General features: G+C 32.2%; 3 protein-coding genes across 4 annotated transcripts; all 3 read right to left on the bottom strand.

Annotated features, from left to right (window-relative positions):
• Positions 1-8,384: 8,384 nt before the first annotated feature.
• LOC139515408 (secreted protein C-like) lies at positions 8,385-9,724 on the bottom strand. The gene is made up of 2 exons (XM_071304978.1): positions 9,606-9,724; positions 8,385-9,309 (listed from the first exon to the last, which is right to left on the bottom strand). The coding sequence occupies exons 1-2, from the start codon at positions 9,722-9,724 to the stop codon at positions 8,385-8,387; spliced, it is 1,044 nt and encodes a 347-aa protein (XP_071161079.1).
• Positions 9,725-9,726: 2 nt separating this feature from the next.
• Positions 9,727-12,293, bottom strand: LOC139515407 (uncharacterized). The gene is made up of 2 exons (XM_071304977.1): positions 12,289-12,293; positions 9,727-10,525 (listed from the first exon to the last, which is right to left on the bottom strand). The coding sequence occupies exons 1-2, from the start codon at positions 12,291-12,293 to the stop codon at positions 9,727-9,729; spliced, it is 804 nt and encodes a 267-aa protein (XP_071161078.1).
• A 22,592-nt stretch (positions 12,294-34,885) lies between these two features.
• LOC139517328 (QRFP-like peptide receptor) lies at positions 34,886-124,699 on the bottom strand. 2 transcript variants are annotated; one of them, XM_071308262.1, is made up of 4 exons: positions 124,611-124,699; positions 95,108-95,765; positions 45,478-45,868; positions 34,886-35,775 (listed from the first exon to the last, which is right to left on the bottom strand). In XM_071308262.1, exons 2-4 carry the CDS (start codon positions 95,596-95,598, stop codon positions 35,050-35,052), a joined length of 1,608 nt encoding a protein of 535 aa, XP_071164363.1. In that variant the 5' UTR covers positions 95,599-95,765; positions 124,611-124,699; the 3' UTR covers positions 34,886-35,049. The 2 variants fall into 2 exon arrangements, with proteins under 2 accessions (XP_071164363.1, XP_071164362.1); XM_071308261.1 differs by lacking the exon at positions 124,611-124,699 and having other exon boundaries at positions 95,108-95,773.
• Positions 124,700-144,179: the final 19,480 nt, after the last annotated feature.

Raw genomic sequence — 144,179 nt, 5'->3', positions numbered from 1 at the left:
TCATAATATTTCGGTCAAATTCTATGTACTAAAGATGATGATGTTTATTCAAGAAACTCGTGTTGTGAGCATAATTATGATTGATATCATACGTTATATTTCAACGGAAACTTGGTCGTTACCGGTGGTGATGGACTGTAGGTCTCAGGGAGTACCAACTGTCAAGTAACCAGTACTTATAGATATTGTCATAGATTAAATCATACATTTTGTGTTTATTTTTCATGTAGTGTTTTGAGACTGCATATGGTTTTTTTCGTCATAATACGTTTTTGTCATGATTTGTTTGGGTCGTTTTGGACTTGTGGGTGTCCTATATTCATAATACTAATTACTTTTGAATCTTTGATGTCGAAACGGCAATTTAATGAATTAGTTTTGATCTGTAGTTATCAAACGAAAGTTTAAAACAAAAGTACATTTTAATATGTTTTTGATATGAAAATTATAATCGATCCCATATCTAATTAGTGTACACCGGTAATGGTACCAGAATACCAGCAACACTGCTATACATTATTATCTTACTAGTAAGATGCCTTCCTGATACCAAGCAGAAAATGGCATGTTCTTGTCATCATTTCACGATTAATCAAAATATTACGCAATTTTATCCGTTAAAAGAAAAATACTGAATAAAATAGATTACTTATTACTCTTAAATAACAATAAAATTTCTTTGTCTTGCTTCTTATAACATGAAACTTCCCTGGATATATCCGGATATGTATTTAACGTATGTGGTGCCTGTCACTTTTCTTGGAGTAACTTGTCAGTATTTATGGCTATTTGTCAGTGTATTGTTTCCGGAGTACATGTATATATGCAATCGTGACCATATATATAATGACTGTTTCCAATTTACTCACCATGTTTACATGTCCAGTATGACATATTAATGCATACAAATGTCGTATTGGTTTATGCCCCGTTCCTTTTTTTTGTATACAATTCTAGTATGTTATTTTACCGCGATGTTCAAATGAGTGTAAATAAACAATATCTTTCCTCTTTTGATCACTACTCAGCCAGGTTTCTGCGTTCGATATTTTTCATTCCCACTTATTTACATGTGTCTAGTCTATTCAATTTTAAATCTCGGCGAGTATAATAGTACATTTAAGAATTAATAGAACATATCTTAAAATTGTTCTAACACAAATTTCACAAGATTTGGCAATGCCTGAGTCGTTTGTTTCAGTTAAGATCCGGTCCGAGTTATCATTACTAAATGAAATCTCTGGTTTGAGGTTGCATTCCGTTTACTTCTGTTACCGGAAGGTGGAACTATTTCTAAGGACGCCTGCGGGAAAATGGTGGTTTCTCATTGTTGCACAGCATCCACGAGAAAGTTCAACAAAATGCATTAGTATTCTTTAGCATGTTCAAAGCTTGTAGAAAAAGGACAAAGAAACAAACAATTGTTCACAAAACACAAAATATAAACTAAAGACTGAGCATAGGTGCTCCGGAAGGGTAAGCAGATCCTGTTCGAAATATGGCACCCGTCGTGTTGCTCGTGTTGGTACAAACCCTGTAATAAGTATAAGAAATTAAAAAAAAAAGTGTAATATTATAGTAAATTAAATTACAGGCATCAAAAGATAAAAAAAAAAAAAAAAACCCAGTTTAGACGTATTGCTTAATCGTGGATTTTGTAAACAAAAAATCTTCAAATCATTTTTCTTGAAAATACTGATTAGAATGAAATTCAAAACAGTGTGGCTGTGGCCATTGATTGACATATTAAATTCATCCATTGACTGGGACAATTTAGGTGAACGTTTGAATGTAACGACCACTGCTCACTATGTACTTTTTAAAGACACTTAAACTATGGTGTCACTAAAGGTTCTCAACACCTTAATAAAGTAATTCGAAAAATTAATCAGAAATAACACGATGTTTTGATTTATATCAATTATATAAATCAAAACATAAAGGTTATTCCTGATTAATTTTTCGAATTATTTTATAATTAAAGGCGTTAAGAAACCTTCGGTGACCCCACAGTTTAAATGTCTATCGTAGGTACGTCGTAAACAGTGGTGGTTACAGACAAACGTTCACGTAAATTGCCCCAGTCAGTGGATGAATTTAATGTGTCAATCAATGGCCACAGCCACACTGTTTTGAATTTCATTCTATATATAACAAATATTTGCCCGAGTTGTCCGTTTACTGCCATTCTTAAGAGGAAGTAGGTGCTTGACAGATCCAAAAGTGCTTACTCGTCAAGCTGTCCACCAGATTACGAGTTTTTACAGTTCACGAGTAGTAGAGAAATGTGTGATTAAATATTAAGTTCATTCAACATTTTGTTAAATTCAAAGTATTACCATTACATAATGCAGTAGGAAGTGGGGATATCAATAAACCGAAAAGTGCCAACACGTCACACCTTTTCACTTTCAAACTGCTTACTAAATATGAAGTCATGGTGTTCAGATTAACTTTGAAAAATTATGGTAAAAATATTTTGTAAGACGAAACTATTTTGTCATACAAACGGACAAGGTGATTTGAATCTAGTCCACTCCTAAAGTTGGAGTATACTTAAGTTAAATCACATTTCAATGATATTATCAAAATTGTATACTAGTATCACGTGAATTTTTCAAGAATTTACATATTGATTCAAAAAATATCCATTAATGAGTGAACTTCTGACAGCTCGATCTGCTCATTTGGGAGTTAAGCATTCCTAAAGCTGTCGACCATTTCTGTTTTAAAGACAAATTTGGCTTGGTATATTTATAAGATGAATTTATGTGTCATGGTTTTAATGATGTCTCATATGTTGAGTTATGTACAGAAACACCGAAGACGGTGAAACAGTGATGTTATTTCTTCCGAAAAAATCCTGTCAAATTGCTGTAACCAACTTCATATTTTAAGAATGTGTTTTGAATAAAATAAATCTATATATTTGAACGAAACAAATCTTATAAAACCGATCTTAATACACTTTTGTATACAAATAACATCGGTTATGATTACCAATGAGACAACTCTCCACCAAAGTAGAAGTACGTTTTGAAGATATATTTCAATTATCCACTTGCGGCGATAAACGAAAGATTAATTTCTGGTTATGCAAGTTAAACCCATGTGTATAATTACACACTTGTCAGGGGTTTTGTTTTCATTATTTCATGTCATTTTTACTCTTCACTGTATAAATTTTGTCTTAATCTGAGGTATTTCGTCGTCTATATTGAATTTGAGTACAGTTTTTAGAGCGTCTGTGTTTTATGTGGTGTTTCTCCAATTTCGGAATGCCTGATTGTGATCTTTAGATGTCTTTTGTAGTTAACTTTTAATGTTAGGCCGCCAGACTTCGAAGTACCAATATCGGGTTTTAGAGCTCTATTACTAGTATGTGGAGATACAAAGTTGCCATTAAACGCGCATCTGTCTGTTCCAGAATCTTATTGTAACGGGAAAACCCGGTAGCACATAGCGGAATATAAGTAGACCTTTGAATTTTGCTAACTGTACATCACGTATGCAGCGTAATGAACTAGCTAACAGAAACAAAAACCAAATTACAACCTTTAAAAAATTTACCAAGTGAGCCGACTTTTTATCACATTTAATTGGCATAAAAAGAGGAAAATGCAAAGGTTTTACGACAAAAGAAAAGGCTAAATCGTACAACTAGAATCCTAGATTTTGATTTAGAATAATTATGAAATAAGGAAATGTATGCTTGACAATAAGACCAATTTCCACCGAAAGACGGGTATTCATTTAGCTTTAAACAATATTTTGTTTTTAAATATACCGTTTAGTTGTTTATACAAAGTCCCTGTAACCAACCGGGAAACAATAAAACATAGAGAACACACAGCCCGAATGAAGTCAATAACAATAAACAAAAAGACCAGCATTGTAGACGGCAACCACACTTATTTGGACCGGCACATAACATGTACTTAAGACCCTCTCATAGCCTAAAATTGGTGTGTACCATGGACAGCATATTATCGAATTTTGATAAAGTTTAGGGGACAATATCTTTTTAACCACAACAGTTAAACATATATGAGATATGAATTTCAGTTGTTATTTTTCAAAAAGCACTAAGATCTCCATCTGCTTCATTTAAGCTTAATGAATTTCTATATTTAAAAAGTGAAGAAAATGTTGTTCTTGATTTTAGTAATTGTATTATAGAAGCAGCTGACATATCCTTGAGGGCAGGCAACTAATCAAGTAAAAAGGTGACAGTAAAAATAAACCATGCTTTAATTGAAGTGTATACGAGATGAAGATATCTCTGGATCAATACATCTTGAGGTTAACAAACTTGTTTCAACAATACTAATGACAAATGTAGCAAGTGAAATACCGTAGATTTTATTTTGAAATTTTGTCTCAAAGCGTTTCATTAGTGCTTCATACTTTTACAGGATACATTTAGATCTGGCATAAGCAAAAATAACTTCATTATGAGATAGTGATTGTAATTACTATTTAGATATATGAGCCACATCCGTATATTTATAGACAAAACACTTTTATTCATATTCTCTATTCAAAAGTCATTGTCAAGAAATTGTTAGGACAGCTCTTTTTAAGTTTTTTTTATATTGTTCTGCTCAGTTATTTCAGCCATAACGTACAGTGTGCTAGAAATATGGTGTATAGGCGATTACACATCTAATAAATTATCAGCGAAATAGTCTTTTTTTATACTGATCAGTATGAGACTTCAAGACTTAAGCTATAGGGGGGATTGTTTTACATTTTCCAAGCTTTAGATTGGCATTTCTTGTACCCGAGGTAACTTAGGAGCGCTGTGATTGGGTGTACGAAAACAAAATATGTTTTAAAATTTAGTCATGAATATTAAGTGCAGTTTGTATAAATGTATAAATGTATTTACAATATATAATAATTTGATGACCATTTTCTTGAGATTTATTCGGCTTGATGTAAAATGACGATAGCAGAAACAAAATACCAATTGACTTCAATTTCTAAAACAGAAAAATAAAGTATTATTTATAACTGTTTTGTCCAGGTTGTTTATTAAAAAAAAAAGGGTTAAATTTAGAAAAAAAAGTATTAGTGCGTCGCCTTCGGAAGAATAAATACAACCGCTTTCCCGATTTAAATTAATACAATGTATACACTTTTGCTATTGAGACGTTTCCATATATGTAAATGTTTTTAACACAAAAAGTTATGAAGGTATTTAATATCTTGATCTAAAGAGCTGTGAAAAATGTATTGATTAATGTTTGCTTGACGCCAACTGTCAGATATTTTAAGCATGTTCGGAAGTAGAACACATACACATAAATACACATTTGGTATTACACACGATTTAGTATGCACTAGGATGTAAATTTATATATTCACAGGCAAACTTAGACCCTTACTTTTGCAAGCGTTTTGCTGTTTTTGAGTGCTGTCCTTGGTTGTTTTGCGTGTTAATTTTTCTGTGGTTAGCATGTCTAAATGTACTATTGTTTTGTGGTTAGCATGTCTAAATGTACTATTGTTCTGTGGTTAGCATGTCTAAATGTACTATTGTTTTGTGGTTAGCATGTCTAAATGTACTATTGTTCTGTGGTTAGCATGTCTAAATGTACTATTGTTTTGTTTCTTTGTGTTTTTCTCTGTCCTGAATATTATTGCATTTATTTGTACTGTATTCCTGTCATGTAATTTGTCATTTTAGTGGTATATTTAGCATTGCCATAAAAGCGCGAGGTTTTGATAGCCACAACAACCAGGTTCAACCTACCATTTTGTCTTGAAATGTCTTGTACCAAGCCAGGAAAAATGTCAGTTGTTATCTTATAGTTCGTTTCTGTGTGTGTTGTATTGTCGTTTGTTTTTGTTGAGTGTTTCTGTTGTTTCTTTGTTTTACCCGACTTATAGTTTATGTGTTTTCCTCGGTTTTAGTTTGTAACCCGAATATGTTTCCTCTCAATCGATTTATAACTTTTAAACTGCATTATACTACTGTTGCCTTTATTTACATAGGTTGGAAGAAGACGAAGGGATTATATATTTCTATATCCCAGTCCCTCCTTGAGGTGAGTGGTACCATAAAGGAGAGCATCCCGAAAGCTCGACAACAAAGAAATTACAGTTATCACTTCACTGTTTATAAAAGTATGAATTATTCGAACTACTGAGAATTTTCTTATCCCAGTTATAGATTACCCTATAGCTGGCCGTATTTGACGCAACTTTTTGTAATTTTGGGTTCTCAATGCTCTTTAACTTTATACTTATTTGGTTTTCTAACTATTTTGATCTGAGCGTCACGGATGAGTCTTATTTAGACGAAACGCGCATCTGGCGTATTGAATTATAAGCCTTGTACCTTTGATATCATCATTTATTTACTGTTATAAATCACAGTTTATGATCGAACTCAGTAATTTAAGGCTCTAAAGATGGTCCATGTTCATATTAAACAAAGGACAAAATTGTGTTTTGGTGATGTGTTTGAAGATCTTACTTTACTGAGCAATCTTGCTGCTTACAATTATCTCTATTTATAACGAACTTGGCCCAGTGGTTACAGAGGAAAATATTTTGCAAAAAATTACAATATTTTGTAAAAATTTACCAAAATTTACGTATTTATGAAAATGATTAAAAATTGACTATAAAGGGCAATATCTCCTTAAGGGGACCATTTTTTGAATTATATTTAGGTTACTTTGCTGTACATTATTGCTGTTCGCAATTTATCTTTATCTACAATAATATTGAAGATAATAACCAAAAGCTGCAAAATTTTCTTTAAATTTCAAGGGTATAGCAACCCAACAACGGGTTACCTGATTGGTCTGAAAATTTAAAGGCAAGCTGCAAAATTTGCCTAAAATTACAAATTTAGGGGTAGCAACCCAACAACGGATTGTCTGATTGGTCTGAAAATATAAGGGCAGATAGAACTTCACCTAATGAACAATTGTATCTCGACAGATTTGCTCTAAATGCTTTGGTTTTAGAGATATGAGACACAAACTGTATTTTACCCTATGTACTATTTTTAGCCATGTCGGTCATCTTGGTTCGCGTGCGGAGTCATCGGACACATTTGTTTAACTAGATACCCCAATGATGATTATGGCCAAGTGTGGTTAAATTTGGCCCAGTAGTTTCAGAGGAGAAGATTTTTGTAGGAGTTTAATTTAATTTTTTTATTTAAACATATTTATTTATAGTGGATTGGGAAACAAGTTTTGCAACTTATATTAATCCCTTTCCACTTTGCGGGTGCGAGTGCTGCCTTGTAGCGGCATTAGCCTGCTCTTTTTCGAAATCTACAAGGGTGTCTTTAACGTGCAAGAGATATGGCTCTCTCTTAACACGGGTCAGCCATTTTTCGTCCCCTTCCGACGTACTATCATCGTTTCCTCAAGACCATACTCGCAAATGGTGTCAAGGGAGTAGGTGTTAACGACGACGGACGCGAAGTGATGAGAAATGCTCACTTGGTCCTTTGGCAAAATAACGATCAGTGTTGCTGAATTAAACACTTAAATGAAGTTTAGGTCTTTGCTGAGTTTGGTCGTAAACTGTGTTTAATAACAGTACAAAACCAAGTCTGCCATGAAAATTGTGCAATTGGTACGCCTTATTGGTATACCTACAACTTGTCGATAAACTTTGCTGCCGAAATGCACATAGTATTGAGTTTGATGCAGTAAAATGTATCCCCGTGCCTGTAGTGTATATATGCTCCTATAATGTCTACATACATATAGTTGTTAATTTCTGTGTCATTTTAATCCCTTGTGAAGAGTTGTCTCATTTGCCATCATACATCTTATTTTTTACATAAATATTATCAAGGAAATATTAACAGCTTAAATGAGATGCAGCAAATATAAATTTACATTCAGATTTACCAAACAACCATTTAATATAATAGGACAACCTTTTGTTTGAGAAGGTTGTGTTGAAATGTATATAGTGTAAAGAGTTGAAAAATCAAAACTGTCAACAGAATCAAAAGGACCAACAAAAGTACGTTATTTATCTTAAAGATCCACAGAAATTTGTACGTTTCGAAAATAGTTAATTCCACTATTTCAAATATCTTATTACATACTTTTATGATAATTTCTTGATAGTAGTTAAGGAACTAGTTAAAAGCACTGACATATCAGCTGTAGAACACTTACTATAGGCCGAGATGAAACGATATGTTATTGGTTTTTTTTGTTAGTACATATTACCAATATATAATAGGGACCTTCAAATGTTCAGAATAGGCCTTAAACTGTGATCTGGTTATGATATGTTTGTTTTATACTATATGATTCTTATTGGAGCGCACGGACTTGAATTAATGTAGATGAATTTTATAAATATAAATTTTATTTTTTAGAACGTCCATGTAGTATTTACAGCATATCATCATCACTGAGATGACTGCTTTGTCGACCAGTACAAACATCATCACTGAGATGACTGCTTTGTCGACCAGTACAAACATCATCACTGAGATGACTGCTTTGTCGACCAGTACAAATATCATCACTGAGTTGACTGCTTTGTCGACCAGTACAAACATCATCACTGAGTTGACTGCTTTGTCGACCAGTACAAATATCATCACTGAGTTGACTGCTTTGTCGACCAGTACAAACATCATCACTGAGATGACTGCTTTGTCGACCAGTACAAACATCATCACTGAGATGACTGCTTTGTCGACCAGTACAAACATCATCACTGAGATGACTGCTTTGTCGACCAGTACAAATATCATCACTGAGTTGACTGCTTTGTCGACCAGTACAAACATCATCACTGAGTTGACTGCTTTGTCGACCAGTACAAATATCATCACTGAGATGACTGCTTTGTCGACCAGTACAAACATCATCACTGAGTTGACTGCTTTGTCGACCAGTACAAACATCATCACTGAGATGACTGCTTTGTCGACGAGTACAAATATCATCACTGAGATGACTGCTTTGTCGACCAGTACAAATATCATCACTGAGATGACTGCTTTGTCGACCAGTACAAATATCATCACTGAGTTGACTGCTTTGTCGACCAGTACAAACATCATCTCTGAGATGACTGCTTTGTCGACCAGTACAAACACCATCACTGAGTTGACTGCTTTGTCGACCAGTACAAATATCATCACTGAGATGACTGCTTTGTCGACCAGTACAAATATCATCACTGAGATGACTGCTTTGTCGACCAGTACAAACATCATCTCTGAGATGACTGCTTTGTCGACCAGTACAAACACCATCACTGAGTTGACTGCTTTGTCGACCAGTACAAATATCATCACTGAGATGACTGCTTTGTCGACCAGTACAAATATCATCACTGAGATGACTGCTTTGTCGACCAGTACAAATATCATCACTGAGATGACTGCTTTGTCGACCAGTACAAACACCATCACTGAGATGACTGCTTTGTCGACCAGTACAAACATCATCACTGAGATGACTGCTTTGTCGACCAGTACAAACATCATCACTGAGATGACTGCTTTGTCGACCAGTACAAATATCATCACTGAGATGACTGCTTTGTCGACCAGTACAAATATCATCACTGAGATGACTGCTTTGTCGACCATTACAAACATCATCACTGAGTTGACTGCTTTGTCGACCAGTACAAATATCATCACTGAGATGACTGCTTTGTCGACCAGTACAAACACCATCACTGAGATGACTGCTTTGTCGACCAGTACAAACATCATCACTCATCACTGAGATGACTGCTTTGTCGACCAGTACAAACATCATCACTGAGATGACTGCTTTGTCGACCAGTACAATGATCATCACTGAGTTGACTGCTTTGTCGACCAGTGCAAACATCATCACTGAGACGACTGCTTTGTCGACCAGTACAAATATCATCACTGAGATGACTGCTTTGTCGACCAGTACAAATATCATCACTGAGATGACTGCTTTGTCGACCAGTACAAACATCATCACTGAGTTGACTGCTTTGTCGACCAGTACAAACATCATCACTGAGTTGACTGCTTTGTCGACCAGTACACACATCATCACTGAGATGACTGCTTTGTCGACCAGTACAATGATCATCACTGAGTTGACTGCTTTGTCGACCAGTACAAACATCATCACTGAGACGACTGCTTTGTCGACCAGTGCAAACATCATCACTGAGACGACTGCTTTGTCGACCAGTACAAATATCATCACTGAGATGACTGCTTTGTCGACCAGTACAAACATCATCACTGAGATGACTGCTTTGTCGACCAGTACAAACATCATCACTGAGACGACTGCTTTGTCGACCAGTACAAACATCATCACTGAGATGACTGCTTTGTCGACCAGTACAAATATCATCACTGAGTTGACTGCTTTGTCGACCAGTACACACATCATCACTGAGATGACTGCTTTGTCGACCAGTGCAAACATCATCTCTGAGATGACTGCTTTGTCGACCAGTACAAACATCATCACTGAGTTGACTGCTTTGTCGACCAGTACAAACATCATCACTGAGATGACTGCTTTGTCGACCAGTACAAACATCATCACTGAGATGACTGCTTTGTCGACCAGTACAGACATCATCACTGAGATGACTGCTTTGTCGACCAGTACAAATATCATCACTGAGATGACTGCTTTGTCGACCAGTACAAATATCATCACTGAGATGACTGCTTTGTCGACCAGTACAAACATCATCACTGAGATGACTGCTTTGTCGACCAGTACAAACATCATCTCTGAGATGACTGCTTTGTCGACCAGTACAAACACAAACAAAGTTCGCCAAATTTATTTCTTATTCTGGAAATAGGAGTATGATGTACTCTTTTAATAAATTTCTGAATTATTTTCAAAATGTGATTCTCGAATATCCACAACATTCATACATTTATTAAAAAAAGAACCAAGAGAAATTTTATCAGAATTTTCCCGTTGACTCCATTTTTTTATAAAACGAGGAAAGAGTTTTTTGACCTGACGACACTATTTCAAATATATTTTAGATTGTGGACGATGTCCTTTTTTCAAAAAATGTTTTACCTCTCTGTCTCGGACGATATCTTGATTCACCGTAATAACTTGGCCATAGGGATCATATCTAAACTTCCTATTTTGATCTGAATTTCACTGATGAGTCTTATGTAGACGAAACGCGCGTCTGGCGTATTAAATTATAATCCTGGTACCTTTGACAACCAATTAGTATATTTTTCAGAAACTGATGTTTAGGATCTTTTTTATGTATCGATACGCGGGAACCGTCTATGGTGGTAAAAAGTTGTAATCATACTCGAATATCCATAGAGTGGGCTAAAGATATTGTAATAAACGGCTTGAAAGTGTATTATTTGGGGTATTCCCTTGAAACGATACATCTGGAAATCATTCACGGTATTTTTCTTTAATTAGAACTAGAGGCTCTAAAGGGCCTGTGTCGCTCACCTTGGTCTATGTGAATATTAAACAAAGGACGCAGATGGATTCATGACAAAATTGTGTTTTGGTGATGGTGATGTGTTTGTACATCCTGCTTTACTGAGTATTCTTGCTGATTACAATTATCTGTATTTATAATGAACTTGGCCCAGTTAAGTTTCAGTGGAAACTGTTAGTAAAAATTTACAAATTTTATGAAATTTTTTTAAAATTTACTATAAAGGATAACTTTTTAAGGGGTCAATTGACCATTTTGGTCATGTTGACTTATTTTTATGTCTTACTTTGTTGTACATTATTGCTGTTTACAGTTTATCTCTATCTTTAATAATATTCAAGATAATAACAAAAAAAGGCAAAATTTCCTTAAATTACCAATTCAGGGACAGCAATCCAACAACCGGTTGTCGGATTCATCTGAAAATTTCAGGGCAGATAGACCTTGGCCTGATAAACATTTAAACCCTTGAGATTTGCCCTAAAAACTGCATTTTACCCCTATGTTCTATTTTTAACCGCGGCGGCCATCTTGGTTATATGGGAGGGTCACCGGAACTGACCATTTCAGTCATGTTGACTTATTTCTAAATCTTACTTTGCTGAACATCATTGCTGCTTACAAATTATCTCTATCTATAATAATATTCAAGATAATAATCAAAAACAGCAAAATTTCCTTAAAATTACCAATTCAGGGGCAGCAACCCAACAATGGGTTGTCCAATTCATCTGACAATTTCAGGGCAGATAGATTTGACCTGATTAACAATTTTCATCCATGTCAGGTTTGCTCTAAATGCTTTGGTTTTTGAGATATAAGCCAAAAACTGCATTTTACCCCATTGTTCTATTTTTAGCCATGGCGGCCATCTTGGTTGGTTGGCCGTGACACCGGACACATATTTTAAACTAGATACCCTAATGATGATTGTGGCCAAGTTTGGTTTAATTTGGCCCAGTAGTTTCAGAGAAAATTTTTGTAAAAGTTAACGACGACGGATGCAAAGTGATGAGAAAAGCTCACTTGGCCCTTCGGGCCAGGTATACTAAAAATTAACATAAATACTGATTTATTCCCCTTTATACCTAGTACATATAATGGCCCTACCATTCTAAACATTGTAACCTCTGTTTTTTATATCATAGAACTGCATGCATAGTATTTCGCATACATACAACAAAAAACTTATGCAATTGTTGTTTTTATTACATATTTTAGCTACAAAAGACGTTAATATACAACATAATGCTCCTTCAACATGAGATCAAAACGTCGTATTTCAGGTAGGTTTTCTTTGGCCATGTTATAACAGAGGACCTCAACATAGTTATAGAATGAGAGGTCAAAACATTTCTAAAAAAAAGTACCATTATATTGTCCTCTTTTGAAAAAAAAATAGGAACGAGTGCCTCATGGCATTAATGACCTCCGTTCATCCCTATGTAAAAAATGGTGTTATAGACGGGAGACATCTCATTTAAAATCTCTTGATTCTTATTTGAATAAATTAATTCATGTCGTGGATACTTGAATACCACATTTAGGAAATAATTTAATGAAAGGGTTACCAAAACGCTCATTTATCATAAAAATAAACTCACTTCAAGTAATTATCATGCGGTTTGTGTTCGTTCCGGTCGTCAAAGCAGCCTATGATGTAGTGGTGGTACAAATGCATGACGTAAATTCTTCTTTTTTTTCATATAAAGTACATTGCTCATTGGAAAAAGTGATTGCTAATTTATTTACTGCAACTCATATAAAGCTTACTGTTGTAATGAAAAGGGTAATAATATAAATATATTACTTGAAAGTGTGATGAGAAAATTAATCGTATCATAATTTCTTTGATATCTTATAGTCTATGAACGTTTCAGCAATTAAGGTTGTCGACAGGTTGTATAGAGTTTCCTATGAACACAAATTGCATCCCATTAATAGCTAACTGAATTGGTTTGAATCACGGTTTATGATCAAACACAGTAAAACAGTACAGTTCTGTTTGAATCATATTAATCGATATCCAAATACAAATAGCGATAGTTGTCCTTTACGTGATTTTGATATTTCAAATGATTTTGATAAAAGGAACGGTCTTCGCTTTTTGTTTTCCCCTTTTTGGACGGGGTTGTTTCTTTGGTTAATCCAACGATTTTCATACATCCCAACTCGTTCGCTTTGCCCTTGTAGTGATGTTGTATATTTCTTTTTTTAATTTTTATTCAACAACAAATTGCACTTTCTGCTGTTAACAATACAGAGGCGGATTCAGAAATTTACATAAGTGGGGGCCCACTGACTGACCTAAGAGGGGGTCCGCTCCAGTCACGCTTCAATGATTCCCTATATAAGCAAATATGTTGTATATTTCAACTACAATATACCTTCATCGTTGTGTCACTTGTAAACTATTTCATAACCACGATTAACTAAAAACTGTAAGTTAATGTGTTCTTACATTGTTCGTCAGCTGTTGGCACGATACAATTACCGCGCGTCAACCCTGCTTTTCCAGGTTACAGGGAGAGTTGATTTAGCAAACATGCTTAAGCCCGCCATATTTTGTATGCGTCTGTCTGGCACAAGTCAGGTGTCCACAATTCAGCGATTGTCTTGTATGTGCCTGTCCCAAGCCAGGAGCCTGTAATTCAGTGGTTGTCGTTTGTTTATGTGTTACTTAATAATTTTGTTTTTCGTTCATTTTTAGTTAGTTTTCTCGTTTGAATTGTTTTACATTGTCATTTCGGTCCCTTTTATAGCTGACTATGCTGTATGGGCTTTGCTCATTGTCTAAGGCCGTACGGTGACCTATAGTTGTTAATTTCTGTGTCATTTTGGTCTCCTGTGGAGAGTTGTCTCATTGGCAATCATACCACATCTCCTTTTTTATTTTTACATTTATTGATTTGTACATGCATAGGACAGGACGTTGGTTTTCTTGTTTAAATAATTTACAAGCTAGCATGTCGGATATTTCATAGCTTTCTTTACAATATATGTTATTGTTAATGTTTAAGATCGTACAGTGACCTATAGTTGGAAGATTTTATATGGTTTTACGTCTGATGGAATGTATCTCATTGGTATTCGTACCACATTTTCCTAAGCTAAACCAAAATGACTATTCGTTTTGTCTCTCATTTCAAATCCTAATCCCTCTAATCCTTCAATTAAAAAACATACCTGCTGTATACCGTATGCAAATAACTGCTCTAAAATGAAAAGAAACAATATAAGAATGCTGACATAAAGTTAAGAAAGGATTATAATTAAGTATTTTCTGTCATCTCAAATGATCAACAGTACGATGATAAAAAAGTATGCCAGTTACACAGATTCTACAGAGAACACTATTAGTCCCGGGGCATTTCGTTAACAAACGTAATTATTTTACATGTTTTATTAATTTGGGATTATTCGTTAAGGAAATTAATTTGCCTTAGTTATATCTGTAATCATTATTTTCTTGAAGACATAGGAAGAACATTCAATTATATCTTCAGTTTCATCTGTATTATTAGCTTAGAATCCTAAGGGTTGAATGAATGGCCACATTATTAAATTATATCATTAAATTTATAGGGTTCACTCCTGTTTTCCATGTACTACTCAAGTTTGAATTATTATATATTTGTTTTAATTCAAAAATCAAATTGGTGTATTGTTTATTGTAAAAGCAGAATGATATAATAAATGTTTTCGACACTATGGTCATAATATTTGCGTTTGTAACCGATTGTTTCAATAATAATATCTCAAAAGAATTTCAAAATGATCATTTTAGCTGTCACCTTGAACATTAAATTCAAATTACTATCTATTGTAATAGATTAAGATGTTTGTTTATATACATGTTACTGATGCCAGATATTTTCATATAATTTTAATTCAAATTAATGTAGGAACTATGAAGAAATTCCAAGCAAAGAAAGACAAGTCATTTAAATCTGAGATACTAAAGTATAGTAGTTTAGAGAAATGAACAACACTAAATTTTAAAAACAAACAAAACACCAAAATTTCAAAAAAAAAACATAAACTAATAGTTAAAGGCTAGGGGGTTCTTGACTTTGTACAGGCGCAAATATTATGTATCCAAATGCATAATTTGTTTTTTTCTTTTCGTTGAAGTATTACAGATATAAAAAAAAAGGTAAAATCACAAAAATACTGAACTTAGAGGAAAATCAATTCGGAAAGTCCATAATCACATGGCAAAATCAAATAACAGAACGTATCAAAAACGAATGGACAAGAACTGTTATATTCCTGACTTGGTACGGGCATTTTCAAATGTAGAAAATGGTGGATTTAACCTGGTTCTATAGCGCTAACCCTCTCACTTTAATGACAGTCTCATCAAATTCCGTTATATTTACATTGATGCGTTAAATAAACAGACACAATAAATAAAATAGTCAAAATATGGGTACATCAGTCATCATCGTATAACAATTTTAAAAGGAACAATTTAACAGAACACAAAAACATCTACTATCTACGAACACATTCATTGATTTGAGTGTCTGACGTCAGAAAATTTTATACGTCACATAAATTTGTCGTTCAATATGCATACAAACGATTTAAAATTTTTACTTAGGCAATGTTAGCATACAGGGTTAAAAAATCAAAAGTATGTAAGAATAAATTTCAGAAATAAGTGATATTAAGAAAACCTAGAACATTACTGTTTTATACTTATAATCCAATAGCATAAATATGTGTTCAATTATAAGAATAAGAATATGCGGAATGATTGCCAATGAGACAACTCTCCACAAGAGACCAAAATGGCACAGTTATCGACAGCTTTATGTAATGGTAATTTTGTTTTGTATGCCGTAAGGCGTCTAAAATATACAAATCGTGCAATATTAACAAGGCGACCAGCACAGCTCTTGTGCAAACATACCTTTGAGAGTTACCCAAATGAAAATTAGTTCAATCTACTTGTTATGCAAAGAGAAATTAAAACGTATAATTATGCAAAGAGAAATTTAAACGTATAATTCACAAAATTTTGAAACAAACAAAACACCAAAATTGCAAAAAGACACACACACTAACAGTTTAAGGCTAGGGGGTTCTTTACTTGGTACAGGCGCAAACATTATGTATCCAAATGCATAATTCGTCTTTTCTTTTCGATGAAGTATTACAGATATAAGTGATATTAAGAAAAACAAAGAACATTACTGGTTTATACTTATAATCCAATAGCATAAATATGTATTCAATTAGAGACAATTCTCCACAAGAGACCAAAATGACACAGTTATCGACAGCTTTATGTAATGGTAATTTTCTTTTGTAAGGCGTCTGAAATATTTAAATCGTGCACTATTTACAAGGCGACCAGTACAACTCTTGTGCAAACATTCCTTTGAGAGTACCCAAATGAAAATTAGTTCAATCTACTTGTTATGCAAAGAGAAATTAAAAAGTATAATTCTAGGGTATGTTACAAAAACTGTAAATTTTATATGATCAGGTAAAATAATTAAGTAACCTTGAAGTTCCTCCGATCACGGATTGTGATAAATTAATTCTTCATTTTCAGAAGGCTGCACCAATCTACATCTAATTTCATTAATAAGAAAACCGAACTTTTATAAGATGATTGTACATAAATGAAAGGGTAATAGATAAGTAAAAACATACTAATTTCACGTTGTACACAAGACCATATGTATAGTACAGGTAGACAAATACCGTTGACTTAAACATGTTAAAAAAAGTGTATTTTACAAAATAAAATTTCAGATCATTTAATCTCACATACAGATATATTGATGATGTTCTTTTCTTAAACAATCCAAACTTTTTTGATTTGGTTCCATTAAGATATTCTCCAATACTAGAAATTAAAGAAACAGCAGACAAGATTTCCTCTGCCTCATTTTTAGACTTGTACCTCGACTTTGACATAAGAGGTCATCTCGGTACCAGAATCAATGATAAACGCGATGATTTTGCAGCATAGATTCTAGGTGCTGACGTTGTTTTATCATCTTAATTAAATAAAGGCAACAGTAGTATACCGCTGTTCAAACTCATAAATCCAAGGACAAAAAACAAAATCGGCGTAACAAACTAAAACTGAGGGAAACGCATTAAATATAAGAGAAAAACGACACAACACTACAATGTAACACACACAGAAACGGACCAAGCATCAGACAAAATCCCACGAGAATAACTAATATAACATCAAAACCAAATACATGAATTTGGGATAGACAAGTACCGTGACACGTCTTATCGATTTACACTAAGAGAAAACAAACGACGCAACGTTAAAATGTAACACACACAGAAACGAACTATAATATTATAACAATGGCCATATTCCTGACTTGGTACAGGACATTTTTAAAGGAAAATGGTGGGTTGAACCTGGTTTTGTGGCATGCCAAACCTCCCTCTTTTATAGCCATGTGAAATATAACATTAAAATGACAATTCAACACCACAGGACTACAATATAAATAAATTGGAGAACACAATTGACAAAGAAACACACGAACAACAGCCAACAAAAGGCAACAAGTTGAAAATTTTAATACGCCAGAAGTGCATTTTATCCACACAAGATCTACTAGTGACGCCCAGATACAAAAGTTTGAAAGCCGAAACAAGCACAAAGTCGAACAGCATCGAAGACTAAAAGATCAAAAAAGTTGTGCCAAAAACGGCCAGGGTTTTCTGTTAGTTACCAGAACATCCCTATTATTTAGAATAATTTATACTTTTGCAAACAGTAAATTTATAAAATTACTAAACAAAACCTGTACATGATAAAACTGAAATATTATCTAATTACAGGAAACAACTGAAATACATTACATAACCAGACATTTGCAACACAAAATGACGACACATACGAATAAGTTTAAACCTCAACGCCAATTGACGTCAAATTTGAAATTGTAAAAAATGACAAAAAAATGACGTCATTTGAATTTGTAACACAGATCATCAAAAAATGAAAAATGACGTCATTTGAAAGAATAAGATAGAATTAGTATTGATTTAAGATTATATTTGAAGTAAATACTGATATTGCATTTAATAACAATGCACATTTTAATATTTCTTAATAGCAAACTAAGGTAGCAATTAACTATATTATAAAGCTATGTCCGGTTTGTTACTTCAAGCGTAAAATATCGTACTGATTACGTTGAACAAAATGAAATCTAATAAATGAATGCGGTGATTAATTTTCTTTACAATAACACATAAATATAATAGAAAAGACGTCAACACATTTGACAAAATCCGATGAGAATTACAAATATAACATTAAACATTTAAACTAAATACCTGAATTTGGGATAGACAAGTACCGTAACACGTCTTATAGTAATGCGAATTCACACTCAGCAAAACAGTCACAATCGGGAATAAGTCACGTTTGGTAATTAAAAGATTAGACGACATAATGACAAATAACAATCTACCATGTGGTAAAAATGTCATTAGCTAGTTTGGTCAAAGACACATCGTATGGATCCACCAATTCGTGATGGTGTCTATAAAATTTACGGAGTGTCAATTTTAATCTGTCCTCCTTATTACTTTGTTGGAGCAGTTTCTGCGTTAGGAACGGACTCCTGTATAAGGATAAATAAAATGTTAAATGTTATAGTGTTTTTTTAAAATTGTTTTTGTTAATCATTACATTTACTGTAAGTCTATTTTTGGTAATTATAAAAAGATGTGGTATGATTGCCAATGAGACAACTTTTTACAAGAAACCAAATTTCACCGAAATTTTAAGGAACAATTGGTCAACGTACGGCCTTCAACAATGAGCAAAGCCAATACCGCATTGTCAGCTATAAAAGGCCCCGAAATGACAAAGGTAAAACAATTCAGACGGGAAAACTAATGTATTAATGTACAAAAATGAACGAAAAAACAATATATGTAACAGAGCAACAAACAACAACCCCTAATTTACAGGTTCCTGACTTGGGAGGGGCATATACATTGTTCTGGAACTCATTCATCATTTATTCTTCATGTGATCATTATTTTATATTGTTAACGTTTCATTGGGTACATTGCTTTATGTGCGCCAGCTTTAGGAGTTTTATACAGGACAGTGTAGGAATCCGTGTTACTTTCCCCTCTCTTCTGCGTGACGAAAACTGCTCAGCGAGTCGTGTGCACAACTACAAGGAACATTCATCGGACATGTTGTCCAAAGGAACAATTCGTGGCTAACCACAGCGTGAGTTACATCTAAAACATTACAAATCTTGTCTTTACATTAGCGATGAACTGTTTTAATATATTTCCCTATGTTATAAAGAAACTATGAACATTTAACCGTTCAAACTGTTCGTATCTGCGATTACACAATTTAATTCAGACAGAACCCGACGTGTGCAAGAATATTTATCTACTTATCATTATAAAGAACATTTACAGCTTTATACAACTACGAACTGTTTATCCCTATTTTTAATGGACTGAAATTACCATTGAACACATTGTAAAATTGTATTATATTTGTATTTTCAGTTTTTCACCTTTTGGATTGGTAGTAAAATAAAAGTCAGCTCCTGATTGTTTTATCCTAACTTAAACCCAGTCATCTTGGTTACACTCACTGGTCCGGCCAGTACATACATACATAATGTTTAACATGATAGTGGGATCATAACCCTCCCATAACCTTAGACAGTGGTGTAACAGTACAACATAAGAAAGAACTTATACAAATCAGTTATAATATCCATCTGATATAGTTCGGTGCATATATATCCCGGCATTGTGTTATTCTGCTATTGTAACTTTTTGTATTTTTGTCATTCGTTTTCGCTTATGTGCTTTGTCCATATGCTTTATTGTTTTCTTTGTTTGCATATATTTTTTTTTATAGTGATTGTAACACAACGTTGACTGGTGTACCCCTACTGGTGACATCTTTACCTATTATGACTGTTTTATTTACACATTGTTGTCAATATATAGGAATGTAAGCGACTTTCCTACAAGTGAGAGGTTTCAGCTATTTTTTAACACAGATTAAAACCAACATGTTCTACATAAGAAAATGCCTGTACCAGGGTACGAATATGACAGTTGTAGTACATTCATTTGATGTATTTTGGGCATGGGATTTTGCCATTTAATAATGGAAATCCTGTTTTGAAATTTCATAGGTCCTTGGAGTCCGGCATTTTCGTTAGTTTCCTTTTTATTACATTGTAACTTCGGAAAGTCCTCTTCTCTTTTTTTTTTAAATTTTGTTTTAAAATCCTTTTTACCTTTTCTTGCTTTCGATATCAACGGCAAGGAATTCCACAGCAAGGTTCCAGAATATATAAAGGTTCTTTTACCATAATTAGTTTAAAATCGTTGAACGAATATATTTTGGGAAGATGATCTTAATGCGTAGCTTTTAATAACTTGCTATCTTGAAAATAGTTGAGATAAACATACAGGCTCTAGATAATTCATGCATTTTTATACCATAACTGTCATAAAATACATTGCATTCTATTTTAATGGTAAGCGATCCTAAAATTTTGAAGATAACCGACGAAGAGTCAACACATGCATTGATTTTGTTTGCACTCATTTGTAACGTGTATAATTAGCCAATAATAGTTTTTTAAGCATTCTCCTGTACGGTACAGCAGTAGTCCTGCATTGAAAATGGATATCAGTTATTATCATTTTTGTGTGACTCAAAGGTATGATTTGAGACGACTCATAAGATGCAGTCTGCACAACTACTGCACAAAGTTGATTGTATATTCCAAAAATAGGATTAATCAATAAGAATAAGAATTTTATTAGTTTCAAATTCAAACAATAGGATTTTTACTAAATAAAAAAACAATACAAAACAAAAACAAAACAAACAGACAGACAGACCTGCATATTAATGGCAAAACAATGGCATTAAAAAATATATACATGTAGCATCGGAAAAAAAATAAAGATTATCAATATTATGATTATATATAACATTGTAAGTTAAGCCACAAATCACGCATATTTCATATATTGACATCAATATGAATTTCAATCATATTTTGAATATGAACGACGCATCTTTTTAATTTGATTAAAATGCAGGAATTGCATGCTTATATTGTTGATTTTGAATCTGTTCAAAATGTTTTGATTTTTCTACCCTATATACCACATTGACTCACATTCTCACTACGAAAAAATTCACACACCTAATAAATGGGCATTTAAAAAGTCAGAATGTGAATATATATGTCGAACTCTTTTAGGTTTTTTTTTTAGTGGACATGCTTTGATACTATATCTGCCCTTGCATTTTTACTAGATAGCATTTTTGTTCGCTTTGGAGAGTCCGAATATCGCCAGGTTATCGGAATTCAATGGGGACTAACTGTGCACCACTTATTGCGGACCTGTTTGTGTATTGCTACGAGTTACAATATATGACAAAAGTTAGCAAAGACCCATCGAAACAACATCTTATACACAAATTTAATAATACTTTTAGATATTTGGATGATATTTTGGCTCTCAATAAAGACTACTTCAGTATGTATACTAAAAAAATGTATCCTGTTGAACTTGCTTTTAATAAAGCTTATACTAACAATGACTACTGCCCTTTCCTCGATCTTGATATCTATATCATTAACGGAAAGCTTAATAGTAAAATTTATGATAAAAGAGATGATTTTTCATTTCCTATCGTTAATTATCCATTTTTAGATGGTGACGTTCCCTTGTCACCATCCTACGGTATATCTCAACTTCGCTCGTGTATGTAACAATGTTTGAGATTTTAACGAGAGAAATTTATGTATTACTGAAAAATTATTACACCAGGGTTTTCGAAATCACAAACTTGTCAAAACATTTATTAAATTTTATCATCGGTATAAGGACATCATTCGTAAATATTGCTCAACATGCAGACTTCTAATACGTTCAGGTATTTCGCATCCAATTTTTTATGGAAATATTTTTTATAAAGCACAAAAATGTCAGTATTCACCTCAGAAGCTTACAAAACCTTTAAATAGACTTTATTACGCTACTGTTGTCAGGTCATTAAAGATTGCATATTTTGGCGTTAATATTGATTCACTTATAGGGTCTTTGCATCGGAAATAAACACATTTATTTAAAAACCTGTTGTTGGCATGACACGGGTTATGTTCTTCTCATATATGTTATGATACTCAATCCTTAACGGGAGGAATTGTGACTGATATTCATACGATGAAGACATCATCTTTCAATCAGTTTAATTGAAGTCTGGAGCTGCCTAAAATTTATTGAAAAACCATATAACCAGTTTATGATTTTAAGAGCTTTTAAAATACCAGAACTGTTGAAAAAAGGGAAGTCAATTCTGCTGAATAAAGCCATGCAATATTTGGATGAATATAAAAGGCATCAACGGAGTTTATTAGTACACAATAATTTACATAGTAAACAGTAAAAGAATTATATATATGTTTGCTCAAAATGCGCATGAAATACTTGCAACTGGACAATAATCAATTTCAGACAAAAGTCAATTCATATGTTACAGATTAAATTTGCAATATTTTTATGGTAATCATTATCAACTGGCATTGAACCCTTTTGCCGTAAACGTTATTGGTTTTGGACGACTATGCATGTATTGGCGTTAAAAGACGTAAGACGTTCTGGCGTGTAATAATGGACACGTGTCGGCGAATAACAATTATCGGACTCGTTTGGTGGTTAGGAAATTGGACACGTTTGGAGAATATTGAATATTACGGACACGTTTGGAGAATATTGAATATTACGGACACGTTTGGTGAGAACAGACACGTTTTGGTGGTTATGAAATTGGACACGTTTGGAGAATATTGAATATTACGGACACGTTTGGGGAGAACAGACACGTTTTGGTGGTTATGAAATTGGACACGTTTGGAGAATATTGAATATTACGGACACGTTTGGGGAGAACAGACACGTTTTGGGGGTTATGAAATTGGACACGTTTGGAGAATATTGAATATTACGGACGCGTTTGGGGAGAACAGACGCGTTTGGGCGTGTTACATATACAATACAGGTAAAAACATAAGCTCATCAGTGTACTGGTTATATTGTTTTTGAATGACATTAAGAGTCTAAAATACACCAATCGTACCGTTTGAACATGCAATTTATACAGTTATCATGCAAGCACCCCGTTATAATAAAAAATGTGAAAATTTGTTCAATTTCCTTTTATGGAAACATTGGTCAAACGTATATATATGTTACTAAAACTTTAAAACTTTTCTTATCAATGAAATAAATACAATTACCTCCCTTCAGTCACGGATTGTACATATAGATTGTAATAATCAATTAATTTCCACATATGCGACAATGATAGTCGTTTTCGAGATACAGACTTAACAAAGTTGAGTTTTTTTTAACGAAACCTTGCCAGAATTTAAGAAAAATTAGACAGTATTAATCAGTGTCATGATAACAAGACGTCCGGCAATCTTGGCATCAGTAAAATACTATCTAGAATCAAAGATAATTACTAGTAGTAGCCTATATAGCCAGTTGTGAAGTATGTGCTCAGAGAAAAAGTCTCAAGAATCAGATGATACTGTAGTACTGGTAGGTGTGGTGCCCGAAATGTCCAATGATATGTCGGACAATTTTGCTGATCCAAGTGATTCAAGGGATGTATATCAATAAATATTGATATGTATATAAATTTAATTTCTACAGCAAACGCCGACTACAGTCATAGTGTTTTATTTTTATTTTATTTCGCAGAAATTACGAAGACAAAAGTGACCCCAAGAAATAGACAGGACTGGCGATGTCATTTTTGCTATACAGATTGCAAAACAGAGGCTGTATGGGATGCACATACACTCAAATGTGCAAAGGCGAAGGGAGAGAAGGAAAGTTTCTGTGCACCGAGGCTGGGTGTCTCTATGCTTCGACAAGAAAACAGGATTTGAATAGACATTGGAAAAGAGTACATGGTTTTTACAAATCTCAAAGGAGTAAGATTGGAAAACTCTAAATCCTGGAGATTTATATAATTATAATAATAATATAATTTTATTATTGTTTCGCCTGATGATCTGCGTACCGTGCGCAAACCGACCAAATTCAACCCAGTATTGGCTCCTTGAAGGAAGCCGGAATAACTGGACATGCTACAGAAATCCGTTATACCACAGAAGATTCCCAAATTGTCGTGCTCTGTAACCATAGCACCTGATTCAATCGTCAGTGACAGTAGCGGTTCAAAATCTGACGATTACACTATCTTAAGTACAGTCTGGACAGCTATCCCAGCTGTATCCGAGAGCTCAGGGATTGTACAAGATCAATATCGCTAACTAATACAGTTTCAACTCCTTTATGTTTTAATGCACGTTGTTTAACTAAACAAAGTATTTATGTGCTGAACTGCTCCATCTATTTTGAACATATGTGTCAATAACTGAGCACATCCAATTATTTACCCTTCAACATTAGCCTTTACTTTCTAAATACAATAAAACAAATACAAGTTTTGATACTGAATGGCGCAGGGACCACCTTAAATTTTATTTTTTATACAATATGTATCTGATCTGGTTTAGTCCATCGAACTAAAATAATAAAGTCCATCAAAAACACATGATGTCAGAATCTTGGACAATATGTTCTGCCACAAAATAATCTACAAAATAAATACTGTTCTATATAAAACTTGAATACAAATATTTTGTATACAAAAAAATAAAATAAACTTGTACCTATATATATATGACGTGCGCGTATGTGGTCACTACCCAGTCCTCGATAACTAAAAACCCGTGCAATGTATTTGTATCCTGACCGCCAAACCGATTAACGGCAATAGTATACAACATATACAAAATCTCCTTTATAAAATTAATGCGCAATCTTTCAAATACCCTCCGAATACCGCACATAAATTCATATATTGAGTGTACCACTGCCAATGTTACCATTAACAGTGGACGATGCACTCGAACTGAAAGGAGAAGCCATCATCATCTTCTCAGACGTGAACGTAATTTCACTGATAATCAGGACATTCGTGTCACTGAAACAGAGGAAGAGGAGTTGGGTGAAAATTAAAATTAAAATCATCTAAATACAAAAGTGTATATTTGCAATTAACAGATATGAGAAAATGTGGTATGAGTGCTAATGAGACAGCTCTCCATTCAAGTCACAATTTGTAGAAGTAAACCATTATAGGTCAAATTACGGTCTTCAACATGGCGCTTTGGCTTACACCGAACAGCAAGCTATAAAGAGCCCAAAAATGACTAGTGTCATACCATTTAAATTGGAATACCAACGGTCTTATCTATATAAAAAACGAGAAACACTTACAAACCACATCAACAAACGACAACCAATGATCATGACTTAGGACAGGTGCTGAATGCAGCGGGTTTAAACGTTTTAAAATAAGTACCAACCTTAGTGTCATATAATCAAGATAATTGGTGTTTTTTCAAAATCAGCATGCAATTCTTAGAGGAGATCAATCATATACCTTTTTATAGCATATTAATCTATTATAATAAAAATTCATAATATCTAATAAAATTTGTAGATTTAGCTAACAGGGTCCTTATATTTGTATAAAATAACATTTGTTTATAGTGGAAAGTTGTTTTAATGTTAAATAACCTACAATTAAAAATTGCTTGCTAGTCCCTCTCTGATATTACCTTTAGAGAACTTTGGTTCATTTCCCAATCAATCTATCATGAAGGGATGATAAATAATACGAATTTCAATCATAGTCTTTTTCAAAAATGATGAACGGTTCTTTATATTGGTATGCAATCATTTTAAACGTTTCAAATTTATGAAATTATATTCGTACATCAATGTTTTTGATACACCAATAACAAAAACTGAAATATATTGAATTGATACATTTTGTAACTATTCAAATTTATATCAGAAACTTAAACTTAATTATAAAATAATGAACCTGTTAAAGGGAGACAATACTCGCATAACTTTTTCGAATTGGCACATAATACAACGGAATGTCACTCTTGCATACAAACGGCACATCAATATAATTAATTAACTGTGCAATCGCGCTCCACCTTCAATGATGATTATAAATTATAAATTATTATATAACCAAAAGTTGTTAATCTATAGATAGTAAAGACTAATGAAATCTAACCCACTGTTAAAATATTTCTTTGCATTTTTTTAAAACTTCCTCAGTAAAATGCTTGAGCCACTTGACTTTCATAGCTCATAATTAACGTTTTTACACAATATTTAAATAAAGTAGCTAAAGATTATTCGCTTCTCAAAGTGTAAGACGCAATAAAAATCGTATGCTTGCACCATCTAACCCAAAAACAGATTTAATTAAGTTCTGAACATTTCGACATTTCTTCGTTAAAACCGGTTTCAAACAAATCACAAGTACGTGTTAAGATCCGACTAAATACCCATATCCCGATATCGTCAGGTTAATTTGCTACTTTGTATCAACTTACAGAATGCCCCTAAAACAATATTTCAAGGAGCAACTACATTTGCCAATTATAACAAGCATTACGTTTGTGCGAAGAAATTGTATTATGTTTGCACTAATTTATCTATAATAATTTACACGAGTTATGACATTAGAAAATACTATGTGTTTTATTTTATAAAAAATTGTTATGTCGGAGGTTGTTGTCTCTCATATTTGTTGTTCGTGTATTGTTTTCAACACCAACTGGCAAAAGTACTAATGTACATAAGATATATTTTTGTCTGATAATTAATAGACGATATACAGACAATTTTAATCATTCTTTTCGGATGATGTGCAAACAAAAGTGTACTTTCTATATGAGGTCATCAGACATGGTCGCCTTTTGCATGACGCCTCAATAGGAAATTCAGAGGAAATCAAGAAAATCGTCATACTCGAATTTTGAGCAATGAAGAACTGAGATCAAACGAACCACACGTTATTAAATAAAAAGAAGGTAAAGGATAAATCGGGTGCGTCTGTGCTGACATGAATTATCATTGATATGGTCATATTTACAAATTAACTGTTTACAAAACTTTTGAATTTTTGAAATGCTAAAGCTTTTTCGAGAATAGATTACCTTAGCTGTATTTTGCAAAACTTTTTTAAATTCTGATCCTCAATGCACCTCAACTTCGTACCTATTTGGCCTTTTTTACTTTTTTGAATTCGAGCGTCACCGATGAGTATTTGTAGACGAAACGCGCGTCTGACGTAAACATAAAATTTATTTTCGGGTAGGAATAAAATTTTGAATGTATTTGAAAGATCATTATTCCGAAGTAATATCTAACACGAATGTAAAACTAGTGGCATTTCTTGACATCATTAATTGCAACAACAAAAAAAGAATTTAAGCAACTGGTTTATTACTTGTCCTGTTTGCGTCTAGTAAATAATATGTTATAACTAATTATACACATTTTTTCAAACTTGTTAATAAAAGGTCCGAGTTTTTTTCCCTTTTACTTGTAATTATTTTGACATACATATTTATTTACATAGCCTCGTTTGTAAGGACGAAGAGATTGTCGGAAGCAATTATAATCACATAACAGTTTTATTCCAATTATTTGATACCAAGCGGCTACAAATCTGTTAAATAACTTGAGATACATTCTAACAACTCGTTCTCATAGCTTACAGCAACTACCGGTTTGAATTTTAACAATTTTAACATCCTGATCCAAAGACATTTCCTGTAATAATGATGCAACAAAGAGAGAACATGAATAAAACATTTAATTATTTTTCCATACTTTGCATGTGCATGTTATACAACATATAAATACATTCATTTAGCTGATGGTTTAAAATAAAAAGTAAAATCACAAAAATACTGAACTCAATTCGGAAAGTCCATAATCAGATGGCAAAATCAAATAACAAAACGCATCAAAAACGAATGGACAAGAACTGTCATATTCCTGACTTGGTTCAGGCATTTTCAAATGTAGAAAATGGTGGATTAAACCTGGTTTTATAGCGCTAACCCTCTCACTTTGATGACAGTCTTATCAAATTCCGTTATATTTTAATTACATTGATGCGTTAACTAAAGAGACACAATAAATAAAATATACAGAATATGGGTACATCAGTCATCATCGTATAACAATTTCAAAAGGAACAATTTAACAGAACACAAAAACATCTATGAACAAACATATTCATTGATTTGTGTGTCTGACGTCAGAAAATTTTATACGTCACATAGATTTGTCGTTCAATGTGCATACAAACAATTTTTAAATTTAACTAGGCAATGTTAGCATACAGGGTTAAACAATCTAAAGTATGTGAGAATAAATTTCAGAAATAGACCGAGATTTAAACTAGTCCAAAAGTTATATATAGAATTTATAAGAATCCACAAATAGTTAATTCCACTACGCGATTGAATGATTTTGACGTTTGTGGTTCAACGTATATTGTAATTCATAATAGAAATATATCATAATGACATAAAATAGAACAATATCATACTGACGGGTTCTTTTAAAGTACAGAGTCACGTTATAAGAACCAAAGAAATACAAAAAAGTCGCATATACAAAACACACCACCAAAAATGAAAGACAATACAAACACATTGACGAGATGTATAAGTACCGATGTAAAAATCTTTTATGTAACGATGTAATACTTTTATGATCTTTTATGACTATGTAGTTAGATAAATATAAAATAAGGAGTTGGGGATGGTTGCCAATTAGACTTTTACCAAACAGAACGAAATGACACCAATTTCAGCAATTATAGGTCGCTTATATGTGACCTGCAATGACATTTGTAGACCTATGGCGTTAATATTTTGTCATAGTGGTACGTTAAACTATGTAATGGGACATACATGTGTTGCTTTATATTTTGAATTTATGGACAATGTTAAAGCACTAAAATACAAAATGTAATTTCAAGATTTCGGTAAATTAAATTCAAGAACTAAAATACCGAACTCCAATGAAAATTGAAAAAGGAGAGTCCCTTCAAATTGCAAAATCAAAAGCGCACATACATCATACAAATGGATAACAACCGTCATATTTTTTTTTACTTCATACAGTCATTTTGTTATGTAGAAAATGGCGGATACAACCTAGTTTTACAGCTAGCTAAACCTAGTATGACAAACACCTAAAATTATAATATTATGACAACAGACATAATAAGTAAAAATGTCAAAAATAGCTATACAGCAGTCAGCATTGAATTATAATCTTAATCACTATGAAAACAAATAAATATGTCAACATAAAAAACGAAAAGGCATTAAAGACAAAGCACATTAGCATAAACAAAGGAAAAGAATACAAAAAGTACTATTACAAAATGACGGGATGTAGAAGTACCGAGCCACATTAAATGGATATTACCAAAAAAACTAAACGGTAAAAGTGATAATTTGCATTGACAAGAACATGTATTACGATGATTAACAAGTTGATGCGGAACATTTACCAACAAGGTCTTTGAATCGTCTGAAGGAATTATTTAGACTTAAACCTGGTTCATCCATTTTCTGTTCTGACACTGGTGACGTTTTACAAATTATGAGTAGCAGCTGCAAGCTCTTGAAAACCTGATAAGTTAGGAAATGTATATCCCAAATGCAGTGAATTTGGTATATTGCTACTAAGGTGGTTGAAATTGATACTTTCAAAATTAAAATCGTCTCCTTTGTCATATATTCTGGTAATAAGTCTTAAATGAGGCAGATGAGGCCGTGTCTGCCAATATTTAACTACTAGTTCTGGAAGATATATTAATGAAACCCAATCACAAATTTTGGATTGTTAATGGAAAGAACTTCTGTTCATCATTATATCTGAATGAGAAATTAAAAGATCTGGCTTCTTTGATCTTCTTGTTTTGACAAGTGTCTGAAGGAACTCCGACTATATGGAAAAAATAGAGATCGGCAAGGAGAGGGGCACAGTTTGTTTTCATAGAAATGCCTAAACTTCGTTGAAAAAGCCTATATCCAATTACTTTTACAGTAGTGAAATTTCCATCCCATTTTATTTTTTTAATGTATATATGATCTTCAAGTTGGGGCTTTCTCCAGGAATATTTAGCGGTCACAATGTCCTATGACGCGTTTGCTCCAAACGACACAAGGTCAACAGGGGACGTTCATACATAAAAATCGGAATTGATAATATGACAATATGACAGCACCAAATTTGTACTTACTATGAACAAAACAACAGGTGTCACGTATAGAACAAAATTCGTGTTTCCTTATTCGCAGCATCTGGGCTTACCCCCGGTCTTGACAGAGTTCGTGTTGTTAAATAAAGGCAACAGTAGTATACCGATGTTCAAAACTCATAAATCGATAGAAAAAACAAATCCGGGTCACAAATTAAAACCGAGGGAAAAGCATGAAATATAGGAGAGAAACGAACTAAGCATAGACAAAATCCGATTAGAATAACAAATATAACATCAAAACTAAATACAGGAATTTAGGATAGAAAGGTACCGTGACACGTCTTATAATAGTGTGAATTCACAATCAAATACAAGAGGAAACAAACGACCCAAAAGAAACACACAACGTTAAAATGTAACACAAACAGAAACTATTATAATATAACAATGACCATATTCCTGACTTGGTACAGGACATTTTTTAAAGAAAAAAATGGTGGATTAAACCTGGTTTTGTGGCATGCCAAACCTCCCGCTTTTATGGCCATGTTAAATATAACATTAAAATGACAACACCACATTATAGGACCACAATACAAACAAATAGGAGAACATATCGGACAAAGAAACACACGAATAATAGCTAACAAAAGGCAACAGGTTTAAAATTGAATACGCCAAAAGTGCGTTTCGTCCACACAAGACTTACTAGTGTTAACAATTTGTTTTCTTGAGTGCTTTTCTTTTTATATTCATGGATATGTCGTGTTACATGTATTTAAAATGTACTTAAAGAGTTCAGGTGTAACGACAGAGACTAAAACTTGATATTTTAATGGTAAAGGAAGACAACATTCCCCACAACTAATTCACTTCTGCGGCAATATCAAGATATATGATTTTGACGTATGTGCAGTTTCTTGAATTTCCTTATACATGCAGCATCCGTAACAATGTAAATCTTAATTATAATGTGACTGAAGTGACTCTGGTTTATCGCTAAGCCGTTTGCAATATTCATAAATATATCGGGTATAATCTGTTATTTGTCATAAAGTTGTTCCATTTAAATTATCTTAGCCAAATCAATCTGAGGTAATTAATTAAGGCTGGAAAATTGACGACACGTTTTGAGCAATAATCTTCACCGTTAACACTGGATGTCAAGGATTTGAGAAACCAAATGCTATATAGAAAACGTTTTTGATCAGCCATGTATATGTAGCTTACTACAGTATGCCATCGATATAAACGTTCAATGAAGAAATTGACCATTCAATCACAATACAAACGCAAAATAATCAGAGCAAAACGATACCACCAATAAATTGATTTTGAACTAAAAGGTCCATTTTGAATCGACTTAAGCACTGGTTTATAAATTATTACATCATAGTTTAAAAAAGACACAACTTGTGAATTGTATATTTTAAGAATGCCCTGCACTTGTTATTTGCCTTTTCACAACAATAAACACTGAAGTGAATATTTGTGTTTGAAGTTCGTTTATTATTTTGAACATGAAACAGGGAGTTTGTTTTCTCGTTTTAATTGTTTACTGTAGTCATGCTGAGACCATTTATAGCTTTCTATACGATGTGAGATGTGCTAAATTGTTTAACTTGTAAGTCATTTGGTGTCAGGTGGAAAGTTGTCACAATGGCAATCGTATCACGTTTTCATACTTTTATATTAAATATATTTTTAATTTCAAAATTGAGAGTTGTATGAACCTTAAAATGAAAAAATCCCGACGGCATGGTAAGCGAATTTGCTATGTATTTATCACTAGCGACTTCTTGAAAAAAAAATCTAGTTTTGTTATGTGAAATTCTCACTTGAGTAATAGGATAACTATATTTGGTAGATGAATTCTTGTAGGTCCCTCATATCATGGATCAATGTTAAGTTTTTGTGGATTGGTCGTTTTCTGATCTACTGTACAAAAGTTAAATTACAAAAATACTGGATTCCCGGGACTGGACTCCGAGGAAAATTTAACGTGAAGTCCCTAATAAATTGGCAAAATCAAAAGCTCAAACACATCAAACGAATGGGTAACAACTGTCATATTCTCGACTTGGTAGAGGCATTTTCTTAAATAGTAAACGGTGGATTATACCTGGTTGTATATCTAGCTAAACCTCTCACTTGTATGGCAGTTGACAACGAAGTTTGGACAAACAAACAGACATGATAGCTACAAATGTACTAAAATAGGGGTACAGCAGTGAACTTTGTGTTATAATCTTGATCACTATGTAAACAAAAACATATGTAGCAAAATAGCACAAAAGGGCATATAGACAAAACACATTAGCAAAAGTGAAAGACAAGAATACAAAAAATTACCACATCACAATGACGGGATGTATAACTACAGAGCCACGGCTTGTAACAAAGAAACTCAAAAGGTATATAGATAAATTTAAAGCACATTACCAAAAATGAAAGACACGAATTCAAAATGTTAACCATAGAACAATAACACAATGACAGTATGTATAAGTACAGAGCCACGTAAAATGAACATCACCAAAAAAGGACTTAACAGTGAAAGTAATATTCATAAAGACAACTAAAACAATACTATAACACATTATTAATAACAACGTAAGGACCCATAATCTATACTTCATTACCATCGTGTATTATTTGTGAAGTTGATACGGAATATTTATTTACAAGGTCTTGGTACATTACGATGATTTATTTTAGAAAAAATACGAGACGTTCTTTGACAAGCACCTGGTTCATTAACCTTCTACGCAGACACTGGATACCGAATAAATTGGGAATTGTATATATCATGTGCAGATGAAGTTGGTATATTGGTACTCAGGTAGGGGAAATTGATAATTTCAAAATTAAAATCGTCTCGTTTGTCATAGATTCTGGTTCTCAGATGACCATCTGTGTTAAATCTGAGGTGCAAGTCTATAGTCTATAAATGAGGTGGAGGGAGCCGTGTCTGTTGTTTATGTAGTGTCTAGTTCTGGGAGATACTTTAATGGAAACCAATCAAAAGTCTGGATTGTTAATGGAAAAAACATCATCTATATATCTGAATGTGGAATATAATGACCTAGGTTCTTTGATCTTGTTTTGGAAAAGTGTCTGAAGGGACTCCGATTCATAATATAAAAATACAAATAGGTTGGCAAGGAGAGGCGCAATGTTCGTTCCCATAGAAATGCCGACATTTTGTTGAAAAGGTCTCTCTCCGAATTCAACCAATATGATGTCAATAAGAACCTCCAGCATACTGATCACTTGTTAATCTGTTAAGCATGTTTTAACTTTTTGTTCACCTTTAACAAGATATGCCGTATGGTATCCCAAAGTAATAAATTCATAGCCTATGCTACCAGTAAGTTGAAACGCATTGTGCATTACTTCTTAGACGATTTTTCAATTACACAAAGATTAACCTTATTTGATTGTAGCATGTACAAGTTTGTTAGGCTTCATTTGACAATGTAACACTTCTGTATTGTTTGTCTATTATGTTAGTTTAAAAGATACTTTAGGCAATACGTCTACTATTTTTTGAGTTTGTAATGTTTGTAAAGTGTCTGACCTTGACCTCATGTTTATGCTTCTATGGTCAATAGTGAATTTTAGTAATGATTTCTGTTTTTCGGATGCTATAAGCAATAGGCTTACTATATTTGGTGAATATGTCTGTGCTTCGTAGTTTCTCTCACCCATTTACATTGATAATGTTAAGTTTATGTGATTCTTGTAGTTTCAAGTTTCAACATACTGTAAGTTCAATCATGATAAGTAAAGCAGTCGAGATATTTCAGGTCCGGTGTGTTATATTGTTCAAAATGAATTTGCAGCTTAGTTGTAAAAGTGAATTTGAAATGGTGAAGTGAATAATGATGTTGTTACTTCATGTATGTGAAGCCTTAACAGACCAAAATGTCATCATATTGCTAATGTTCATAAGACTTTTCTTATATCTCTATAAGTTTGAACATTAGGACGAGTCTCAGAGTAAAGTAAGCACGCGCAGTGAGAATGAAGATACAGATACATGTAAATAGTGATTTTTTAATGAATGTAATCCCTGCGACTTAAACTAATGAGTACCGTCACTAGAAATACTGTTACAGTTTTCAAATAATTTTTTTTCATCTTGAATAATATTATCAAAGACTAGCCAAAATGTGTTAATATACTGATTTTAAAAAGGCGTATATAACCAAGTCTCATCCCTGCTTTAATAAATAATACTTTATGATTGAATACAACAATCTTTACATAAAATAAATAATAAGGATGTTCCTGTTAAATTATTAATTTGATATGTTTTAACTCTAAATAATCTGTCTTCAGTCCAGAATATTCTATCACAGATTAATTCCAGGGACCAATTATACCTTATGAAATGGATTTAATCATGAAAATGAATCAACAGAGTCTTTACCATGATACGAACATCCATTTGTGGTAATTGGTGATTTCCTAGAGCCTTTTTGTAACATGGTAGGATTGTCATCTGTCGAGAATGTATTAATTCCGGACAAAGAATCGGAATCTGGAATGTCGATATGATTAGGTTTGAACCTGACATGACATTGTTTAGGATTTGCTACAATATTTTCATCACCGTTACATTGTAATGACAGGCATGTTTCTTTTGAATTTCCTGTTCCGTTTTTAGTCAATCGACTGTTCGATCGACAGCTTGAATTTCCATCACTGCTACTACTCCGTGAAGGTGTAGCTTTAACTTGAAGTTTGTAACGAGGAAATTTGGAATCGGATCGCAACGGTTCTGCTTCGGGATCCGTAAATGATGACGCATGAGTAGTGATAGCTGTTGAACGTCTTTGGGACATGCTTCCTCTATAAAACAGTCGCTGTCTGCAATAGTAGTTGCAGAATACTTTTCCAAGAGTTCGCCGGAAACTTTTTCTAAACTTTTCACTCATAGCCGTGTAAATGAATGGATTTACACAACTGTTGATGAATCCGAACAGATGCGTCATCAGCATTGTAAAAAGAAACTGCTCCTCTCGTAAGAAACTTGATTCTTGAAGCTGACTTATGATGCTAACAAAATATTGTGGCGACCAAGCTACGATAAATGCTACTGCCACTACAATAACCATTCTTGCTACCTGTAATCAAAATCAAACTTTGAATAAATGAAAATCATACTTCGAATAAATAAAAATAATATTCTGAAAAAGTAAAAGTCATGTTTTGAATAAATAAATAAAAAAAAAAAAAAACACTTATAATAAGTTTAATCAAATTTTCGAAAACAAAAGAAGACTATAAAAAGTACACTCCTACGATTATAACAGTCGTAGAAAGGTCCTTTTTTTTTCTTTTTTTTCCCCTAAATTTCACTATAAGATGCCACACAATACACACTCATAACGGCAGATATTAAAGGAAATTTAGTAGAAATACATCGAAAGATAGAGGCCAATAAGGCATAACTATCTCACGAAATAACTAACTTTCTTAAAATTGTTTTTAATACTTCTATGTGTTAAAACGTCCAAAATCAGAAATACATTGAATAATTTTACATTGATCAGGCTTCTATGTCTATCATTTATGTAGCTTAGTTAAACACTCTGCGACAAATATCCCTACTTAAACGTCCACCTCAATAGAACTTGACTCATACGATCGAGAAAATTGTTATCGTAAATACATAACTTGTAGATATATAGAAAAGTGAATAGCGTTGACAGCGAAGAATAACAATTCAATCAAGGCGATGTTTACTCACGAGCCGAATAAAATACAATTGTTTCTTATTATTGTCGCTGAAACAATTAATTTGGTTGTACTTCACGAAATGCTTATATTGAAATATTGCTTTCTTTTATAAATAATTCCAAAGTTCTAAAAAATAACGCACTTGCATGGTATGGTTATATTTATGAATATAAGCTATAATACGGAAAAAATATTTGTAAGTTTTTGATTCAGCTTCCCCAAAACGTTGATTTTTGTTTATGTGCATTTTTCACAGTAAGCACGGATAGTCCTGTATGATTTTAGGAAACGATAAATATATCCTATATTTTTTTTTATAAAGACCTAGATTTATTTCTTTTGTTCCCCTAAAATTATAAGAGGGTAACAGTAAAGAGTATTTTTATCTTCGGTGCTTCAAAACATTTTCAAAATACACAAAACATTGTAATAATAAACAAATACACTGATCTCCTGTTTGCGGCATTATTTTACAAAGATAAATTTGTTTTTATCAATTTTGATTATTCTAACCTATGGGTGATCTTCTGTAAAAGTTAAGTTTTCTTTTTAGCATATCTTTTTCAATCAAAAATATATTTGAAATGTTCCATTTTGTCAAATAGCAATGTTTAGTATTATTTGTTGCTTAAGGCAAGCAATGTTTGTTACTTTGTAGGTTAACTTTGTTATATTAATGAACCTGAAGTGTGATCTAGTTATAAGACAATACACATATTGCCACATCTCTTAAACCTACAAATCAAGCATTGTTATAAGGTGATTCTGATTTATTAAAGGCGCAAGGATGACTGTGTTAACCCTTTCAGAAATGTTCAAATCACTTCCGGTTTTGATGAGAGTTCATATTGGTAATCTGTTTTAGTTAAACGTGTTTCTTATTTATATTCTAAGTTTGTCTCGCTTGTAATGATCTGCCTATTTAAATTGTTGATGCATTCTTTGAGTTTATATGTAAAAGTACTATTATAAACCTTCTACACGGCCGACACTCGGCTAACCGAGAGATTGGTCGGTTAATCTATATTGAGTATGCGGCTATATCGACAGTGGGTCTGTTAATCGGGTTGGCTAAAGTCTGTTAATCAGGTATTATCGAGAAAATCATTGAAAACTCGGAATGTTTCATTGTATAACCTTTTAAATATATGTTTATCATAAAAAATATTTATGTCTGACAAAACTATTCAATGTAGTGAATCCAGTGGTGTACTTATTATTTTTCTAGCTTCTATGTACGATCTATAAAATGAAAAGGCAAATTACTCATCAGTGAATTTATACACATTTTACACACACAAAATGTACACAAAATGACACTTGGGTTGAATTTACTTGCATGCAATATTTTGAACATCGAAAAAAGACAGGGATTATGAGTGTTAACCAAATTGATATCATTTTGTGAAAAATCTACACGAAAATCTGTATTTTGGTGACATAAATCAATCTTTATTAAAAACCTGGTCTGTTAATGGGTCGGATGTATAAAACCCGGTCTGTTAATTGGTCTGTTAAGAGTTGTGAATGACAATAAAAGTATAATTTTATTACTTTATGGTGTGTTCATTTGGTAGGCTCAAGACGAGCGGCTACAATATACGGAAACAACACTTGAGCAATGGAACATAAAATATATACGGAAACAAAACATGAGCAATGGAATATAAAATATACGGAACAAAACACATGAACAATAACAATGTAGGCAATGGATATTGAAAATTGATAAAAATGGTTTCAAAAAGTGTTAAATTAAAGTAAAATTGATTTTATCCGAGAATGGTCGCATATATCATGTGGATTCTGTTTAATTGTCATGAATGACACCAATTTGTCATCTACATTGGTAACCAGTATATAAATTAGAGATTAACGTCGTAATGTAACTAAACATCAGTATATTGGGATGCCTAAATATAAAGAATAGAGAAAGAATAATGGGTAAGATAAATAAAATGTAGAGAAAAGTAACATAAACATTTAAAGAATACAGAAATAAACAACACCCCCCAATCCGTACCATCATGGTATACACGAGAATCTGGATGGAGATACAGAATATAAAATAAAAGATAAGGACAGTAGAGAGTGATGCATTGCTAAAAAAGAGAAGAAAACAAATTGTTTAAGAATAAAGACATGAAACAGTAACGGATTGCGATGTACTCATATTGGTGACAAATGCTTGACGTTTACGTTTCTGTGTGTATTACATTATAACGTTGTGTCGTTTGTTTTCTCTTATTTTTGAGTGTAAATTCACATTGCGATAAGACGTGTCACGGTACTTGTCTATCCCAAATTCATGTATTTGGTTTTGATGTTATATATATATGTTATATGTGTTATTCTCGTGGGATTTTGTCTATATGTGTTACATTTTAGTGTTATGTCGTTGTTCTCCTCTTATATTTAATGCGTTTCCCTCGGTTTTAGTTTGTTATCCCGATTTTGTTTTTTGTCCATGGATTTATGAGTTTTGAACAGCGGTATACTACTGTTGCCTTTATTTACATGTGGACACCTGCAGTTCTCCTCTGCACATATGTAGAAAAGGAACTAAACTGAATAAAATGAATTAAATTTTAATACAACCAAATGTAGCTGTATGCGCTCCTTTTCATTTACTTCTTTAGAATGATTTGTAAACAACAGATGATTAAGTAATACAAGAAAAAAAAACCAATTGAATGATACTGAGGAATTAGGATTAAGGTGGTACCGAACACTTTCACTAAAATCAATGTGGTTCGTTTAATTTGGATAAAATTTTGACAAAGTATTTAATTTGAACCTTTAACAGAAATATCAAAATTTCAAAAAATTTTAACCAACCGTTTTGTCAGAAAAATTAACTGGTTATATAGCAGTTTGACAAACACCAATGTTGATCTTCGAGAAGCTTATTATTCCCTTTACAACACAACGTAATTAAAACGTATCACTGACTTTACAGAGTTATCTCCCTGTAGTGTTGGGTACCACCAAAACGTCCAGTGACAACTGTCATGTGCATATGAGAACGACAACACGTTATATATGTACCCTGTGTTGTATTAGCAAGACACGTTCAATCGGATTTAAGAACATGCTACTTTGAGCAGACACAAAAATTAAGGCTGATTGAAATTGTTAATAATAAATTCATGCATATTCCAGCGACCAACCCAGATCACGCTATATTGAAATGACACACTCTTGAATAAAAGGCAAAGAAAGTCAAAATAAAAATGCTTTTACTGGAAGGATTGTGTTGCATCGTATTATTATTTTTTGTCGAGCCTTCGACTTTAGTCAAAAAAGCGAGACTAAGCGATCATACATTCCGTCGTCGTCGGTGTCGTCGTCGTCGGCGGCGTCCACAAATATTCACTCTGTGGTTAAAGTTTTTGAAATTTTAATAACTTTCTTGAACTATACTGGATTTCTAACAACCTTGGGCAGAAGCTTGTTTATGATCATATTAAGATAGTATCCAGAAGTAAATTTTGTAAAAATAAAATTCCATTTTTTCCATATTTTACTTATAAATCATGGACTTAGTTTGTTCTGCGGGGAAACATTACATTCACTCTGTGGTTAAAGTTTTTAAAGTTTTTAAAAATAACTCTCTTAAACTATCCTTAGTTTGTACCAAACATGGACAGAAGGTTGTTTATGATCATAAGATAGTATCGAGAAGTAAATTTTGTAATTAAATAAATCCATTTTTTTCCGTATTTTACTTTTGAATGGACTTAGTTTTTCTGCGGGGAAACATTACATTCACTCTATGGTTAAAGTTTTTAAAATTTAATAACTTTCTTAAACTATCCTGGGTTTGTATTAAACTTGGACAGAAGCCTATTTATGATCATAAGATAGTATCCAGAAGTAAATATTGTAAAAAGATAACTTAGATTTTCTTCCAGTTAACATAAGTCATACAGTCTGCAGTTTAAGTTCTCAAAACATTTATTAGATTCATTCACTATCCTAAATTTTTACCAAACTTGGACAGAAGCTTCTTACAATCATAAGATAGTATCAAGAGGAATATTTTTACTGATTTTTTCCTCATTTTTGTTGAGCCTGCAATTTACAGCAAAAGTAGGCGAGACACTGGGTTCCGCGGAACCCTTACAATATGTTTTTTACTCATCTCATTCTTAACATTTTCAATGGGAAAATATAAAGGTAGCACAACTATTTGTGTGGCTAAATAACTCTTAACTGACACAATTTCAATTGTCCAACCCATTAACAGACTTTATTCACATAATTTTCACTAAAACGTGGTATTACTCACGTTATATTACAATTATGAAATATTTACTAATGTCAATTTATATTTAAGAACCAAAGTAGTATTTTGTGTCTTTTAAATGATATCTAAAATTGTTTGTTTCGCCTTTTATTAAAAAATTGCTATGCGTGAAATCATAAATACTACATACTTGCGCGACGCCTTTTACTTTTACTGAAAACTGCGCAGACTATGAAATGTTTTTAAAGGTGGAAAATGTTCTTTGATAGATCTCATTTTGTCAGACACTTTTCTTTTTTTGATTTAATTCTTATAATATGCCAAAAATCTGTATATTTGATAGAGTTTAACATTAAATTGTGCAGTTTACTCTTAACAGACGTATAGCCAACCCGATTAACAGACCCATTTCCGATATAGCCGCATACTCAATAGAGATTAACCGACCAATCTCTCGGTTAGCCGAGTGTCGGCCGTGTTCTAACAAAAACAAAAAAAACATTGAATTTTTTAAAGAACAGTGAACACGGCCGACACTCGGCTAACCGAGAGATTGGTCGGTTAATCTATATTGAGTATGCGGCTATATCGGCAGTGGGTCTGTTAATCGGGTTGGCTAAAGTCTGTTAATCAGGTGTTATCGAGAAAATCATTGAAAACTCAGAATGTTTCATTGTATAACCTTTTAAATATATGTTTATCATAAAAAATATTTATGTCTGACAAAACTATTCAATGTACTGAATCCAGTGGTGTAATTATTATTTTTCTAGCTTCTATGTACGATCTATAAAATGAAAAGGCAAATTACTCATCAGTAAATTTATACACATTTTACACACACAAAATGTACACAAAATGACACTTGGGTTGAATTTACTTGCATGCACTATTTTGAACATCGAAAAAAGATAGGCATTATGAGTGTTAACCAAATTGATATCATTTTGTGAAAAATCTACACGAAAATCTGTATTTTGGTGACATAAATCAATCTTTATTAAAAACCTGGTCTGTTAATGGGTCGGATGTATAAAACCCGGTCTGTTAATTAGTCTGTTAAGAGTTATGAATGACAATAAAAGTATAATTTTATTACTTAATGGTGTGTTCATTTGGTAGGCTCAAGACGAGCGGCTAAAATATACGGAAACAACACTTGAGCAATGGAACAAAAAATATATACGGAAACAAAACATGAGCAATGGAATATAAAATATACGGAACAAAACACATGAACAATAACAATGTAGGCAATGGATATTGAAAATTGATAAAAATGGTTTCAAAAAGTGTTAAATTAAAGTAAAATTGATTTTATCCGAGAATGGTCGCATACATCATGTGGATTCTGTTTAATTGTCATGAATAACACCAATTTGTCATCTACATTGGTAACCAGTATATAAATCAGAGATTAACGTCGTAATGTAACTAAACATCATTTTGCGCCTGTCTCAAGTCAGGAGCCTCTGGCCTTTGTTAGTCTTGTATTATTTTAATTTTAGTTTCTTGTGTACAATTTGGAAATTAGTATGGCGTTCATTATCACTGGACTAGTATATATTTGTTTAGGGGTCAGCTGAAGGACGCCTCCGGGTGCGGGAATTTCTCGCTACATTGAAGACCTGTTGGTGACCCTCTGCTGTTGTTTTTTTTATTTGGGCGGGTTGTTGTCTCTTTGACACATTCCCCATTTCCATTCTCAATTTTATCAGTATATTAGGATGCCTAAATATAAAGAATAGAGAAAGAATAATGGGTAAGATAAATAAAATGTAGAGAAAAGTAACATATCCATTTAAAGAATACAGAAATAAACAACACCCCCCAATCCGTAACCTCATGGTATACACGAGAATCTGGATGGAGATACAGAATACAAAATAAAAGATAAGGACAGTAGAGAGTGATGCATTGCTAAAAAAAAGAAGAAAACAAATTAATTAAGAATAAAGACATGAAACCCCCCTGGGTGTTGAAACAGTAACGGATTGCGATGTACTCATATTGGTGACAAATACTTGACGCTTACATGTGGACACCTGCACTTCTCCTCTGCACATATGTACAAAAGGAACTAAACGGAATAAAACGAATTAAATTTTAATACAACCAAATGTAGCTGCATTCGCTCCTTTCCATTTACTTCTTTAGAATGATTTGTAAACAACAGATGATTAAGTAATACAAGAAAAAAAAACAATTGGATGATGCTGAGGAATTAGGATTAAGGTGGTACCGAACACTTTCACTAAAATCAACGTGGTTCGTTTAATTTGGATAAAATTTTGACAAAGTATTTAATTTGAACCTTTAACAGAAATATAAAAATTTCAAAACATTTGAACCAACTGTTTTGTCAGTAAAATTAACTGGTTATATAGCAGTTTGACAAACACCAATTTTGATCTTCGAAAAGCTTATTATTCCCTTTACAACACAACGTAATTAAAACGTATCACTGACTTTACAGAGTTATCTCCCTGTAGTGTTGGGTACCACCTAAACGTCCAGTGACAAATGTCATGTGCATATGAAAACGACAACACGTTATATATGTACCCTGTGTTGTATTAGAAAGACACGTTCAATTGGATTTGAGAACATGTTACTTTGAGCAGACACAAAAATTAAGGCTGATTGAAATCGTTAATAATAAATTCATGCATATTCCAGCGACCAACCCAGATCACGCTATATTGAAGTGATACACTCTTGAGTAAAATGCAAAGAAAGTCAAAATAAAAATGCTTTTACTGGAAGGATAGTGTTGCATCGTATTATTATTTTTTGTCGAGCCTTCGACTTTAGTCGAAAAAGCGAGACTAAACATTCCGTCGTCGTCGGTGTCGTCGTCGTCGGCGGCGTCCACAAATATTCACTCTGTGGTTAAAGTTTTTGAAATTTTAATAACTTTCTTGAACTATACTGGATTTCTAACAACCTTGGACAGAAGCTTGTTTATGATCATATTAAGATAGTATCCAGAAGTAAATTTTGTAAAAATAAAATTCCATTTTTTCCGTATTTTACTTATACTGAATCATGGACTTAGTTTGTTCTGCGGGGAAACATTACCTTCACTCTGTGGTTAAAGTTTTTAAAGTTTTAATAACTTTCTCAAACTATCCTTAGTTTGTACCAAACATGGACAGAAGTTTGTTTATGATCATAAGATAGTATCGAGAAGTAAATTTTGTAATTAAGTAAATCCATTTTTTTCCGTATTTTACTTTTGAATGGACTTAGTTTTTCTGCGGGGAAACATTACATTCACTCTGTGGTTAAAGTTTTTAAAAATTTAATAACTTTCTTAAACTATCCTGGGTTTGTACCAAACTTGGACAGAGGCTTATTTATGATCATAAGATAGTATCCAGAAGTAAATATTGTAAAAAGATAACTCCATTTATTCTGTATTTTACTTTTAAATGGACTTAGATTTTCTTCCAGTTAACATTACATACAGTCTGCAGTTAAAGTTTTCAAAACATTTATTAGATTCATTCACTATCCTAAATTTTTAATAAACTTGGACAGAAGCTTCTTACAATCACAAGATAGTATCAAGAGGAATATTTTTATTGATTTTTTTTCCTCATTTTTGTTGAGCCTGCGATTTACAACAAAAGTAGGCGAGACACTGGGTTCCGCGGAACCCTTACAATATTTTTTTTTACTCAAGAACATCTCATTTTTAACATTTTCAATGGGAAAATATAAAGGTAGCACAACTATTTTCGTGGCTAAATAACTCTTAACTGACACAATTTCAATTGTTTAACCCATTAACAGACTTTATTCACATAATTTTCACTAAAACGTGGTATTACTCACGTTATATTACAATTATGAAATATTTACTAATGTCAATTTATATTTAAGAACCAAAGTAGTATTTTGTGTCTTTTAAATGATATCTAAAATTTTTTGTTTCACCTTTTATTAAAAAATTGCTATGCGTATAATCATAAATACTACATACTTGCGCGACGCCTTTTACTTTTACTGAAAAGTGCGCAGACTATGAAATGTTTTTAAAGGTGGAAAATGTTCTTGGATAGATATCATTTTGTCAGACACTTTTCTTTTCTTGATTTAATTCTTATAATATGCCAAAAATCTGTATATTTGATCGAGTTTAACATTAAATTGTGCGTTTTACTCTTAACAGACGTATAGCCAACCCGATTAACAGACCCACTGCCGATATAGCCGCATACTCAATATAGATTAACCGACCAATCTCTCGGTTAGCCGAGTGTCGGCCGTGGTGAAGGAAGTGAATTGCAGACTTGAGCAATCAATTAATTCATTTAATGACCATCTTATAACAGTCTCAAATGTCTGAGTGGACGTGTTTTTATAACCTGACAACTCTAACTATACGCTTTAAGGATGCAGTTAAACATGTTTACATTATATATCAAGGAATAAATTGTTCGAACGAGGAAAGAACTTTTCGTTCTTAAAATATTTAATTCCACATATTGGTCTGTCGTTTATAACGTCATGATTGTACAATTTGAACACATTAAGGTGGTACCCAACAATTTCACTAAAATTAATTTTGTCAAAGTATTTACTTTTACACTTTAACAAAAATATAAAAATTTTAAAAAATTTGAACCAACCATTTTGTCAGAAAAATTACACTGGTTATATAGCAATTTGACAAACACCAATTTTGATCATTGAGAAGCTTAATATTCCTTTTACAATACAACGTAATTTAAAAAAAAACGTTAAGCCGACTTTACAGAGTTATCTCCCTGTAGTGTTAGGTACCACCTTAATACAAAGTAAACAGTACACGTTTTTAATAATATCTCACCTTGCGTTTATTTACTTCGTTTCTCCGTTTAGAATCACGTCTTCGAAGATGGGTATTCTCAATCACAATTGGTCGAAGCAAGCACATGGCTATTTTTGTACAAGTTCCAATTATTATCATCATGGGTAAGAAATACATAATGACGAATAAAAGAATAAAGAACACTCTCCTAAATGTTCCCGTGTTGCCGTCTAATTCATCAAACCTATCTGAGCAAATCTGGCGTGAAATCATACCATAATCACTAGAAATTGTAAATACATAATTTTTACAATAAAGATAAGGTGATGCCACACATATTGGAATGACCCATGTAACTGCAATAATTTTCTTTGTTCTTGACTTGCTGTTAACCTTCATGGCGGATAATGGGTGCACAATAGCATAATATCTGGAAAATAAAAAACATATGCCTACATTTGTACTATCACTTTATAACTTTTATATTTATATAAACGAAAATATTTGCCAGATGTGTTTTAAAATAACTATACTTATTCCAAATGATTTTAAAATATGCTGTTATATCACTATAACAAGGTTGTTATGACAAAACATAAAGCTAGCAACTTGGTGGTGATAGGTCTTGACAAATGGTATATAAATTCAGCGCTTATGGTCTAGACAAGTTAATCAATTAACTCAGCAAAAAATGTTGAATAGATTTTGCGGTGCTGGGTTTAGACAAGAAGTGGATAAATTCTGCGGTAATGGGTCTAGACAAATGGTGAACAAGTTTTATGGTGATCATAAATATTCAAAACTAAGAGCCAGGTTTAAGGCACCTACACGAATGCTGGGTGAGACAAGTTGTTTTAGTTTTCCAACCTTTACGTTTTACTAAATCAGTTCAAGATAGAAGATAAAATGCTTTGAAATGGACCAAAATCCGTGTTTAAGGGAGTATTTTAGTAAATATCAAACTGGACTAAGCAAAGTTATAAACACCAATGAAATATAAACTAAATAAATGTACAAGTAATACGTGTTGCCATAATAACCACAACTTTACACATAACAAGGGAATGAAATTATATAAATCTATGCATGTTAATGAAATATCCATGGACAATTGATAAAAAAATAAAGATTATAAACGATGAGTTTTAACGAATAAGAACGTCGATGCGTGTTTGTCATTTGTGTTATATTTGCTTTGGAATAGATGAATTTGTTACTATATGCTATTGTTTTTCTATTACACGGTAATATTTGTATGATTTCTCTTCCCATAGATTAGTATCATTACTGTTGATATTTGTCTGAAGATATTTGATCCTATCGTCTATTGGAAATCAAGTCTGTCAGAACAATTATTTTTCGTCTGTTCCCACATGATATAATACCCTTTTGTAATAAATGTTACTTGAAGTATTTCAACACGTAATGGAATATACAAAATTTCGTGTACGCAATCAAAAAATGATGAACGTTGAAGTTTAATCATTATATTTATGAAACGAAATCAGTTTCTCAACAATAAATGAAAAAATTTTCTTTTCATCCGACATTTCAAGTCGTACTTTACGTGGATTTTAGGCCGTCTCATCGACAGCTGATGTTTTGTCATTATCTACCGAATTATTCATTCAAGGGTTTGTATTTACATGAACAACACGATGAATGATAGATGTGGAGCAGGATTTGCTTACCCTTCAAGAGCATCTGATATTATTCCCAGTTTTGGGGTGGGATTCGTGTTGCTCCGTCTTTAATTAGTTTCTATATTGTGTCTTGTGTGCTATAATAATTGTCTGTCTGTTGGTTCTTTTTTGTTTATGGCGTTGTCAGTTTATTTTCGACTTACTCTTTTAGAGTTAGTAGTATGTAATGCCGTTGTTGAATAAATATAAATGAATGTATCCTTATAATGTTGGTTAGCCGCCATGTTGACGTTTAACCAACTTTTTTTACAATTATAACTGTACTAAACTTGTGAAAATTGCTAAAGTCAAATATCTAAAAATTCTGAAAAATACAGACAGTATTACTATAGATTTTCTAGGTTTAAACCGAAAAAGCATGTACAGAAATACTACGATTCCAAGGGAACAAAGCGCCTTAATTGATTTTTTATCGAAGAAAACTGAGGCTGACGACCTGCGAAAATAAATGAACAATTTTAGGTTTCACGATACCATTTAATATGGCTTTATGTAAAAGCATGCTTCACATGTGAAATGATCTCTGGCATACTAAGGCTTATGTCTGAGACTATCTGTGAAACACGGATATCTCAATTAAAGAATCGATTCAAAACGATAAAACATCCTATATTTGAATTATTACAAGACAAATATGGAATGCTTGACAATAAGTATAGATTATAACATGGCCTTTTCCATATTGGCCCTGGTATCATCCCGAGACTCCCATATCGGCCTCGAGGCTTTAGCCGAGGGCCGATATGGGTCGAGGGATGATACCAGGGCCAATATGGAAAAGACATGTTATAATTTATTTATCATATACTTAGACTAAATAACATATGATTTTTACTGTATGATAATAGCATTAAATTAACGTAAATTCCATATTTTTTTGAATTGGTGCTTAGCGGGCTGATATGAAAAGTTTATCACATGCTTCGATTGTTATCACATGCCTTTCCGTAACGTTATCACATGGCATTCCGGTGATACTCGGCAAATTCCGGAAAATACACCTCAATGCTACGTTTTCAGTGAAAAACAGTACGAAACAGAAACTGAAATAGTGTATAAAACAATTATTTAGATACTGAAAAGTATATTGTGTAAAATAATAACAACAAAAAAATTAAAATTAAAAAAACAAACAAACAAATTATTAAATAAATGCATTCTTTATAAGTTTTAAACATAATTTAGAAAGTAACTTTGAAAAGGTTTACTTTTCCAAACAGTGTTCACTATGTATATTGTTTTTTTAGGGGTTTGTCGAGTCGTCCATATTTAAAATGTTTTCTCCTCTGTTGAGGCTTATGGTAGAAAGATTTGATATCGAATGTACTTAATTTGGGTCCGACGTCCGTGAACTTTTCAATCTTTGAACTTCTATTTGGGAACCACGTAAAAGGATCAATATATGATCTGTTATTTTCCTCCATTGTTGAAGCATATGATAAAAAGATCATAACATGTCATTTTTCATATCGCATGTATTATCAGCCCCCGGTCAATATCAGCCCTCGAGCCATGCGGCTCTTGGGCTGATATTGAACCTAGGGCTGATAATACATGCGATATGAAAAATGCCATGTAATAATCTGATATTATCACATATCTAAGTTCTGCAGAATAGAGACACAAAGTTCAATTATACCAATTTAATGAAACATAACAGGTAAAATTTTAAATTTTGTATCACAAGAGTGTCGTCAAGGACGCAATGACGTGACGTCATTTGGAATCATGGCACAATATCAATATCGTTTTTTTGCCCCGGGCAATTTTGAGGTTATTGCATATGCAAAACCCAACGTATTCGTAACAAATATGTGATAATATCAGATTATTACATGACAATTCATATCGCATGTATTATCAGCCCTAGGTTCAATATCAGCCCAAGAGCCGCACGGCTCAAGGGCTGATATTGACCGAGGGCTGATAATACATGCGATATGAAAAATGACATGTTATGATCTTTTTATCATATGCTTCAACAGTAGAGAAAAATAACATATTGATCCTTTTATGTGGTTCCCGAAGTTTAAAGAGTAAAAAAGTTCACGGCCGTCGGGCCCAAAATTTGATACATTCAATATGAAATCTTTCTATCATATGCCTCAACAGAGAGAGAGAGAGAAAACAATCATTTTAATATGGACGAATCGGCAAAAAATAATTCAACAATATACCTTACGATCATTGTATGGAAAAGTCAACTTTAAGGAAACTTTCTAAATCATGTTTAAGGATGTACTTAGGTGAGGTTTTGGAATTTGTGTCAAATTTTGGAACTCCTTGGTGTTTTTCCATACAATACAATGTAAAATATTTTGCCCCATAACACCCATATATGTTTTTTATATAAGACTTAATAGCTCATGAAAGGTCCTTTACCAAAATTTTAAAAGATTCTTAATTTTCTTTCTTTTGTTTTGAGACCTAATAATACCAATGCAAAGATAAGGTAAAAGTCTGAGTCAGCCTTTTCCTGCCATATTTTAAATCTCAAATATCTCAGAAAGGAGGTCCATGACCTATCAATATTTTTAGCTTATTTTTATCCTCAATTGATGCTCTACCAGCTTATAGTCTCAATTTTAACTTCTTAATTTATTAATTTTCACCTAACCTCACCTAAGTACATCCTTAAGAAAAACTTAAAAAATGCATTTATTAAATAATTTGTTTGTTTTTTGTTTTTGTTTTTTTTTATTATTTTAAACAATATACTTTTCAGTATTCAAATATTTGTTTTGTACACTACTTTGTAATGTTTTTCACTGAAAACGTAGCATTGAGGTGTATTTTCCGGAATTGGCCGAGTATGTCATAAATATGCCATGTGATAACGTTACGGAAAGGCATGTGATAACAATCGAAGCATGTGATAAACTTTTCATATCAGCCCGCTAAGCACCAATTCAAAAATATGGAATTTACGTCAATTTAATGCTATTATCATACGGTAAAATTTATATGTTATTTAGTCTAAGTATATGATAAATTAGTTTTATGATATGGTATGCTGTCATGCAGTTGAATACAGTTGATTTAACCTAAAAGTTCGTTCGATCGGTTGATTGTTCCAATATAAATATTTCTAAGCATGGTCTAGAAGTAGCGCTTGCCTCACGTGCGAAAGGTCGTGTAGATAATCCCCAACCAGGCCAAAGTCGTTTCCATTGAGCACGAGAAATTTAGGAGTATGACTAAAGACTGATCAGCTCATAGTCAGAAAAATGAGTCGAGATAAGGTGATAAGTTTTGAAGTTCCTGCGAACTATTTGCGTCTGAACTAGCAAAAACAATCCGACTATGCGTAACAGACTATACTATACATAGCTGGGTTCATATTCATATTGCATTAACATTTTCTCGCAATTATTATGCACTTTTCTTTTGCCACTGAACATTTAATAGAAATATAAAATACTAGTAGGTAGGTTTTGCAGCAAATTTACTTGGATAAAGGTCGAAAATTTAGATTTGCATTAAGTAAGGTAGTGTTTTGAAAAAAAGATAGACGTTTCAAGTTTAGTTTTCAGTGGCAAATATCGCATGTACATTCACGACGAAAACAAATGAAGAGGATGTCTTATTATGGCATAGCAATATAATATTTCCCACAGAAAGTAACCAAAAGTTAGCGTACAATAAATTATAATATTGCACTAGTGCAATAAATCTTTAAAATTCATGACGTCATCAACGACATAATCTTACTTTCAATATTATATTGCTATACAATAAAAGGGTTATAGCATGAATATTGGCAGCATTATGATACAAGCAAACTCGTGCAATATAAAATTCTACTCAGGACAATATTCCCCAATATTCATGCCCTTACCCTATATTCCTGAACATGAATTTCATTTTTAAATAGGATACATATTTATTTTGTAGACACAACCATTCGAATTGTTATAGATGCTTGTTTCAGTCTTGTTTAAGAAATTATATATATTCACATGACACACGTTTGAATATAAACGTTACACTAGGATTAATCAAATTTATATAGAAATATTACCTAAATTCAATTATAGATTAAATCAGTTTAGAACTGCTATCAATCACCAGTACTGCCAACTTGACAGAATTTAGAGTACAACGGTTTAGGATTATTTTTATTACTGAAATGTAACTTTCATTCCATTTAATTTCCATTTCGTTTATATTAGTTTTCTGCATTTGTTTGGTTTGTTGTTCAGAATAATAGAATTTCAATGCCATAATTATAGAACAACATGAAAACCTATGCATGTTATCCGATATTAACCGTTTCACGGGGTATAGTTTCGACAACTAAAGTCTGATTTAGTGTAATTTTATTATATGTAATTTAATATATCTATAGCCTTCTCTTTACTACTGTAAATAAAATACGGAAACTGATACAAAATGCATTTATTTATTAATTTTAATCCATCATAGTCTCGAATGCCGTTCAAAGACGTTTAAAAAACAGGTTTGTTCGATAGCGTTTGTGGAGGGTTTTTGGAGAATTCTAGTATCGCCATCCACCACAAAAAATATGAAAAAAAAAATCGGAAATGAAAGTCAAACAGAAGGTCCAAATGGGAAACACTTTAACATGCATCAGTCTTAGAGAACATCATTTGGTTATTACTTTTTATTGGCTTTGAACTAGTTTTCAGAATCTGCAAGCGTTATTATTTCGGTGCGTTGTGTCTGTCAATTAGAAGATGAACTAGACTATTTGATCCTTTAAAACAATGGAAACATCTACATGCATTAATTGCTTTCAGTTATGTCATATTGCATGATGAAAACTACCACAGAAAAAGGAAGAATTCAAACTAAGCTATAATAATGTATTTTAATAGACGCAAATTAATTTGAAATAAACTATAATTCAAATAAAATAAAGTACTAGAGTGTTAGATCCTTTAAACACTTGCTTAGATCACTAAATTTCTTGTTTGCCATATTTCCTGATCAAAACTACTACAACTTAGACTAATGCATACCAAGCTACACATTTTAATGGACGCAAAATGTAAAAGCAGCGTTAATTCAAGTAAACGCGATGTTTGCTCTACACATAGAAAGTAAAATCACGTTCATTCTAACCACATTATCTTATTTTGTCAAGGATGCCTATATCAGTTGACAGATAATTGCGAATCAAGTTCATCCGAATGAATCCTAATTAAATGAACTGTGCTGCTACAATCTCGGCGGGATTTACTCACACGGTTGTATTCAGTTCAGCTTAGTGATTATATAACTTTTGGAGATATAATTAATTTTATGTTGACTTACTTCATTAACGTATGTTTCACAAAATAAATATCATTTAATTGGGTTGAATGTGCTCTGTCAAGAAAAAAATCAAGCTATGGAATATCGTAATTAATGACTCAGCTCAGTCAAGTGAAGTAAGACATATAAATGATAAATGGTCTGTTTGGTTACGAAAATAACAAATATTATTGAATTTAATGTTTGCGTATTATAACACACATCTAGGATATACATATAAACGAAATCTATTAAGGAATTCGTTATCTGAGAGTACAGATTTCTCATCTTATTGACGAATTTCGAATCTTGAAATGCAAGCTTTAATTATTTAATATCAAACTTCGAATCTTGACTCACATATATAGGTTTTAGTAATAATATAGATAGTTAAACACGACTTTTAAATTGTCAGACTATGTTCAGGTGCTCTCTTAAAGTAGCCGTCAAATAAATGACTGCATGCCTTGATTAATAAGTATACGAGTATTTTGCTAAATTATGCAAGGACATGTGAAACACGGGATATACAAGCGAACGTTATATGATGTATAAAACCTTATGTTGACAGAAGTTTGCAGATTCACATTCACTTGTACAGTCTGGTCACGAAATTTGTAATTCGTATGCCAATCAAACGTGTCCTCTATTTGTATTTACTCGATGACGTATCTGATCTCAAGAGAAGATATTATACATAACACAATCTTTCTAGACTCCCGTTATTTTACTTAATTTTACCTAAATATTTATTCGTACTTTCATTTGATGTTTTATAATTAACATTATTTGTTGTTACTGAATTATCGAAATAAAACAAATGCAGTGATTACCGTGTAATGAGACATTTTCTCTCGTATTTGTTTCTAACAACATTGCCAACAATACTAGTACAATGTACGTGTGATCACTAATAAGTCATGTTCTTTATTCTACCGTTAGAGGATACAAAATGGAGCAATGGCTATGAAAATCATCTTATACAATGCATGAAAAGGGAGATGAGGGATAGACACATGCAATTGTACAGCAACCCAACAACATAAATTACTAAAGGACATATAGAGGGCAGTCTTCATCGTCCAAGAAATATGCCAAGCTCTTACTATATTGACCCAATTATAAACAAGTTGAAATCAAATCAATTACTATATATAACAAAGTTTTCAAATCAAGATATAATTCCAAAAGTTTACAAAATCTTTCAAATGATATCATACGGGTGGCTACAAAATATTATAGTCTGTCATATGGCAGTAGTGTATATTTTTCAATTGGATCTTGCATATAGATATTAGGAGAAGTCGTATGAGTGCCAATGAGACAACTCTCCACTATGTTGGTCTACGTCTACATACTCCTTGCATTTAATTTATAACCGCAAGAACTGACAAAATATCCTTCACTTTGGGATCTTTTCATCATTGTTTAGATATTAAATAGAACTAAAAGTATTTTGAAATCAATTACACACTTTTTGATAAATTTTGTGTGTCCGAGACACTTTTCTAGATTTACCTTCATCGGGAACGCTAAAAACCTTTCTAACATTTGAAAGCCAGGGATGCGTTATCATTGACGCTGCAATGCTAGAGATTATATAAACAAAAAAGATCTCAAAACAATAGCCAATTCATCTAATTAAGGTCAAATTTGCATAGGGCTTTACAAGGTTTGAGGTATACCACTATGCTTTTGGGGTTTACTCCACAAAGATACGATTAACTTTAAACGTATTGAATGGATTGATGGTCGATCTCATTTTGGTTTCTATTTGTTTTCAGTTAATTAAATATTCCATGTTAAACATGGTGATTTCATTTTAAATCCAAGCGGTCAACTTTCATAGCATCATCATAAAGCATATAATTATCAATTCACTGTAAAAAGTCCATTAGTTTTTTCTCTTTTCCTCGTCTAGAAAAGTGACATAATGTGAAATGTCGTGTGATGATGGAGGCAATTTACAATTTGAAATTATTCTGGCTATGGAATTAAATCAGCCTATTTACAGTTAGCGGCAAACGCTTATTAAAATTGTTATCGATAAAGATTGAAGCTACAAAACGAATTATTTACAGAAAATATAATTGACAAACCATCTCTGTGGAATAACATTACTTACACAATACGCATATTGAAGAAAAAACATATGTGTAGGCTATAAACCACTAAATCTGGTTCGTTCATTTGTTGTTGTTTAATGTAAGTAAATGGTTCAACTGTGTTTTATAGAATGTATGAATATACAATTCAATAAATGAAAGCAAACGTTCTTAAAGTCATATGAAACGTGTGACTGGTGAAAAATAATGTTAATCCAATTCTTAATCCAATTCTTGAACCAATGTCTGTATATGTTGTGTACAAGTTGTCATGTTGTACAAATAATAATTTGTACAGATATTTTGTACAAGTTGTCAGTGTTTTATTTACCGCTTAACACAAATGGATTTTAGAAGATTAACTTGTATCACCAGGTGCAAGAAGGTGTGTATAAAAAAACTAATAACTTGTACAAAAATCCTGTACAAACTTACATTTTGTACATAACATATATATCATAAACATAGTCTTCTGTGCACAATTTTATCATTTTTTTACGCAAAAATATCGCAAAATCGTCATGTGTTTCCCTTTCTGTTATGAATTGAAAATATGGCCGCTCATTTATTGTCGTGTTTTGAAGCCGTAGTTTATCGATTGTCACCTTATAGTAAACAATCAACAAAGAAGCATGGATATTGAGCACGTGTATAACATGCACAATCAGGTAATAATTTAATTAAATGACAGATCCATGCGTATTGCGATCACCGGATTTTTACGAGAAGGGTCACGCTAAGGTCACTTTTGATACGAAAAATATTTCGGCGAAATTGCTTCCTGGAAGCAAGCAATTAAAAAAGTAAACGTCTTCTAAATGTGGACAAGTTAAAGAATGTTCTTCAGAAAAAAGTATATGTACATAAGTTTAATAATGACAACTATCCATTTTGTTATAAAAAAACATGCATATTTTTTTTTAATTTGAGGTTTCATATGACTTTAAGAATCAATATAACAAAATGTATGATAATTTCTTGTTATACTCTTCCCGTTCGCTTGATAATTTATTTTAAACATGATACATTGTTGTAGTTACTGTAATTTGAATGTTGATTGAAGGCTGGTACATTTTTCATATATATATATATACCTTCCAAATACTGTTTCGATCCCAAACATCACTGAAGAGACATTTATTGTCGAAATCCGGATCTGGTGTACAAAAAAAAACATTGACACCTTATGTTTGTGGCATAACATCTTGGCCACAAGTTTATTGTTTTCTGTTTAGTATTAAATTCGTATTAAGATCCATTTTTTTACATCTTGGGATCATTTTATTTGGCGATCACCAATGGCAGTCAGCAGGGTTAAAGAACATCTGTTGTTCGACCTGTTAGTCAAATGCGTTTTGTTTAAATATACTTTTTCACTTTTTTGGTCTTTTGGAAAATGTTGTTTGTGCTGTATTTAGACCCTTCTACAACGAAATTTGTTTTACATGCACACGTCTTAAAATTGCGGTTTTTATCCAACGCAATCATAAGTTCGAACGTAGTTTTCAATTTAGACTTGTTTATATATATATATTTTGTTTAGACGAGTTGTATATATATATATATTCGTCCACAAGGATGTCTTTGGCTGTAATTTACAAAGACTATAAAGTTGGACAGTAATCAAGTTTTAAAATCAATTTCATCAGCTTTGAGTCTTGAAGTTATTATTATTATCCATGCATGCAGTGTAAAACGTCAAAACGTCAGTGATTTTTATGAGTGATTCTTAATAAATATTTACCGCTTGGTCAACGTGATAGCGGCATAACAAGTACAAATAAAACCAAAATTTGTATATTATGTGTTATTTGTACAATAGTTGGCTGATTGCAGAATAAATGACTTTTATTGAAAAATAAGGTTGTTTAAATCGATTTGCATTTACATACTTGGTTATTGACGATCTTGCATTTAACGGATGGACTAGACAACAATTTAAAAAAAAAGTCCAGTCAAGTAACACTGTTATATTGAATAATGTATGTTGTCGCGGGTAAAACTGCGTTTCACGGCAACCGTCGAAATCAATTCCAAAATAAGAGTGGCAACTCTCAAATACATGTACTAAACTAGTATTCCTCAATCTAAAAACAATATATGGTATATGGTTCTTCAAAATAGGGGCATTGTCTTTTTTCAAACTTTGCGGAAAGTTTGTAAATTACCTCTTTGAATATGTTCTGTTTCCGACCAGATGTACGACTAACAGTAAGATTAACATAAAACTTTGTAAATATTCATATACATGCAAATGATTTATAAACTTATCCTTCGGGAGTGTTCCTTAAATAGAAGGAACATACATGTACCGATTAACTGTAAACAGAATGTACATGTAAATTAGACTACAACCCTGAACTAACAGTTATCAAGATACCGGTATTCAATCAAAGTCTGCGAGTACAGGCTCTTGGGTTGCCTCTAGTTTTATGTTTAGCAGTTGTAGGGAACATCCCAATGAGCCGGATATATGAAAAACTTACACAATGAAGAAATATAAGTAACTGTAATTTTTCATTGACAAATACTGGTATTTTATTGATAAAAGGTCAATCCCAATTAGTAATCAACAAATATTCAAAGAATCACGCTAAACACATCCAATTTCTTTGATCTTTCTTGAATAAATCCTTATGGCTTCAGTAATTGTATACAGACGCTATCTATATAGAATGAAATTCATAACAGTGTAGCTATGGCCATTCATTGACTGGGGAAAATTAGGTGAACGTTCGTCTGTAATGCCCACTGCTCACGACGTACTTATTATAGAAATTTAAACTGTGAGGTCACCAAGGGTTCTAAACGCCTAAATAAGATAATTAAAAATACTAATCAGGAATAACCTTTGTGATTTGAATATAAATAAAAATGGCCTCACACCGAACAGCAAGCTATAAAGGTTGAATACTTAAAATTCTTTACTTGATTTTTTGTTATGGTTTGGCCATCAATTTTCCTGATATTATATCGCACGTTCTTTCAGATTATTTTTTTTACTTAATTGGCTTTAAAAGTTACAATGCATGTTGTCGTCTGTTTATGTAGTTCATATGTGTTTTTCGTTTCTCGTTGGTTTTCCCGTTTGAATGGTTTTACACTAGTAGTTTTGGGGCCCTCTATAGCTTGCTGTTCGGTGTGAGCCAAGGCTCCGTGTTGCAGGTCGTACCTTGACCTATAATGGTTTCCTTTTATGAATTATTACTTGGAAGGAGAGTTGTCTCATTGGCACTCATACCACATCTTCCTATATCTATGTGTGGATTAACCATCTTTTTGCGGACGTCAAAGCGATTTAACAACTGCGGTTGTCGAATTAAGTCATCTTTAAACTTTTATCTGATCTTAGTTATATTTAAAACCGAGTGCATAATCCACCTTAAAAAATTGTGCAAGTAAAAAATATAGACAGAATATACTTCTGCCCTATCTGCGTACTTGCAAGTTTTTGGAAAGTCAAAAAGCTATTTGGATTAAACCTTGTGAAATTTGAATTTACGTTAATGTATTGGTAAAATGTAAAACAAATTGAATATAGGAAACTTGAAATTATTTTGATATTTTTGTGTTATAAATTTGTATTGATGCCATCTCGTATGTTTTTTTAATATGAATAAAGAGATAGTCAGTTTGTCTTATACGCAACGAGACACACAAAAAAAAAAAACTGAAGAAAAAAATTAAAAAAAGGTGCAACCTTTTTTTTAACAAAAGAATACATCACAAGAATATAAGTTTTGTAAGAAACGTGAGAAATTGTGTTGGACTTGAAGATTAGGCAAAGTGACAAATATCTGAAAGAATGAATCGTTTTGTGGTATTAAACAAAGAAATCAAATGATTTTTTAATTATCCAGAACTCTTCACAAACAAAACCCACATGTATATGCATTGAATAAATAGTAGGCCATTCTTTAATGATCACACCGTAGAAGTAGTTGTGCTCTTAATCAATGAGATATTTTGTGAATTAACACCATCAATTTAATAGTTTTTTTTTACAATGGATAAACCTATTTTTTTTATTATTATTAAATGATATCATCTCTGAACATTATTATTGTAATAAATGACACGGTTGTATGTGATGATATAATAAATATTTAAAACAAATTCCTTTAAAGCTTTGTAAAAAGAAAGTTTCATTTTATGTATGGGAATGTGTAACCAGTGAATATTTCAACCCCCACTGGAAGGCCTCTGACAGACTGAGTGAGCATAAAATCATAGCCGTTGACAAACAAGTTACAACCTACAAACGTTTTACCGTCGACCACACTGTTATGAAATTAATTCTAGTTTGTTAGATTTCTTTGTATTTCCGCATGTTTGTAAAGTAAACATAATCTCATGATAATCTGATTAGAGATATATTCCCACTAATATTTTTATGACGCAATCAATTTTAAAATTACTATATTATAAAGAATCATGCTTTATAAATATTGATTCAAAATAAAATATGAAGTTTTGATCTATCAGAGAAAAGACGAAGGTTGAAGTGATCGAGAAGACATTTACAACACAATCTGAGATTTAATTGTTTTTTGCACGGATGAATTTGGTCGATATGTTAAGGGTATACACAGGCACAAGGTTTATAACACTATTTTCCGTAAAGATTTGTCTTGTGGTCTTCTCATACTTTTCCATCATACTTTAAAAATGAAGGTGGGCTAAGCAAAAGCAGCTGTATATAACTAAAGATAGAGCGGAAACAACTAGTATATAAATTAGTTACGAAGATCTCAAGATAGAAATCACTGAAACGACGAGTATATTAATTTAGTTAGAACGTCTCAAGATGGAAATGATATCGCTTAAACGACGATTACAATTTCTCTTTCTGTTTGGTTGCAGGCGACTAGAGATAATTTGTTTGCTTGCTTATAGGTCATGGTTTGAATATTTACATAACATAATTAACATCTCGATAATTGTATCATTTCAACTAAAACTAAATCCTTGAATATGCTATAATGATATAAAAGAGAGATCTTCTATCATTTAAACAAAGCCTCGTTCATATTTTCATACCGGAACATTGGTAATCTTGAACGATATCAAAACATCAAAGTTGTAACGGAGTGCTAACTTTTTCAAACGTTATGAGTTATCTTGGATTCTTTGATATTTCATTATAGCTTTATTTATAGTATGAAATTCAAAACAGTGTAGCTGTGGCCATTGATTGACCCATCAAAATCATCCATTGACTGGGACAATTTACGTGAACGTTTGTCTGTAACAACCACTGTTCATGACGTACCTACGATAGACATTTAAACTGTGGGGTCAACAAAGGTTTCTTAACGCCTTTAATTATAAAATAATTCGAAAAATTAATCAGGAATAACCTTTGTGTTTTGATTTATATAATTGATATAAATCAAAATATCGTGTTATTTCTGATTAATTTTTCGAATTACTTTATTTAGGTGTTGAGAACCTTTGGTGACCCCATAGTTTAAGTGTCTTTAAAAAGTACATAGTGAGCATTGGTCGTTACATACAAACGTTCACCTAAATTGTCCCAGTCAATGAATGATTTTAATGTGTCAATCAATGGCCACAGCTACACTGTTTTGAATTTCATACTATATAAAGAAAGTTGGGCAACTCACGGTTACTATGAAGTTATGTTCTTTTTTTAAACGATTCAGATGAGATTTAAATGAATATGTATGTATAATGTCGAACTATAATTGACTTATTCATAATAAAACAAAAGAAGATATAAGAGGACAACAACAAAAAATGTCGAACACCCCGAAAGACAGTCAATCAGTAGTCTACAAACACTTCAGATTAGTACGTCGTAAAGCAGAACCTTGACCGTGTACACTTTTGTTTCATTTCTTTAGTGTTAATGCTCCCTCCTCAAAATCAATCGAATTTTTGTTATAGAATCGAACAATGAGTTTTTTTTATTCTCATCCTGAATACGCACAAATATATTTGATGCGTTTTATCTTAACACAGCTACATGTACGTGTATGTCTACAATTCTTCCAAAAAAGGTTAAGCATAATCTTAAGATCTAAGAAAACGTTTTCTTTATCAATTTGTCTTGTCTATTTTGTTTTCATTATAGATATAACTTTATCTAACTAAGATTTTCTAATGGAATTTAAGGTAATTTCGTAATTAAATCTTTTTGTACTTGTGTGTGTGTGCGTGTGTTTAGTTTTTCATAACTCAGACGAGATTAAAATTTAATGGAAGCAAACATCGTCATCATAGTTTCGTTATCGTCATCCATCTACCGCAGTGAAATCGAAAGTGGTCCGGCAAATCAGTAAGGCATATTCAAAATCGTGTGGCTAATTCATATAAGCGATAGCAAGGTATACGTTTTGTAATTTTTTGGAATTTACGATATGAAATGTCCATAGTTCCCAAATTTATGCGCCAGAGTGACATGATTCAAATGCCAATATAAGCGCTAAAAAAATCCATCCCTATATAAATCACTGATAAATACCATTTAGTAACAGAAAAATCAAAGCATTGAAAAATATTTCAAATATAATAGATTTTCTCATAACTGGTAAATGCACATTTTCGTAATAAAACCATAAAAACAATTATAATACGTTCTTTTCCGAATAAAACTGTTGACCAGTGTCCTTTTCTATGCCATACTATAATAGGACATTTTTAGATGCAAAATATTTATTGATGTAGGATTCTAGAGTAAGACGTACGTATTCGTCGCTGGCGGGTTGCAATTATATTTATCTCAATTTTAAAATATTTATATCATTGTACAACGTTTTCTTTATCAATTTGTCTTGTCTATTTTGTTTTCATTATAGATATAACTTTATCTAACTAAGATTTTCTAATGGAATTTAAGGTAATTTCGTAATGAGATCTGTTTGTACTTGTGTGTGTGTGCGTGTGTTTAGTTTTTCATAACTCAGACGAGATTAAAATTTAATGGAAGCAAACATCGTCATCATAGTTTCGTTATCGTCATCCATCTACCGCAGTGAAATCGAAAGTGGTCCGGCAAATCAGTAAGGCATATTCAAAATCTTGTGGCTAATTCATGTAAGCGATAGCAAGGTATACGTTTTGTAATTGTTTGGAATTTACGATATGAAATGTCCATAGTTCCCAAATTTATGCGCCAGAGTGACATGATTCAAATGCCAATATAAGCGCTAAAAAAAATCCATCCCTATATAAATCACTGATAAATACCATTTAGTAACAGAAAAATCAAAGCATTGGAAAATATTTCAAATATAATAGATTTTCTCATAACTGGTAAATGCACATTTTCGTAATAAAACCATAAAAACAATTATAATACGTTCTTTTCCGAATAAAACTGTTGACCAGTGTCCTTTTCTATGCCATAGGACATTTTTAGATGCAAAATATTTATTGATGTAGGATTCTAGAGTAAGACGTACGTATTCGTCGCTGGCGGGTTGCAATTATATTTATCTCAATTTTAAAATATTTATATCATTGTACAACGTTTTCTTTATCAATTTGTCTTGTCTATTTTGTTTTCATTATAGATATAACTTTATCTAACTAAGATTTTCTAATGGAATTTAAGGTAATTTCGTAATTAGATCTGTTTGTACTTGTGTGTGTGTGCGTGTGTTTAGTTTTTCATAACTCAGACGAGATTAAAATTTAATGGAAGCAAACATCGTCATCATAGTTTCGTTATCGTCATCCATCTACCGCAGTGAAATCGAAAGTGGTCCGGCAAATCAGTAAGGCATATTCAAAATCTTGTGGCTAATTCATGTAAGCGATAGCAAGGTATACGTTTTGTAATTTTTTGGAATTTACGATATGAAATGTCCATAGTTCCCAAATTTATGCGCCAGAGTGACATGATTCAAATGCCAATATAAGCGCTAAAAAAATCCATCCCTATATAAATCACTGATAAATACCATTTAGTAACAGAAAAATCAAAGCATTGGAAAACGTTTTCTTTATCAATTTGTCTTCTCTATTTTGTTTTCATTATAGATATAACTTTATCTAACTAAGATTTTCTAATGGAATTTAAGGTAATTTCGTAATTAGATCTGTTTGTACTTGTGTGTGTGTGTGCATGTGTTTAGTTTTTCATAACTCAGACGAGATTAAAATTTAATGGAAGCAAACATCGTCATCATAGTTTCGTTATCGTCATCCATCTACCGCAGTGAAATCGAAAGTGGTCCGGCAAATCAGTAAGGCATATTCAAAATCTTGTGGCTAATTCATATAAGCGATAGCAAGGTATACGTTTTGTAATTTTTTGGAATTTACGATATGAAATGTCCATAGTTCCCAAATTTATGCGCCAGAGTGACATGATTCAAATGCCAATATAAGCGTCCAGTGTCCTTTTCTATGCCATAGGACATTTTTAGATGCAAAATATTTATTGATGTAGGATTCTAGAGTAAGACGTACGTATTCGTCGCTGGTGGGTTGCAATTATATTTATCTCAATTTTAAAATATTTATATCATTGTACATGTGCGTTATACTTGTCACTGCTGTTAAAATAAGCAGCAGAGATAAATCCCATTGCGTCACTTCCTAACAGATCATTCTGCAAGATAATGGTAAAGAACAAATACCTTTAGGCTTTTCACGATGTAATTAATGTATCGGGAGATAAAAAAAACTGTTTTTAATATTTACATCCTACGTACTGACAGTTCTGATATTTCAATTTGATAGTATCTGGGAGAAATAGTTTAATTAATGAGAAATTTACAACTTAATTACATTGTCAGTTGAAAAAAGCAACCGCTGCTTCTATTTGATTGAAACTTTTTACTTTAAGTTGTGTTATATGGGTCATGTTTTACTTCACTCAATCTTGTTTATATAATATAAAGAGTATATGGGTAAACGTCAACAGCGTTCAGAAAGAAAACAGTCAAACCATAGACAACATCTAGAAGTCTATGCATGGTTGATCAGAGAAATGTTTGTACCATGTAAAACTCTAATAAACATGAGTTTTGTTAATCAAAACAGAAGCTACCAAAGATATGTGTATAGAAACAGACTGTCCATTAAAAGGACAAAACGCATTATAAGGAACAAACTACTCATTCCTGGCCTCATTGTTTTCTATGTTAAATTCTCAATTTCAAGCATTCATTACTCTTTTGTCTTAAGATCAAATAAATTCCCCCATGTTGTAGGAACTATATTGTATTGTACTACTTACCAGGTCAAAGGTGCTAATTAAACCAATTTCGTAAACGCATCAAACATTCGTCAAATTTGTTTCAACTCTGAGACCTAATCGTAAGAAAGCTATATCTATTTTTTTACCTAATGAATTAGGAGCCTTTTTTCAGAAGCAGAAGGATATATGGTATAGACCTGGGGCCGGTTTCACGAAGCTATCTTAAGACATGTCATAAGACATATCTTAGGACATGTCTTATGATCCTCTTATGACTATCCTAGGACATATCTCAGACCTCGTCTCGAAGCTGTCTTAGGATCATCTTAGCTAAGACATCCTAAACCTGTCGCAAGTTCTTTAAATTTTCAAATATAAATATGATCTACGGCAAAAAATCATGTAAATGTAGTATGTCTTACCATAAATTATTCTAAACGTATTGATTAATATAATGACATAATTTGCAAAATAAATATAAAAAAATAAAAGTAATTTATATATAAATTATCTTTAAACAATACATCAATATAAATATGAAATTTTCAATGCAAAATTAAGAAAAAAGAATATAAAATTATGACATTGTTTTGATACAAGTGAGTTGAATTCAATTTCGACTTTATTGGTTTTAAAAGGTTAAGAGATAAAATCGTGCAATTTTTATATCAATACATCGAATTTTCATTGTTGACAAATCCTGATAATCCATCAATGTATATATGTTTTTAAACAGGAACAGGAGAATAGATAATTAGATAATAATAAGATATTTTTTTTCAAAATTAATATAAAAAATGAGTGTAATTTATATAAATAAACGTATAACTATCCTAAGACCATCATAAGACACCTCTCGCGTTGTCCTAACTTTATGACCAACTTTAAGAGATGTCCTAATTTAGGACCGCTTTGTGAAATCCACTTAGGACTAAGATATGTCGTAAGACCATCCTAAGACATGTCTTAGTCCTAAGACAGCTTCGTGAAACTGGGCCCTGATTTATGTGCCCGATACGTTTGAAGCATCAATCAATCTTCAAAACATCTGTAGTCCAAAACATTCACAGCAGAATGTCTGATTGATGGAATGACACTAATAATATAGGCTTGGTTTTCTTTCGAATCTCCGAATTTATTTAAATTATTTTGACAATAATCGGTTTTGAATTATTAAAAACTGCATGAAGTAAATGAGTTTGCGTGGGTTTCGCATTGTCTATTTCTTCTTGGGGAATTAAAACATACAGTTTTCTTTCCAAAAATAGCGTTCTCAGTCTACAGTTTAAATTAAATTGCGTAATATTATCATAACAACAAGAAGGACGTCGTACGTGTATAATTAGTCGGGAAAAGGTCTTCACTATCGAATTCGCAAGTTTATTTCTGAAATTTTTCGTGTTCGTTGGTTGATAAAATTCGGTCACACAAATTGATAATTTCTTTGTGTTTGCATACTGACCATATTCACTGATGACACAATTGATTGATTAGTATTTGCTTTACGTCACCGCCGCTGCGGAGTACAACAAACATCAATAAATTGTATTTGCATATATTCAAATTAATACATGTTTGAATATGGTCAGTCACACGTAAAGTATAGGGTCTTAAAGCTTCTTTTCTTAATTTAAGGTTATTATGATAACACAAACGTCGCCCTAAACGCAAAAAAAAAAACTACGTGAGAAAACCAATTTTGTTCTTTGAAGATAATTAAACACTAGAACACACCCGCTAAATCCCGGGAATTTAGAGCTTGGTTGAAAGTATGTATACTGTTACCAGGAGAAATTTTGTAAAAGATTTTGTGTCTTGAGAATTTCAGTAAAAGAGTTCATGTCTGGAGAATTTCAGAAAAGGTATCAAAATTCATAGGTACTTGGAAATAGTTTCAGCCCTCTCCCTTGTTTCAAAAGTCCGTTATTTTTTTTCTCTGTTAAATTCCATTATTTTGGCAAACATACGTATCCTATAAATAAAGTGTATTTGCTATACACTATCAATTTCAAGTTTCTTCTCATAGGCGATCACTGCTATATTATAGAGAGAGTCTCTATCAACCCGATAATTATTGTGTTGTCCCCGAGTACTCTTATGAAAGTTATGTTCAATTAAAACCGAGGTATGATAGTAGTGGTTCTTACGATCTAAAGACCATGATATGGACCACACTCTGATTGACTTATTTATTTTTCATTTTTGTTATCTATCATACGATTGGTTCTCAATATTAAAACCGGTAGTCATGTCTGACATAAAAGTCGGTCTGATGACGGAATAAATATCCGGACGCCTTTTTTTCGTTTTTTCTCCCAAAATAACCCAAACTGAATAGTAATAAGAATGGATGACAAATGCGACTATGCATGGTTCATATAGGACACAGAGGCATGATGATTAATTTATTGTGGGAGGAAGAGAAGCGACACACAAAATGAGGTCTTCTCGTTTAATAGTATAGATGTGCATAGGAACTGTTGGTATAGATGTGTCTTTTACTAAAATAAATTGCAGCACATTTAAGATAAAATAAATAATTCAAAACGTTCACTTAATCTGTTCACAAATGTAGGACTCGAACATTCATCGGGGACTCTATGTTAAGTGCGATGGTTTTTTCGCTGGTGTGCTATGGTCTTTTTCACGCGTACTGGCTAGTTTAAAATCTTCAAATGTTCAATTATTATGGGAAGAAGATTTTTTTAATAGTGACTATATACTAAAAATATTTGCATCAGTTATTGTCTATGTATGTTTAGGTACAGTTGAATACTGGATGAGAGATATTCCTCTGACTTTCTGTATATGTACATAATTTTACGTTAACATTTTATCTTAACCAGGTTCCTCTCATGAGTTCCTCGTTTATTGGAATATAATAATATCTCTGCAGACCCGTATGCATCTAGAGAATGCCAAGCTAAGTCCTACGTAAAATAGATCATTTTATTAATTTCGAAAAATAATCTTTAAGGATTGTTAACAGTCCCCTCTCCACCAATAACTTCTCGTTTCTGGTATCATTAAGAGTTTATAAGCCAATAATTAACACAAGCTTCTAACAAACAAATCGACAATTACATCGACATGAAAAGTATTGAAAATTTAGTTTATGTAGTCCATTGCACATCAGCATTACCACCATCGCTCTTTGGCATAGCTACAATGTATCATCGAGAGAGCGTCACAATACCACCATCGCACTTCAGCGTCAATCCATCGCACATCAGCGTGACCAGTATGGTACGAAGTGCCATCTCTATTCAGAGTCCAACAAAGAGTTTTCATTAAGAATGTAGTTAGGTAAAATGTAAAAAGCCAGAATTAAGAGTTGCTACTTTAAGTCAGAGGAGCATTAGTAAAGAAACATAATAAACTAAAATAAATGATAGGTTATGGAACTCTTTTTGCGATATTTGATATTTTAACGCAGGGTAAATTAAGGCTGACTCGGACTTTAACTTATGTTCAACATTAGCCTTATTTGGGTCTCAAATCGTAAGAAGAAAAATAAGAATCTGCCTAAATTTTGGTAATGAACTTTTTTTATCTATCGAAGTTTTATATGAAAAGAAAAATCTGATTGGTATTAAGGGGCAAAGTATTTTACCATGTATCATAGGCAAAAAAAAAAGAAAGTCCGAACAGATGACCTGATCACATCCTTGTTTTATTGTGTGTGCTTTTAATTACGTTTTACCAATTTATATGCTGATCAAGTTTATGAAGTTAAAGGGTGGAGATCTTTCGAAAAAATATTAACCCTTCTTTATTTCCTAGCGCCAAACCAAGTGAGGAACATCGTCATTTGTCGTATGTCATTATCTTAGTGTGTTTCGTTATTTGGAGAATTGTGTAGCTTTTATTTCATCTGCAATTGTTTTTAACTTTTATGATTTCTGAACGATTTTGGAGCTTGAAATATTATAAACAACTGTCTATGGTCGAACTTTGTTGGTTGTCACGTAACTTATTTTTACATTGTGTTGTTGTCTCATCGACGTATGCAACAGATCTCCATCTATATAATATGACATGTTTGCTGCCCACATGCATCTCCAGTCGAGTAATTATTTTCATTCATACTTTCTGTCATGTTATTTCTAAGATATTGAGCTTAATTTCTAACGTAGTCATAATAGAAAGTTTAATCCCATGTAGTTTTATTTTAATGGATTTGAACTTCATATGATTAGAATTACTGTTATTATTTTTGAAAGACTATGAGATAATTTGAGTAAATTCTTGTTTAATCAGACGTTGCTGCTTAAATGGCATAAGCCATGGGTGTCGGTCGAAGCAAGATTTACAGACACAGAAGCCGTGAATTTAAGCGATAAACCAAATTTTAGTCTAATAAAATTAAACTTAAATACCAAATTGCACAAAGTGAAGCTATTAAAGTTAAAACAAATGCTATGAAACGTTACAGAGAATGTCATAAGTAAGACGTTTAAACCTACTTTTCAGGAATTCTGATTATTATGTAAACGAGTTCTAGGGTTCTATCATAACCCGATATTTGATAATACAAAAGGGTGTCGGACGTGTCGTCATAAAGGTTGAATATTTAAAAGACTATGTATGTTGTACAAAGAATAAAATAGTTAGATCTGCGAAATATCTAATTTTCATCCTACATGTGATATGAAACATCACGAAGAATTGAGATCCTGAGGTTTCTACTAATGGTTAATTAACCAAATTGATCGACTTTAAGTGGTTTAAATAATACAATATAAAATAGATGTCCTTTCAATGTACAAATGTGTCACTAAATTATAGAAACTTTCTTTCAGTCCTATTAATGTCTATCCATTTATGTTTGTAAAAAACATAAGATATCTGTATCGGGGTTGCGGCTGGTAATTAATAACATAGATAGTATTAAATTTAGTTCCATTGCACTTTTATCTTCTATTTCTGAAATGGCTTTAGCATATTGGCTTTTAAAAAACTATATGTAAACTGCTTAGGAAGTTTCTTGTTTATCTTTAATCTATCGTTTTAAACAAGCTGATTCCATCTTAATTTATTGGTAGACACTAAATCAATTGATTGTAGCTATGATGTTTGCATTGTATGTTAGACATATCAAAAAAGTATTTGACAAAAGTCTGGCAAGACGGCTTACTATTTAAGCTTTAATAAAATTGTATGTGAGATAGTATTCTCATTTGTTCCATACTTATCTCAAAAGGTTGTTATAAATGATAAGTACTAAATAGATTTTAGCTGAAGAGCCACAATGGTTTATACCATACCTTCTGTTGTATATATTATGAATAATATCAATGCCATTATTATAGTGCAGGTATTAATATTGAAATTAAATCGTTTATTCCTTAAACAATATTGCTGAAATCCTAAATATTAAAGAAGACACACGGTATCTTGATGCTGTAATAATTATCTAAGCAATAACAAGCAGATATGAAACTTAGAAATGTATCAAGAGATTTGGGTGAATCCTAATATAGGTTAGCTTAAAATGTTTGGTTACGATTGACAATAGAAAAAAAAATAAGTATATAAATAATTCGTGCAACAGTTCTATCTTGACAAAATCACACTATTTTTTTTTCGACATCATACTGGTTTCCCAATTGCACTTCGACCGATTTTTACAAGAATTATGTAAGTTTTTCGTATTCGTCATATTCGACTTTTGAACGTGTATATCATTGTTAGTAAACAATTAAACTTTAATTAAGGTATTGTGAAAAAGTAGAATCAGAGTTTTATCAGTGTGAGAACAACAGTGAATATTGTCATCAATCAATGGGCGTCACTGTTGTAAATGAAAATTCAGATATCAAACTTCGACGCAAAATTGAACTTTTTGTTGTCTTTTAAGATAACGTAAATTTTATGAAGGATTGGGATGTTTTTGTCAAATGACAATTGCCCATGGTAAACAAGTCAGTACGAAACTGACACTCTCTGACATTTCTAACTTTTCTCATTTGATCCCACTTTGATTTTAATTATTCTCAGTGTTCCTTAGTAAGAACATTTTATTGTGCTTTTAATCATTTGTTTTTTAATTAATACCTCGCATCTTCAAAACAGGTTAGAGTGATATTTTCATACAAATCGAGTTTTTTAGATGTTCGAAACGATTTTTCTCTAAAAGATTGGAATCTCAATTAAAATGAAAAACATTGTTGTTTAATAATGATTGAACTAATAGAAGCCAATGTGTTATATTGAACGCAACTTTTACAAAATTTTATCATACTCACGGGGTATAACCGCTAAACTTTACATGTCGGAAGTTGTACGTTCTGATGCGACGAACAACAATAAGCTTAAGAGGAAAATATACAATTTAATACTGAAAATAACTCTTATGTTTGTCAATATTTTATACACATTCAAAGTACTGAAGTACTGAACATCAGGTGACCGCAAGTTATGTTGGATAATGAATAAATAACAGATGGCAATATACCTGCCAGACAGATATGTACACCCCGCTGTTGTTGGGTTGTGTTTTTGAGATATTCGTACGCAACACAATTTTTCGGTACGCGTGAATAGATATTGATGTTTTTTTTTATACTTATATATATTTATCACGACAAAACATGTTCATGTTATTTATATATGTTCTTATAAAATTTTTTTATGGGTATTCATTGAAGAAATAAATTTATAACAAGCGATAAGGAATGTTATTTGCACTCGGTAATATCCGCGTATTCATACGAAACACGTTCGGTTATCAGTAAAAAGCGCAAGGAACGTGTGCAGAAATTTATGCGGCAACATAACACACGTATGACCTCTCAAGGTCACATCCGATGTAAAAAAAAAATAGTCACAGCTAGAATTTTTTTTATATAATGCGTAGCGAACGAGTTCAAAGAGGCTTCATATTGTGCCGAGCAACATTTTTTCTTCAATATGAATATGAACTTTAAAATCTGATAATCGGTTTATCGTATTGTATTTATGTGTTTTGCATGATAGAAATAAGTGTTTTCTTTGTTTCACCAGTAAATCGGAAGATGATTTGATAAGTTTGAGTCCAGTAACTTTACATGACATTTCCTTTGGTTCATGTTTATATCTATACAACAATTGTTTAATGTATATAACAAAGAAAACAAACTTGAGAAACGTGACTGCTTTTGAGTTTTTTTTAAGAATATTTACTAAAGGTTGTAATAAAGCAATCTAAAACATTTGTTTTGCGTATACATACAAAGCGATGTTGTATATTTCAGAATGAAACCTTTCAATTCACTCTTCACAGTTGTCTGGGATTATTATTTTTGTGATTGTAATTTTCTCATCGGACGACAATATTTCTTATAAAATTGCGTGTTTTAAGATTATTGTCATTTCATTTCTTTGGAAATCGTGTCCTGTACTTAATTTCAATCTATACTTCCTGTTATAGGAGTGCTGGGGAAAAACACAAAACGCTTGAAAACCCATCAAAAACAAGATCAGCTAATGCGCTTTATGTAAGAGATGAATAGCATTATGAAATACGTGAAAGGAATCTTGACAGCTACGAAACTTTTTCCAATTGTTCCTTGGTTACTACATATTAAGATTTTAATACAAATTCGTTTAACATGCACTAGCAGTGACTAGGTGATAGAGACTTCCCATATTCCATCACAGATGCTTTTAAAATACTTCAGTTTAGTTTTCTGAAATCAGTTAGTTATTTGACGCCCACGTAATGACGTATTATAATTTAATCTATCATATGCAAAGATTTGTTAAGTAGAGTCAACAACCAATTCTTCTTCCTATTGCAATAAAACTTTTTTAATATACTTTAGTTTATGCACACAAAATTCCAAAAATCTTTATTTTTTTCGTACTCACAGTATTTTCCATGTTTAGTCGCCAGTTTTTATTAAATCAAATGTAATTCGGTATAATCCTACGGTACTTGATTTTGGAGTATAAATACTTGAACATTTGAAGAAAATCTTAAATTACATTTCTGGTTTTGAAAATCAAAAAATGAGTCTGTAGTTTCCAATAAGAAAATTACTTATTACTTATATCGTAGAGGCAATTTTTTGTACAATTTGACCAACTTAATACTTAATATGCATTTTAACCAACTTTATTGCAGGCGCAGTGTTATAAAGAATATTTAACGGTTAATTTTAACGACAATGGACGCACCGATCAATAGTTACTAAATGTCCTGCCGCTATATTAAAAAATGCCTAGACTGAACTTACAAAAAAACTTGCGGATAGTATGATTAAATGCCTGTATATATTAAAAATATCATGCCTTTATTTTATACTTTATTTTAAAGAAATGAGGTATATTAAGATATGAATCAATGTAAGAACTCATGATCAAACGTTTTTGCTGCATATTTCAAAACGTCAGTCAGCTTCTATCACTGACGAAATACTTTTAATATATCTGAATAGAAATAATTGTCTTTTTCTTGATATGCATTTCAGATTCACGTTTCTTCTCCATATACTTATATACATGTATACGACAAAAGAGGCGATTTTCTTTTTGTTCCCATATGCTATGTTTTTCTGTTATAAAACGATATGTTCATTTGACCCTTCATACTTCTGTAATAAACAACTTCTCTTGACAGACTTATTTTGAAAACTGTAAAAAAGAAGTAAAGCCGCGAGTCAAGGCTCCGTGTTGAAGACAATCAGTACCTTTACCTATAATGGTTTACTTTTATAAATTGGCACTCATACCACATCTTCCTATATCTATTTTAAATTGAAAATGAAACGGCAGGCGACTCGTGTCTTCTATAAAAAAAAACCTCACAATTAAGTCTTATTGTAAACCAACCATACAATGGTCGGCCAAATACCTTGTAGGTCATGATTACGAAATACACAGCAATAGTGACTGACTTTGATTTAATACTTGTATTACTAGTTATACATATGTAGTGTAACAAAGCAGAAGGATACACTTATTAAGGAAAACATCCGCTAGAGTAATTCGTATAGATGGCAGTCTAATTTGGAATAGTTGCTAGTGCTCAATTTTTACACCCTACCCAACTCTTCATTTATTTTTGAGTCAGTCAACATTATTTGTTTTGTTTTTTTCAGTTCACCAATTTCTCATTTATATCATCCGTTTTATAATTATCTCCTTGATTTTTGCGTTTCTGATACTGGGGCCTTAAACACCAAAATTTACCCGTGACAGTGGTTCATGATCAGCAAATTAAAAACCAATCCAAAAGACTGTCTTTTATTTTTTGACGTTCTCTTTTGACTTTTACCAACACTAGACGCCAACTGTAAGGACATCTCGATCATTTGATATATTCTAAAAGCAATCAGAACCCTTTCAAGGTCTTGGAAGGATTAAATTTGACCCTTTCAAATTGTTCTTTAAGCTATTGGAATTTGAATTTGAATCTTGTATTTGTAATAAAATTATATTTACATGTGTTAAAGCCACCATTAAAATATTCCTTTGAACTCACGAACTCCTTTATTCAAGCACATTTGTGATTGTTTAGATATCGCTATATTTTGCATTATTTTTATTCTCAATAAAGATTTATTTATTGATATAAATAAATCTAGATTTACACACGATCATACGATAAAAGATATTTTAAAAGTACTGTTTACAATGATTGATACTTGTCTGTTTCAAAGAATTGTCAGGATTAGATGAATAATATGCCTTGACTGGGTTCATGGGAAATCTTCTGTTTTTTTAAAGTTCTACTGAACCTGTCGCGACATGAATTATTAGGAAGCGGTTATGTATTTTTTTCTTATTCATGACACAGAAGAAAACAAACCATGACTCTTCAAACAATAAAACATTTCCCCTACATGAAAGTAACGATTGGGAGGCGAAATTCTCTGCGTTTTCATAATGTTCCCTTGAAGAAAACCGAGCTTGGTTCAACAGATGATAAGATAGTTGCTTTATGCAAATCTCTTCTTGATGTTAAAATAACCGTTGACGATTTTGACAGGTCACACATAATAGGATCTATAAAGAAATATGGCAATGCCCAGTTAATCTGTCGATTTAGGAATTTGAAAATTAAGAACTCTATATTTCAACAGAAGAGAAAGCTTAAGAATAGTCCGGATAAAACAGTTATCACTGAAGATCTCACACAATATCGCCAGTAATTGATGAAAAGGTTAAATGATGCAAGGAAAAGACACGAAATCGACTCGTTCTGGACGATGGATGGACGTATATTTGCTAAAAAGACACCCGAAGCTACCAAAAAGTTTATTGGAGGAATGGAGGACTTAAGTGAACTAATAAAGTATACATTATCAAAAACTTATATTTGTACTGACTATGTTATAAAATGAATTCAGAATATTTATAATAATTATGCATATGTTAACATATTTCAGATTATAACATTATTTAATACTTGTAACGAACATATTAGGATACCATCAAGTAAAAAATATAGACTTACCTTAAATGAGATATTAATATAATACTTCATCCAGTTTAAATAGTATCTAATACAGTTTGTTTGTTTACCTATAACTAGGTCATTGGGTTTTTGTGCTAGGGTCTATTCGATTGGTGTGATAATGGTTTCTGAAGTACCACCAATGTTTTCGATCATTGTTTTTTTTTTAATGTTTTTTTGTTTTTGTTTTTTAAACGACACTACTGTTATGTGATAAGATCAATTTATAATTATTTTAATTATTTTTTCGAAAAAGGTACGCCTAATACCAATTTACTCATACATTTCCACAGTGTGTTTATGTAAATACAGTTTTTGCTTATGTCTGTTTGTTTTGTTCATTTTTCTTTCATTGTCGAGTACAAATTTGCGTGTATTTATGGTGTATTATTACACATACTTGTTTATCTACATGTCATCCTCTGTGGCTATTACCTATTAGAGATCCTACATATTAATCAATAGAAGATATGTGTATCATAGACAATGGGTAATGATTTAATTCAATACAGGATCTCAAAGCACATTTTATTATAAGTGTTATTCAGTTATGAAAAAGAAAATGTTGTATTATGTGAAAACATTTTCGCTGTTTTCACAGTTTGTTCAATTTGTTTTATATACTGTTAAAATAAGCTTAGATTATATCTACAAGTTTTCTTTTTGTAACTTTTGTGTAGATATTAGTCATACCTTTATCATGTTACTTTTGATATTTCTTTGTAATGATGTAGCTGAAAACCCCGGCCCCTATGAAAACGAAATTTCGATATTTCATTTGAATGCCAGAAGTGTCCGAACAAAACTTGAATACATTGAAACTCTAGCCTTAGGCTCTTCCATAGTTTGTATCACAGAAAGTCATCTTGATGAAAATACTTCTAGTGAAGATATACATACATTTGTATGGATGGGTACCATCAGGAATTATATAGAAATGATCGAAACGGTTTTGGCGGGGGATTTTTGGTTTATGTATCAGAAATACTAAAAACTAAGAGACGATTCGATTTAGAATTTGAAAACGGTGAACTTATATGGCTAGAAATTGATTTTCCACAACACAAAATTTTACTTTGTGCTGTTTATCCATCACCAGGTTCAAATCATTCCTTCTGGCAAAATTTTAAACATTCAATTGAACAACTAAAACTATAATTACAGGTGATTTAAATGCTGACTTATTTACTGAACACAATCATGTTTTAAATGATCTAATGAATAATTTTTATTTACAAAATGTTGTAAAAGAAGCGACCAGATTTGATCACAGATCTGGGAGAGCTACTTTATTAGATCCAATTTTAATTTCTGAAGATTGTTGTGCTACCTTTACTGAAGTTATTGATATAAATAGACAAATGAGTGACCATAATGCTACAAAAGTATATTTAAGAATTCCGAATTTTAGCGAAATTTTTTTTACACGAACTATTTGGTTATATAAACATGCAGATTTTACTAGATTTAATAATGATATTCAGAATTTTGATTGGCAAACTACTTTGACTGCTTTACTGCTTTTGGGGACGACATAGACGGAATGGCAGTTTTTTTTTTCACAGATAAATATATAGAAATTGCTAGAAATTCTATACCTACTAAAACTGTCACTATTCGATCATCAGATAAACCGTGGTTTAACTCGGAAATTCGAAAAGAGATTAGACTACGTGATAGACTTCATAAAAAATTACGAAAATTGAGAACTGTACAAAATACTAAAAAATTTAAAGTTCAACGTAACAAAGTAAATAACATGATTATTCATGCAAAGGAACAGTTCTACTTAAACGATAATGGTCTTTTAGATGAAAAGTCAAACAAAAACCCGAAAGCATTCTGGTCTCTCGATAAAAAAGTTATGGGTAATTGTCGTTCCACGTCGATTCCTCCGTTATTAAATCAAAATACTAATGAAATTTCTGTTGATGAAAAAGAAAAAGCAGATTTGCTTAACTCATATTTTTGTAATATTTCTACATCTTCGGATGATAGAGTTTTACCTCCAGATTTACCACTTCTTACCCAACATAGCTTAGATATTGATGAAATAACGGAGGCTGAGATTAAAGACATACTCAAATCTTTGGAAATTGGTAAAGCATCCGGTGAAGATTGTATTAGTCATCAAATGCTGAAATATAAGTATATAGTTTATAGTGTGTGTGTACCTTTATCATTTATATTTAATTGTTCAATGAGAACTTCCAAATTTCCAAGTTGCTGGAAAGATTCTAATGTTTTAGCTTTTTTCAAAAAAGGGGATAAAACGATGGTTTCAAACTATCGTCCTATTGCATTGTGTGGGCAAAGTTTTTGAAAGAATAGTTTATAAATATATTTTTAATTTCATTTTTGAACACAAGCTAATTGTATAAATTCTAGTCAGGTTTCGTTCCTGGTCATTCAACATTTCATCAAATGATTGAGATTTATCACAGAATTTGTTTAGCTATGGAAGATAAAGAAATTATGTGTATGATTTTTTGTGATATATCGAAGGCTTTTGATCGACTTTGACATAAAGGTCAATAGAAAAAATCAAAACTTATGGCATAAAAGGCAACTTATTGGGTTGGATTGAAAATTATTTAAGTAATAGGAGACAGAAAGTACTTCTAAAAAATTCAGAATCTGCATTGGGAACATTAAAAGCAGGTTTGCCCCAAGGCTCAGTACTTGGGCCTTTATTATTTCTGATGTTTATAAATGACATAGCAGATGAAATTCAATGTTTAGTTAGACTTATTGCCGATGATAGTTCACTCATGTATTCTTCGAATAATGCTTTAGATATAGAAAGGAGATTGAATAAGGATCTAGAAACATTAAATGATTGGTCAAAACAATGGCTTGTAGATTTTAATCCTCAGAACACAGAATATATGGTTTTTAATTTCCGTAAGGATTCACAGCCTATTTATTTGAAATTTAATGGACAATTTATTAAAAAGGTTGATGAACACAAACATTTGGGTGTTACTTTTTCTAATAATTGCAAGTGGTCAGTACATATAGATAACATTTGCTGTAGTGCCACTAAACAAATTTTTGTTCTGAGAAAATTGAAATATATTCTTAACAGAAACAATCTTAATAAGATATATCTTGCATACATAATTCCACTTTTAGAATATGCATGCGAGCTATGGGATGGATGTTGTGTTAGAGTTTCTGAAAAAAATTGAGCGCTTGCAGTTTGAGGCAGCCAGAATTATTACTGGGCTTCCGCAATTTGCAAGTATAGAATCCCTACTTTTTGAAACTGGATGGGAAACTTTGAGTTCTAGAAGAAATCGACGTAAATTATGTTTATGCAATGATGTTCCAGAATATCTTATGAATTGTATCTCGAATTATACAGATGATAATTATTATAATACTAGAAACCGTTCTCACTATAGAGTACCGAGATGTAGATTGGACATATTTTCTAAATCTTTTTTCCCTTCTTCAATTCGAGCATGGAATTTATTACCATTAGATATTAGATCCATACAATCATCTCCAAATTTCAAAAACACCATCCGGAGAAATGATATTTCATTTTTGGTACCTAAATATTATTTCATTGGAAACAGGATGGAAAATATACTACATACAAAATTTCGACACAGATGTAGTCCTTTAAAAGCTGATTTATACAGAGTTAATTTAGTAAATGACCCAAGTTGTGAATGTGGGTGTCCATTAGAAGATTCGATTCATTTTTTCTTAGAATGTCCACTCTACATAAATATAGAAATCAGCTCTTTAAAAACATTCAACACTTAACTGATATCTCCATAGAGCATATTTTATTTGGAACAGATGAAATTACTGTTGAACAAAACACAATCCTTTTCAGAAATGTACATAGTTATATACGCCATACAAAAAGATTCTTTGATTAATATTGCTGTATCTTAAAATGTACTCGTATCCAACTGTTATACTGTTTAAACATACTATATCTATTGTATATATTTTTCATATTGTACTGAAATATATAATTGATGTCATCTTGAAATTTTGTATATAATTGTACTTATATGGAGAGGATTATCTTAAGTTGTTATAACTTGTATCCAATTCTATTGTATATTTAGACAATAAAAATATGTTTAAACTAAACGATTTCGTCAGATCCTAAATTAAGCAAATCATTAATAATTGAATTCGGTTTATTTTTTCCAAAGTGTGACTTTATTCACACATTGTAATGGTGAATGTAATATTAGCACACATTTGTTTTAGTGGCCATCCGAGGCCCGCCTCCGGGTGTGAGATGTTTCGCTGTGTTGAAGACACCTTGGTGACCTTTGGCTGTTATCTCCTCTTTAGTAGGGTTGTTGATACGTCTCTTTGACACATTCCCCGTTTCCATTCTCTATTTCATTGATATTTGATAGCTGTCATATCAAGTGGCGGATCCAGAAACTTTCATAGATGGGGGCCCGCTACAGTCATGCTTCAGTGATTCCCTATTTAATCAACCAAATTTTCCCACAAAAAAGTTAGTGATGCAGTAGATGAACTCGTTAGATCATTCGGTTACTGGCCCCCTATTATAGTTAAATCTATTGGTAAAATCTTGACTTGCATGTCAAATATTAGAATCGTTAACAGTTTAAAAAAAACTTATTAATAAAATTCAATCAGTGTCCCGAAAAACAATATCCACGTGTATTAAAGATAACAATATGACGTGTCAATATTTCATGTAATATAATAAATTACAGTCAATACTGAGTTACTGTGATTTATTTTATCTTCGGGGCACTGAATCTATTTGATTTTAAACATATATTATTCATTAAGATATGAAAAGGATTGAGCAACAGGCACAGCCTATAAAAGCTCTCTCCATATTACATGTACAAGGTATAATTCAATCACAACAACTGTATTTAAAATAATGCAATATAGTGGAACATGCATGCTACTTGTGAGCACACACGAGCAAATATATGTTAACAGTGTTACTTACTAAATGCAAAATATATTTAAATATATAGGCAATTAATCATCAGTTATTTAAAGTACCTTGAAACATGCAAATATCCTTTATAAGTCATTAGAAATATATATATGGCTTGAAAGAGACACTAAGCTTGCTTAGTGGAATAAATGAATTAATGTTGGAGTGTAGAAAAAAAATAAATAAAAATAGATGAAACAAAAATTAAAGTAAGTTTCAAACAAAACGTTGAGTGTCACTGATATATTTCTGAACAGATTTAAAAATAGCAATATTCATATCATATGAAAATAATCTGTTTCCAAAAAGTAGTAATTCAATATTTATGTCAACATAATCAACAATGGAGTAAATGGAATCAAGAAGGATCTGTCTTACATCATTATACTTAGGGCAAATAAAAAAGAAATGTTGGTTATCCTCAACAGGTTGCATTTGGTTACAGTTTGTGCAAAAAGTGTTCTCGGATAAGAACTGATTAAACAAATGAGATTTAAGGTTGCTAGCATTATTTCTGAGTTGACAATGACTTATATTTAGTTTCCTTATCCCATAGTTGAAAGGTTTAAATATATCATCAGTCCTATAAAACTTATCTAGTCCACTTCTAAATATACCCAAACTTGGTGATTTTTGTAAACTCAAAGGAAGACTATTCCAAAGTCTTATAGTGGAAGGAATGAAACTATTAAAATAAGAGCTAGTTCTAGCAAGAGGCGGGTGAAAAGTGTTATTTTCATTCCTCAAAGTATAAGGGGTTTGTCTGGGAAGATATGGCTGAACTAACTCATATAAGTATGCAGGTGTCATCCCATTTAATATTTTGTAGAATAGTATAAGCTTATGTTTATTACGTCTATTCTCCAGAGTTTCTAAACCTAATTCAATATAAAGTTTTTGTCTGGAGGAATTTCGTCGTAATCCTGTAATAATTCTAGCAGCTTCTATCTGAATATTTTCAAGAAGCTCAGTCTCATGCTGGGAGCAATTGCCCCAAATAACATCACCATATTCTAATATAGGTCTAATAAAAGCATAATAAATACGTATAAGTGAACTCCTATCTAATAAGTGTTTAACTTGACGAAGCACAGAAAGACCAGAGCATGCTTTTTTATAAATAATATCAATATGCGTGTGCCATGAAGCTGATGACTGAAATGTTATCCCAAGATGACAGTGAATATTTATTTTCTCAACCTCTTCACCATTTATCCCAAAAAATACAGGTGGATGCTCCCTTTCCCTTCTAGTAAATACAATATTTTTAGTTTTCTTAGAATTAAATTGAACAGCCCATGATTTTGCCCAATTTGAGATAACATCCAAGTCATCAGTCAAAGAAGCAGCCGCTACAGCATGATCATCATCTACTATGACAAATAAAGAGGTGTCATCTGCAAAAAGTCTAATATCATTAGCAATGTCATTTACTATATCATTTATATAAATAAGAAACAGAAAGAGTCCCAAAACTGATCCCTGGGGGACACCTGCATGTATACTTCTTAGAGTTGACGAAAAGCCTTCTGAAACTACCTTTTGTTGACGATCCGAAAGATAACTTTCTATCCAAGATAAAAGCTGGTCATTTAAGCCAGATTGTTTAAGTTTAAATAAAAGTCCTTTATGCCAAACTTTATCGAAAGCTCTAGATACATCACAAAATACAAACCTTACATCCCTACCACTATCCATATTACTAATAATTTTATGATATATTTCAATTAACTGATTAACAGTAGAATCACCTGGTTGGAATCCAGATTGAAACTTTGACAAAAGGTTATTACTCCTCATATAATTATACAAATGTTTAAATAAAACTTTTTCCATAATCTTACAAACAATACTAGTAACAGATATTGGACGATAGTTTAGAGCTGAATGTGGGCTACCTTTCCCTTTAAAAATAGGATTAACATGTGCAATTTTCCATAACAGTGGAACCTGTTTAACTGATAGAGACATATTAAATAACTTAGTTAATGGTTTAGAAATAAAGCTAGCAACCTCTTTTAAAATTCTAGGACTGATACTATCAGGTCCAGCTGGTTTATTAACATTCAAAATTTTTAACTGGTCTAAAATTTCTTTCTCAGTGATGACAAATTTGTTTAAATGACATGGAGGAGGCTCATTATTAGCACTGAATCTATACCACACTTGTCAGATTAAAACCGCACGTCGTAGAACACTCGATATAACACTATGAGTTTAATAAAAGTACATTCAAAACGTTGCGGCGCATTGATATTTTTAGAAACCACTAAGTCATTATATAAGCCTGGTATTGTTCTGAGTTTTTATTAAATACAAGCCTTTTGTCTTGATCAGTAATTAAGTCGTTTTGGTACACGGATATCTATAGGGAACATACTAGTTTTAATTTAAGGAGTACAAGTAAAGAAGTTTCAGCGTGAAAGTAGTCTCGCTGCACTTTCTACAGTCTACTGGTGATATCGGCACATAGTTGAAAACCCTATAATATTCAATACTGGTACAATTCAAATTTTAAACGTTGTTGCTGTGTTGTCTAGATAACAACTTCGAACACAGAAATTGCTATCATAGAAGGCAAAACTGGGTCTCGAAGAAGTAATTGTGTACATCCTGTGTTAGTTCTGATGCTTTATATGTATACTTTGTGATATTTCAAAAGTATATAAAAAAAAGGGTTTTAAAAAATATTGATATAGAATATTCTAACAAACATACGAACATAAGTCCATGCCTTTACATTTTACAGTATATATTGTTAGCTCGTAACTGTATTGCCGAATATTATTTTTCTCGATAAACATAAACGTCCTTGACATAACACATCATAAAAAGAGGATGCATGTTCCCGGAGCATATCTGGTTTTATCTTTGAAATATCCGTGTTGTACTTTAAATTAAAATAAACATTACTTATTGCTCTGCTTTGAAAACATCAATATCAAACTCAAACAATAAGCAAATTCTTGTGTTTTACTCATGTGCAGAGAGTGACTTTTAAACGTTTAAACAGTTTTACCACTCATAAAGCTTCGTATAAAAGCAAGATTATTGTTTTGTGCATATAGCATTAATATAATGAATTATTATTGTCTCTTCGTTTCTGTTGTTGGATATACACTTATATGTTTTCCTATCTGCTGAATTAATTATCGTCTCGCCTATTTGCACGAACAAATCGCAAATGAATGGTGAAAACAAATACGCTTTTTCAATTATCCATTCATTTATCAGTTGTAAAAAAGAGGACAGATCTTTCAACACTAGTCTTCAAAATAAATCAAACATCTTAACTGACGATTTCCTGGTTTATTATATGTTTAGTAGTGTTATCTGAAAAACATTATTCAATTCTTTCAGCATACAGAGGTATGGATGTGTTCTAAACATCGACTATCGCATATTTTATCCTATGTATATCCTACCAATGTTTTGTTAGGCAATATCTTTTATTATTGCTTTTGATGTAATGAAATACTATCATTTCAAATTAAATAATATCCGATAACTCCAAATGTTAAATACATGTAAATCTATAGTAAGTTCATACTTGTAACAATTTTACCTTTGTAATAAAAAGTATAACTAATCCATGCTAGCAAATGTATGAAAGCATACAATTCGAGACCGAAAAACAATTATCATAATTTACACCTGCGCTACGCGCATTCATGAGTAAATGTGGAATTCGGCCACACATGTATTTTTCGATATTTGCAAGCATTGTTATGTAACTTATATAGATACGTTATCTCACTAAATAAGTTATAGTTTGGAGTAACGATTGGGAACAAAACTTTACGACAAAGGAGTTTATTTCAGCTTCGCAATTATTTTCATTACTACGTAGCAACATTCCAGCAGCGCCTGCATATGAAGTATTTATCTCCCAGTTGTAAACACACATGGCTGTATAAAACGCTTAATATAAATAAGTGGTATTTATTGTAAGAAATGTATCGTAACACTTAATTTGTTAGATATCGCCATCTCGTTGAAATCGACATGTAAAATAACATTATTACAAAATTTAAAACCATGAGGAGGTTTATATTGCATGCATATATGGGCGTTTTTCAATAAAAACAAACTTTCTTGTTCCAGCCACTTTAAAAAAAATATGTTTGATCTTTGCAAGCAATTTTTTGTGCAGTCAGTACATTGAATTAGATTTGACATTTTTAAGCAAAATAACAGTTTATTTTTTAGAGGGATTGACAAGATATTGATTCCTGAATGGTCCAAAACAACCAAAATGGCATGTCCCTAGACCGCCTGTTCAACGTTCATACTCTAAAATATCGTAAAAAAATGTAGAAATAAATGTTATTTTTACTTAATATAAGTTCTTTAATCATTAAAAAGTATGTTTAGAGCCAACTTATTTTAATAAACAGCTTTTTACATCGGATTTTTAATTTCAGAAAGTGTGTCCCTGACAAAATGTCCACTTCGAAACGAAGTCTAAAATTTGCTGATAAACAGTTTTATAAAATCAATGTAATTTTGTTTGCAAGAGATATAAACATACGGGTCTTACAAAAGAAGTGATGCTTTTATAACTGCAATTAAATTGTTGGTAAGAAAAATTCAGCACATCAAATGGACAAGAGTGTTACCGTATTTCTGTGAATGTCCACTACGAAATCTCCTTCAGTATCTGGTTTTAAAATTATGAAAAAAAATATCAGTGTACAGCTTAATACATGTTTTGATGAATACAATCAGTCTTGTTACTATTGCAATACAGGGATTGTGGGGAAAAAATAAAAAAATGTAAATATATCCCCTACGAAACGGTCACCTACGAAACAACAAGTATGAGAGAAAAACGTTTTGTAGTGGACACTACCACTACCATGCAGTCTTTTTTTACTCTTTTTTTCAATTATATATTCGTGCAAAACAAATAACAAGGGTTAGTTTTATGTAAATTAAATTTTTATTATGTTTTTATTAACATAGAATAGGGTTGATGTCCCCTACGAAACTTTTTGTCCACTACGAAACAGTTTTGTCATCTACGAAACGCACCAAAATGTCCACTACGTAACATGAGTTGAACCTTCATATGTGAAGTACTGTCTAATCTTTATCGATAAAAAATAGTTCTCCATTTCAGAAAAAAATGAGATTTTTCTATTATACAAAGTAAACAAACTGGAATGTCTATAGGAAACATTTAAAATTGTAATAATATGTGTGTTTAGAATCAGTTTCGTAGGGGACAAAAACGAAACAGTGCACAAATTATGAAAATAATATCGCAGTCCCACTAAGCCACAATCGCACTACGTGGGACTGGGCTTAATATCATTTTAAAGCCCCAGTCCCACTAGACAAAGATCGCACCACGCTACCGCGATCTAAAATAAATTCAAATCATGGTGAGGTCGCAGTATGAGCGGCATGAAAAGGTAAATTCCCGTTGCTTTCACGGTGCTACTAAGTCCTCATTACGCTTCTACAACGATCCCGCTACGATTATACCACGTCCTCACCGCGCTCATTCTGCGACCTCACTACGCTTATCAAGATCTTTCTAAGCTCATCCGTTCTCACTACGACCATACCACGAGTTATCCGATTGCAACACGATCTTACCACTCTTCTACTGCGATTGTAGCACGTTCTTACCACGATTATACTACGTTCATACCGCGATCTTACTATATATCGTGTTCCATATCAATGCAGTTCCATTCCTTCTATTTCAGATTAATACGGAAACAGTACAGTCATGCCACCAAAACCTACTAGAACATGTGGGCGTGATTGAAGGGGTTGATGTAAAGGCAGGGGGAGCTCTGATAGTAACGAATCCTGATCAAGCAGAGATGTCGGACCGATCAATCCAACCTAAATTACAACCTTTTGCCGGTCCATAAAGCTCAAATGACGATATTTTAGTGAATGATAGCAGAGATGACATAGATAGGTCAATAGATGTAGGAAAATGTGGTATGAGTGCCAATGAAAACAAATGGTCTAATCTGTATAAAAACGAGAAGCATGGTTGAGCCATTCGAGAAAATGGACAAGAAGTCTAATTACATACAAACAAACAAAACCTGGAGAGATTTAATATATTTTACGTGAAAATTACAATATTTACGCCCCAGTCCCACTAGACCACGATCGTTCCACGCTCAATGCGATCTAAAGTAAATTCAGATCGTGGTGAGGTCGCAGTATGAGCGGCATGAAAATGTAAATTTCCATTGCTTTCACGATGCTACTACGTCCTCAGTACGCTTCTACAACGATCCCGCTACGATTATACGACGTTTTCACTGCGCTTATTCTGCGACCTCACTACGCTTATCAAGATCTTTCTACGCTCATCACGTTCTCACTACGACCATACCACGAGTTATCCGATTGCAAAACGATCTTACCACGTTTCTACTGCGCTTATAGCACGTTCTTACCACGATTATACTAGTACGTTCATACTGCGATCTTACTACGTTCTCAGCAAAAACGTCAACATCGTGTTCCATATCAATACAGTTCCATTCCTTCTGTTTCTGATTAATACGTAGATTTCTCTGAAACAATACAGTCATGCCACCAAAATCTAGTAGAACACGTGGGCGTTGTGGTAGGGGTTGATGTAGAGGCAAAGGGAGTTCTGATAGTAACGAATCCTGATCCAGCAGAGATGACGGACCGACCAATGCAACCTAAATTACAACCTATTGCTGGGCCATCAAGCTCAAATTACGATATTTTAGTGAACGATAGCAGAGATGACACACATGTGTCAATATTAGTAGATATAGGAAGATGTGGTATGAGTCAATGAGACAACTCTCCATCCAAGTAACAATTTATAAAAGTAAACCATTCTAGGTTAAGGTACGGCCTTCAACATGGAACATTGGCTCACATCGAACAGCAAACTATAAAGGGCCCCAAAATTACTAGTGTAAAACCATTCAAACGGGAAACCCAACGTTCTAATCTATATAAAAATGAGAAGCATGGTTGGGAAAATGGACAAGAAGTCCTTATTACAAACAGACAAACAAAACCTTGAGGGATTTCATATATTTTATGTGAAAATGACAATAAGAATGAAAGTCGTAGTATGGATGTAATGAGATCGTAAGAAGAGCGTGATGAGGACGGCAAGGGCGTGCTAGAATCGTACTGTGGTCTTGAACAGCGTGCTGTAAACGTATTATGGTCGTAGTTGAAGCGTAGTTGGGTCGCGATGAGAACGTGATGGTCGCTTTGAGATTGTAGCGCAGTCTCTCCGAATAGAATCACGCTTTCGCTACACTCTCGCTACGATGGCACAGCGACCTTTGTGATATTTCCACGACCTTAGTACGCTCTCACTACGCTTCTACTACGACCTGTTTTCATCACGACCGCACCACGATTGTTTTGAACATGTTCAAAGTTGTCCACGCTCATCACGATCTTGAAGACCTCACCACGACCGTGATACGACCTTACTGCGCTCTACACGATTGTACTACGATCATCAAAATTTGCATTTTTTTCGCAGATCGTAGTGCGACCGTGGCCTATTGGGACTGGGGTATAAGAATGATGGTCGAAGTATGAACGTAGTCAGGTCGTAAGAAGAGCGTGACGAGGACGGCAAGGGCGTGCTAGAATCGTACGATGGTCTTGAACAGCGTGGTGTAAACGTAGTATAATCGTAGTGGAAGCGCAGTTAGGTCGTGGTGAGAACGTAATGGTCGTAGTGAGATCGTAGCGCAGTCTCTCCGAATAAAATCACGCTTGAGCTACGCTCTATCTACGATGGTACAGCGACCTTTGCGATCTTACTACGACCTTAGTGCGCTCTCACTACGCTTCTACTGCGACCTGATTTGGCCACGACCGCACCACGATTGTTTTGAGATTGTTCAAAGTTGGCCACGCTCATCACGATCTTGAAGACCTCACCATGACCGTGATACGACCTTACTGCGATCTACACGATTGTACTACGATCATCAAAATTTGCATTTTTTTCACAGATCGTAGTGCGATCGTGGCCTAGTGGGACTGCGGTATTATTAAAGAGTATTTAAGATTGCACTTTTTGTTTACAAACAGGTCTATAATAGAGGTATTCAAAATAACTCTGGAAATAAAATTTAAGACAAGTTGATTTTCCATTTTTTTAGGTCTGAAAGTCACGCTTTTATTGAAAACACCCATATATAGTTATCAAAGGTACTAGGATTATAACTTAGTACGCCAGACGCGCGTTTCGTCAACATAAGACTCATCAGTGACGCTCATATCAAAAAAATTATAAAGCCAAACAAGTACAAAGTGATTCAGAATTCCAAAAAAAGTAGTATTCTTGTGTATTCCCGTTGCTTGTTCTGATGATTGAATACTACGTTTTTTTGTTTTTGTCTTTCCCAAATTTAGACTTTAGTGTCAATTGAATAATCAAACATTTACGTTTGCATATTTGGATCACAAACATAGTGTTCGTTATTACTTGTGTTTGTTTGCACTTCGTCTTTCTAGGAACAGGGATTTCGTGTCTTGTATGAGATGTTGTACTATCAAATAATGTCGATAATTCCTGTCATCCTGATTTTACTTGTTTTCTTTCTTTTTTTCTACTTGTTTTATACGAATTAATCCAATTAAATCAAATTTTAACTATATCAAATCCTGCATTCATCTCTGGTGAACCGTATGAATTTAAGAAAGTACCATTGCTAAATGTACAAGGAAGATTTTTAAAAACACATTGTGCATCTAAGCATCACATGTCTTTATTGACATTTACGACAATGAAGTGATTGGATGTTGAGTTTTAAACAAAAACGCATGTCGATACAGCAGTGAAGTTTGAATAACACGAAGTTCATAACTCTGTGCAAGTCGATCAAAAGCAACATGTTTACGATAAAAACTTATTCTCTATGTCTAATTCATGTTTGATTTTCTTTAAAATACAATAGAGAAAAATAATTGTATCTCTTTTTGAATAAAAATTCTTTTATCAAACAATTACCAAAGCTATTCGCTTATCAATTTTTTTAGTTGCTTTTCATTATAGCTCTAATTCCTTATCCCGTATTTAATACATTTTATAAAGTTTTGCGTTCGTGGTTCAAAGAACTATTTTAGTACTATACTCCCTTTCATTCCATCTAGAAAATGTTATGGTCCCCTTTAATTTCTCCAAATAAATCTTCTAGTCTACATAAATTATCTAGTAAGTGGTATAGTCCACTACCCCTTAAATTCCATCTGGTAAGTGTTAAAGACCCCTTTCTCCCCTTTAATCCCATTAGTAAATGTTAAGACAACCCCATTCCCCTGTAATTCCATCTATGAATGTCATAGTCGTATTTCATTCCATCAAGAAGATGTCGACATATTCCCCCTTTTCACTTTTTGTTCTATCAGGTAAATTATATAGTCCCCTTTTCCATCTTCTAAATGTTATAGCCCTTTTCATTCCTACAAGTAGATGTTATAGTCCTCTTTTCTCCTTTTCATTCCACCTAGTAATTGACAAAGTCCGCTTTAAACTTTAGAAAGAGGTCATATATTTTAGAACTTCCTAGACTAACCACTAAATCTTTAATGTTGGAGTCAAGCAATGGAAGGAGAAAATCTTAATAAACATCATCATTGTTAGAGGAACTTTCTTTTTTACATCAATGCATTAACTTCGATATGATGTCTATAGGAAAACACAGATTGCCATTAAGTGTACGTATGATTAGTTCATAATTTTTCTTACCGCAAACTTTAACGAATCGCACTTTGTAAAATTTCCTCTCTGACTATAGAGGGGAAAATGTTCTCTGAATCTAACATCATCAAGCGAATTGATGTTTTGATTGTCAATATACTTGTTCGGCGGACATGTACTTCTGTTTGCCGATGCCTTCCTTTATTCATTGGAGGTAAGAGTGAAGAGTCTTCTTTTAGAAATAAAGAGGCTTTGATTGGTGATTTAAAAAAGCTATATGATTGTTTTATAGATAGGACAAAAGTTCTTATTATAATTAAAACGATTTTTTAAAACTAATTGTATATATAACAAAAGAAGATGTGATATGATTGTCAATGAGACAACTCTTCTGAAGAGACCAAATGAGACAGAAATTAACAACTAAAAATCACCGTACGGCTTTCAACATTGAGCAACGCCCATACCGCAAAGTCCGCTAATAAAAGCCCGAAATGACTTATGTAAAGCCAGTCAAGGTCGTTTAACACCAGTAGTTGTAAAACTATTCAAATGAGAAAACTAACAATACCCAATCACACAACTTTCTTTGTATCACTCGGACACATTGTTCATAGTGCAATAAAACAATACAAGAACTGTACAAAACAATAAACAACGCATATGATATTCAACAACCACTAAATTACAGACTCCTGACTTGGGACAGGCACATATTTACACAATGTGGAGGGGTTAAACATGCTTAAAGGCTCCCAACACTTCCTAATCCTGGGACAGTGGTGAAACAGAACAATACAATAACCGCACAATAAACAAACAACGCATATGATAAACATCAACACACACACACAACCAAGCAATTGCAGGCTCCTGACTTTGGACAGGCACATATAAAATGATACAGGGACTTAAACATGTTAGCTTCATCAGATTGTACTATCATAATGGTAAATTTGTGTATTCTTGTCTATTCATTTTGCTGATGTGTTTGGTCTATATGCCATTGTGTGCTTCTGTGTTAAATATATATTTTTTTAGAGATTGTGATTGTAACACAATGTTGACTGCTGTATTACTGACATTTTTACCTATTATGATGTCTGTTTGTTTTGTTCACACATCATTGTCAATATAATGGAATTTAATGCGACTGTCATACAAGTGAGAGGTTTGGCTTGCTATAAAACCAGTTTTAATTCACCATTTTCTACATCAGAAATGCCTATACAAAGTAAAAATATGACAGCTGTTATCCATTCGTGTGATGTGTTTGAGCTTTTGATTATGCCATTTGATTGGGGACTTTCCGTTTATATTTTTTCAACGTGGGACAGTGGTTTACTAGTAGAACATAAAAGCAAACTATAATAAGCAGTCGAAAAAGGCTTAACTTATCAGATGTATACAAATAGAAATACATCTTACAAGAGAATTGACGTTGGCCGGGTATTTGTACATCCAAACAACAAAAAGACACTAAGTACAGATCTGTGAGTGCTCGCAGTTACTGACAGTTAGTACAATATATACCACCAAAAATCAATATTATAATAAATCAAACTTACAGTCATGTCAATACCATCTTTTGAACATTTCATTTACTAGTATACATATTGTTTCAAATCATTGATAAAGTTCCGGTAATTCAAATATAAAGAGATTAATGTTACGGGAATGTGACACTTTGAATATAGTTTAAATTGGCACAAATATCGATTTTTGTCATCAACAAATTATAACATTACCAAATTTGTATTCTTTTTAAGCGGTGTATAGAGCCATATTCATTTTTTTCAATAAAGAAGTTCACTCCTAACTATCCTACTGCATGTTGATACATTTAATTTTGGCATTACATAAGTCATTTCTTCTTTGACAGTCCATGAGGGTAAAATAATAAATCCCTGGGATGTGTTTTACTTGATTTAATAGGTATAGGAAGATGTGGTGTGAGTGCCAATGAGACAACTCTCCATCCAAATAACAATTTATAAAAATCCATTATAGGTCAAAAACATGCATAAGTGTGATGCATGTTTTTTATTATTCATTGTTTTTTTTTGGGTTTTAACTAGCTGTCTGTATCTGCGAGTACTCTCTCATCTTACTTTTTGTTAATTTGACCTGTTGATACTATTTGTAATGTTTTTATGATATTTAATGTTAAACTTTATTTATTCAGGGTTATATCTCGTCTATATATTAGCTTTGATAAATGTTTGGTATTACTATAATTTTTCGCTTCTTCGTACTATGAACAACACAATTATTCATTTGTAAAAAGTATTTCCATTCTCAATTTATACTGTATACCTTATAACAAAACTCTTTCATTTACCTGTGTGTATATTATTGTATATGGCGACTTTTTATTCAAAGTTATTGGTTTTTCTGTTTTAAATCTGAACATCTCAGAGCGGTATACTACTGTTGTCCTTATTTGTTCAACCCTTATTTTATTTTGATTTTGTATTTCTATTGTATCATAGATCAAATGTATTCATTCAGTGTATGTTTACTGGTGTTAATATGTCTTTTGATTGACTTAAGCAATTTTAATTGATATTTTATAGTGTGTCTTTTTATATTGTGATGGTACACTATTGTTTCAGATAAGGGTGAAGGTTGTTACCTATTAAAACGTTTAACCCCGCTGCATTTGTATGCACCTGTCTTAAGTCAGAAATCTAATGTTTAGTAGATGTCGTTCGTTGATGTGGTTCATACGTGTTTACGTTTTCTTGTGTTTTTTTTTTTTTTTTTTAAAGATTAGACAATCGGTTTTTCCGTTTTAATATTTTTTACATTATTCATTTTTGGGACACTTTATAGCTTGCTGTTCGGTGTGAGTCAACTTGAAGGCTCCGTGCAGAAGACCGTACTTTTACCTATAATGGTGTTCTTTTACAAATTGTGACTTGGATGGAGAGTTGTGTTAATAAAAGTCCAAACATGTATAGTTTTATATTTGTCATATCGCGCCCTTAGTCTTGATTAAGATAATTATGCAATGTTGACTGCTGTACCCTTTATTTGTTACATTTTTACCTATTATTTCTGTTTTGTTCACGCATCGTTGTAAATACAATGGAATTTGATGCAACTGTCATACAAGTAAACTCGACCAAAATTTTATATTTACGCCAGACGCGCGTCACGTCTACAAAAGACTCATCAGTGACGCTCGAACTAAAAAATGTTTAAAAGGCCAAATAAACAGTGGGAGGTTTAGCAATCTATAAAAACCAGGTTCATTCCACCATTTTCTACATTAGAAAATGCACGTACCAAGTAAGGAATTTGCCATTTGATTAGGGACTTTCCGTTTTGATTTTTCCTCGGAGTTAAGTATTTCTGTGAATTTCTTTTTTTATAGCTTGCTATGCGATATTGGTTTTGCTAATTGTTGAATGTCGTACGAAGACTTATAGTTGCTTATATCTACGTCATTTGGTCTATGGTAGAATGATCTCTTTAGCAACTAGTAAGCTTTATCTTGACTGTAACCATGTTATTTTTCAGATAAGACAAAGGTCTATAATATCTGTTATAATGTAACTATATGCCCTAGTTACAATTATAGAGATTTGTTTATGGATAGTAAACATTAAGAAAGCTGAAAGCTGCTACAACTTAGTTTTGATTTTTCTATAAATCAACAGAAACCTAGGCACAGAATTGAAGATTTGTATTCTTCTTTATTTTATTCTCTCTTGGCGTCCAATGAAAAAAGAAATGGAACATCCAGGGAGTAGAAATTCATTTAGTATGCCTTAATTTATAAACAAGAAAGAGGGATTTTCAAATTTAGTATTTTTCCGTTGGATATGTTTGATATGAAATGCTATAAATTCTGTTTCGAAAAATACTTAATTCTAAATTGTTAAACCCAAACAACATATGTTTTCCATAAAAATGTTTTATTTAATATACTTTCATTATCAAATTCCAGTAAATAGATATTGAATAGTTCCCTGGCTTGATTGAAGCCCTTGAAACACCTTTTTGATCAGAAAGTAGCTTTTCAAGATTTTAGAAAAGTCTTAAAATGAAAAGCGGAATTTCACCAAAAACAAAAACAAGACAATGTCAGATTCTTCTCAGAATTTTTATAACTTTTTTTCACTTAATAAGTAACTGTTGTTGGTGTACTGATTGATACTTAAGTCTGGGATAACATGATTTATTTATTAGTTGTAACAGTTATTGGCTTTGAATTAGCTTTCAATAATGCAAGTCCCCTTTGTCTTTTGTTCATCTGTTAATTGATATTTGCTTTGATTAGACAATCAACAGATTTTAACATTTTTTCTATGTTATGTATACAGTAGCACAACTTTGACCTCTCAATTTCTGTATAAGGAACATAAATTCACGATGAATTACTTTACACTATAACGGTAACCGCGAAATATGTGTAAAAAACACGTTTGGCATATATTTTAAGGTCACGTCTCATTCAGAATGTGATTTGATCACATGACCACAAGTGCATAGTTAACTACCTTGAACTTAAACTTCAACCCGAAAAGAATCGGATTAAAAGACCGGAAATTATTTCACCTGCCTACGATAAGGCATTTAGCATGAAGTTGCCTCGATGTCATGGAAAGAATATCCCACTCGTTATATAAAATTGACAAAACAAAAATCCTTGTTTATATGGCTTAATAAAATTCTGATATTCAACTAACAGGAAATGACTATCTGGAAGATATCATAATCTCAACATCGCAAGCACGATATACAAATCATCAATATAAAACGCCAGACGAAATATCATATCATTCCATTATAAAAAGCTGAGACATTTCCGACGAAAAATAAATTCCAGGCTGATTGGTCAGATAAACATTTAAGGAACTATCAAACAGTGAACAAATCTTATACAGAATTGAGTAAATTTAAACGACAGTTACGGATTGACGTATTGATAGACAAGGGAAATGCAATATAACGCTCACTCTCTGAGCGGAAAAATATTTAAACAAATCGTGTTCTTGTATATTATTTATGTATCTGAGTTAAAAAAAAATGCATACAATAAAATTAAGAACCTTATATCCAACCCATGAATAAAAGAACAGTGATGATATATTAACATCAATGTGACGGCAATACAACACATATAGCATTAACAGGCAAGAGGATTTCAAGCGTATTATTGTAAGTCGTCTTTAAAGAAAAAAAACCCAATTCAAATCTAAGTATTTACTAGGAGAATCTTATCTAAATATATTATGAATAAATATACCATGATTGGCAACTGTTGGCAGATATTTTCGTTGTATCTGACATTCAGTTTAAAAACTTTGTTTTTGAGGGACAGTAGAGGTATTTTTGTACGTATATGTTGTTTAGGATATTTAAAGACAAGAATTTTCAATAACTGTGTATCATAAAATTCATCGTTTAAATCCATTAGGAATGTTCACATGATACAATGGTTATATTGTGATTATATAGTGGATTTACACTCTAGATATAGTGTTTCTTTAGTAAAACATTTCAAAATATTATTGGTTTCATCACATGAGTCATGTCCCTAAGGAGCACCAGTGTTAATAGTTATCAAAGGTACCAGGATTATAATTTAGTACGCCAGACGCGCGTTTCGTCTACATAAGACTCATCAGTGACGCTCATATCAACATATTTATAAAGCCAAACAAGTACAAAGTTGAAGAGCATTGAGGATCCAAAATTCCAAAAAGTTGTGCCAAATACGGCTAAGGTAATCTATGCCTGGGATAAGCAAAACCTTAGTTTTGAAAAATTCTAAATTTGGTAAACAGGAAATTTATTAAAATGACCACATTATTGATATTCATGTCAACACCGGAGTGCTGACTACTGGGCTGGTGATACCCTCGGGGACGAAACGTCCACCAGCAGTGGCATCGACCCAGTGGTGTAAATAGTTATCAAAGGTACCAGGATTAAATGAGACCAGGATCTTTTCCATATGTCAAGCACCAAAGTCAGACCTTCTATAAAGCACCTTAGTTGTAAGTAATCTGTCGTTGTCACATGACAAAAACCTCCTCTTCCCCAGTCCACTCTGGACTTTTGTCTTAAATTTGAGCCAGTTAAGTATATATGTTTTTACTTTTCCTTTTCCTTTTAATCTTTTCTGTTTCCTTATGACAACCGTTCCTTGAGTTTTCTAACTACATAAGTTTAGTATCAAAACAAACTTTCTAATAAACTAAAAAAAAGTATAGTTAACCTTATTTAATGGAGGGGAAGTGCTTGGTAGATATAGATTGTAGAAAATCTGATACATACAGATTCATTTGAAATGTTACTCACAGTATGAAAAAAAGTAAACTCACCTCTCTAGAGATATAGCAACCAATGTTAACACACTTGCAAACACGAAAATTGGCAATGTATAAGATAAAAAAGCACACAGGTTGTCGCTGTTAAATATGTGCCACTGACATGGAGAGGTATATTCTAACAATTTGAGCGGCATATCGATGGAAGCCACCAAAAAGTCAGAAATTGCTAAATTCACAATGTAATAATTTGTTACAGTGTGCATGTGAGCATTTCTCCAAACGGTCCATATTACTAGAATATTACCAAAGATTGCCATCATCATGATTAGTACATACACTATGATAAGAACACTGTAAACGGAAGTTATCTGTGTAAAATCGGCATGCGGATACCCCATAAGGGGACAACCATATTCATCATAATCATCTACAGTTCCATTAAATTCCATCGAATTATTTTTTAAGTGACTATGATTTCCCAACATATTTACTGTCCCGTTTACAATGACGGCTTTATTGTGTTGTCCAGATATTATTTCCATTGGATTTGATCACACAAATTTATAAAAAGTTATGAATTGTATTGTATGTTGAACCAAACAAAAGTAGAATTCCTTCTGTGAAACATTGTTGGTGGAATCATTTTGATAGGAATATTTAACATGATAACACCCTTTCTCTCAAAGAAATGGTTTCATGGTTGAAGTACCTGAAATAAATGAGAACTTATTAACACGTTGCAGTTAATAAAACAAAGAAAACTGTGATAATTGGACAATCATGATGCTTTTCTAAGAAATGTTAATATTGATTTAAATAGTTACCGTCAAACCTCGCTGCTGCCCATAGAAAACTATCAGCAAATCAGACTGTCGCTTTCCTATGTAATTGACAAATACACAAATCGTGCCGAACAATCATTAACTAATGCAACCGGATAACCAGAAAATAGTTCCTTAATAAAAATAAAATCCGTTTAATCTAAACTTGATTGTATGTCATTTTTCTCTACCAAGTTTACATCCGAAATACCATTTCTAGAAACGACAAATTGTGATCTATCATCATTTAGAATGAGACAAGTTTCTTATTGGTGTACCTTCAATTTGTTTGACGTCTTTATTTTCAATACTAATAAAAATTATGCAAATTTCTTATATAGTTTGCAATACAACCGAACATGAATTATTGTTGCAGTTTTTAGAAATAATTTGAATCGTATGTAGATATAAAATTTCCGGGAATGATTAAGAACTGTACAAATATATGAATAGACATGAAGATTTAGTTATCTTAATCTCACAGTGGATAACTATAATTGATTGCGTTGCTTGTAGTAATTTCCATATGACAATTCATCAAAGTAAAAAAAAAAGTTAATAGAGAAAAAAGAAATAAAGACAGTATATAGAGTTAATTTCCATAGAGTACCAATTATACATATTTTTAATAATTTGAAAAATTATGTAAACCCTCACAGATTTTGAACACTGATCTGTTCACTGTATTTTGAGAAGAATGTACTACGAGAAGTTAAACAAGTTGAGCAGGTTATCCAAACTAAAATGTACTTACCCTTATGGAGCATAGGGGTTCACCAACTGATTTGATGGGGGTCAGGCAGTGTTACTTCATTTTGTGTGTAGTGGCTGTGAACATTTGTTTATCTTTTCGTGTTTTTCTTTTTTTTTCCATTACGATGTTGTGTGTTTTAACTCGACTTTTTTTATTTTTATTATTTTTGATATTTTCCTATTTCTTCACATACATAGTATTTGTCATAGTTAGAAAGAAAATCATAACCCGACTTAAAGAATAATCATGCAATACAACACAATCCAGGGAATTTATAGCCTCATTGTGGTGATCTGTAATTGTTTATCTCTATGTTCTTTGGTCTCAATATTGTTGTTCCATTGGTAGATACTGGTGGTTATCATACCTCATCTTTTCTCTCTGTTTTTTAAACTCGTACAAGAAAATTTCATGTTTACCGACTATATACATATATAGTATATGGAATTATAAACATTCGTGTGAAAGAATGCTGTTTATTGGAATGTTCAGAAGCTGTAAAACCAGATTTAATCCACCACTATCTCATAAGGAAATGTCTGTACCAAGTCATAAATATGACAGTTGTTTTTCAATCGTTTTATGTGTTTGAGCTTTTGATTTTGCCATTTCATAAAGGACTTTCTTATTTCAATTTTCCTTGAAGTTCGGTATTATTATTATTTTACTTTTTGTAATACAAACGAATTTTTACATTTGCTTGATTGTTTTTGCTTTGTTTTCAATATGAATTAATGACTAAAACGTAATGGACCAAATCACAAGGTGTTACACAGTTATCTAATCTTGATTATGGTCGGAGATTTATAATGTAGAGGAAAACGAGGGAGAATGTGGATTGGGACAGAAATTATCTTTGAATCCGTCAACATTGACAATAAAAAAAACTATAAATGAACCTTTCTTGATACAAATCCGGGGGGAACTGACCTTTCACTTCGTATTTATTCGTAAACTCTAACAATCATTGTAGAATTTAGATACTCTGGGCTGGGGTTTTTATTTATCTTTTGGAAATACAAGAGATATAGATGGGGTAAACATAACAAAGAAAAATCGGCGAAGAAAAAAGAATAGAGAATAATGGGCAAACATGACTTAAGAATTAAAGAATGAAGACCACCACCACCAATGCAATTCTTCGTACATTTATTCTACTTCGAGTTTGGTACTGAGCATTTCCAAAAAAATGTTAAACAGATAAGGTAATTATTTATAAAAACAACAAACAATATCCCAAAAATCAAATTATAATTATAAACCGTAATATATTGTTCTGTGATTACTCGTGTAACATCTGTTTCCTGAATTAAATGTTGATATCGTTATTCAATGAAATATATGATGAAGTCGGCGATCACAAGCCCACTTTTCCGCCGCCTTAACAGCACGTAATGATATCACTTATCTTGTGTTTTCCTCTCTGTTGTTCCTACCAACATTTGTACCCGTAATCCATTTTGAATAACTAACTGAATCAATATAAAAAAATTCAAAAATGTGTTATCATTGTTGCATTTGTATTTTATTCAGGTAAATGCATAAATATTTCAGAAAAACATTGTCTGTAAGAGTTGTAACCTTCTTTTTTTCTGTTAAATTAACACAATTACTATGAATTAATAATAACTTTCACAACATTAACTATACTTGTCGGATGCAACCCTGATGAATCACAGCTCAAAACAGTGATATTGACAAAGTGTAACATTTTCCATCTATCAAATGGGTATCTATTTATTAACCTTCATCAGAAATCAGTTCCTAAAGTGAGGGAAAAATATTACTGTAGAAATAATTAGAAAAGAATGGTCTGAAAGAATTAAAACTTCACAAAGATCAACTTGCCTTGAGAAAGTAAAATCTTTTTTTTAACAAAATGAATGAAAAGTTATTCCGAAAAAATTGATCTCTGGAAAAATGTCTCCGCCCCCCCTCCCACAATAACAAACCTAACAACAAACCACAGGCACATTCGCCAGTAGTATAATCATCATAGCTGTTAACATCCAAAGTGAAGAGTATTTTATATCTTTTTCAGTTATACAGTAATTAGACATTGAATCCCCAAATTTGGACTTTGTCATATCAACACAATACAGTAAACTTTTTTTTATCCGAAAAACAAAGCTCGTGGTATCAATTTGTGAACTAGCCTCGCAGACATATAGCTAAACTGAACATTTCATGTAACGTTTATATGCATAGAAACGAAAATCATTTGTCAGCACATCCTCCACGAATAAGGCTATTATTATTTTCTACTTTAAAACCTGTTGTTTCCACCGTGATCTTCACCATCCGATAGTATTTTTAGCAATATGTTTATATAAGAAGAACAAGAACTGACAGTTCTTAATTGAATGAATTGTCTAGGTTTGGATTTTATCCTTTCCAAACAGGTAAATTATATCTACCTGGTCTTCTTTAGTTAAAATCTCCGATGTTTTACTACGTGAGTTATACGTAGGAGTAGATGTAAGAATCATAAGGGATTGGATCCTTGTTTTGACAAATGGAAATGAGTCTTAGGTTAATGTTCGAACTACTTTAGTAAATAGATTTACCAGAATAGATATTTACGAGTTTTATTTAAGTTGTAGTTGTTTTCAACAGAGAAGACCACAGGAGTACAATCCACAAAACAGTTCCGTGAATGGGTAGCAATCATGTTAGAAAGACATTTACTGAAGCTTCGGTTACACCTTACCGGATAACACGAACGGACGACTAACGGATGAAAATAAAAGTTGTCCGTTGACAAAATTGTTATCCGTTGGGAGTCCGTTGATGTACTGACCGAATAAAACGGACGTGTAACGCATGCATAACGTACACACACCGGATATGTAACGTACGAGAAACGGACACGTACCGGACAGAACGGATGTCGAACGTACATCCAACGGACGAATACCGCATGAAACGGACACATAACGGAAGCGTACCGGATAAAACGGATGAACAAGATATACGGAAATATCAAAGGCGACAATAATAATACATGTAAATCGCATAAATAATTAAAATGTTTCTTTGTAACAGGTTATGGTTTGTTCTTCAAAATTCCGCCAAAGGGCAGTGTCTGGCCTGAATAAGAACTGCTTGATTGTGTTGACGTGCCTATACTCTAAGATCGATTATGAATAATAAGAATTCATGAACCTTAAGAAATCTGACATACCAATAATTGGCATTTCTGACGCGAAATTTTCAATTGGCATTTATCCGTTTCAGATCCGTTCATCGTCCGTTTTATCCGTTATACGTCCGATAGAAGTCAGTTTCTCATCCGTTCAACATCCGTTTTATCCGTTAAACGTCCGGTAGAAGTCCGTTGGTGAATTTATCTTCCAGACCTCCAACGGATGTATAACTGACACGTAACGGATACAAAACGGAAACGAAACGGACGAGTACCGTACAAAACGGACGCCTAACGGACATTTTATCCGTTGGACGTCCGTTCAAAGTTTTGAACATGCTCAAAATTTTCCACCGGACAGAACGGACGTCGACGGATAAAACGTATGCTTAGCGGACATGCAACGGATATAGACGGACGTCTAACGGACATGAACGGATTTAAAAAAAAGTTATCCGTTAGGCGTCCGTTTGAGCTATCCGGTAAGGTGTGACCGAGGCTTGACGTTTTAGTCTAAGAACAAGTTTTGCGGAAGTTAAATTTAACAGATGTGTAAAAAGTAAAATAATAAAAATACCAAACTCGAAAGGAAATTGAAATTGAAAGTCCTTAATAAAATGGCAAAATCAAAAGCTGAAACACAATTTACAAATAGAAAACAACGGTGACATTATATTGACAAAATGTGTTAGCAAAACAAACAGACATGATAGGTAATAACGTTAAAAATACTTGGAGTAAAGCAGTCAACAAAATGGTTGTAAACTTATATTAGTCACGACAAAAACAATCAGTAACTTTTTACAAAGAAACACAAAATGGCATATAGACAATGCACATATTAAGCAAAAATGGCAAAATCAAAAGTTCAAACACATATTACGAATGGAAAACAACTGTGACAGTTATATTCCTGACTTGGCACAGGCATTTCCTGATGTAGAAATTTGGATTAAACATAGTTTTCTAGCTAGCTAACCCCCTCACATGTATGGCATTCGAATTGAATTTCATTATTTTAACAAAATGTGTTAGCAAAACAAACAGAAATGATAGGTAATAACATAAAACAATTGGAGTACAGCAGTCAAAATTGTCATCTAATCTTAGTCACTATAAAACAAATACTAACTGTTTCAACAAAAAACACAAATGGCATATAGACAATGTACATATTAAGCAAAAATAAAAGAGAAGAATTCAAAATTTACCATAGCTGAGTGTAAAAAGTAAAATAACAAAAATACTGAACTCAGAAGAAAATTCAAAACGGAAAGTTCATTATCAAATTGCAAAATCAAATTCTCAAACAGATCAAACAAAGGGATAACAACTGTCATATACCTAGCATGGTACGGACATTTTTTCATGTAGAAAGTGGTGGATTAACTCCTACTCGATATGTAGAAGAACATAATAGACGATTAATGCTACAAATATAGTCGTAAATATATTCCCTTGCTAATTACGTACTAATTTTGATACCATATACGACAATAGCAGAACTGCATAAAAACCGTAATATATTATAATATTACCTTCTCTTTGAATATAAAACATGATTGAGATAAATTACACTCAGCCAGTTAACGTTGTTGTACAATCATTTTAATTGTATATCCTACAAAAAAAATAGTTCGCAAAACGTCCTAATTGTAGTTTAAAGCAATACTAAATTATATGTTTTGTTTTCAGCATTGCTATTCTTTAATTGTTCTAGGCATTGCAAAAGAGTGTCTTTTTCTATCTAAAACCTTGTACTATACTGTACATGTGTACGACCTTGTTGAGTTGTAAGAGTACATATCAAGTTTTATTACAGTAGCTGCTCGCATTCTTCGACACGCTTTAATTATTACTACATCTGTACTTGTGGTTTTGCTATCAGTTTTAACGTTAATTTATCTTACAGTTAAATACGTTTCCTGTATTGATTTTAATCGTTAAATACTATACTATGTTCTTTTTTGTTTTGGTCTATATTAAAAGTAGGATTATTATTATTCATGTGCATTTCCAAAGTTGTGAGCCCCTCCTTAGTGGTTGTCGTGTGTTAATGTTTTGTAGGAATCATACATGTTGGTAATGTTTGCTTAATTTATATCTTAAATGCGATATCATTTTGAGCTTGACATATTATTTAGACACCTGTTTATGGTGGAAGACTGTTGTCCACTAGATGTTATTGTTGATATTTCATTGTGTTCTTGTGTTGTTGTCTCATTGAGGAATATCCCATATTGCTATTGAAGATAAGCTAGGAACTTGAACATTCCTATTGTTATTAGAGTTTCATTTTTATGGTTAGAATTAAAGTCCTACACGTTTACGAGCAGTAAAGGTGAGCAAGCACCGTGATCATCAGACCAACTATTGAAAGATTCAAGCCTTATATTCACTATGAGATTTGTCATATAAATCCGTATTACTTCAACGACTTTAATTTTATGGTCAGTTTTGTCAGTTAAGCTAGCACTCGTAAACAATCTAACATCTTTCAAGGCTATACATCCTAAACCCAGCGTGACAAAAACTATCTAACTGAAATAATTTGTCAATGTTTGTGCAGAAGAATGTTAAACATGCTGCTTTGTATTAAAACAAGACATAAACAAATTATCAGTGAATTTTCCTTTAACCTTTGTTTCGGAAATATAAAACTAAATTGTTTCAAAAATACAAAAATAACCCCAAGGATTATGTAATCCTTTACTTTTTATAACCGAATTGTTCAAGTTTTATAAGCACTGTTGTAAAGGCAGAAAGAATTATCCTAAATTGAAATAATAATTAACGACAACACGACACACTAGTTTTAGTATTCAGAGGAAATCGAAAGCAAATGTTGTCAAAAACTTCTATTTGTATAATACACTTGATTGTACTAGAAATAATCAATGTACCATAAAAGATGTTATATTTAAACTCGGCGTAATTCTGCTCGACCAACATATACAGTCAATTATCATTCACCGTCTTGAGTAAACCTTTAGCGAATCAAGAAGCGATCGATGTCTTTTTTTTCTCTCAATAATCGCATTGAACTAAAATAGTCTTATCATTCCTGTATCAGTGAAAATGTATTCACGTTGTCGGTCACATATTCCAGAAAATGAAATTACACTCATAGCTGTACTGTTTTTGTGGAGGGGGTCAACTTTAAGCCCTTAAAGTTTTAAGATGTAACCTGGTCTTTTTTTCTATATTGATTCACCCTCTATTATAATTTTCACGAAAAACGGTTTTTTTTGCAAGTTTCACAATTTGTGTCAATAGTTATCAAAGGTACCAGGATTTAATTAAGTACGCCAGACGCGCGTTTCGTCTACATAAGACTCATCAGTGACGCTCATATCAAAATATCTATAAAGCCAAACAAGTATAAAGTTGAAGAGCATTGAGGATCCATAATTCCAAAAAGTTTTGCCAAATACGGCTAAGGTAATCTATGCCTGGGATAAAAAAATACTTAGTTTTTCGAAAAATTAAAAAAGTTTTGTAAACAGGAAATTTATAAAAATTACCACATTATTGATATTCATGTCAACACCGAAGTGTTGACTACTGTGCTGGTGATACCATCGGGGACGACACGTCCACCAGCAGTGGCATCGACCCAGTGGTGTAAATAGTTATCAAAGGTACTAGGATTAAAATTTAGTACGCCACACGCGCGTTTCTTCTACATAAGACTCATCAGTGACGCTCGTATCAAAATATTTATAAAGCCAAACAAGTTTTAAGTTAAAGAGCATTGAGAATATAAAATTCCAAAAAGTTGTGCCAACCAGCAGTGGTATTGACCCAGTGGTGTAAATAGTTATCAAAGGTATCCGGATTATAATTACACTAGAGACACTATGACAATACATATGAAATTTGAAGGTAAAATTCCACTACACAGAACAACGCGCTTGTGATTTGAAAAAGTGTCTGTCGTATGAGACATTCCGTCTAAAGATAAGACAATTTAGTTAAATCGATTATTTGAAAAAGTATTCATTTTTTACAGAATTAAGGAACCAGTTACTAGTAAATAACAAAAATACCGAATTTCATGGGAAATTCAAAATAGAAAGTCCTTTATAAAATGGCAAAAGCACATCTAGTATATTAATTACCTAAGCTGTATTTGGTAATTTTTTATGAATTTTTGGTTCTCAATGCTCTTTATCTGCGTAGTTTATTTGGCCTTACAACGTTTTTTTGAGTCGAGCGTCACTATTGAGTCTTATGTAGACGAATTGCGCATCTGGCGCAAATACAAAATTTGAATCCTGGTATCTATATGATGAGTTTATCTAAAGATTGAAAGACAGCTTATTTTTCCTGACTTGGTACAAACATTTCGTTATGTAGAAAATGGTGGATTTAACCTGGTTTTATATAGCTAAACCTCTCACTTGTATGACAGTCGCATTGAACTCCATTATACTGGTTAAAGGTCATACGTCCTGTTGTATCAAAGTTTATTTTAAATAAGGATGTTACATACATTTTTCCAAGATGTTTCTTATTGTCCTGATCATTAGACACAGAAGGACTAGTTTCCACTCTTTAAATAGGCAAAATGGGGGCTAATTTGCAATTGTTCTATAATCTTAAAATTGAAAATGGAAATGGGGAATGTGTCAAAGGGACAACAACCCGCCCAAATAAAAAAAAAAAAAAAACAACAGCAGAGGGTCACCAACAGGTCTTCAATGTAGCGAGAAATTCCCGCACCCGGAGGCGTCCTTCAGCTGGCCCCTAAACAAATATATACTAGTCCAGGGATAATGAACGCCATACTAATTTCCAAATTGTACACAAGAAACTAAAATTAAAATAATACAAGACTAACAAAGGCCAGAGGCTCCTGACTTGGGACAGGCGCAAAAATGCGGCGGGGTTAAACATGTTTGTGAGATCTCAACCCTCCCCCTATACCTCTAGCCAATGTAGTAAAGTAAACGCATAACAATACGCACATTAAAATTCAGTTCAAGAAAAATCCGAGTCTGATGTCAGAAGATGTAACCAAAGAAAATAAACAAAATGACAATAATACATAAATAACAACAGACTACTAGCAGTTAACTGACATGCCAGCTCCAGACTTCAACTAAACTGACTGAAAGATTATGATTTCATCATATGAACATCAGGCACAATCCTTCCCGTTAGGGGTTTAGTATCATACCATCATAACATATATGAGAAGAACATAACCCGTGTCATGCCAACAACTGTTTTTAGAATAAATGTGTTTAGTTCCGATGCAAAGACCTTATCAATGACTCAATATTAACGCCAAAATATGCAATCTTTAATGACTTGACAACAGTATCGTAATTATATCCCTTCTTAATAAGTCTCCTTTGGATTTTTTTAAAGAATAAGTGCAAGAGCAATTGATTTGTGATTTTCAACTTCATTCAGTTTCGTGTAAAATTAGACGATCATGTTCGACAGCTTGTTTAGTGTCTAGCGTTGAAATTATTTTAATGGTGTCTGTTATTCGAATAATAATAACATTTACTGTAAATTCAGAAAATTTCGCGTTCATTTATTTTTGCGATTGTTTATCAATGAACAAAAATGCGAGATTTCATATTGCGATTTAAGAAAATGTTGCTTAATACAAATAATGCAACAAAATTGGAAATGACATTTATTTCATTATTGAAATGAAACAATTCGACTTGATGTCAAGCGATATTGAATCCAACTTCGCTATAAAACCTAGAATTTTACAGTGTAGACATAAAACGTCACCAACTTGCATCCTTTTTTTTGAATTATGAACTTAGAAGGACTTACCAATAATGATAATTTGGAAATACAAATCGGATCCTAGAACGATATTTTTTCGGAAGTTCCAAAAAGAAATTAACAAATTCGAGGTATTCATAACAACATTTTAAGTTGCTATGTGGTGTTTTGTGTATTCTCTTTTCTAATGACCAAGGAATAGTTCTTGTTCTTCTTTCTCCCACTTATGGTTTTGGTTGCCCCTTGTTGACTTTCTAATCTGTTAGTACACTATTTCAATCTAAACTGAAGACCAGTACAGAGTTTTCGATAATTGTTTTACGACAAAGTCACTTCGAATACACAAAGATTGCCATGCGTTACCTCTTTAAACAAAATTAAAACTAAGCTAAATTATAATTTAAAATTAGTTGTGTTTCATTGATATATTGGTTTCATGGTACTCTAAAAAGTGCTTTGACATTTGCCAATATTCCTTTCTCACAGTTATCTTGAGTTTGAATTTCCATCATCTGTTAAAAAGCTAAATGGATAAAAGGCATTTCATTTTATTGTTGTTGTTTCCAGCGTATTGTCTTAAACGATTTATATGAAAATAAAAGTACGCTTTAAATTAATATAATCACAACTATGGTATATATGACAATTATGTTTTCTAAAGTTTTGACAGTGACGATTCATCTATTATAATTAGTTTCGTCTTTATCCAAAGATTCTCAAAATACCAATAACTATCGAAAGTGATATTGTGTTTTTTTTAATTAACGCGCTTCAATAAAAGTTGAAGATATAGAGAGGATACTTCCCTGACCTGAATTGTTTAAATTCAACTAGAAAATGACCTACAAGATTATGCAACATGAAATAGGAACAATTAATAAATATGATTATAAGAGATGTGTTTACGTCAATGAGACATCAACGCAACCAAACGACAATATAACCAAACACTTACAATCTTTAGGAATGAAAAGTTAACTATACAATTGCTAAAGATTTAAAATGTCCAAAAGTCATAAAACATGGGACGAATTAAAACAGAAACAAATATCAACAAATCCTAAAGGTGTGTAATTAGATTTCAGAAATTTAATCCATTTAAAAAACAATCTTAATCAATAGACTAACATAATGACATAAAAGAACATACTTCCTTCATGCTTCTGTCTATTTTTGTATCTGTTACTGCCTCTGTGCTCCCTTACAAAATTGTGGTCAACATTTTCACAGAATCTTACTCATTTGATATTTTGCACCCTTTTCGTTATTTCATCTAAATTATATTTGTCGGTGTTCATCACTATTGCCTATTTCGTGGCGGCCATTTTATTTTTGGTAAAGGAAACCTGGAGATCATACCTTCGGCAGGAAATTAACTGTATTGACGTCATCACACCTACCATGTGCGGAGATCGAACTAACAGCCTCAGTTTTGAATGGCTAGTGATACAGTAGTTGGGAGTCAAGGACTACTTAGGACGCTGGGCCATTGAGAACCCATTATATGGACTTAAATGTGTGCCATCGTATGCCTCGTGCGGTTTTTTCTCTCCGAATTTTGTAATGCTTATGGTATCAATTTGTGAGCTTATCTCGCTGACAAATAACTAAATTCACTTTTCACGTTAAGATTATATTATAACTAAAAGAAACCATAGAAACGAAAATTGTTTGTCTGAACACCCTCTAAAATATTAGGTTATCTTTATGATTTTCTACGTAATCCGAGCGTTTAAAATCGGCTGACTCCGCAGCGAACGTCATCATCAAGTCGCATTTTAAGCATACAATTTATATAAGGACTGGCAGTTCTTAATTGAATGTTTTAAGGCAGTTTAGCCATCTCTTACATCTTATCCCTACAAGCAGAAGTATTATATCTACCGTGTCTTCTTCAGTTAAATTCGCGGTGTTTTGATATTTGAATTATACGTATATTATGATTCAGTGTGTTTGAAAATAGTACCAAATAGATATACCAAAATAGATATTTACTAGTTTAAAGTAACTTTCGGTTTTATTCAACAGAGAAGACTAAATGAGTGCAAGTAGCCGTGAGTGGATAACTAACATAAGAGAAAGACATTTACGGATGGGTTTAACCTTAAATCAGGCTATGCGTATGTGAAGGTTTAACAGATGTGTCTCACTCTTAATCAATAGGTACAAGAACGTAATAGTCGAAATATGTTATAAATATATTTATACATGTATTAACTCACTAATTTTGATACCATTTACGACAATAGCACAACTGCATGAAAACCCGTAGCATTAAGAAATACTATTATAGTTCTCTTTGGAGTTTATTCATTGATATTTTTTAAATTGTTCTAAGCATTGCAAAATAGTGCGTCTTTAGCTGTTTACAACACTGTATTATAGAGTAACTGTGTACTGTTTCACGACTTTGCTAAATTATAAGAGTACATGTCAAGTTTTGTTTTAGCAGCTGCTCGCATTCTTCAATACAGCTGAATACTATATATTATGTTTTGGTTGTTACTTGTGGTTTTGCAATCAATTTCAACGTTAACTTATCTTACAGTTAAATACGTTTCCTGTATTGAGTTTTATCGTACAAAATACTATGTTCTTTTATGTATTGATCTATTGAAATAGAAGAAGAATACAGATCTGAAAACAGAAGGAGTTAAACTTCGCCAAATATTCATGTGCGTGTCCGAAGTCATAAGCTTCCTAATTGGTTGTCGTGTACCATAAATTTAAACATTTCCACGGCATACTACTTTTCAGAGGCAATCGAACGCAAATGTTGTCAAAAACTTGTATTTGTATATAGTACACTTGATAGTACCAGAACTAATCAATGAACCATAAAAGGTGATATATTAAAGAAGAAGATTATTTGCATTTCTTTATTACATGTTCCACTTTGAGAAATTTTTGGGAGAAAGTACATTATCTTCTAGGGATACAAAATATCAGATCAAGGGTATAACGGTTTTAATTATTTCTTGACAATTATAGGTTTTTGTATTTACAAGTCGTTCTATGTATCCGAGCAAAAACGGTTTATGAATGAGAATAAAACAGTATCTCAAAATGTATTTTTCATAAAGTTAAAACGATTGATATAATTGATGGGGAAAAAATAATGTTTATTTTTTACTATATTCTGTGTATTTTCCTGGATACTCAGAAAGTATTTCACAGGGACATTTTATTGAAGCTTGGACAATGAAGTTAAGTTGTAACAAGCAATTTGAAGAATATAGAATATTTATTTGTTTAAAAAAAAGATATATTAAAATTAAGTGTAATTCTGCCTGACTAAGATACACATTCAATTATAATTCACGGTATTGAGTAAACCTATAGCGAATCGTGCAGTGATCGATGTCTTTCTTCACTCAATAATCGTATTGAACTGAAATCTTCGAACCATTTTTGTATCAGTGAAAATTTATTTACGTTGTAGTTAACATATTCTAAATGGAATGAGAGTACACGTTAAGTTTCACAGTTTTTGAAATGTCAACCTTAAGGCCTTTGGGGGTGTAAGGCGTTACCTGGTCTTCTTCTATATGGGTTCACCCCATATAATAGTTCTCCTACGAATAAGTTATTGCAAATTTCAAAATTTGAGTCATTATTCAATTGACACTCTAATATATATTAAATTTGAAAAATTCCACTACACAAAACAACGCGCTTGTGATTTGAGAAAGTTTGCTGTCGTATGAGGAATTCTTAAGATCAGAAGATTTACACAAATCGATTATTTGAAATCATATTCATTTTGTAATGCCTTAAGGAAAATGTAAAATAGCAAAAATACCAACTTCATTGGAAATTCAAAACGGAAAATTCTTTATGAAATGACAAAATCAAAAGCTGAAGCAAATCTAACGAATAGAAAACAACTGTCATTTTCCTGACTTGGTACAGGTACTTTCTTAAGTAGGAAATGGTGGAGGAAACCTGGTTTATAGCTAGCTTAACCTCTCACTTGAATGACAGTCGTATTAAATTTCATTATATTGACAACGATGTGTTCTAAAAATACAGCTGTTATCAAAGTCAATATCAAATTGGTATAAAGAATATTATTATGTTAAATTCCTCACTTTTTGTGGCGGTCATACATTCGTATGACGCACAGTTTATTATTTTATTGTGCTGTTCTTGTGTCGTAAATTAAATTTAGGTGTTCATTGTTATTCTGCGGTGAAAATTTTATAATGTACTATTATGTTTTTTTTTGTGTACTATGATGTCTCTGTCCTGATTGTTTTTGCATTTATGTAAACTGTATTCCTGTCATTTTAGTTCCGCCTACCCATTTTTCTTAAAATGTCCTGTACCAAGTCAGGAATATGGCAATTGTTATCAAATAGTCAATTTCTAGTATGTATGCGTTTGTTTTTGTAGCTGATGTATTTTCTTCGGTTTTAAAGGTTTGTGTGAGTTGCATTGAGTTTTATAACCTGTGTAAAAACGAAAACGTATTAAAAGCTAAGGTCATGATTTTGACATATTTATCTCATTCGTATTCACATTAACAATAATCGGTGAGACTCCACAATGAAAAGATCGTCATTTAACTACTAAAATTGAGAATGGAAACGGGAAATGTGCCAAAGAGACATAAACCCGACCAAAGAGCAGAAAACAGCCGAAGACCACCAAAAGATCTTCAACACACTGTGAAAATCCCGCTCACGGAGGCGGGCTTAAGCTGGCCCCTGTAAAAAATGTGTACCAGTTCAGTAAAAATGGACGCCATACTAAACTCCAAATCATATAAATGAACCATCGATTCTCAATTTTATAAAATGAAAAATCAAATAAGACACACAAAGGAAAGAGGCGTTATTACTTTAAGCGTGAATGTATTTACGTTAGAAATCTCTATAAGCTGGTTTATGGTCAAATGTCCTATTATACAAATGTATATCCAGTTTGGAATTGTATCGAAGTTTATTTTCTATACGGATGTTATATTCATTTTCGAAGATCTAACTAAGCAAAGCAATACTAGTAGGTCGATTATTAGACACGAAGGACTAGTTTCCACTCTTAAAATAGGCAAAATGGGAACGAATTTCTTATTGTTGTATATTTCTTGTCTCGTATGGATTTTTTAAAGAGTAAGTACAGGGACAATTAATTCATGATTTTTAACTTCTTTCAGTTTCGTGTTAATAAGACGATCTTGTCCGACAACTTAATAAGTGTCTAGCTTTGAAGACATTTTAATGGTATCTGTTATTTGATTAGTTATACAAGTTACTGTAAATTAAGAAATTTAATGGTACAGTTCATTTATTTTTGCGATTATTGATCTATGAACAAAAATGCGATAATAATTATTGCGATTTCAGGAAATGTAGCTTACAGATAATAATATCAAAATCGAAAATGCAATTTTTATCATCATTGAAATTAGGTAATGCAACTTTATATCAAGCAATATCGAATTCAACTTAGCTAGGAGACCTCAAATTTTACAGTGTTTAGACATAAAACATCACCAACTTGCATCTTGTTAATAATTATGAAGGACTTACCAACAATGATAATTTGAAAAAACAAATCGGTATAACGGTATTTTTTTGGAAGTTTCAAAACAGAAATTAACAAATTCGAGATAACAATTATGTATGCATTACTAAGTTTTCAGTTGCTCTGTAGTGATTTGTTAACTGGTGTTGTAGTATTCTCTTTTTCTAATGACAAAGGAATAGTTGTTGTTCGTCTTACCCCCACTGATGTTTTTGCTTGCCTCTTGTTGACTTCATGTTCCCCCATTTAATACACTATTTACGACAAAGTCATTTCGAATACATATAGATTGCTATGCTTTACCTCTTTATAAAATTGAAACTAAGCTAAATACTAATTTGAAATGAGTGGTGTGTCATTGATTCGTCGGTATCATGGTTCTTTGAAAAGTGCTTTGGCATTTGCCAATATTTCCTTTCTCACAGTTATCTCGTATTTTAATTTCCATCATCTGTTTAATTCCAGATGCATAAAAGGCATTTCATTTTATTGTTGCTGTTTTCAGCGTTTCGTCTTAGACGGTTTATATGAAAATAAAAGGACGCTTTAAATTAATATAATCACAACTGTGGTATATATTGTGACAATTATGTATTCTAAAGTGCCGATGCTTCTAAATTGATTCCGTCCTTATTCATAGTTTCTTCAAATACCAATAACTATTCAGGGTGATATTGAGTATTTTTCTATTAACGCGCTTCAATACGAATTGAAGACTATATAGTAAATTTCCCTGACCTGAATTGTTAAAATTCTATGAGAAAATGTCCTACAAAACTCTGCAACATAAATAAGAAACTTTTAATGCATATGAATAGAAGATATGTGTTATACGTCAATGAAACAACAACATGAGAATATAACCATAACAATTACAATAATCAGCAATGAACAGGTGTCTATACAATTGTTTAAGATAAAACCGTCCAAAATTTATAAAAACGGTGAATGAACTAAACAAACGCAATAAACTATCTGCAAGTAGCAAAAAGTAAAATCACAAAAATACTGAACTTAGAGGAAAATCAATTCGGAAAGTCCATAATCACATGACAAAATCAAAAAACAAAACGAAAGTTTATATTTCTCAAAAGAAAAAAGAATTATTAAAAGAGCTAAAGAGACTAAAGATATCAAAGGGACTTTCAAACTCATAAGTCGACAATAAACTGACACACAATGTCTAAAGATAAGTCCAACAGACACACAATGTCTAAATATAAGTCCAACAGACACACAATGTCTAAAGATAAGTCCAACAGACAAACACCACTGTCGACAATAAACTGACACACAATGTCTAAAGATAAGTCCAACAGACAAACACCACTGTCGACAATAAACTGACACACAATGTCTAAAGATAAGTCCAACAGACAAACACCACTGTCGACAATAAACTGGCACACAATGTCTAAAGATAAGTCCAACAGACAAACACCACTGTCGACAATAAACTGACACACAATGTCTAAAGATAAGTCCAACAGACAAACACCACTGTCGACAATAAACTGACACACAATGTCTAAAGATAAGTCCAACAGACAAACACAAAACACAACATAGAAAACTAAAGACTGTGCAACACGAACCCCATCAATAAAAAAATGGGACTGATTTGAGGTGCTCCGGAAGGGTTAGCAGATCCTGTCACACAAGTAAGATATGAAATCAGACAACCATTTACGATGTTCATACCGGAAATAAATATGTGTGTGTAATTAGATTTCTGAGCTTTCGTTCATTTCTGTTCTTTTTTTTATCAATAAACTAGCAAAGTGGCATAAAAGATCATACACAAAAAATTAGTACAAGAAAAGGGTGTAATAATATACCAACAAATAAATTAATTAAAACCACACACAAGACTATTTTATTTTGTTGTATGCATTTAATAGTTGTGTATTTATTACAAGCAAGCTCCAATACTTATATACTTGTACATTGTAACAACATGTGAAATATTTAACCTGCTAACAAGACATATTGCTTTCACACACTCTCATATCGGTTCCTGTTCTTCAGAGAAATTTCATATACCATTAAGTAATGAACACGACCTTGTGCAGTGCCAAGAACAATCGATACAGAAAAAAACAAACAAAATAAACATTAAGTTACACTTCAAATTGCACATGTCGAACCAACTGACTTAGGTTCACTCGATACAGCAAATCGCCCTTAAGGAAAGAACAAGTTAATTATACTAGGAAAGGAAAAGTTTATCATTAACTTTGGAATACATATTAGAATGAGAAAATCTAATATAAAGGTTCTTAGTACAATTATCGGTTAGCGCATACTTCCAATCTTGGACTTACAAGACAGCAACAAATATAAGAATAACAACTTATCATAATTTAATAAAACACTTGGTAGATTACAAAACATTTATTAATATTTTGTATTTCTTTATTAGGACACACTTCGAATGAAGTTTCGGAAAATTTTGTATATACAGGTAAGTGGATATATGTACGCCATCTTTTTTACGACGCGTTTTTGTGTAAGCCGGGATCTCAAATATGAAACACACTACCAAATGAGATAGGTTGCTTTCTACATGGAATGTTAAATGACGTACTACGTAATTCAAAATGTTAAGAAAAGGATTTTTTCAATAATTATTAAGGTGCATCTTCGAAATGGTCGAGCTCTTATAGTAGTACAAAAAGGAGCGTTGTAATTTAAAATACATGTAGTCGGAAGAAACATACAGGATACCAATTATGTATTCTATAGTTTGACTTTCCAGCAGATATTAGCTTGCTTATTTTAATCAATCAAATATTATGCTCGAAATGACAAAACTATGATGCGTATGACTTGGTTTTAATTCTCCATGATAATCTTATTTTATTCCACCGTATGTTGGAAATCATTTGATGCGACACATTTGCATATAAATTTCACAAATTTCTCTAACTCTTTCCGTTTAAGTATTTTTTCTACAACAACCTTAAAGTACAAACTTGATTTTTACTTCTTTCAAAGTGTATTTATATCGAGGCAGTCAGAAAATTTCCAAACAAACTTTCAGATATAACAAAATATTAATAAAAGGAGAACAAGTCATTGATCACCGATTCTATATTGGGTATTTTTTTTGTGAAATCAGCTACAAGTATTTAATGAATATTTGAACATTTCAATGACCAGACCAAATTAGTTCCGAAAGACCTTTTCCTATTAGTGTCTATAAACTGTTTAATATTTCACAAACGGTATTGCATTTTTTATGGGTACGATTACGTTCAACCAACGACATACCATTCAACAATCAGCAACACTGGTGGAAAAATTGTTGTGATGGTGGATATAATTTATTGAAGGTGATTTAAAATATGTACCTGTACGCAAAAATGCCCCCCCCCCCCCCAATCTTATTTATTTTTTAATTTTTCTTTTCCAGATTTTGCTAAATTTAAAAAAAAAAACATCAACCTATATGAACAATTAAAACAAATTCTTATTTCGGATTCAACAGATCGATTTTTTCCAAAAAAAGGTCTGTAGAGTCTGCTTTAATAACATTTTCAATCATTCTTAGTAGCAAATTCTGATCTCTTTTCTCGATTTTCCTTTCAGAAAGTGCGCCTGATTGCCCCATGGTTGTCACAAAACAGACAATAGTTCCAGGGCAATTTTAACTCTGTAGTTGCAAAGTTGTTCACAGCATCTTTATCAGATGCTACACACAAATCCTACTCTAGAATGATAAATAGTTATTTACATTTTTGTAAGACTTATTATGCTGAATGCAGACCATTTTCATCTTCCCACATACTCCTATCTCATTTTATTGCTAATTTATTTTTCCGAAATTATAGTCCATCAACCATCTCCACCCATATATCAGCTTTGAGTTTTGTGCACAAATCAAATAGTTGGCCTGATCCAACAGACATGTTTGTTATTCATAAAATTTTGAAAGGTGTACAGAATTTGAAAGGCAAGAATGATCCTAGACTAAAATTGAGAATGGAAATGTGGAATGTGTCAAAGACACAACAACCCGAACATAGAGCAGACAACAGCCACCAATGGGTCTTCAATGTTGCGAGAAACTCCCGCACCCGAAGGCGTCCTTCAGCTTGCCCCTAAACAAATATGTATACTAGTTCAGTGATAATGGACGTCATACTTAACTCCGAATTAAACACAAGAAACTAAAACTAAAAATCATACAAGACTAACAAGGCCAGAGGCACCTGACTTGGGACAGGCGCAAACATGCGGCGGGGTTAAACATGTTTATAAGATCTCAACCCTCCCCCTATACCTCTAGCCAATTTAGAAAAATAAACGCATTACAATACGCACATTAAAATTCATTTCAAGAGAAGTCCGAGTCTAATGTCAGTAGATGTAACCAAAGGAAATAAACAAAATGACAATAATACATAAATAGCAACAGACTACTAGCAGTTAACAGTTGACTTCAATTAAACTGATTGAAAGATTATGTCTTCATCATATGAATATCAGGCACAATACTTCCCGTTAGGGGTTTAGTATTATACCATCATAACATATATATGAGAAAAACATAACCCGTGTCATGCCAACAACTGGTTTTGAAATAAATGTGTTTAGTTCCGATGCAAAGAACCTATAAGTGAATCAATATTAACGCCAAAATATGCAATCTTTAATGACCTGACAACAGTATCGTAACTATATCCCTTCTTAATAAGTCTATTTAAAGGTTTTGTTAGCTTCTGGGATGAATACTGACATTTTTGTGCTTTAAAAAGAATATTTCCATAAAAAAATTGGATTTGAAATACCTGAACGTATAAGAAATCAAATAATAATTTTTCAGTTATTATACATAAATTTGTCTCGTTAAAACCTAAAACATTATTACATACACGAGCGAATCGTACAAGCTGAGATATATAAACACCGACAGATGGTGACAAGGTAACGTCACCATCTAAAAATGGACAATTAACGATAGGAAATGAAAAATCATCTCTTTTATAATAAATATTTCCTATTACTAAGGACATTTTGATCAAATTAATTAACTCTTTGTCGTGTGTAATTGTTAATGTAGACAACCAATTAGTCCTTAAGGCTATGTTTCTGCTTGCTTTTTATGCCTTTTTACGGTTAGGTGAGATATCGACCAAAAGAGGCTCCGATACAAAGCATGTGCTTCAAGTTGGCGACATATCATTTGATCATGAGAATAGTACTTTGAAAGGTATGTCTTTAACCATGACATTTTATAAACACAGTGATCTGCATCCAAAAACCATTTATATCCCGATTTGTGCAGAAAATATTGCGTGTCCAGTCACACATGTCCATCATTATCCGTCTCAATTTGGCCATTCAAGTGGACCTTTGTTCAAATTTAAGTCTGGAGCTCCAGTTATTAGGTCTTATTTAAAGTCGGCTCTCTCGTTCATCGGTTTAGATACTCGGTACTATAAAGCACACAGTTTCAGGATAGGGGCAGCGAATTCTGCTGCAGCTAGGGGACTTCCCCACTCCGTGATTTAAGGGATGGGGAGATGGAAATCGAGTGCTTTTATTAAATATATAAGGATGCAACATTTTTAAGTTATTTTTAAAAAGTTTTGGGTCAGCATTGCCTGCCAAAACATTTGTGAATTAATTATTTAATATCTGTTATTTATTTTTTCATTAAAGAACCAGTGTCTGATTAATTATTGTCATAAGAAATGCTAATTTTAATTTTGATTTTTACAGTTGTGTACAATATTATATGTTTTGTGATTTGTTTTGAGAGCATGTTATGGATGGAAACATTGCCTGGCTTGTAACTGCAATTTGTTATTTAATTTTTTTTTTTTTTTATATACATGTATTGATTTTTATAACATGAATTTTATGTAAATAGATTGTATTCACGTGGCCAATTCCTTCGGGTGGGGGATCCACTCTTAATGTAAGAGTGTATTTGTGGCTGATTTTTCTCCCCACCTTTGCTATTATTTGTCAATTATTCAATTGATTTTATTTTTAGTTGATGTAATTTCGTATTAATTATGTATTATAATTGCATATTAATTATGAACTTTTATGTCAGTTTTATTTTCAAATTTTAAATATTTGCATTTTATGATTTTGAATAAATGACTGTTTTTCGTCAATCTTGTTTTTATAGATATAGCAAAACAAGCTCCCACTCTGGCTGATATATTTCTATATCAATACGTTTATGGTATCTGTCTGTCTGTCATTAAACATTTTTCAACCTTTCTTCGTAGCAAATTTTGATTATTTAAATTATTACTTCGAGTTCCATATGACCCCAACGAGAATGCAATATATTTTATATTTATAGTAATGTTTGAGTTAGACAAGATCTGATAACCAATACCTTACTACATCATGCCGTTTCACTGGTTATTATTGGCCTTTCAATTGAGTTCAACAGAAGGTGTCACTAGCAGAACAGTTATGTTTATCTCTTTGTTGTTTACTGGGGTTCATGTAACTTTAATGTTTCTATGCAATGTTTTGTGATTATTTGTACGTTTATTTCTTTTTTGGGTAGTTTTGTTGTGTATCTTTCTCTGATTTGATTTGCGGTTTTAAATTGCCCTCAACACTCCACTTGGGTTCTTTTTATTTTTTACCGCAAAAAAATTGTGAAACAACTGACATGAACCAAAGCATATCAATGGCGTTCCAAATTTTTTTCCCTTGCAATTGTAAAGTTATTGGCATCTAATATAAATAACCCCTGAAAAAGACTCAATTTCTAATTCTTATTATTGGAATTCATATATATATAACAACTATGTATAGCAAACCAGTTCAATGCAAGGAACGTCACATGTGCATCAAGAATTAAAACCTCCAGTTATGTATTATTATCCTCAACCTTAATAATTCAGATGTGTCTAGTAACAATTGGTAGAAAAGACAAAACTGTTTGGAAATTAAGCAGCTGCATGTATATATATATAAATGTATATATACATACATACATGCAGCTGCTTGATTTCCAAACAGTATATATATATACATGCAGCTGCTTGATTTCCAAACAGTTTTGTCTTCTCTACCAATTCTTCATCTAATTATAATAAATTTCTATTATGGCCATGTAGAGCTTTAGATTTTTAAAGTCTAGATATACGAGTTAAGGGAAATAAACAATAATTGTTACTAGACACATCTGAATTATTAAGGTTGAGGATAATAATACATAACTGGAGGTTTTAATTCTTGATGCACATGTGACGTTCCTTGCATTGAACTGGTTTGCTATACATAGTTGTTAGATCCCACACAGACTTTGTTTAGCTAAATAATGATATAATGAGCAAAGAATACACCTTTTGTTTATAATAATAATGTTTATTTTAGAGACATAATACAAACTAACTCTCAACAACAATCCTCATTTCGATATCATTATTACAAATTTATAGCTCCTGTCTTAACATTATTCAATTTTTTTTTTTTTTTGCAGAAACTTTAAGCGTTTTAGATGTGTAGTAAATAACCTTCAAAATTAGGCCATATGTTTCACCGAACAGGTACTTGTACAAGTCTCTGCTGGAAGTGTATGAAAAGGAAAACAGTCATGGTAGTACCTACTTTGACATCCAACTCCAAAGTTTTATTTTTTTCAGTTTTTAGGTAGAATTTATTTTCAAATGAAGTTAGAGAAAATTAAAGTTGTATCATTACTTATTTGATCTGCTCAAGTTTTACAACTTTCAATGCTACTTTGTCTGTTCGATTTTTAAAGGTTATCATGTGTATTATATGACACTAATATAGATACAGATTACTATACGACATCGAAAATTGAGATGCGGTGCGTGGTCGATGATAAAACGTTGGCAATTATGAAACCTTAAAGTTTAAATCAACTGACCTTTTAAAGGTAACAGAGTGGAAATAGATTTAAAGGCGGTTGGAGGTCTTATATAGTTTGATATAAAACAATATATAAAGTCATGATTATTTATAAGCAATAACTTTTTGTGATAATATTTTAATTTCGACCTCTGAATCGATAAATTTAGTTTTCATAAAGTAGCAGAGACATCAGGAGTTTCAGGATACTAGTATTTGTTCTTAAGGCATTTCATGTTTTCTCTGACTATTTGTGACGTCTTTTCATTAAATCATTTTGATATTGGATGTTTTCTTATTGCTAATTTAATCATAGATGCATGATTTTTTTTATTAGTTGTTAGTGGCTTTGAACTAGGTGTCGGTAACTGCGAGCACTCTCATATCTGTACTTAGTGTCTTTTTTGTTGTTGGGATATACAAGTACCCTGCCACGTCCACTCTGTGTAGTATTTCTATTTGTATCCATTTAACCTTTTTCAACTGATTTTTATAGTTCGTTCTTATGTTGTAGTGTAACACCACTGTATCAGGTTAGAGGGGATGGTTGTGATACCGCTAACATGCTTAACCCCGCCACATTCTGTATATATAAAATTGAGAATGGAAATGGGGAATGTGTCAAAGACACAACAACCCGACCATAGAGCAGACAACAGCCACCATTGGGTCTTCAATGTTGCGAGAAACTCCCGCACCCGAAGGCGTCCTTCAGCTTGCCCCTAAACAAATATGTATACTAGTTCAGTGATAATGGACGTCATACTAAACTCCGAATTATACACAAGAAACTAAAATTAAAAATCATACAAGACTAACAAAGGCCAGAGGCTCCCGACTTGGGACAGGCGCAAAATTGCGGCGGGGTTAAACATGTTTTTTGATATCTTAACCATCCCCCTATACCACTAACCAATGTAGAAAAAACAAACGCACAACAGTACGCACAGTAAAACTCAGTTTAAGCGAAGTCCGAGTCCGATGTCATATATATATATTGTATATATGTGTCTGACCCAAGTCAGGAGGCTGTAACTAAGTGGTTGATGTGTTGCATTTTTGTTTTTCGTTATTTTTTGTACATAATTGACTATGCGGTAAAACTTTGCTCATTGTTGAAGGCCGTACGGTGACCTACATTTGTTAATTTCTGTGTCATTTGGTCTCGTGTGGAGAGTTGTCTCATTGGCAATTATACCACATCTTCTTTTTTATATTTGATAAAAAATGTAAAATGTGTAAAATTTTCATATACTTAAAAAAACCTTTCATTCTCTTTCATTATAGATCCCGTGTACCAGTGTACTAGATCTGTTTTGGGATACATATTTTTATAGTGATACTGAAATATAGAACAATTAGTTATTAAGAAGTTTTTTTTTAAGTTAACAAAATTTTCCATTTGAGTTTTTAAAATAAGGATGTGTGGTATGATTGTCAATGATACAACTATCCACCGGAGACCAAATGACGAGGATATACACAGCTATAATAGCTAACAATCTGCCTTTACCAATAAGTTAAATGAATACCGTCATGTAAGCCATATATAAAAGTCTCAATGTAAACATACTTGTGAGCGCTTTACTCTTCGTCCCGGATCGAGAATGGATATATGAACTAAAACGGTTGTCTTTAAATTAAACCTTTTGCATCCTCTTCATTTGAACTTTGGTGGATAGTTGACTAATTGGCAATCAAACCACACTTTCCTTATTTTTATATTATGTGCGGTATGTAGTTTTTTAAGGGGATTTTTAAACAATTGTTGCTATTCGGGTTTGAAGTCATCGAGTATTGAAAAGTGACGACAGCAGCGCATACCACGTTTTATTGTTAAAAGATGTATTTTTTATTTTATTGTTTTGGACAAAAATGTGTTGTATTGTATTTTTGTTTTTTACTTATTTCATAGAATATTTATTTACAGAAAATATGATATGCAGTGTCTTTTTTGTCTTGAAATCGTTTTATTTTAGTTCGTTGAACTCCCAGGTAGAGAAGATATATTTTACTTAGTGGCAAGTTTGTAGGGGTCACTGTCCTATTCAGTGCTTAACATTGTGCTACGTGAAGTTTCATTGTATTTAGTGAGTAAAATCTTACGATGCAGTGAACATAGATGCTTTCAAAATAGCTGTAGCATTTTAGCACATAAATATTTTATGTTTGTTTAAACACGTTGCATTAAGTCAATTCAATAAAGAGTATCAATGATCTCTATCTAGCATGCATCCGAGTTCAGTTTTTTTTTTCAGCAATACATAGATTGGTAGTGAAAAAACTCAATTTCCGTTTTAATAATTCATTGAATGCCATGCATTTGAAAGATGATTTATTTCATATAAGGGTAAAATCAGTTCCATGTGTTAGATCTAATCCAATTAGTTGGTGCCTCGGTGTAAGCAAATGTCTACTTTGTGAAAAATGTGTCATTTTATTAATTAAGGTTTCAACTACTTCATGTATTATAATAGTTGACCTTGGAATCACACGGCTATGGCTGTTGGTTTAAAACATTTATTCCGAATACTCTTTAACATTTAATAGTTTGTTTGATTATTTGAAACTCAAATCAGGTGTTGTTTATTGTCATTTAATATAAAGAGTTCATGTGTAAAGACACCTGCAGATGTTTGTCCTCTTATAGAAAGATATCAATTATTAATAAGCTCTTTTTATAATCCTTTTATTTCTTTCAACTTGGTTCTATTTTTGGTAAGTTTCGGTTTAAAAGAAAGCTAACAGACGTATTCTTAAATGAATGTCGATAATCAAATAAAAAAACAAAATCAAATCAAATAATTATGTTCAGTTTCTAGTATTTCTAGGCAATGATAAATGGTAGTTTAAACAACTTTTTCCAAGTCTTAACACTTATCTATCCAATATCTAACAAATTATATATAGAATTCGTAGGTTTTAAATTGCTGTGCCAAGAGGTGAAAAATAAAGTAAGATTTCTTTTTTCCCATAATTAAAAGAACACAGAACTAGCTGCTAGAGGAAAACAACATCTTCAATAAGACTAATTAATGATTTAAGGAAAACAAATAGACTTGTTTTTACATTCTTAAATTTGCTATCAAGTTTTGACATGACAATATCCGACAGAAATATATTGTAACACTGTTAATAACATATATAAAGGAATATGTTCTTTCATAATTTATATCCTTTATCAACCCTTTACTTTTCCAAAGTATAAATAATTTCGCTTTATATATCTACTGACTAGTGCTTAGTCTAGGGAGGAGAAAATCACTTGAGGAATGATTCTGGATAACAAAATTTATAAACGTTGGCACTAAATGGGTTTAATGAAAATGTATAAACCAAATAGTACAGTGCTATATGTAATCTTTGCAACTGGGTGTGTTAGTTCCAATTGGGATACATACAGACGCAGCCTCTTTTGTAAACATCTCTATGCAAAGAAAGATTTCAAATCTAAACATCTATTTACAAACGTCGAAGAGCTGATAAAACCAAAAAAAAACTATATATAGCAAAACCTAAAATGGGGATAAAAGTATGTATGCATCAGGGAGATATTTAAATAGTTTCCTTAATTGCAAACAATTTCAAAGGATTTATCATCACAAATTTATAACAAAAAAATAGTATCGGTATTATCACACCAGTACCGAAGCACTGAACTATAAACAGATACATATGGTTAACAAATTGTATGTTGTTATCCGAAATTAAAATATGAGAATTGATTCCGATTCTATGTTTAGGTTAACGCTTCCTGTCCTCAGTAGGTCTTCAAACTAGTTATAGCATTGGTGCTTTTTATTTATTTTTGATCCTACATTTTCTGGTATCAGTATATGATTTATACGGTTTTTATCGATATGTACGTCCAGATTTATAGGATTTCAATATTTATCCTTTTTATAAAAGCATTCTACGTAATGCATAAACCCGGAAATCCAATTAACAAAGTGTCTATAGAGTTCAAAATAAAAGCCAATTAATGAGAGAAAAACAATAAGATATCAGACGTTGATACATACCAAGGTTAACACATATGACATCTGTGATCATTTGAGTGTGAATGAAAGAGTAAATTATCATTTGGGTGTAAATGAAATAGTAAAATATAGGATTATTTGCTTTTCAATTTACGATATTATACATTAACTCTGGAAAATAGTTCAATCAATTTCAAACTTTATTTCGTATTACGACGTTCATCCGTTTTATTGCTAACTATTTTATTGCTAACTAGCACATTGGCAAAATCTTGTTACTGCTTTCAAGTTATTGTGGTCAAACAGTACTAGTGTCAATATGTCCATTTGTTTTACCAACACAATCATATTATGTCTAGCTTTCGAGACTTGAAACATGAAACATTTAAGGACGAGAATACGGCATTATCCTGATGGAATGGTTTTACTATTATAGTAAAAACATAAGCTTTATGAAAGAATAATTTCTTCTAAAGCTACACTGTAGACGATTTCACTGTGAATGCACTATCATTGTTTAAAATCTATCATTACCGTTAAATTGCTTTCTGATGTTCGTGTCTTGGTGTAAATAACAATAACGGTAGACTACATATTTTATACACCAGATGCACATTTCGACGATAAAAAGCATCGCACATGATAAATTTCAAACTTATTAATGTACTTTATAATTGTTGAAGTCCGTATGATTGCATAAATAATTGCTCATAATAACGTCATTTGCAAACATGATTTGTTGTGTACAATATCGACCTTAATGTACACGACACGTGTGTCTTGGACCCAACGCTTTGGAGACAAATATATATAATGAAAACCGGAGTGTATAGGCATTTAGATAAAAATAAGAGAGGAAAAAAAATCAAGGTTTCAATTTCAAATGTTGCCATAGTTTTAGCTGAATTTCTTTTTATCAAAATGTATCTGCTAAAAGATTACTTTTGCCTTTTGATGTATTATAGTATTATAGTATGGTTTTAAACATAGCGTCAGTTAGCTATAGTATCAATTACAAGTAAATAATCAATTAAAACAAAAAAATGTGTCAAAATTTCTATACTTGGTTGTTAAAAACGTTTTCCCCTTTTGAATGGTTGGATAAACCCGTCAAATTAATTTGCTAATGATTTTCAGTTATACTGTATATACTCTAATGTTTGCTTTCGATACACTTTAACTACATCATATGGACGTGAATGTCCACATCATTTATGTCAATAAACAAGATTTACGAATTGCCTTATGTTATCAGTAAAAGCTTTTGACCATTTCAGCATAAGTTAACAGTTAATCTCTCAATACTGAATAACGAGAACCTTGATCATGGTTTTACGCCTGGAAATCATTTCCTATACGATCATTGCTATTTGAACGATGTGAAACACCAATATGTAAAATTAAACTCGTTTATCAAATTTGGAGGGTTAAAAGTGAAGCTAAAGATAACAAAAGGACATTTAATGTCCAAAATATACTGACAACACCATGCTAAAAGAAAAAAGATAAAAAAAATTCAAAAGACAAACAACCGTATACAAATTTTTAAACATAAACATGGAAAAGTAGAAAACAAAAGACATTAATACACTTTATGTTTTAACGTTTCCACGATTAAATGTTTCTAAAATGTACGATTGAGATTATTAGAAAACAAAAGCAATATTTTCAATAACATTTTAAAATGAAATTTTGAATACAGAAATCATGCACTTACCTTAAGTTAAATTGAACACCTTCGTTAGCTATGTGTAATACAACGAGAAGCGAATGTAATCCTTTGTTCTATATAACTTTTATTTTCATGATTAAATTAACATATTATTTATTTGAGGCTACAACTTTTAATTGCTCAACCAGCGATTTGTTTTCCACGATATTATACTGTATTACAGTTTAAAGATACTCAAGTGTTCTGGACAATGGTTCAAGTATCTATCCTATAGATGTTACTGAACATTAAATAAAATTATTACACCTTATAAATTGTTCTAGACATATAAAAACGTCGTTAACTTCTGTGTTGAATTATTTGTGACCCACACCAATAAGGATTCATGGTGCATTTAATAACCCATTATTAAGATTGAAGGATGGTTGTTTGTTTAACGAACAAAAGTGTATTTAATGAAGACATGAGTCTTTGTCTAAGGAATATTTAATAAATGTTAACAGTTTTTAGTCTCCCGTCAAGACTATAGCGTACTTATAGCGTACTAGTGTAGGTAAGACAGTATATCCGACAACAGATTTTTTTTATATGCCAGGTAACGTTTAAATCAAAATATTGAAATAGTAGATCTATTGTTCTAATGTGAAAATGATCATTATAATTTGTTTTACCTCGTTTGTATCTTTCCTAGGAAACAGAATGTAAAATATAGCAAAAATGAACTAAGTCTCTAAAACGTGACTAAGTTCAATTTGGGTGTAAGTAGATAAACATATACTAGCACATTTTCACAGGAAGGTACCATTGCCATACATAGAGCAGGATAATTACCCACCCACGGAGCACATGAGATCACCCTAAGTTTTTGGTAGGGTTCGTGTTGCCATGTCTTTGATTTTATATGTTGTGTTGTTTGTCTATAACAGTTTATCCGTTGTCAATTTATTTTCGACTTTTTGATAGATATAGGATGATGTGGTGTGAGTGCCATTGAGTTTGAATGTCCCTTTGGCATCTTTCGCCTCTTTTTTAAGTGGGCAAATGTCTTGGTAGTCAAAAAAAAAAAAACTACCAACCAAATAATGATGAATGTATAATTCCTTTAAAGTGCTTTTTATATATTCAAGATAAATTGAGGAAAAATCCAAAGATAGACGCTTTTAGTAGAAATTTACATCATATTTAAAAAGAAAAAAGGAAATGACATCGTTTTGTTCAATTTGGTTTTGCAATAAACATTTGTTCGTTGTCTGCAAAAAAATGTGTCTATTTCAATTGTGTTTTAAAACCTAAAATCAAACACAATTATGAAAAAGAAAATATACAAATGACTACTAATAATGCAATTTATTGCAGTTCTGAGTAAAAGGTTATTATATAAAAAATCATCTAAAAATTGATATTTTAATGGATATTGTCAGAACCGTGAAAAACGAATTGTCTAGTCATTTTTAATTCGCACAATTGATCGAGATATTACAAATAATCTAAAGAGAATTTAAAATACTGGAATTCAATATTTAAAAAGAGCTCATGTTTTAAAGGCAAAGTATGGATAATATACAATAGGAAGCTGTAAGTGATTTGATGTCCATATCTTGGTGGTATTTTGTATATAAATGGCATCCAATCAGTCAAATCTAGTTATAACTGGAAAGGAGATACAAAAATGTAATCAATTCATTTGTAAACGTGATGGAAGTATATTTCATATCTGATTTTCTCATCTGTTGCTGCAAGGCTTTACACATACAAATATAGAAACAAATTGTTTAGTTGAAAGCACCTCCTTAATATACGATTGCAAAATGGTATCAAAACTGTAACATGTTTTGTTTAAGAAATAATTGATGCAAGCTATACTTTATTGTAGTTATAACATGGGTAGGCATTATATTCATTTTCATTTTTGCCCGAGCGATAGTGTGGGCTAAAATACCACGAATATAATGCCTACCCATGTTAAAACTACAATGAAGTATAGCTTGCATCAATTATTTTCGATTCTGATTAGGACATTTACAGTAATTTCTATGTTCGATGTGTATAACAGTAGAGCGTTTGTATAGGTTCTTCCATTAACCTCCCTGTCAGTTTGGGTTCGAACCGCTGTTTATTTGTGCGAAGTTGTAATTCTCAAAATTGAAACTGAAAAAGAAATTAACAAATTTATTAACAATAACAATAATCGTGTCACAATATAACAGAAAAGTTATAATTTAATGTCTTAGACTTCTACTCTGCAGGTCAAATTTTGAACAGCCAAAATGAAATGTTGCTGCATCTAGGTCAAGTATGTCAATTGTGTATTGTAACACATTGTAGTCATTGTATGTGTAATAATAACAGCATGTGCATCATTTAAGAGTTTGAAAGTGTTTTAATTTAATGAAATCGTATATTAAATGCATGCCAGTTTGATAAAATTCATTTACTGCTGTAGTCAATATAAGCATGTGCAAACAAATTTTATTGGATATCGAGCATGGGTTTGTTTACAAAGCGAAAGCAGCACGTCGTATTAGAATAAGAAATATCTACAAACAAACAAAAAAGTATTTACAAAAAAATAGAAACCGCTCTGTCTTAAAGTAACAATGCATTGTGTAAATGATTCTTTCGAATTTCAAAACTTCTATATATTGTGACAATTTGTTATATCTGAATGCTGAACATAACTTAATGTAAATAGACATAGAACGGTTCGGTTTAGTAAATAAACTCATCATAGAAACCAGGATTAAATTTTATATTAACGCCAGACGCGCGTTTCGTCTACAAAAAACTCATATTGAATGAAATTAATCCAATGAAATACAGATAATTGCCGATTACATAGTTTTCGAGTAACAAAATTAAGAAATTACGGTGACTAATGCAATTTATGTCATAGCAGTGTTGTAACCATACTTCGATATTGACTTAAAAAGCTTGTTCCTTTTTTGTGCTTTTAACTGAATCTAAAACTTCAAACAGATCAATACATGTGGATTGTTCCTTGCAACAACAGCTGCAGCATACAGTGTTGTGCATAACTATTGCTGTTATACATCTTTTCTAAGAGAAATAATGTAAACAATCAAAAATAAATGTGAGTTCCGGTGCAGTTGTTGGCCGGTAAGGTCCTACATCCTGATACTTAAATTTAGGCATGCACTAGTTCATGTTTCTTTACATCTTACACTAAATCCATTGGGCATGTTCTAATTGTTGTGAGGGTGAAGTCTTCAATAACAGTAGGAAAAAACAATGAAAAATAAAAGATCTACATACAAATGAATCCAATATCTTAAACATTTTACTCAGACTTTCGTATTCGTAATCCTATACGGTATCGTTTCTCTCAATTGATTATTTTGTTTTCAATTCGGTAAATAGTTGTTTTTCATTGCTCAGCTCTCAGTCATGTAGCAGTGCTGAAGAGTATCTTACCAAATTATGAATTTGTTTTTAAATCAAATATATTTTGTGCATTTTTTAAAAACATTTTTTGTAAAAATGTAAACATAATTGATGGCATTAGTACATTTTATTGTAGTTGAAAGTATAAGAAAAAAATCAGCTTTTTAAAAGTTATTTAATTTCACTTTCAGATATACTGGTGATTCCATATGCATGTATCCAAAATGAACTTGAGAATATAAGGATATTAATACCAAAACTAGAAGGTCTGCGTTGAAGACCCATTGGTGGACTTCGGCTGCTGTCTGCTCTATGGTAGGGTCTCTTTGTCTCCTTCCCCATTTCCATTCTCAATTGTATTCATATCTTGTTTTTTCCTAATTATTGATACGAATAACTTCAAGTTGACTCTATGATATACGTGATGGTTTCAGTTTCTTAAATGTAACATCTATACATGGCATGTACTTTCAAATTAAATACAAACACCTTTGAACGGCGCATTTGTTTAATTTACTATCAACTGCAACAACATTTTTGTTGGCGTCTTTGTTAGATTTATTTGTCTGTTTGTTTGAAATTTCGAGAAAGTTGTGTTGTATGTTTGTGATCATGGAAGTATTATATTAAAAATATAATACTTCCATGCTGTGATGTATGTTTTCATAGTTTTAAGACAGTTAAGCTGCCTTATGCGAGCACCCTAGATTTGTGTTCTACCCAATAAATGCTGAAATACGTGCCATTGTTATGATCTAGCTGAATAGTATGTTATTTATAACTAATTGAACAGTTTTTTCATACTTTTAATTCTGCATTACAAAAAATATGACCAGAAAAACCTTAAATGATCGTCGATTTATCCAAAAGTTTTGAAGTTGCACGTAGGAAGTAGAGCACATTAGGAATCCTTATGTAGTTTATTATCCCTGAGCTTTTGGCTAAGATGTCAAAGAACAAATGTATGAAATATCTAATCGCCGAAATGATTTCTAAAGACAAGTAGTTTAGATTATCCAAATGGCAAAAGTCGTAGGAATATTGTTTGTCATCAATACGTAGTCAACTACGTCAGTAGTCTATTAAAATTCATACTGTTGGCGGCAATTTTAAATTAGAAGACGAAATTTGCGCATCTTTTCAATATGTAGACAGGGTTTTAAATAAACGTGGTCCGAGGTCCGCGACCTTCTACTTTTGCAGTCGGACTTTCGAATTGGTTACTAGCTACGCCCGACATGCCACTTTAAAGAAATAAATTAAATAACTTTGCAAACCTTTTTACCAAAGTCTCCAAATAAACGATCTCAAAACTTATTTTCATCAGTATTATTCATGACAGCGATGTTCATTTTGTTCAACCGCTAGCTTTATACAGAAAATCACCGACACATAATGTGTAAATTCGAGTAAAATCGTATCTGACTGTCAAAAACAACATTGAAAACAAAATGGATGCCAATTACAATATCGGATCCGATTCCGGAAGCGGATAAGAGTAATTCCGAATTTTGGCGATCATTAAAAAAATCCATATAGGTGACAAAATACATATATCTATACATGATAAATAAATATAAACACTAGAATTGACAACCAAAAGATATATGTTAAAGAAAGAAAAAGCAGAAAATATTTTGTACAGAAACTCAATTTTACTTTTTGATAAATTTTAATGTCAAAATCCAATAGAATCTGACAGCTGGGGACAGTATATCTAACAATAAATATGTTCCTGGTGACAGTATAAATTTTCTTTATCAGTGATAAATGTTGATAATACATGTGATCGAGATGCTTTTAAAGTCTAACGTATTACTGCAATTTCAATGGGTATTTTTATGCCCCACCTACGATAGTAGAGGGGCATTATGTTTTCTGGTCTGTGCGTCCTCCCGTCTGTCCGTTCGTTCGTTCAGGTTAAAGTTTTTGGTCAAGGTAGTTTTTGATAAAGTTGAAGTCCAATCAACTTCAAACTTAGTACACATGTTCCCTATGATATGATCTTTCTAATTTAATTACCAAATTAGAGTTTTGACCCCAATTTTACGGTCTACTGAACATAGAAAATGATAATGCGAGTGAGGCATCCGTGTACTATGGACACATTCTTGTTTTTCTCAATTTTGAAGGGTCAAGTTTCTTACTTTATTTTCACAAATAGTGCAACTAGATTATATGATACCTGAATGTAAGCAAATCATATGATATTTAGGTGGAGTCTTTTGTGTCACTCTACCCCTCCTGTTTGAAACGGACGAGATCCCCACCCCTCAAACATATACATTCATGTATGGGACAGTATAACTAAACAAATAAAATATAGGGGAAGTCCCTAGGGTCACCACCTCCTCCTGTTTCAGAGCTTGGAAACAGTCGAGATCCCCACCCCTAAACCATATATATTCATGTATGGGACAATATAAATAATCAAATGAAATACTGGGGGAGTCCATTGGGTCGTCCCACCCCTCCTGTTTGTGAACTTTGAAAAGGTCAAGATCCCCACCCCTAAACCATATAAATTCATGTATGCGACAATATAATAAATCAAATGTAATATAGGGGAAGTCCCCGCAGTCACCCCACGCCTCCTTTTTGAGAACTTGGAAACGGTCGAGATCTCCACCCTAAACAATATACATTCTTGTATGGGAAAATACATATAACAAATCATATGAAATATAGGTGGAGTTCGTGGGGCTACTCTACCACTTCCTGTTTGAGAATTTAAAAACCGTCGAGACCCCTACCTTAAACCATATATAGTCATGTATGTAACAATATAACAAATCAAATGAATTATGAAGGGAGTTCCTAGGGTCACTGTTCACCATCCTGTTTGAGAACTTGGAATCTGTCTAGATCCTCACCCCTTAACCATATATATATATATACTCATGTATGGGACTATAACAAATCAAATTAAATAAAGGCTTTCACCCTACCCCTCCTGTTTGTGAACTTGTAAACAGTTGAGATTTCCACCTTTTAATTAAATCATAAATATTCATGTATGGGACAAAAGAACTAATCAAATGAAATATAGGAAGAGTCCTTAGGGTCAACCTAACCCCTCCTGTTTGATAAATTGGAAACAGATGAGATCCCCAACCCTCAACCATATATATTCATGTATTTGACAATATAACAAATCAAATGAAATATAGGGGAAGTCACTGGGGTCACCCCATCCCCTCCTGTTTAAAAACTTGATAACGGTCGAGATCCCCACCCCTAAAGCATATATATATTCATGTATGGGACAATGAAAAAAAAAATTAAAAGAAATATAGGGGTAGTGCCTAGGGTCACCCCACCCCTCTTGTGTGTGTTTTGAGAACTTGTAAAAGATTGAGATACCAACCCATAAACCATATTCATTCCTGTTTGTCATTTCAAAAAGATTGAATGACATACAAGGTCAATCTCATAGGCGTCACATATGCATATCACTTTGCTAGACTTAACCAATGTGCACTAGACTTTGCCCAATATCAGGCTACCATGGGAATGAATCATTATGGGAGCTTTATTTGGGAGACTACGTAACAGCTTTATGTTACAATTATTTCTTATTTATTATAAAATTTTATTGATGGAAAAAAATGAGTAGGTTTAAAGAATTTACCTTAATTATATTTTGAATTATATCTGGTCCTATACAAATTTTCATTTTAATATGGCTCATTTTTAAGAAAACATATCTTTCAAGCCCAAAAATGTTTGACCAACTGTTTTATAATTACCTGTCATTTTATATCAAACTTAGACATTATGGATTTGGACTGAAGGTGGGGGTCATTTACATTTACTACGAGGAGGTCAGTTAGACCCCACCTTTGATCCCTGTAGTAGTAAACATTTGTCTGATTTGGGTCTCATAACTTTTGTACTGTAGAACACAATCTCAGTAGTCTTTCAAGGGAAGCAAGTCCATTCATACTTAAACAAGCTCGTACTATAGTTAACTTGAACTACTAACAGTCAACTAATACCAACGTTAACTATCGACTAGAACAACTGCAATCTTTGCGAACTTGTACCACTGCAGACTCCTGACCATGAAAAAAATATACTTGATAGATGCGTTGCTTTTGAAAACCTTGATAAAATATGAATTATTTGCTTTAATGATTAATTCATTAAATGAACAAAAATGTACAATATATGAATGTTTAATGTTTGTTCCTTATTAAAAATCTTTATAAAAAAAAATTGAAGCAACATTGCAACAGTTTTCATAATTATCATGATTATGTTTGCCTTGGTTTTTGGTTAACTGCCTACAGCGCTTACAGTGCTTTGATTATCTGCTGGATCCAAATATAACCACATAAACCTGTTATGTCTCTTCGGGTTGCTCAACATATTTTGTCAATATAACGGAAATAAAAACTGGCAGACTGCGCGGTCTATGAAAAGTTATAAAATCAACCGTTGGAACAAGTGAAAAACAACTGTTACATTCCTGAATAGGTAAAAACATTTTCCAAAGAAAATGGTGGGTTAAACCTAATTTATATTTATCTTTGAGTTCGGTATTTTTTTTTATACTTTCTCGCTAGCGATATGTTTTCGCAGTATCATTTGCAACGCTGCGCCAATTTTTGGAGGGTTTCTAGCTCGCAGACATGTTCGACCCTCTACATTCTGCGTGTGCCTGTCATATGTCGGGAGCCTGTAGTTTAGTGATTGTCATAATATGTTGATGTCTTACATATTTATTTTTGTTATTTGTTATGTGCATATAAAGTCTAACCTCTGATGTTCTTGTTTTAATTTGCTTACGTTTTGTCATGTTGACCTCTTTTAAAGCTTATAACTCTATATAGATTTTTTCTCAAAGTTTAAGGTTGTACATTAACCGAAAGCTGCATAAATATACGTCCTTTGAAGCATAATTGTCTCATTGGCAACTATACCATATCATCTTTATAATAATTATTATTAAAAGTGTATATTATGAAACGAAAATTGCACCAAATATACACTGGTGGTAAGCGGATGGTCGTAACTTAAAGTTACGGACCATCCGAAAATGGGAGACAACTCTAGGGATCAGTTTTTCTTTTCCGATTTTCGTGCAGTAAAAGGTTCATTTGAGCCAAACCGCTCGTCTCATATACACTTATCGTGAATGCAATGATATTGAAACCAAATTTGATGCATACAATCATTCCAATTTTCGTAAAAAGAGTCATTCAAAAATTCAAGCATGATGGTTGTAACTTCATTTATAGGTCGTAACCGACACAAGATGGGCGTAACTTTGAAAGATGACTTTAACTTTTTTAGTTTATCTTTTAATTAAAATTTATATATACATATATATATCTGTCGAAAAAAAAAATGCGTCCACAAATCAGAAAGTTCAGGGAATATCCGAAATCTCGACCTCAATTTACTCAAAAAGAAGCACATAAATGATATTTTTATTACATATTTAACTTTATCAAGTATAAAATAGCCTATATATGCAAATTTTCATCAAAATTTCAATATGGAATCAAAACTGTATCGTATGCCCTTAAAGATGGCTGTTACTCGAGTATTTAGGCGAACTTTTATCGAAGGATTTTAAAGTAATGTGCACGTAAACATGTTAATAATAAAATTAACGGTATCAATTTTCTTGCACCAGATGCGCATTTCGACAATACATATCTCTTCAGTGATGCTCGTGGCCAAATTAATAAACTCACTGAACCACGATGAGTTGAAGCAAAAGTTTTATCTTTCACTAGTATCCTGGCTACACGCTACGCATACATGTACATGTATTTGATTCCATTCTTAAGTTCAGTGTGTATGGTGGGTAGCAGCATCCACCAGTAGTTACCGGTTTTATTTCATTCAACAAATTAATTTATGACCTGCATGTATGTGTCGCTTAGAACACGGTTATGATATAAATATAATCTTTATTGCAAAATTACACCCATAAGGGTCGAGCAATACAATAAAAAAAATACAATATAAAAGCACACTATGTAACTAATAATACAACACAATATATAGAATAATAGAACATATGTTAAGAGTTCAATTATAAATTTATGTAAAAAATCACCATCATAAGCTTGTCTGACATGGTTCTGAACCCTCAGTTCTATAGTAATGAAGACTCCAATATGACAAACAAGTGAAGGGATGGGGTTTAGAATTATATAATAGTTCTTGAAAAACTGGTCATTATCGTGATATATGGAATGCCCACAGGACAGTGGTATTGACTAAGATAGTGATAATGACTGAGCCGAAGACGAGGTCATTATCGCTGTCGCAGTAAATACAACTGTCCTACGGGCAGTCCATGTATCACAATAATGACCAGTTTTTCAAGAACTATTATGTTTATTTCATTGAGAAACCATGTTTTGGAAAATTCGCATAATTTCAAAATGCCTAAAGCAAACTCGATTAGTTGTATTATTTCTATGACAAAGAGTGAATACCAGTCGTAGTAATACTGCCATTCATGTTAGTGCAATTTTTCAGTTCATATATAAATACTTTATCAAGTTCTCTTTAATAAACAATTCAACAACTTAAATATAATATTACAACAGGAAAATCGCTCTTCTAAACAGCGAAACCACGCCCCAACGGTCATTAACAGAGAAACCACGCTGAAAATACCATCTGATAAAATAAGATTATGGCATTATCTTCCGTTTCGCACTTAACATGTACTCCTATTTTAAAAATTCACCCCTTTTATTTTTTTTTATATTTTACTTCACATATATAACATATAATATATTCATATAATTAAGGACACGTTTAAAACTCTTGACAAGCTTTATTCGGTCCAATACATTAAAAAAATGGAAGGTATTATATTTTAAAACTTTAATTTAAATTAAAAAACAACAACTAATATTTGATTTTTTTTTTAAATTTTGAATTCATAAGTGTTACACGAACCGAAATTTTTTATCGCACGTGGTATGTTAAAATAAAAAAAAACCTTCATAAATATATCATATAATATATTCATATAATAAAAGACACGTTTAAAACTATTGACTTGCTTAATTCAGTCCTATTTAATAAAGAGTTACGACCATCACAATTTTACGTTACCACCATCCTCAACATTGTTGTTTTAGTTACGATCATCATGCTCGAATTTTTGAATGACTATTGTACGAAATTTGGAATGTTTTTATGTATCAAATTTGGTTTCAGTATCAACGCACTCACGATTAGTATTATGAGACAAGCGGTTTAGCTCAAATGAACCTTTCACTGCACGAAAATCGGAAAAGAAAAACTGACCTCCACAGTTGTCTCCCAAAGAATAAAAATAAACATACAAATGTGTAAAGCAAGAAATTTTCAAGGAACTACCTGAACTACTCCTGTAAATTTGAATATCATTAAGGTACAAATACATACCAATTTTCTAGAATGTGTCATCTTGTTAGGATCAAACTAGTCTAGAACGGAAGTTATCCCGGAAAGTGTTTGTACAGAAAGACAATAAGAGCCATACCCTAGTGTCATCTTGGGATAATTAACAGTTGCAATTATATTTCATTCATGATACCAAAATAGAAATTTAAACAAATTCTTTGCAATTACATTTAAAAACAATATATAAAATGTTTTGGTAAACCAAATTACAAAGACAGTACAGTTCCGGTTCACATATATCTGACAGAACGAAGAAACTGAGATTTAGTACATTGTAATTATATTGCAAATAGTAAACATATTGAATTGATTCGGAAAAAGAAATGAATAGACGATGCTGTTTACGGCTAAAAATATGCCAACAGCTGACAATTTGTTTTGATGATTTTTTTTAATAAGGGCGGAATATTTTGTTTTGTTATTTTGTTTTTTATTGTTCTTATTGGTATTACAAAATATTAGGTTTCAAAAAGTAAAGATTGATATCTAAAAATTGAATAGAGTAAGAAGTTAAAGCGTATTGAGGACCAAACAATTCCTTAAAGTTTTGGCAAAAAGCAGAGGTAATCAATCCAAAGTTGGCGGCTATGATGAAAGCATCTATCCCATCAATCTTGAAATAATAGATACAACCGATACAGTTCAATCTGCTTAATGTTTTGACTTTCATCTAGAAATTGATAATGATGGATGGTTGGACGAGAATAAAACTTTACGACAAAAGAGATGATTTCAGTTTCCAAACTGTAAAGTTTCCTTTTCTATCTAGCAACATTCCTGCAGCGCGTACATTTGTAGTATATTATATATATCCCCGGTAAGACAATATTCGAAAGATGGCATTTCCTATTATGTTTTCTTTGATACATAGTTGCTGATCACGAGAAATCTATTAAACCAAGACATTAGAAGTAGTTAAATTGAAGTGACTCCTTCGAACGTTATTGGCAGATGGGGACGAATCTGTCCAATTGTTGTAGCCACAAATCTTTACTCTTTCCTTGAAAGTGAAATGCAGATTGGGACGAATCTGTCCAATTGTTGTAGCCACAAACCTTTACTCTTTCCTCGAATTTTAAATTATCAAATTAGACTTATTGCCGAGTGTGTATTATAAGATTATTATCACGACGGGTGCCACATTTGGGGCATAATCTGCTTACTAGTTCAGATCACCTGGTATCAGTACGGGTTTTGATGGGTTCCGTGTTGCGCAATATTTTTGTTTATGTTGTGTTCTTTTGTACTGGTGTTTTATTTTTTTGTCGTTTTTGCAGTGCCATTGCCAGTTTGTTATACACTTACGAGTTTGATTATACCTTTGGTATCTTTTGCCTTTATTTTTTAAATTACAAAATAAAAACAACGTCTGTTTTTTTGGCTTTAAAAACGGGTTATGTTTTGAAAATTTTCATTGCCGGAATCAATGATAGGAAGAAAAGAAATAGATTTTCCTTACGCATGTTGTTTATCTTATGGCTTTACTTCCTATCTAAAGTTATTCTTGAATGTACTCTGAGCAACCATATATGCGTTTGATATCTTTATGTCTGTTTGATTTTAGCTTTTATAATATATCCATGTGCCCTGCCTTTCGCAATAGAACACCAGAAATCAATACTTCCATTTTTTCAAATTTAAAAACATAGCTATTTATGTGTAAAAATAGTGTTCTGGAAACTCTGATAAACATGAAATCTGGACATAATTTAATCTACTAGAGTTTTTAAGATATAACACAATTATTGCATTTTACTTTGTGATTTTTTTAAAGTCATGGCAGCCGTGTGTCTTGACTGTTGACTGAACCCCCCCCCCCCCCCCCAAAAAAAAAATCTTTGCTAGATACCTTAATTATCAACCACCCACAACTTTTGGTGGAACATATACAACTGGTTTATAAAGTAGCTTCAGAGGTGGAGATATTTGAACAGTCCAAGAAGCATGACCTTGTACAATGTTAAATTATTAAACAATGTCAATAAATGTTAGTTTTCAACGGTCAATTCTGGTCTTAACATTATCTGAAATGTCTTATTATAATTATTAAGTCATTTTAAGTTTTCAAGTTAATTTTCAAACTTATCAACTGCGGTAAATGCAGCACTGTTAAATCCCGAAAAACATCTACATTTGGGTGTCTTGTGCGATACGTAGCTACCAGGTGGCATGGAGAGAACTCAACGAAAATGAATATTTTGCAAAAATAAATAGGCGATACAACTGCCGCGCCAAAAACTAGGCAAACAGCTTAAAAGGTTGACAAAACAGTCCGTCATAAAAAAATAATAGAGATCATACATATATAAAACGACCAGGAATTTTGCTTCTTGGAAAACATTGTATAACAATAGGAATTGAATATTTGTTAGACCTTCAATATAAATGAATTTGATCGTCCACTAGCTAATTATTAATAGTTTTTAAGCATATAGAATGATCTACATGAAGAGGAACAAATACATGTATGTCATTTCACTATATAATTATTTTTATAAACTACTCTCACTCGTTCATATTGCAGACGAAGCAATCAAAAGTGAAGTAGAAGAAATCTATTTTGATAGGGAAATACCTAATCTCAACAGAGTATTCTTCAAACCTCTGAATCACAAGTACTGATCGAGTCTCATTATATCATCGTTCAAGAAGATGTAATATAATGGGATGCAACATCTGCAAAATGGAACTCACTGCCATTAAAGGAAACGATTTTGATATTGTGTTATATTACAATGGATTTACAATGTTTTTAATTTTATCTTAAACATATTGTTACTTTTCTCCTAGATCATGGTTGTAATCCTTTGGTTTTTACTTGACCTTAAAATCCAATATTCTATTGTGGATACAAAGAACTTTGACTTATGCAAACAAGTGACATCTTCTCTTTTAAGTAATTAGAAAAACCGACGTACATATAATTGACATCAACATTTTTTTACAGTCGATCGCATTTATAAACGATGCGATTTTTTTTATGTCTGCACGAAATTACCATTTTGTTCCAAGATATCCAAGTTATTCCAAAACTGACCAATTCTGAGTATGAGGGTGAGACATGCATTGTATGAAGCAAGTATCGTCCACCAGCTATTGTCAAACTAGTCTAAATTGAAAATTCAAGTGAACATGGAGAGTATTTTCAAAAAGTGTTTCCAATCATAACAACTTCAGGGAATCGGCGTTTGCCTACCTTATAGGACTATTAATGACTAAGGTGTATTTAATTCCTCTCAGGAGCACCGAACATCAACCCGGTTTTTGCATTCACATGATGAGCAAAGAGACTTCACCACTTGAAACTCGTGGTTTATTAATATTAACGTATTTGTGAGCTGTAACCCACTATCAAGGAAATCATGGTAGGAAATGCAAGCACTAGAACGTAGCAACAACTAGGAGATTTAAACTCTATATGCAAGCCCTGTTGAAATATAGTCAAAATTAGTAAGCTGAAACCATCCCTTTTTGTCGAAAAATTTTAAAAAATACCAAACTCCGAGGAATATTCAAAACGAAAAGTCCCTAATTAAATGGCAAAATCAAAAGCTCAAACGAATTCGGTCCTGTTTTTAAACATGTTTGTCACTCTATTTTGACAGATTTTTTTTACCCTACATACCAAAAACTATTGAGATATGAATACCTTTGTACAGATCTTCCTATATGTACATGTGGATCTGGATATGCTTAACCTTCCGGAGCACCTTATAGAACATCTGTGGGGGAGTTCATGATCTTTTGTGTTGTTGGCGCTATTCAAATCTCGCTGCATGTTGTGAATTGTTATAAAATAGACAAGTCGTTTTAAAGTTTTGAACTCTATAATTAACAATTATATTAGACAATTATATAAAATTAAAACAGAGACATAGAAAACAATTTCTTCTATAGTTCGGAAGAGGATTTTGAATGATATCGAAACTGGGCATTTGGTTTGAATGTGAAAGAAACCATTAGAAATTAAAAGATTTTTAGCTAAGCAAAGTGATATATTCAGTATAAAAGAAACATACAAGAGGGACATTTAAACTAGAAAATAAACTAACAACGCCATGGCTAAAAAATAAAAAGACTAACAATAGTACACAAGCCACAACATAGACAACTAAAGACTAAGCAACACGAACCCCACCAAAAGCTGGAGGTAATCTCAGGTGCTCCGGAAGGGTAAGTAGATCCTGCTCCACTTGTGGCACCCGTTGTGTTGCTAATTACAAACCCAGTAAATAGTCTTATTCGGTAGGTCACAATCGTGGAAAGCAAACAGGATTGTAGTTACGTCAACAGGAACATATCCGATATCATCTGTGAAACGGATATTCCGTAACAGTCAACCAACTTGTGATGCCGTCCGTAAAATTTACGAAAGGATGATTTCAACTTCACTATTTGGAACTCTTGGTTTATTATCTTTCTTGAGAGCAGCAACCCTATATCAAGGAAATCGTGATAGGAAATACAAGCCCGGGAATATCGTATCGACTTGGAGATACATACTCAGTATACAGGCGCTGCTGGAATATATTTACATAGAAATGGAAAGCTCACAATTGGGAAGCTGAAATCATTGTCAATTTCTAGATATAAGGCAAGTTATGTAGCAGACTTAGCTCTATCTGTTGTATCCTTTATCTCTAGTTCGATGTGATATATGCTTTCAACATAGTCAACAAATTTTGAATTACTTAGTGAGAGAACATCATCTTAATAGAGGAAAGTGAAATTAAAGGATGTTGCTTACATGTACTTCTTTTCTTTCTCCAGAAGAAGTTTTTGTATAAAGTCAGCCTGATGAGAATACAGGAACAAGACTAAAGTATAAGTATAAGTTCCGAAGATACTTCAAACTAAAACACTTCACCAAAGCCACACAAGTATGTTCACGTTCTCCTTCCAAGCATCGTATTTCGTAAAGATATTCATAAAGATGAGTTAAAACTGATGAAAAATAATCAGAGCTGTATTCTGTCCCCACTAAGAATTTAAAGCAGAAACATAACAATACATTCATCTATCAAATGTGTTTTGCCGCAGAATTGAGGTTTAACAACAAAAATCACGATGTTTTGGCTTTGAGTAGTGGTGAAATAGAAGAAATGCTATTTAAGTCTAATTGCAAGTACTGACCCATTGCAGAGTCAACGCAATCATTTTGAACAGGATAGTTTAGTATATCAAATGGAGAAATGTAAAAAATGAAAATTTTGACCTTTTGAAAATAAATTGTCATTTTCAAGGTGTCAAAACAAAATCGTGTTGAATGTTTAGCCGGACAGACATCGACATTACTTCACTGGTGTGATGTATATATCAAGATGATAAGTGATAAAATAACTAGAATGTGTCCAAAACTTTGATTAATTTAAAAAAAATATATATATATTGGCGAAAAAAAAGAATGTGTCCAAAGTACACGGATGCCCCACTCGCACTATCATTTTCTATGTTCAGTAGACCTTGAAATTAGGATAAAAATCTAATTTGGCATTTAAATTAGAAGGATCATATCATGGGGAACATATGTACTAAGTTTTAAGTCGATTGAACTTCAACTTCATCAAAAAATATTATACCTTGACCAAAAACTTTAACCTGAAACGGGACGAACAGACGCTCAGACCAGAAAAAATAATACCCCTCTAATATCGTAGGTTGGGCTTAAAAGGGAACACAGGAAAAACCGGTCAAGGAGAAGAAATTTGCATAATGGAATCTTTCCAAACCCGACAATGAAGTCAAGGTGATATCTCACTCAATATAAAAATCTGATTTACAAATTTAATTGTTTAAAAACTTATTAAAAACGTAGTTTTGCTATTATTGAATATATTTCTTCCATTTTTCAAATGCATATTTGACGCAACTTCTACTGCATTCTTTATAAGATTATATAATCTTTTTTACTAAATTAAGACTTGTTTGTCGTTCTCATGGAAAGTCGTTACCAAATTTTCACTAGAAAGTGAATGTTAATTTGATGCTAGAACCAGGAGTAATTGTTAAAGTGGTTTCGACTTTCCACACTACCAAATGTATGTTATCAACTGTCATCCTAGCTCTCTGATAACAAAGAAATTTAAAGAATTTCAAAAAATAGTAATAACGGAGCATGAAGAAGCAGTTACAGTGGAACAATATATATATGACACAACAAACTTTTAGGAAAAAAACATCATTATAAGTAATTTGCCGTTGAAGGTAGTTATAAATAAAATGTAAAAGTTGTCTAGAAAAATAAGGACAAATAGGATTGGCAAGTGATTTTTTGTTATTCATCATTATTATATTTCCATCTTCATTTATCTTGAATAGACGTTTGTAGAAGTATGAACCAATATAATATTTCTTGGAAACCAGCATGAAACATAAATCTAATTTAATTCGCATATATTCATTAGCCTTTCTAGCAAGTACATAAAAAGTACAAAGCAGGTAAATACGCTGTACTTTTCTTGAGACCTAACCTCGTTTTAACAAGTTAACTGCACTTTTAGTGTCGACGTATTTTTACATCAAGTGTTTCTAGTTTTAGCAGTATATGAATAGAAAAAAATAATTGAAGTACAATTGTGATTTTAAAGTTATATTTGTTTTCCTCACAAAAAACGTACAAGTTCATGGTCTACGTAGACATTTTCATTCAAATCTGATTAAAAGTACAACGAATCGAGTGATTTTTGGTATTTTTAGCGATTTTCTTTGGTTTTTAGTTACAAGAAGTCTTTTCAACATTCTACATGATCATAGCGTAAGATCATCTCTCTTTATATTAAATTTTCAATTTTCAAATTAGCAATCAAATCTGTTATTTCCGTTATACAAATTCCTATAATTTGTTCAGATTGTTCTGGCATTTATTTGTTTGAGATTCGACACAAACGTTTATTATATTAGCATACCATGAATACAATTAGCGCTTTATATATATATATGCAGAATTTATATTGTTCGGCTAAGGTGAGGAATACATAGAATATTTTGAGTTAAATAAGCATTGTATTGCCTATATATGGATCGACTATTTAATAGACAACAATATCATAGAATCATTCTTAATATCTCGTTCGAAGTCTTCAATTGAAATAGACCTAATCTTTATTTTTTTTCTAAATGACAGGCCTATTTCATGATTTATAGTTGATTATTCACACTAGAAATTGAGGTTGCTTAATTGTTATAATCTAAAGGGTTGCAACGGTAATGTCAAAGCTATATATGCTCAAACAATATAAGTAGAAAAAATGTCGACTTTTTCGCTCACAACACTTTTATTTTTGTAAAACAGATACAAAATGTGGTGATAATAACCGTTACGATAAAGACAACATAATTGTAAAAAAAGGCAACAGTAGTATACTGTTCAAAAGTCATAAATCGATGGAAAAAAAATTACAAACTTAAACTGAGGGAAACACATCAAATATATTGGAAAAACAAAGAAACAACAGAAACACTAAATTGCAACAACAAAACAAACGACAATGTAACACAAACAGAAACGAATTATAAGATAGCATTTGCCATTTTCTGTAAAACGCAGAATTGAAGTATATTTAGATTAATAAACATAGTCTGATGTTCAACTTTTAACTGTTAAATTAATGTTCCTGTAAATCTGGAGAATGTAATTGAAAAATATTGTACGAAAACCACTTCAAAGTATAGTGCTTTCTAGAGTTGATGTTATAACGTTGGTGTACCATATGTTTGACACGCATAGTTCATACGGAATACATAGAAACATAAATTCATTTTCTGCTCATAGATTGGGTTTATTTAGCTTCAGGTTATTGTATTATAAACTGAACTTTTATGGAAATGGATTGTATTTTTCCATTATATTGTAAAAATAAGATAAATAACGCATTTTCAAGTAATTCGTGTCAGTGGTACTTATAGGATATGAATCGTGCATAACCTCTTTTGTGATTTGGGAAATGATTTTCAGGAATAGACAAGCATTCATCTCTGTAATGTTATGCAAATTGTAACCTTTTTATACATGGTATCATATGTTCGCTCTAATGTTATGTAAATTGTTATCTTTTAAACATAGTATCATATGTTCGTTTTAAAATAAGAGGCAACAGTACTTTGTCTATATTGAAACTCATAATCGGTAAAGTTAAAGATTGGACGACAGTTTGCTTCGTTGTTATGATATAATATTGATCGCCTATGAAAAAAGTAGCAATGATAGATTTTGAAAAAAAAAAAAGAATTTGGAACATCCGTAAAAGATTGATCAGGCTTTTAATTTTCTTATCTCTCTTATCTGAAAAAAAAGTTAAATCACAAAAATACAGAACTCAGAGGAAAATTCAAAACGGAAAGTCCTAATCAAATTATAAAATCAAAAGCTCAAACACATCAAATGAATGGATACCAACTGTCATATTCCTGACTAAGTACAGGCATTTTCTTATGTAGAATATGGTAGATTGAACCGGGTTTTAAAGTCATAAGAAACCTCAAATTCAAAAAAAATATTGCATATGTTTTTTATAACTCAATGGATAGTTTTCATTGTAAAACTTATGTACATATACTTTTTTCTGCAGAAAATTCTTTAATTTATTCATATTTAGAAGAAGTTTACTTTATTTGAATTGCTTCCTTCCAGCAAGCAATTCCCCCGATATATTTTCCGTATGCAAGATGACCTCAGTGTGACCCATCTCGTAAAAATCCGGTGACCACAATACGCATGGATGTCCTTAAAATAAACTATTATCTGAATTTACATGTTAAACACGTGCTCAATTTCCATGCTTTTTTGTTTAT

The sequence above is a fragment of the Mytilus edulis genome, chromosome 3, assembly GCF_963676685.1.
Source record: "Mytilus edulis chromosome 3, xbMytEdul2.2, whole genome shotgun sequence".
Lineage (NCBI taxonomy): Eukaryota > Metazoa > Mollusca > Bivalvia > Mytilida > Mytilidae > Mytilus > Mytilus edulis.
This window is presented reverse-complemented; position numbering and strand designations above follow the sequence as displayed.

Bases quoted from the DNA above. Each gene is read 5' to 3' on its own strand.
- LOC139515408 (XM_071304978.1), bottom strand. From the start codon at position 9,724: ATGTTTGTACTGGTCGACAAAGCAGTCATCTCAGTGATGGTGTTTGTA. The intron at 9,310-9,605 runs GTTTGTAATGGT...TCGACAAAGCAG, and splicing joins GCAGTCAACTCAGTGATGAT to TCATCTCAGTGATGATATTT.
- LOC139517328 (XM_071308262.1), bottom strand. From the start codon at position 95,598: ATGGAAATAATATCTGGACAACACAATAAAGCCGTCATTGTAAACGGG. The intron at 45,869-95,107 runs GTGAGTTTACTT...TTTATTTTCCAG, and splicing joins GTTGCTATATCTCTAGAGAG to ATATTATGCTATTGTGCACC. The intron at 35,776-45,477 runs GTGAGATATTAT...TTTTGATTACAG, and splicing joins ACGAAGTAAATAAACGCAAG to GTAGCAAGAATGGTTATTGT.